At 49.3% G+C, this 115889-nt stretch overlaps 13 protein-coding genes and 3 pseudogenes across 18 annotated transcripts; 9 read left to right on the top strand and 7 right to left on the bottom strand.

Moving 5' to 3' along the window:
• Positions 1-1488: 1488 nt before the first annotated feature.
• On the bottom strand, positions 1489-2418 carry LOC101765693 (annotated as a pseudogene).
• A 3412-nt stretch (positions 2419-5830) lies between these two features.
• On the bottom strand, positions 5831-7555 carry LOC101779733 (putative serine/threonine-protein kinase-like protein CCR3). Its single transcript, XM_004984901.3, has 2 exons — positions 6927-7555; positions 5831-6853 (listed from the first exon to the last, which is right to left on the bottom strand). Exons 1-2 carry the CDS (start codon positions 7362-7364, stop codon positions 5912-5914), a joined length of 1380 nt encoding a protein of 459 aa, XP_004984958.1. The 5' UTR covers positions 7365-7555; the 3' UTR covers positions 5831-5911.
• Positions 7556-8452: 897 nt separating this feature from the next.
• LOC101779343 lies at positions 8453-10134 on the bottom strand. The gene is made up of 4 exons (XM_012843041.2): positions 9493-10134; positions 9296-9399; positions 9042-9207; positions 8453-8946 (listed from the first exon to the last, which is right to left on the bottom strand). The coding sequence occupies exons 1-4, from the start codon at positions 9667-9669 to the stop codon at positions 8839-8841; spliced, it is 555 nt and encodes a 184-aa protein (XP_012698495.1). The 5' UTR covers positions 9670-10134; the 3' UTR covers positions 8453-8838.
• Positions 10135-10860: 726 nt separating this feature from the next.
• On the top strand, positions 10861-14886 carry LOC101778936 (trihelix transcription factor GT-1). Its single transcript, XM_004984900.2, has 5 exons — positions 10861-11617; positions 12245-12283; positions 12405-12536; positions 13742-13969; positions 14469-14886. Exons 1-5 carry the CDS (start codon positions 11062-11064, stop codon positions 14669-14671), a joined length of 1158 nt encoding a protein of 385 aa, XP_004984957.1. The 5' UTR covers positions 10861-11061; the 3' UTR covers positions 14672-14886.
• Positions 14887-16179: 1293 nt separating this feature from the next.
• LOC101778525 lies at positions 16180-18785 on the bottom strand. Its single transcript, XM_004984899.3, has 5 exons — positions 18419-18785; positions 18218-18321; positions 17930-18098; positions 17584-17817; positions 16180-17500 (listed from the first exon to the last, which is right to left on the bottom strand). Exons 1-5 carry the CDS (start codon positions 18593-18595, stop codon positions 16553-16555), a joined length of 1632 nt encoding a protein of 543 aa, XP_004984956.1. The 5' UTR covers positions 18596-18785; the 3' UTR covers positions 16180-16552.
• A 7115-nt stretch (positions 18786-25900) lies between these two features.
• LOC101778127 (uncharacterized protein DDB_G0275933) lies at positions 25901-28463 on the top strand. Its single transcript, XM_004984898.2, has 3 exons — positions 25901-26087; positions 27093-27240; positions 28113-28463. The coding sequence occupies exons 1-3, from the start codon at positions 26033-26035 to the stop codon at positions 28186-28188; spliced, it is 279 nt and encodes a 92-aa protein (XP_004984955.1). The 5' UTR covers positions 25901-26032; the 3' UTR covers positions 28189-28463.
• Positions 28464-28581: 118 nt separating this feature from the next.
• Positions 28582-33343, bottom strand: LOC101777712 (L-type lectin-domain containing receptor kinase IV.2). Its single transcript, XM_022829866.1, has 2 exons — positions 31275-33343; positions 28582-30285 (listed from the first exon to the last, which is right to left on the bottom strand). The coding sequence occupies exons 1-2, from the start codon at positions 33221-33223 to the stop codon at positions 28617-28619; spliced, it is 3618 nt and encodes a 1205-aa protein (XP_022685601.1). The 5' UTR covers positions 33224-33343; the 3' UTR covers positions 28582-28616.
• Positions 33344-40044: 6701 nt separating this feature from the next.
• Positions 40045-41605, top strand: LOC101777294 (probable carboxylesterase 17). Its single transcript, XM_004984897.2, has one exon. It carries the CDS (start codon positions 40157-40159, stop codon positions 41270-41272), a length of 1116 nt encoding a protein of 371 aa, XP_004984954.1. The 5' UTR covers positions 40045-40156; the 3' UTR covers positions 41273-41605.
• Positions 41606-45584: 3979 nt separating this feature from the next.
• On the top strand, positions 45585-47234 carry LOC101765284 (annotated as a pseudogene).
• Positions 47235-53394: 6160 nt separating this feature from the next.
• On the top strand, positions 53395-55463 carry LOC101776889 (aldehyde oxidase GLOX). The gene has a single exon (XM_004984896.2). It carries the CDS (start codon positions 53581-53583, stop codon positions 55306-55308), a length of 1728 nt encoding a protein of 575 aa, XP_004984953.1. The 5' UTR covers positions 53395-53580; the 3' UTR covers positions 55309-55463.
• Positions 55464-58800: 3337 nt separating this feature from the next.
• Positions 58801-59646, top strand: LOC101776481 (basic blue protein). Its single transcript, XM_004984895.4, has 2 exons — positions 58801-59074; positions 59172-59646. The coding sequence occupies exons 1-2, from the start codon at positions 58906-58908 to the stop codon at positions 59363-59365; spliced, it is 363 nt and encodes a 120-aa protein (XP_004984952.1). The 5' UTR covers positions 58801-58905; the 3' UTR covers positions 59366-59646.
• Positions 59647-59974: 328 nt separating this feature from the next.
• LOC101764890 (ERAD-associated E3 ubiquitin-protein ligase component HRD3) lies at positions 59975-68035 on the top strand. The gene is made up of 6 exons (XM_004987016.3): positions 59975-60606; positions 61962-62453; positions 63488-63703; positions 64941-65264; positions 65700-65942; positions 67416-68035. Exons 1-6 carry the CDS (start codon positions 60019-60021, stop codon positions 67608-67610), a joined length of 2058 nt encoding a protein of 685 aa, XP_004987073.2. The 5' UTR covers positions 59975-60018; the 3' UTR covers positions 67611-68035.
• A 1251-nt stretch (positions 68036-69286) lies between these two features.
• On the bottom strand, positions 69287-80032 carry LOC101775537 (uncharacterized WD repeat-containing protein C2A9.03). Of its 4 annotated transcripts, none has more exons than XM_004984894.4 (10): positions 79876-80032; positions 79470-79639; positions 78741-78905; positions 78576-78665; positions 77291-77425; positions 77102-77212; positions 76905-76996; positions 76398-76503; positions 70066-70152; positions 69287-69965 (listed from the first exon to the last, which is right to left on the bottom strand). In XM_004984894.4, exons 2-10 carry the CDS (start codon positions 79635-79637, stop codon positions 69552-69554), a joined length of 1368 nt encoding a protein of 455 aa, XP_004984951.1. In that variant the 5' UTR covers positions 79638-79639; positions 79876-80032; the 3' UTR covers positions 69287-69551. The 4 variants fall into 4 exon arrangements, with proteins under 4 accessions (XP_004984951.1, XP_004984950.1, XP_012698410.1 ...); XM_004984893.4 differs by having other exon boundaries at positions 79843-80024; XM_012842956.3 differs by having other exon boundaries at positions 79470-80025.
• A 5408-nt stretch (positions 80033-85440) lies between these two features.
• LOC101775134 (protein DENND6B) lies at positions 85441-89136 on the bottom strand. The gene is made up of 3 exons (XM_004984891.3): positions 87626-89136; positions 87331-87523; positions 85441-85723 (listed from the first exon to the last, which is right to left on the bottom strand). The coding sequence occupies exons 1-3, from the start codon at positions 89134-89136 to the stop codon at positions 85529-85531; spliced, it is 1899 nt and encodes a 632-aa protein (XP_004984948.1). The 3' UTR covers positions 85441-85528.
• Positions 89137-94374: 5238 nt separating this feature from the next.
• Positions 94375-98190, top strand: LOC101773926 (myosin-binding protein 2). Of its 3 annotated transcripts, none has more exons than XM_012843106.2 (4): positions 94375-95627; positions 95706-95912; positions 96028-97384; positions 97571-98190. In XM_012843106.2, exons 1-3 carry the CDS (start codon positions 94550-94552, stop codon positions 97362-97364), a joined length of 2622 nt encoding a protein of 873 aa, XP_012698560.1. In that variant the 5' UTR covers positions 94375-94549; the 3' UTR covers positions 97365-97384; positions 97571-98190. The 3 variants fall into 3 exon arrangements, with proteins under 3 accessions (XP_012698560.1, XP_012698559.1, XP_004984947.1); XM_012843105.2 differs by having other exon boundaries at positions 96025-97384; XM_004984890.4 differs by having other exon boundaries at positions 94378-95627; positions 96022-97384.
• A 1554-nt stretch (positions 98191-99744) lies between these two features.
• Positions 99745-105147, top strand: LOC101764483 (annotated as a pseudogene).
• The last annotated feature ends 10742 nt before the right edge of the window (positions 105148-115889 follow it).

Below are 115889 nucleotides of genomic sequence, written 5' to 3'. Positions count from 1 at the left end.
ATACACTTAATTTGTTTATGAAGTAGGAGTTTGGTTTGCTATATAGTCTCTAAGCAAAGCAATATTCAATTATCTAATAAAATCTTCTGACGGAAATTGATTATCTTGCTATTGGGTTTACTACTTTTATGATCTCTTCCTGAATCAAATGTGAATCTTTGGATTCATTTGCCTCTAATGGCGGTTAGAGTCACTTGGATTTGAGTTGATAGTGTTGATACATGAGTATTGCACAGTCAGGTCTTGCCCTCCGGGCAATATGCCATTTGATGGTTTTGTCGAATGAGACAGAGGTGTCCCCGATTTTGTCATTCCCTCGTGCGCTAATCCTGTCACTTGATGACTGCTATTTGTAGTCTCATTCCATTGCCTGCATAGCGTATAGCTACGTAGCAGAGAACTATATGTAGCAAGAGCCGCATCACATGCAGAGCTGACCAGTTCGCCTTAAACAGGGTTTGCCATTGCCGCATGGACGGGGATGATGTTGCTGTCATGCTTTGGTGGCCTGCCCTCTGCCGTAACTGGTGGCGGGCTACTGGCCTTTTTTTTAAAAAAAACAGCAGAATCTCTGCCATATCATTTAAGGAGAGGAAGCAGTACAGATATTACATATGTTCTATTACATAAATTAAGCATGGATCTAAAAAACGGAAATGAAATTAAACATTGCAGGCTTGCAAGCGAAGCTCCATCTCTTCTATGATCATCCCTGCCACCCGTCGCGGTTGTTCTATAGCCCCTTCGAAAATGTGCCTGTTACGATCTTTCATATATTCGAAGCCGTGTACATCATCACCGCTGCTTTTACTCGCGTTGTTTTGTCCGGCATCCCCTTCAGTTCCGAATTCCACCACTCCTCAACACTCTTGCTCGTATCCGGTACCCCTACCAGATTCCCAGAACACGGGCTACTGACCTGGCAATAGCATTCACGGCCATAGGCGGTCAAAAACAGTGTGAGCCGTATTTTAACTCTTGAACCCAAAAAAAGAACTTGGGGAGTACTTGATTAATAGGTCAAAACCTCGTGCATTGAAGAAGATTTGAAGGACAAACATACTTGCAACTCAAAACACCTACAACATTCGGCAAAACACCTACAACATTCCTTCCTTTTAACAGAAATCATAACAATGGAATCCCAATGCTACAAACATTCCTCTATAAAAGGATTGACAATCTAGCTATGCCGATCCTCAATCGCTCCGTGCTCGGTCCATCCATTTCTCGCAAAAAAAAATTGCAGCATTTGAAGAGCTGCGTGCACTGAAGTTCATCTTCTTGCATGGCACTGTCACTTTTGTTCGGTTTCTGCTGCCCATCGCTCGGTCCTTCAGAGCTAGAAAATGTCACATGAATTCTCTTGGTGTTCTACAATGGCAAGGCACTCGCCCTGCATGGGGAAAATACTAGCCATAGCTTGACTCTGAATCTTTTCATCCATGCCTTCTAGCGGTCTAGCCACATCGTTTCGTGGTCGAATTCTCAACAGTGTGGTCCATTGCGATTGCCGTCCTATTGCTTCACCGCTTCCTGGAGCTCCGAGAAATCCACCAGGATATTGTTTTCGGTGGCGATCTCTTTGGTCACCTTTTTCTTCAGCTCCATGTTTGTTTTGTCGCCAGCTAACTTCCACACCAACTGCAACAACAATGCAAATCAACCATGCTAATGTCAGCAATCCATCTTTCCAATGCCAAATAATTCAGATGTTCAGGGTATGAATAAGACCGTGTTATCACTTACCATGGGATCAACGATTCCAGTTCCATCCTTCGCGGTCGCAGCGAAGTCGCTACTGAACTTGTCTTCAAGGATGGTGCGTCGAGCAGGAGCTCCGGCAGGTCGCCACACCACCTAGCTGCAAACATGATCCCAGCAGCCGCCTCCATTATCTCCTCACCGGACTCACTACACACCAAAACATAATAGTCATGCAAACGTAAAGGAGATGATAAACAACAAAACCAAGTATGAGTCTATGAGAACTTGATTGACTCAAATTCTGGGTTGTAAAGAAGATACGTACTGTGGCTTATCTAACCGCGCGGCATGATCGATGAGGCGCTTGCAGTAGAGCTCTATGATGTCGAATGCCTGTAGCATGTTGTCCTCCTCTATGACCTGCTCTGCCTGCACAAAGAAAGGCGAATGCAAAAGCGTTAGGTTCCCGCATTTCAAAGAGTATGATGCCACATTTGAGGGTGTTGTATTTAGAGATTATATATAGGATCATACTCTGTGGAGAGCACGGTGGAGATGGCCGAGGATGAGGAGCTGGCCGACATCGCTAAGCGAAATGGACTTGCGCGCAAGGCGAGGACGGCGGGCAACGGCGAGGCGAGATAAGGCAAGCTTGAGAAGCTTCTTAACCCTGGAGGTCTGCTTGGAGGTCTTCCTGTTGAAGAATCCCATGGTTTTATCGATTTCTGTTGCTGCCTTCAGACAGTCTTTTCCTGGTGGGCAGGAAGGGGAACGGAAGAAGGTGTGAGTTGCTTGTGGATAGATCTGAAGTCTGAATCGGCGGGACAAAGGTTTTATAGGGCCGTGCTAGTAAAGCCTAATTTTATTATCTCTATTGTCAGTTAGGTTTAAATGGACTCGTTTTGCATTTGCAAGAACAAGGCCTTCTTGTACCACGTGCTTGAAAGCCAGAAGGGAAATAAGCTAAATCGTGATATACAAGTTGTGCTCCAAAACCATAGCAAATAGGCTACGAGTAATCCTAGATGAAATCATCTCAGATGAACAAAGTGCATTTGTGCTAGGCTGACTCATCACCGACAATGTGCTTATAGCTTACGAGTGCATCCACTACTTGCGCAACAAGAAAGGGAAGGCAGGCGGCTGTGCAATTAAGCTTGACATGGCAAAAGCTTATGATAGGGTCAAGTGGGACTTTCTGAGAGCCATTTTGGAGGCCTTGGGCTTCCCAGAGACATGGTGCACGCTGATCATGAAGTGTGTGTCCTCAGTTTCGTTCTCAGTAAGAGTTAATGGGGTTTTCTTTAATTACTTTAAACCGAGTAGGGGAATTAGACAGGGCGACCCGATCTCACCGTACCTCTTTTTGCTTTGCTCTGAGGGGCTCTCTTGCATGCTGAAGAATATTGGTCCATTATATATATCCATAGGAGTGTGTGTGAGTAGGAATGCTCCTTGGATCTCTCATCTCTTGTTTTGATGATTGCATGATCTTTAGCCAAGCTTCATAGAGGGGTGCTAATCGGGTAGCAAGGATTCTTGAGGATTACAACCGGAGGTCGGGATAGGTGGTGAACTTGCAAAAATCGGCAGTCTTTTTCAGCTCGAATTGTAAACAAGAGACAAAAGAAATAGTTTTTTCCAGCTTGCGGATTGCAAATGAGGTGCTTGGGGAGAGATATTTGGGCCTTCCAACCGCTGCTGGCCGTGGTTTCTCTGACAACTTCAATTATGTGCCGGCGTGTGTAAGGGGTTTTGTGGTGGGATGGGGGAAAATAACCTCAGTTGTGCTGGAAGGGAGGTGCTGGTGAAGGCTAATGCACAATCAGTGCCAACTTATCCTATGAGTTGCTTTAAACTTCCGCCGGAGGTGTGCAAGAAACTCACTTCTTGTGTGTCCAACTTTTGGTGAGGAACTTCACTAGACACGCACAAAATTCATTGGCAACAGTGGGAGAAATTAACACGGTCAAAGAGCCAGGGCAAAATTGGCTTCAGAGGTTTCACTTTGTTCAATAAGGCAATGTTGAGCAAGCAAGTTGGCGTTTGATCTCGATACCGGACTCGCTATGTGCTAGGGTGTTGAAAGGGGAATATTTTCCTACATCTGATTTCCTTTCAGCAACCAGGAAGAGGCAGTGTTCGGAGATGTGACGGTTGATCCTCTATGGGAGGGATGTGTTAAGGAAGGGCATGCTCATGCGAGTTGGGCCTGGTGATTCAATCAACATTTGGATTGACAATTGGATTCCGGGGTCGCGGTCGCTCCGGCCAAATATATCGATTGTCGGGTGTTGTAGCAAAGGTGGCGAGCGATCTGTTTGTGCCAGGAACTCTAGTGTGGGATGAGAAGTTGGTGCATAGATCCTTGATGACACTGGATGCTAGGGAAGTGCTGAAGATTAAACCCGGCGCTAACGTTGGGTCTGATGTACAGGCATGGGCCTTTGAGAAGAATGGGGTGTACTCAGTCAGGTCAGCTTATAGATTGCTAAAGGAGGAGCAGAGGCAAAGGCGATGTCCACTACAGGTGAATAAGAATCGTTGGGGGGTGATCTGTGGTGGAAAACGGTATGGAAATTGCAAGTACCACCTTAGGTTCGCATGTTCTGGTGGCGTGTGATTCATAACTTCCTGCCATTGAAGACCGAGCTAAAGAGGAGGCATGTGATCTTAGAAAGCCACTGTGAATTCTGCGGAGATCCGAAGGAGTCCCTGTATCATGTGGTGTTCTTATGCCCAATGGCTAGGAGGTTCTGGGCGGAGGCGAAGAAATTCACAGGAATCAAAATTTCGGACTTGCACCCGATCACATGGTCGACAAATGTACTGCGCCCTAACATATGCAGCTCCCCAGCCATGGCCTTGGTAGTCCGTGGCACCTGGTCGTTGTGGACAGGGCGGGACGCGAGAAGACATGGCCAGAAGGGAACAAGAAGCTACAGTTAGATACATATCTAAGATGCTAGAGGAGCTAGCAATGCTGATGGTCCTAACTCAGGTGCAGTAACTGAGAATACCGGAAGGGTGGAAGCCGCCGGAGGAGGGTTGGGTTAATTAAGGTGAACACCAATACTGCTTTTGACACCGGGACGTACATGGGGAGCAGTGGTGTGGTAGTAAGAGACCACTCTAGTGGGGTGGTAGCAGTGGCAGCACGCTGGTTTGATCATATACCGGATGCCCTGGCTGCGGAAGCAATGGAAGTGATAGAAGGCTTGGAGCTCGCTGTGGAGTTGGGCCAGGAGAATGTGGTGCTTGAAGTGGACTGCCATAGCTTGAAAATTTCTTTGGAGTCCATAGATGATTCTTGTTCCTCCATAGGCGGCCTTTAGTAGGAGTTTTTCTTCTTTTAAATGTGTATGGGTTCGCGGAGAAGCTAACTCGGTGGCGCACTCCTGCGCGAGTGTGGTATCATCCACCGAACGTTCATGTTTTTGGCTAGACGCTATTCCAGACTGGCTTATAGGTTTAGCGGCTAGTGATTGTACTCCTACTTCAAATTAATGAAAGCTCTATGATGTTAAAAAAAATAGGGCAATAAGCTAAACGTGCTCAAAGTTACTGGTGGTAAAGCAAAGAAAACGTGCACAAGATGTACTGGCGCTAAATGAAATGGGAACATGCAAAAAAAAAATGGAGTGGTTTACCCCTTTTCTTTTAGAACGTGGTAATTTAGCTTCCTGTATGGTGTTCATTGTTTAGTTCAGTGTTTTCTGTCACTTGGATAATTTTTAGATATTTGTGTCTCCAGTTTTAATTTTTCCATCCCTTGGTCACAATGAAATTTAGATAAACTTCAGTAAGATAATGCGAAGCACACGTTTGGATGCTTAAGCTACTTTGTTTGTTTAGACCCACATGCTCCAGATCCTATAAGAACTCAGGAGTTGGAAGTAGAATATAAATGGTATCTCCTTGTTCTGTCTTTTTAACCTTATCTTACTCCGTTTTCTTGCTACCAGAGATATACCCATACCCTCTCATCTGGTCGCTGCTGAGATGAAGCCCTGGAGAAGAATGGGTAGCAACAGATGAGGTGGTGAGCTGCATAACATGCAGAGTGGTCTAATTCTGAGTTTAGCTACTAATCTTCATCAAGCAGCGCTCGAATGTTGCATAGTTTTTGTTGCGAAATAGTGTATAAACACAGGTACTCATATAAAACCACAATCCACGGCTATATGACAATTTTACTGCAGAATTAAAAGTGTACACGTCTGCATATGAGCTCGAGCGCCTGCTCAAGGTTGGCGACGACGTCTGATATGGTTGGGCGGTTATCCCCGTGCAGCCACAGACATCGCGCCGCCGTGTTCGCCACCAGCTGCAGCGGCTCGAGCTGCCACGTGGTCATCGGCTCCGGCGCCGGGCGCCGGTCGAGCACATCCACCAGCCTCCCGGCCTGGATGCTTGGCAGCGCGAACGACACCAAGGTCATGGGCACCATGGTCCTGCTTCCCTCCTCCCAAACGGTGACCACCGGGGGATTCCCCGTCAGCACCTCGAGCATCACCACGGCGAGGCTGTACACGTCGCTCGCCGGCTTTATCCGGCCCGTGCTGCAGAGCTCCGGGTCGCCGTACCCGTACGCGTCGGCGACGACCGCGACGGGTTGCGACTCCACGCCGGCGGCCCGCCACAGCGACGCGCCGAAGCCGGACAGGCGGGGCGACCAGGTGTCGCCTAGGAGGATGTGGGACGAGGTGACGCTGCCGTGGATGACGAGCGGCACGGCGTGGCGGTGCAGGTGCTCGACGGCTCGCGCCGCGCCCAGCAGCACCTGGACGCGCGTCTTCCAGGACGCCGTCACCGGCGACGGCGGCCTGCGCCCGTGCAGATGGTCGTGGAGCGAGCCGTTGCTCATGTACTGGGTGACCACGACGCGCTCCCCGTCCTCGGCGCACCGGCCTAGGAGGCGGACTATGTGGTCGTGGCGGAGCGGCGAGAGGATTGCGAGCTCCGTGCCGAAGGCGTCGTCGGCGCCTCGCCGCCCGGGCCTGAGGCGCTTGACGGCCACGTCACGCCCGTCGTGGAGCTTGCCCTTGTACACCGTTCCGGAGTCGCCGTCGCCGAGCACGACGGCGAAGTTGTTCGTGGCCACCGTGATCTCTGCCATCGTGAACTCCTCGTCAGCTGCCGGCTCCTAGTCGATAGGGATGATCCAAGTCAGAAAGGACAAACTTGTGCCAATCGAGATGGAATGGGACTGGACCTACCGGCATGCGGCTCGTGTTGCTCCCAAGCGGCGGAGCACTGCTACTGATCCCATCGAGGCGGCGGGTTATGCCGATATGGCTGATGACAGGGAAGAGCAGGAGGTAGGAGTCAATCTTCCTCTCGACGTCCCTGAACCTCTCGGCCTTCCGGCTGGCCGTCACGAACTGGTACACCCGGCCCCCCGCCTGGCACGACACGAGGAGGTCGTGCGCCTCCGAGAGCGTGTCGCCCAGCCCGGCCAGCGGCCGCGCGGCCTCCGGGTCCCTCAGGCTCGGGAGCAGCTCGGCGAGCATGTCGACGCGGCGAGCCAGGTGCTCGCAGTCCCTTCTGTTCTGGCGAGCCGTCCGCGCCGCCTGCCGGATCTTGGAGATGAGCCCGAGGGCGTCGACGCCGGTCAGCTGCGCGACGGTCGCCGCGTTCGCCAGCCCGCCCCACATCGCGGCGACAGGCGACTGGTACGTCCAGTCACTCCTGCACTCCACCTGTCCTGTGCGCAAGACAAACTCTGCGTGTCACAAGTCGACTCCACATATATCTCCCAATAAGCATCCGTTTGTACTGATAAGAGAACCGAGTCGTCTGACTCGGTGAAGGTGGGCACGTCGATCACACGGGATGCCATGGTCACTTGTCAGTTCAGTTGTTCGATGCGCCCTTGACCTGAGTTTTAATTTCTTTCTCATCACAAGTTGCTAAGTAAATAACTTTACACTTATTCAGATGGAGTCGAGCGAGATTCCCGCAATTGGGACTTGGCTGTCTTTCTATAGTTAGATAACCCACGGAGAGGGGGTACCAGTTCGTTGACACTGAACGGAATGACCCCGCCAGAGATGTGGACATTGAACCTACTCTTCTTACATCTCAAAAAGATAAAATAAAATGGCAAGTACTCTAGCCCGTGCAGAAAATTATTCAAAAGAAGTGGTACACAGTGCTCTTTAAAAATAAAGAAGTAGCTAATAAACATCAAACTTACCATTGTCCATCTTGTAAAGTCTGAATGGCTCATCTGGCCACGTGGGCTTACTATAACCACTTTTCAGGTTTGTTGAGATATGTGGTGACAATAGTCGTTACATATGTGGTTGGACTCACCTTACCTAGCGCGAAGTGTAAAAGACGTGGGATTGTTGGTGATAACGGGAAGCTCCATGAGGATGAAATCCAGGATTTTGCCGGCTGCTTGAAGGAATTGCTGGCACCGGATTTCCTCAAGTTGCTCATGTGCCCAAGCCCCAAAGATCCCAGAAGGTTTGGTTGCTTCATCCTAGGGCGTAGCTAATGCGCGGGCCGACACATCCATGCACAACCTAGCCGTATGTAGCCTCTTAGATTGAGGGCTACTAGTTTGACTTTGGGTTGGAGGGGATAAGGGGGGTCAGTCCTCTCCAATCAACATGGGTGTATTCAGAAAAAAGCTCTGAAGGGCAAAGCGATTTGGAACTCAAGGACATGCACAAAATTCATCTTACTTGGAACACATAGGTAACTCGTTAATCACAACGCAATTCTACACGCCCGCTTTATGCAAAAAAGGATCAACAACCATGCTATGCGCATCTTCGAACCTCGATCGCTCCTTGCACAATCCATCCGTTGCTATAAAAAATTGTTACATTCCAAGAGCTGCATGAACTCATAGTCTTCATTCTGAAAGTCAGTCTTCCTGTTCACCAGCGTTGGTTTCAGCCGCCCATTGTTTGATCCGGCAGAGTTGGAAATGTCAAATGCATTCTCCTCGCTGCTCTCTGGAGTCCGGACTCCAATGCTAAGAGGCACTCGTCCTTTGTGGGAAAGACGGACGTGTTCGGACTTTCAGCTTCCATTCGTGCCTTCTTGTCACATCGTTTCATGGTCGAATTATCATCAGTGTGGACCATTTCCAGCGCCGTCCTGCTCAAATACCTCCTAGAGCTCGGAGAAGTCCACCAGGATATCGTTTTCGGCGGCAATGTTCTTGGTCACCTTCTTCTTCAGCTCCATGTTTGTCTTGTCGCCTGACAACTTCCATACAAGCTGCAACGGTAACACAAACCAACCCCTGTAAACATCAGGAATAATCCCTTTTTCCAGTTGGATGCGCCATGTATGAATAAGATCATGTTAATTACCATGGGATCGACGATTCCGGCTCCCTCCTTCGCAATCACAGCGAAATCGCTGCCGAACTTTTCTTCGAGGGTGGTGCGCGCGAGCAGCAGCTCCGGCAGGTCGCCGCACCACCTGGCTGCAAACATGATCCCGGCTGCCGCCTCTCTAATGTCCTCGCTGCACTCCCTGCACAAACCAAGCACAACGGTCATGCAACTGAAAACCATGCGCGAGAGCATTCGAAGTTGAGATGTTAAGTACTCCTATTACTTACTGTGGTTTGTCTAATTTCGCGGCATGATCGATGAGGCGCTTGCAGTAGAGCTCGATGATGTCGAACGCCTGCAGCATGCTGTCCTCCTCTATGACCTGCTCTGCCTGCACGGAGAAAGATTCATACAGGCGTTAGTGTTGCCGCATTGGAAGAGCATTGAGCAAAAATCGATGTGTTCAGAGATCACAGGTCTGTACCCGTAGGAGAGCACGGTGGAGGTGGCCGAGCGCGAGGAGTTGGCTGACATCACCGCGAGAGATCGACTTGCGAGCAAGGCGGGGACGCTGGGCGACGCCGAGGCGCGACAAGGCGAGCTTGAGGAGCTTCTTGACCCTCGAGGTCTGCTTTGAGGTCTTCCTGTGGAAGAATCCCATGGTTTCGATCGATGGATTACTGCTGCCCTCGGACAGTGTTTTGCTTGATGAATAGGAATGGGAATAGAAGAAGCTAAGAAGGTGGTGACTTGCTTGTTGGATTGTTCTGAAGTCTGAATTGGCGGGACAAAGATTTTATAGGGCCATGCTACTAGCCTTGAGAAGTCTATTTTTAGTGTCTCTACTGTCAGTTTGGTTTAAACAGACTCACTTTAATTTGCATCTGCAAGAACGTGTCCTTCTCGTACCATGTGCCTGAAGAAGGGCAATAAGCTAAACGTGCTCAAAGTTAATGATGGTAAAGCAAATTAAACGTGCAGGAGATGTGCGAGTGAAAAATGAAATAGAGCATGCAAAAATGGAGCAGTTATTCTATTTTTTTTTTCAAGAACGTGGTTGTTTAGCTGTCTGTATGGTGTTCGGCGCTTAGTTCAATGTCACTATCAGGCCTTGTTTAGTTGGCCAATTTGGGAGATGCAAAATTCCTGTTCCAGCACTGTAGCACACTGTAGCGTTTCGTTTATATTTGTGAATTATTGTCCAAATATTGACTAATTAGGCTCAAAAGATTCGTCTCGCAAAGTACAATAAAACTGTGCAATTAGTTTTTAATTTCACCTACATTTAGTACTCCATGCATGTACCGCAAGTTTGATGTGATGGAGAATCTTCTTTTTGCATAGTGTCAAAGTTGAGAGTTGGGAGGTAACTAAACATGACCTCACTTGGATCATTTTTATAGATATTTTTTTGTCTAGTTTGATTTCTCGGTCCAATTGCCAGTTTGTCACAAGGAATTTTTGACCAAATGATAATCCAAAGCAAACATTTGGTGCTTATTTGGCAGAGCTCTCTCCGATAAATTTTGTAGGTGAGCCACCTTATTTATATTATAAACTGACATATCTGAGCACAAAAATAATGATGATGACTAATAAAATCGACAAATAGCGGCAGGTAAGGGTTGAAAGTTAGAGACGATAGTGGATAAACTTAAATTTTCAGTAGCAAATGAGAAAATGTAGATCGTTTTAGCTTTTTGAGATAAGATTTTGGAACGAAAGGAGGTCTACTAGATCGTGTAAGATTTGATTTTGAATGAGATCTGGTAAGAATTCGAGATGCAAAAGCCAGAATGGGCCAACAGCTCAACACTTACAAGAGCAAGAGGGCCACCCAGGCAACATCCGGGCCGGGTTGCCCTACCCGCCGCGCTGTTGGTCGGGCAGGGCCCGTCCTCCCGAGCCTGCCCGTCTGCCCCTCGTCTCCACCACCGTTCAGGCGTTCACCTCTCCTTCCTTCTCACGGCACACTACCACTCCGGCGAAACCCCAAGCGCCACCCGCTTCCCCCCAGCCCCCTCCTCCTCCTCTTCCCTGCGCCGCCGCGGCTATGCTCCTCTCGGGACCGCCGCCGGCGCCCACCCCGCCGCTGCTCCTCCCGGAGAGCAGCGGCGAGGACGGCGGCCACGACTCCTCCTCCCGTGCGGCGGTGGTAGCGACGGGATCGGCGGGGTCGGCCCCGAAGAGGCGCGCGGAGACGTGGGTCCGGGAGGAGATCCTCTGCCTCATCGCTCTGCGCCGCGAGATGGACTCCCATTTCAACACTTCCAAGTCCAACAAGCACCTCTGGGAGGCCATCTCCGCCCGGATGCGGGAGCAAGGGTTCGATCGCTCCCCTACCATGTGCACCGACAAGTGGCGCAATCTCCTCAAGGAGTACAAGAAGGCGCGCAGCCACGCGAGGAACAACGGCGGCGGCGCCGGAGGGAATGGCAACGCCAAGATGGCGTACTACAAGGAGATCGACGACCTGCTCAAGCGCCGCGGGAAAGCGAGCGGCAGCGGCGGCTGCGTTGGCAGCGGCAGTGTTAGTGTTAATGGCGCCGGGAAGAGCCCCACGTCCAATTCCAAGATCGAGTCCTACCTGCAGTTCACTACAGATAACGGTGCGCCTCTGCGTTATGCTTTGCTCGATGAAACAATGACTAGATTTGTCTTAAACTCCACATCTGAGACTTTGTCAATGCAGAACTTTGGGTCTTGGGATACAAGTCAACGATTTTGGTATATAGCAGTGTGAATTTATGCTGTTGCAACGGGTTGTTAATTGTGTGACGCCAGTCACACTTCAGTCGCTAGAAACTTAAGCTATCCGAAGGGCCTTAGTGTACAATCTCTTGAAATTAAGATTTCTATTGCATAATTCAGTAGCTGATCATGGGTAGTTTGGTACATATGTGAAAATTATAAGGCTACTTAAACCATTCAAGCTTATTGGGATGTTTGAGAAAATATCACGTAGACCTAGTGGTAACACTATACCAGTATGCAGTACGCAGTTGATTTTGTCTCCGAGTTCACTTATGTTTTGTGTGTGGCAGGGTTAGGATGTGCTTAGATGTGTTGGCTTTGGGAATCATATGATGTGTGGTTTATATGTCTGAGCTACCTGTGTCATTAATAGCAGTTTGTTACCATGCTTATTTGCTGAATATTTGGACTCTTCTTTATTTGATTTTTGTCGCAGTATGTTTTGTTAGCTTATGGTCTAATATCCTCTGCATTCAATCTAGGCTTTGAAGATGCCAACATTCCCTTTGGTCCTGTTGAAGGTACTGACAACAATCTCAATCTACACATACAACAATTGCTACCCGTTTCTTTTAATTTATATCATTTAGTGACTATGCGAATTTGTTGTTGACTTTAAATATACCCTTTTATGTTTTCTAGCAAATGGTAGATCGATATTGAGTATCGATGATCGTTTGGAGGATGACAGGCATCCGCTTCCCTTAACAGCTGCTGATGCAGTTGCAACCAACGGTGTGAACCAATGGAATTGGAGAGACACCTCAACTAACGGTACTAATCTGCACATTTGCAAGTTAAATTGAATATCGTTGAATGAGTGGCCTGTAACTTCTCAATGCCGAGAAATTTTGGATAATTTGCAATTGTTGCTATCTCACTTTTGGCGAATCAGATATAATTCCTTATTTTTCTAAGAAACCTCATGGAAATAAAAGGTTTTAAACTCCTGAACGTGATCAATCTTAGTTCTTCAGATCATACTTTTTCCTACAATCTAGAGGGCAGTAACGTGTTAAAAAGGTGACCTTTTGCAATAAATACATGAGCAATAGCCATTGTGGGAGTACACCATAAGAAAAAAGAAACTTTATGGCCGACCACAAGCTTATGGTGTGACCATAAGAAATGAAAAATGATTCTTCTCCCTTGTCTCCTCTCTTCCTTGCTCCTCCACACGCACAACGGTTGGTGCTGACGCCACCACCGCCGCTGGTGCACTTGGTGAAGGCTTGCCACTGCCGGCTGATTTGGCTGTGTGGAGTTCATCACCGGCTATCATCACCAAATTGGGGGCCAGGCTCAGCAAGAAGCAAGCACTTCCTGGAGCTGTGGATGAAGAGGACGATGCCTGATTTTGCAAGATCCGGTCGGCACACTGCCAGATATAGTGACGGTGAGTGTGGATTTCATGGGATTGGGGAGGCGAAGGGCTGCAGCAAAAGGGGGCGAGCGGCATCTGCGCGTGATGTGAGCGAGATGTAGCGCCAGGAAGAGGGAGAGAACTCGGGGAGAGTTTGGGGTGGTTGGGTTGGGTTTTTTTTAATTAGAAAGTCGCGGCCACTTTAATGCTATCTTTTACCATAACCATTGTATACATAGTAACAAAGACCAGCTTTTTATTGGACACCCACCTTATTGCTATTTGAGCTATGAACATTGCCCTTGCCTAGTTCTTGGCAGGTCAAGTGGTGGGGACTTTAAACTTTCTTTGCACTAACTGCTATTCTACAGTTTGTTACATCTGATGAGATAAATCAACCACCTAGAGAGATAAACATCTTTCTAACTCATATGTTAAGATTGTTTAGCCTTCAAGTAGCGTACAATTGGCTAGTCGTTACTTAAATTCTATTAAAACTGAATTCCAGCTACAATTTGCAAATTATTCAATATATAAGTAAAAATGGTTAGTTCAATATGATTATAATAATGGTTAATTTGTTGCTTTCTTTGGAATTCTGCATATACCCATACAGGTGGAGATAATCAGGGCACTTTTGGTGGGAGAGTCATTTTTGTCAAGTGGGGTGATTACACTAAAAGAATAGGAATTGACGGTACTGCTGAAGCAATTAAGGAAGCCATCAAATCAGCATTTGGACTTAGAACAAGACGTGCTTTCTGGCTTGAAGATGAAGATGAGGTTGTTCGTACCTTGGACAGGGATATGCCAATTGGAACATACACACTTCATCTTGATGATGGTAATTGTAAATTCTCTTCTCAGCCGTAGAATGAGATTCATTACTTTCTCAATAATTAGGAATAACATACTAAATCAGTTTATGGGTGTAGTGATGTTCTCATGCCTTGTCAAGGGAAATTGGCAAATCTGAAAACACCATCAGTCAAGGTTCAAATAGTCTCACGACATATAATGATTTCTCTTATTTTATTTTGGAACTCTTCTTCCACATGGATGATACAACATGTAACATAGATCCCTAAAATTTATGTCACTTATGTTGGTTTGCCTTTTATTATATAAAAAAAGGCCATGTTATTCATGATTGAGTTTTGTACATAAGGTTAGAGAAGAAAAAATGTTGTTCACAGTATTTCTGCAACTTGTAGTGTTTGGAACAACATGGGGTAATCTATAGAGCTTTATCACTTGAGGCTTTTCACTTCTCTTAGTGAAGCTGGAGTAGAGAGTACTACGATCCTGATGGCAATCTATTTAATGCTGATCTTTTTTTTCAGGGGTGACAATCAAACTCTGTGATGCAAACCGCATGCAGACCCCAGAAGACAAGACATTCTACACTGAAGATGACTTCCGAGGTTTCCTCGCACGGCGTGGTTGGACACTCCTCAGGGAGTATGGTGGATATAGGAACGTTGAAAGCCTGGACGATCTCCGTTCTGGTGTGATTTACCAGGGGGTGAGGTCACTTGGGGATTGATTTTGCGACATCCTCCTGGGCAAAGGAGGCATTGTACTGTGTATGTCGAAGTGGAAGCGTAGCATGGTACTACCATTCAGTGTAATTCGAGTCAAGCCATCCTTTATTCTCAGATGACGTGTAAATATAGCCGGCGAACACTGTTAACCAGAATGTAAATGCAGAATAGTTGAGTATATGGTATTGGATTGTGCAGTAAGTGATCCTCTAGACAAGTAGACTGTATATTTCCGTACAGGAAACCCGACTTTGGCAAAGATCTCCCAAGTGGGAAACTGTCTGAATTGCTGGATCTCCCAGGGCAGCAGTGAATGTTTCTGGAGGGGTTGTGTTTGCCAGGCAACGGAAGGCCTGGAACATGACGACTGCCGATTGACGAAGTGTCTAACCCGATCGGGGCTAGAGTTTTCCGGGCTGGCGATGGACCATGGACGCATCTTGATTCTGAGTTGATTCCTTGACGGCGCTGCAGCGGTTGGAACTGGGTTGCAGGGTAGTTGCAGCGGGCTGTCCGCTTGATTGGGTGCCTGGCCCCTCCAGGAGGCGAGCTAGGTGGCATAAAAGGACAGGCAGCTGTTCGACAATCAGGCAACGTTGACGGGAGCCAAGTAGAGAGAGCGCCGGTCATACGATACGGTCCATGTGGGGTGGTCCAGTCCAGTTCACCGGAGAGCACATCAGACTCGACGGCAGTTGGCTGCAGAACATGCGGTGGTTTTGTGGCGGCCTGTACGGGCCCGATGGGATCGGGACGCGAAATAATTGCGCGGTGGAGCGCGTGAACCGCTTGGCGTGCGCGCGCGAACAAGGTCTGCAATGCAATGGTGGTGCCGGGCACGCGAGTAACTGCAAGGACCAAAGCACACAGAGGCGCGCGCGTGACCGGGGGTGACGGCGCTCGCCCCGGCGTCCGCCTCGGTGTTGAGCTGGCTGAATGCGCGGCCGGCGGCGCGGCGAGGGGCAACGGGCGTGAACCCTCGGCACCCGTGCTCGGCGCCAAGCCGTAGGCGGGTAGGCCTGCTCCCCTGCAGCGTCATCCCAGGAGGACGGACATAATAGACGCGGGCCGCCGGGACTCCGCGGCGCTCCGACGAGCCGCGGCGAGAGGCGGGGGCAGCGTCCGTCGCGGCCCCAGGGGTATGCCGTCCACCCCCTGGGTGCCTAGCTGCCGTCAGATGGAACGTGTGCGGACGAGATCGGAAGCATCGTTGTAGACTCCCTTCGTCTTCCTCGTCAAACTTGGAGTCCGACGGGTGGGTCCACGTACGCCAATCGATCACGCCGCTCGCTTCGCTCGCCGGAGCTCCGCCACCGTTTTTTTTTAAATAAAGCAGGAGCACTGCTGATGAGATAGAAGTTCATCCTTACAATAATTAGCTCCGCCACCGTCCGCCGGCTCTACTCGGCTCCTTCGCTGCTGCACGGCGCCATGCCTACCGCACGCGCGCGCTGCGCCTACGTCCACACGCCATAGGCGCGCAGCGCAGAGGTGCTCATTCAGCCAGTCATCAGATGCTCAATGCTGGAGCAGAAAATTTTGCAGCTTAGTACCCTACGATACAAAACTAAAAAACAACTCTCAGTTAATCACAGCTCCATACCCAACCCTTCCGCTGTACAAAAAGGCCACCTACCTATGCATAATCCCTATTTAGTTCCATGAACAATGCTGCAGTCCGAGCAAAATCTACGAGTATTTCATTTCCAGAGGTAGGAAATCTCCACGGATCCCGCACCAAACCGCTGAAACCGCCACTCTGCCGGCGAAGCAACGGACCCGATTTCCTGCGCCAGAAATTCCGCTGCCATCCCAACCCTGGACTCTGAACTGACGAATGCCGACTGGCCACGAACTGCAAATGCCGCAACCGCAGAGCGAGCTCATCTCCGCGTGCGCACCGAGTTGGTCCTCCCCTCCGGGTTCAGCGGCCCGTGCCCGTGCCCTGGCGCCGCGGCGCCGTACACCCGCTCCTGGAGCACCCGCGCGTCCGTGCCGATCCGGCGCACCTCCTCGTGCCGCGCGATGTGCTCGTTGCTGCGCTCCAGCGCCGACACGATCCGCGCGTACGGCGGGTGCACGTACGCCGAGCTCTCGTACGCGCCGGCGCCGGCGCCGGCGTCGCTGCTCCTGCCCGTGTTGGCCGCGGGGTTCCTTCTGTACGGCGGGGCCACGTACTGCCCACGCTGGCCGCCGCCCAGGGCGTCGTGGAGGGCAGGCGCGCGCGCGTTGCCACCGGCGAACTCCGTGGCGTGCCTCCTGTGCTGCGGGTGGTTGTTCTCGGGCACGCCGTCCTGGAACGGCCGTGTTCTGGCGTCCCCGTGCCACGGGCTAGCGCCGGCGCCGACGCCCGTTCCCACCGTGGAGGCCGCCCTACTGTAGGATGGCCGGCGCTGCGGCGGCGGCGGCCAGACGACGTCCTCCAATTCCTCGTCGCTCTGGTCGAACAAGACTTCCTTCCCCTTGTACGCCGCGTCCGACCCGACCGAGGTCGCCGTGCTCCTGTCGCTCCAGGAGGGCGACGGCGACGGAGACTTCTGCGGCCTCCATGACGGCGGCGCCGTCCCTTGCTCCGTTGCCGCCGTGGTCCGCACGGGGCGCGCCTTGTCGTAGCCACCGCCCCTCGGCCCTTTCCCCTGTGACTCCGTCCGAGACAGCTCGACGGCAGCACGGGCGGCCATCGCGGCGAACGACGCGGACTTGAAGGCCGCCTCCGCAGCCATCCTGGCGTCGAAGTACTTGTTGGATTCCCTCAACACCTTCTCGTCCACGCTCAGCTGAGCAAGGCTCGGGTTCACCTTGCCATCAACAGGCTTATGCGTCCCCCGCACCTGTTACGAACCGATTCTTAAGATCAAATAACGCAAAAGATACTGAATTTCTGATGATCCTGTAGTGTGATCACGGCACAAACCTCACGACGATCCGTCTTGGCCGCACTCTCCTGGACAAATTCTCTGGCTGGGGCATTCTTCGACTGTTCTTTTTCTCTCTGATTGGTGATCTGTGAGGTTGTGCGACCAACTTGGCGAATCTCTACTGGGTTCTGAGGGAACTCCAGCAAGATGTCGTTCTCGGCGGCGATCTCCTTGGCCAACCTCCTCTTCTGCTCCAAGCTCGCCCTCTCGCCGGACAACTTCCGCACCAACTGCAGCAAACGAACAGGGCAACAACCAGCCTTCAATTCCAGCTCCCGTCACATGCAGTTGGGGAGACAACCCGTAAACTAAGCTAATGTAGTTGGAGGAAGTTAAAGCTACCGTGGGGTCGACGACGCCGGGGGCGCCCTCCTTGGCCGCCGCGGCGAAGTCCCGGCCGAACTTGTCCGCCAGGATGGCGCGCGCGTCCAGCAGCTCCGGCAGCTCGCCGCACCGCGCCGACGCGAACATCAGCCCCGCCGCCGCGTCCTTGATCTCCTCGCCGCATTCCCTGGGTTCCACCGAACGAACCGAATTTGCAATCTTTCCGTGTGAGACAGGGAAGCCGACGAAACGGGGAATCGATCAAAACAACGAAACGAACACGAAAGACTTGACTTGGGCACGTACTTGGGGTTTTCCAGCTGCGCGGCCTGCTCGATGAGGATTTTGCAGTAGAGTTCGATGACGTCAAGGACCTCCAGCATGTTGTCCTCCTCGATCACCTGCTCCGCCTGCGCGACGAGAACGCACGCCACACCGTGTCACTACCGCGAACTGGCGAAAGGAAGGAGAAGGACATACGCGACGCGAACAGAGACAGGCACTCACGCGGAGGAGAGCGCGGTCGAGGTGGCCGATGGAGAGGAGCTGCCCGACGTCGCTGCGGGCGATGGAGCGGCGGCCGAGGCGCGGGCGGCGGACGGCGGCGAGGCGCGTGGCGGTGAGCTTGACCAGGGTCTTGAGCTTGGCGGTCTGCTTGGAGGTGCTCTTGCCGAAGAGGCCCATGGCTGCTGCCTGCCTGCTGGCCCGCTGCGAACGAACAGGTGGGGTGTTCGGTGGGTGCTGTGGCGGCGAACTGGTGATGCCCTGTTTCTTCCCCCACTCTTTATACTGGTCGCAGGATTGGTGGCTTGGTGCCCTGTGGCGAAGAAACCTGACTTGCTTGTGGACTACGGAGTTTGCTCTGGACGGAGAAACATTGTGCTGCGCTGGTGTGCAGCCGATGCTTCTTTGGGGATTGGGTAGGCTCCAAGTTTTGCGCAGGTTGATTCTTGGTCCAGATCACCCTCAGAATTACCATGGAGTACTTTGGAAACATGTACTGCGAATGGAAATCTTCAAAATGAAGACTCGGAATTCATCAAGGGATATGGGACTATCTGCGTTTCATGGAATTTGCCTGGCACGCACCGAATTGTTTTCTAAAGAAAGAGCATCCTTAAGGGCTACAACTCCTACAATGTACCATGCTTTCGAAACATGTACTGCAAATGGGAAACTTCATGATGAAGACTGAAAATTCATCGGGTAAAAGTTTATACAGCATTATCTACATTTCCTGGAAGGAGATATAATTATAAGTTGCATCAAATTGTTTTCTAAAATGAGCATACTTACGGGTTACAACTTCTCGAAAGGTTATTCTAAACAAAGTAAACATCAAACTGGTTCTTTTAGTGACATGTGACGTGGCCATTCACAGCGATATATCTATGATAACTTCATTGATCCTTTTTTATAGTTATTCATAAATGTTCGTGCGTGCTTGTGAACATATATGATGTGTTTCAAAATGAAAAGGCCTGATTTTCTAGGAGAGCAACATCATTTTGTTCAAAACACACCATCTTAAGGCTCAATTCACGCATTGCAGGGCTCAAAATCTTTGAAACCATAAAATGTACTACAATCCATTTAAGAAGATATTGAAATATCAGGCACTAGATCTTCCTTGTGCCGATCGTCCGATCCTCTATCTCTAAGGAGATTCTGTTGATAGACAGGCACTTTCGTGGACAGCCGTTGATGCTTTGCTTACTCCCCTATAATGGCCTAATCTTAGTTTATTGATGCAGCTGTGACGGCCAATCTGACAGTTGTAAAGCGGGATCCCGAGCATGTCGCCGTGGGCAAGACACGCCGCCGAGCGCGGCGGATCTGAGCAAATTCGTGGCTTGCCGGCAAACGCCAGGGACCAAAATCATGCTTGATTGCTGGCTTTCCAAGGACCAAATAGAACTTTTGGTTTGCCCGCGACAGGGGAATTGCAAATTGCCGGAGGCAACCCATTTTGTCGCAAATAAACGCGCTTTCTTGTGAGCTGCGTCGTCTCGTCGTTTGGAATTGGCGCAGTATGATACGCACAGTGGAAGCGCGAAGCGTGTATGGAGGCTGCGTATGCACAGTGAGGTGTGTACGTGCAGACTACGCACAGCAGCTGAATTGTTTAAGCGTTGATTGCTGCGCGACTAAATTCTACTTGCAAAATGTTTAGTTCGCTAGTAGGGAGGTACTAGTAGTAGCACTACTATAAAAACAATATACTCATTGACGAACATCTAGTCGTCGTCGTCGTCTCTTCCTCTTCTTTTCGGAATAGAACATTCGATTTATTCCCTTTCGTACGTACACGGATCGATTCAGTGCTTGCGTTCATCCGACGCAGCTCTCTACGAGCCTATCCAACTATTATACCGCACCTTTAGATTATGCCTCTCGGAAAAGAATTCGGTTGAGCACTCTCTCTTTACAGCCTGAAACCTTGCGTGACCGGTGCAGTATAAAGGGGTCGCAAAGCAAAGGCAGTTGCCTGCATGGTCGGAGTAGTTTATGAATTCCTTGGTGGTTGCCGGAATTTCTCATGGGTGGCGTCGTCGCCCCGCGCCTATCGGCGTGGCACCGCACGGCCACGCAAAAGCATCGGCGGCGCATCATGACCCATGAGCGTTAGCGAGTCATTTAGTAGTAGACCGCTTTGTTTACCAATCGATGCCCTCCACTAGAAAAAAGTGTATCGCAAAAATGTGATATTCATCCCTCATGTTTTATTTGGTGTAAATCAACTCCTTAACTAACTAAACGGGTGCATTTATCATTCCCATCTTAATTTATCAACTCCTTAACTAACTAAACGGGCGCATTTATCATTCCCATCTTAATTTAATAATGGTTTAGTGTCATGCATATAACATCAATTTATGCCATGTAATCCTTTACTAATCTTTGCTTAGCCACGTCTAAGTCAATCACTATAATAGTTCGGTGTGAATCGGTTCCGATAAATTTTTGATACAATTTTTATAGCGTAGCCCAATTTAGAGGATTTATTGAATTAGTTTATGAGTTTTATATTTCAACCTAGCATATTACATCACTCACCTGATTACATGGCATAAAACAGCCATTAGATGATACTAAATCATTGTTAAATTAAGGTGGGATGATAAATATGCCGGTTTAGTTAGTTAAGGGATTGATTTGCACCAAATGAAACATAAGGGATGAATGTCACACTTTTGCAATACTTCAATTAGGAGAAGGGACAGGATCAATTAGGAGAAGTCTTCTTTGTTTACCAATTGATGCAGCTGTCAGGGTGGCTCCGTGGCTGTGATGCGGTCGTGGAGCGCTCGGCAGGACAGCAAGGACGATAGCGTCTTGAGAGGCTTCTCAGCTTGGAACACGTCGCCGGTGAGTTCATCGAGAGGGAAGGCGGCTGTCAGCTAGCTTTCCGGCGAGTCCATCGAAAGGGGAAGGCATACAACGTCGTGAAAGTGACACTGCTTTTATCAGACCGGTATAGAAGCAGTGAGCTCGCTCGGCTCTCGATAGGGCTTCTCGGTCCGGTGACTAGACTAGTTGAGTTCCCATGGTTAATTCGTCTCAGATTGTGGTTTGGAGGCCAGGACATACGAGTCCACGGACCAAGAGGTGTCCTAGAAACCTTGACAAGTCTCTGTCCCCGTCACTGAAAAACGGATTTCCAATCAGGCAGGGAACACATGAACGTCAAACAAACCGGCCGCTAATCAGACCGCTCCTCCATACAAAAGGCGACACAGCATCAAACGAAAAGCTGGGACGTTATCATGCGATGCGATGCGCTTGGCCTTGGCGCACAACAAACAGCTGCAGCGTGATCTTTCAAGTATTAGCAGGTGAAAAAGGCCGGGGGTGGCTGGCTGCGTGCACCGGCGGCGGACCGGAGCAGCACAAAAGACCACGGGGCAAAAGGACTCCATCGTATGGTTTCTTTATTCTGGTGATGGTTCTTGTGTAACAGCGACGCGCCGAGCCTTCCCTTTGCCCGAGCCCGACTGCTGGGTGACGCCGACCCATGTACGTCGTCGTCCCCGAGCTCATCCATATGCTGCCTGCAGCTGAAGGCGATCGGGGCGAGTTTTTATTCTTATCCCAATATCCCCCGACGCAAGAATCTTCCTGAGCTTCGTGTCACCGTTCTGACGGAAGTTGCCGAATTGGCATGCTCTGCTCGAAGCAAACTGGAATCCTTTGCAGAAATTGAAACAGCCAAAACCAAGCAGCGCAGGCAATCTAACGTCACCTACCTTCTGGTAGCACACGAAGGGCTGCGGATCTGCAACACTGTGACGTGCCGCTCCTAATCATCCAATTTGGAAGCACTTGGAAGCACATTAGCTTATTTGTTATGCAAAACAAAACATGTACGTGTTGTCTTCTGAAATTGGGGTTGTTTGCAATATTCTGGAGCTCCGAGAACAATCTAAAAGCTGCCATTATATGACTCTTTCCCAACTCGAAAATAGATAAAGAGTTGAGTTATTGTTATTGGGAGAGATCTAGGGTTAGGGAGAGGAGAGGAGTGGCTTAGATCCACCAAATCCATCCAATAGAAACTGAAATCCGTGAGGGATTTGGAGCCTTTCCATCCTTGTTGGCTCCCACCTCTTATATTGTTTCTTCATATAGTGAATTGCTCACCACCGCCCGTGGTTTTTCCCCGCAAAGGGTTTTCACGTAAATTTTGATGTCTACTCTTGATTTGGTATTTCCCTTACCACATGTGTTGATTAAGTCACCATCTTACTTGCTATTGATCCATATGTGAAGTGGTTGCTCGTATGGATGAGTTGGCATAAGCATAGTTGCTGTTTTTTTTCATGCTCACAAGATATTCGGTGAAATGTTTATGACAAGATAGTTTGCTAATTTGATTATTCCGCTGCTCTATTATCGCAAACACTTTCGCTCTCAGCAAGTGTCAGAATACAATTTCACCGCGATGTCTCTGCCTCTGATGCAGTCCTTGCCCCTTGATCCAACACGGATGGTCTGCACCAAATTCACCTCGATGTCTGCACTCTGCACGCCTTCCGATCCCTTTCCTCCGACGTGTAGCGTCGGGCAATCAACCGATCCACCTGGACAATTTTCGGAAGCAAAATTCGAACGAAGTTGCCGCGCGCGGGAGTCAAATAACCGTGCAGCAAGAAACGCTTTTTCGGTACAAATTCCTGATGTGTGTACCATAGGTGTACGTGCTCGATCTCTTCCAACGATGGCATTGCCGATTTGCTGTCCTGCATCTTTGTCTACCACCGGTGGGTACTAAAAGGTAAAAGCGTCTGAGTAGGGTGCGAATTGTCCTTATCCACGAGGTCGAGCTGCGAGAATCCATCCAACAGCCTCGTGTAAATGTGATTTAATAACAGTGTTTTCCTCTCACAACAAATCAACCATTTCAGCTTTTCAGCCGGCTTATTAGTTAAAGCGAATAGACCCATTGAGCAGCGCACAAGCAATTCGGAAACCTGGGATCACCGTTGGCCCCGTGACAACAATGAATGGCGGAGTTGCAGACCGCCGTCCTCACATCACCACAACTCCAAAAGTACGTGACGATCAACACTTTCTTTTTGGAGAGAGAGGATGCTATGATCGATCATCTGAACTTTTTTAGGAGAACAGAACCCATCCAACGCTTCCCTTTATCTCGCCTCGGCCTTGTCCAGTACTGCACATTTAGGTCTCTATGAAAAGAATCCGGTTGGCCACTTTACAGTCTAAAAACTTGGCGACCGGTGATGACAAGACAAGGCAGTTGTATGCATAATCGGAGTAGTTTATGAATCCCGAAGCGCCTTTCGATGGTTAAGGTGGGATTTCTCATGAGTGGCGCCGCACATCGGCATGGCACGGCCAAGCGCAAAAGCATCAACGACGACGACGACGTCGACCCATCATGGCCCGTGAGCATCTGCAGTCATTCAGTATAGTGGTAGACTGGTAGTCCGCTTTGTTCACCAACTGCTGCCACTCTCAGCGCTGCGTTTCGTGATCGGGTTGATCTTCTGCGACGTGCTTGGTCGGGAGCTGCTGCTGCTGCGCTCTTTTGTTGGTCACGGAGAGTTAGGCAGGGGGCGCGAGGACAGGAGTGCGCGCCTTACTCTTCGAGAATCCAGAGCCCTCCTCGGCCCGGAACACGTCGTCGTCGTTTGGGTTCACTGCGGGAGCCGGCCGTCACCTATCAATAGCTTTTGTCAAACGGAGAAAAAACGAAGATGCTATCAGGGACAGGGAAGGACCAGCAAGTAACAGTGACGTTCTAAGTGACACCGCCTTTCTACCGCAGTTTTGTTAGACTGTTGCGGAAGCATCTGATATTTTGGACGGACGACGGGGAAGTCGTGAACAGTTCCGTGGCACCAATTTGCAGCTTTGGTCGATCGTACGTACGCGGCCGGAGATGGCGCCCGTGGTTGGTTCGTTACAGCGAGGTCAACTCTGACAGTACAATGTGTCCCTCTGAATCTGTCACTGCAAATCTATGAACCGAGCTAGAGCGAGGAAACTAGCGCCAGTGGTTGGTCAATAGAAAAAACATGCTTTGCTAGCTTGCTGCCGGTCTCCATCACCCAGAGAAAGCTCTATGATCAGACACGAAACACACGAACGTCAAACCGGCCGCTAACCACACCGCTCCACGCGGAGGCGACAGACACAGCATGAAACGGAAAGACTAGACGTGATCATGCGTGCGTAGCGCAACAAGACAGCAGCGTGATATTTCAATTATTAGCAGGGTAAAAAGGATTAGAAAAGTGTCATGGGTGGTGAATCCAAGGCAAAGCAGGGATCGATACCTGTCGCTAGACAGACTGCTAGAGGGGTTGGGGTTGGGAGTGGCTGACAGGCTGAGTGCAGGAAAAGGCTAGGCCAAAAGGTTCCATCGCGCTCTTTCTTTACTCCGGTGAAGGTTCTGCTTGTGTAAAGCGACGCGCCGAGCGCATCTGCTCGTCATCTACCGCGCCGGCACGCTTTCCCTGCCTGACTGCTGGCTGACGCGGAGTCCTATCCAGCACAGGCCGGAATCCTTCGCAGGACAGGAAGAGCAATGCAAAACCAAGCAGCGGAAAGGCCAGCAGCTAACACGAACTACCTGCTGCTGGTACGGGCAGTGCTTTCACCTGCCATTCCTGTGAGCGGCTGCGCAAGCGCAATGCAAATTCGCCATGATGTCTGATGCAGGCGTTGATGCGCAATACGCCTGCACGGATCTCCTGCATCAAGTTCACCTCGACGTGTAGCTCGGGCACGCATGCCTCGCGCTCGTGGCATCTTTCCTCCGACGTGTACCGTCGGGCAAGCACCAATCAATCCGTCTCGACCTATTTCAGAATCGAATCCGATAAAGTTTGCCGCACGAGTCAAATACCCGTGCAGCAAGAAACGCTTTTTCGCCTGAATTTCCCGGTGAGAGTACACTGGCGTACGTGTGCTCTTCCGGCGACGCCGTTGCCGATTTTGCCGTCCTGCGTCGCTTTGTTTACGACCGGTTGGTGCCAAAAGCGTCGAGCTCGGCTGCAGCATTCGCCGGTCGGTTTAGCCCTACCTGCCAGGCTGCCACTGCCAGGACTGGTTCGTGACCCGGTCGTTGCTGGTGAGCGGATTGGTGGAATCGTCCTCATCCACGAGGCTACGAGCTGTGAGAATCCATCCAACAATCTCGTGTTATTGAGTGGAGCTACAAGCAAATCCAAAACCTGAGATCACCGTTGGACCCCTGACAACGACGAGTGAGACAGTGAGTACGTTGATGATCAACGCCATTATTTTTGGAGAGAGAGAGAGAGAGAGAGAGAGAGAGAGAGAGAGAGAGAGAGAGAGAGAGAGAGAGGCGATTATCACGTTGGATTTCGGCCCATCCAATGCTTCTTTTTTTTCAGCCCGGGCTTGTTGATTTCGGCCCATCGATTGCCTGGGCCGCCGCAGACCTGTGGCTCAATAGCCCATTAGCCCGTTTCCCAAAAATCCACGTGCGAGCACTTCACCCACCAGTGCAAGGGGAGAGAGAAAATCTTGCCGTCAATGTCCGCGCTCCCTTCCAAGGGCGCTAGGGTTTAACCCCAACTGCTCGATCCATCCCTTCCCAGTCCGATTCGGTACCATCGGGGCGGCGATATGGGGTACCTCCAGGAGGCTAGGGAGAATCACGTCAAGAAGAAGGTCGAGGAAGGTGAGTCCACCACCATCCCATCCGTGCTTCTTAAGCTTTGGATTTGTTGATTTGGGCAATCCTTGAGTAGTTGAGTGCGCGCGGCGCAGAGCTCGTATTAGTTCCGTAACATATGCGGAATTTCCTAGAATATTAAGTTAGCTGGCTCTGCTTGTTCAAGTTCTAACCAAACTCTTGAAATGATGCACGCTTAGCTTGTCCTGACTATGTATCTGTTCGTATTTGTGCGTACATAGGTGGTCTGCAGGGAGTTCGATCCAATTGGTGCTATTACCTTCTGTTGTTAAGCAGTGTAGTACTAATTAGTACAGCAGATTCGAACAATCAAACTGCATTTTGAGTTCCCATATGTGTTGGTGACTGTTAAAACCTTTAGAGCTTGTGATACAGTTTTGATTCACTCTGAGTAAAGACCATAGCTGTGCTATCTACAGAATTGTATAACTATGTTCCACATTCAATGGACCGAATTAACCATTCTTGAAGAAATGGCTTATTGGCTTCAGCAATTTTCCATTAGTGATTTTTTAAGGTGACAAGATGAAGAATAACTGATTGGCATGCTGTTCATAATGGCCAGAATGTGTCACACACAGACATTGTCCAATTAATTATTTTTGTTCAGTGGTAAGACGGTTCCTTAGTATGTGCCACGTCACCTGTAGAGTACCAAATACCCAGTAGTCCTTATTTTCTTTATCCTTCCACCCGCCAGTACCATCTTCTGACTTGGAATTTGCGCTAAAGCCAATATAAGCTAGCTTCTATTTAGTACTTAACCTCCTGTATCTGTCCTCTCTCCACCATGTAGCAAACTAATGACATGGCAAGTCCTGTAGCCTACTAACATGTCCCTGTTGAGGATGCTCTTTAGTTTTAACATGTTTTTTTTCTACTTTTCAAGATTGTGGACTGGAATATTCTATGTTATTTTCTTCGAAATTGTCCTGTAAAGGTCATTATCTTCGTTTCTAACAGTTAAATCTTATCCATTTGGGTTTTCAGCTTTGCGCAGCAAAATGAAACAAAAGGCCCTTAAGGAATGTGATTTTTATTGTTCAAAGTATGCTGAGTGTGCTAGAGGAAGAACATTTTCTGTGGTATGGCAATGCCGTAAACAAGCAAAAGAGTTGAATGAATGCCTTCATCAGTTGTAAGTACTCATTCCATATGTATTTGGAATAATCATCAAAGTGGCTTCTCTGTTCTTGTTTGATTCTGTTGTGTAGGGTAAAATTGCATTCACATTTAATGTTTACAAGTTCAAAAGTTGCTCCTGTTTTTCATTCTGGACATTGTTACTATCTGCAAGATATTCTGTTTAGTTGTTCATAGGATGCAATTGTGGAGGTTGATTTGACTTCTAAAGCTGGTACCGTGCTAGGTGGTTAGTATTTGTTACTAAAATGTTAGCTTAACAGTAGGCACAAGGTGCAACTGGATTTTGATACGGTTATTTCTTTTCTAGCATTTACAAGTTAGAAATTTGTTAGAACCAAGTTCAGTGTAGGTTCCTGTTGAGAATTCTGGCACTTGCCGGATATTGTTACTGGTGGCATCATGGTCTCATGCTGACTGGTCTTAAATATCTTTTAATCTAACATCACCAGGCAATATCAATGGTAGGTGGTAGGTGATTTCCCTGTCTATATAAATAGTGTATTTGCATTTTGAGGATCCTAGTAATATTTTCTGATTAATTCAAATGGGAAGAATCTAAAATGAGTTGTGCTGCTAATCATTGTGAGCTTCTGACCCGAATTTGAGTGCCTTTTTGCAACAATCATGTGACCATAACTAGTTACAGACAGCACTAAAGATTTTGATTAAATGATTTCGTGGGTTGATTGTGCTTTGCTTTCGTCAAATTGGGGACATATCACTATATTCTGGAAGATGTTTCACCTTTTCAACTTTTTTCCTTTCTAGAAGCTTCATATTCCATATCTTAACCAAACTACCATTGGCATGACAAACACGCCACATTCATGTGAATATTCACTATGTGCTTTGTATGACTGGCAGCACAAATGATTCAGTCCTGGAAGAAATGAAGAAAGCATACATGGTTGAGCAAGAGAGCAAGGAGATGAAACAATAAGCATCACACAATGGACAATGGGCATCACGTTGTTCTTGTTTGTACGTATACTGTTGCTTTTGGTGCATGCTAAATTCATGCATAACCTGAAATTAGCATAAGGCATCATTGTCTAAGTTTCTGTCAAGTACACAATCAGATGTTACCATCTGTTTCAATTTTCATCTCAAATAGATTTCTTATTTGATGAAGATAATTTGGTTGCTTTTTGTTTCCCTATTACTGGTAGCTCTGATTTTGCCATTAGTGTGGAAGATATTGGATTCAGAATCAAATCATGTTTGCATATATTTGACTTTACAAGATAGTACAAAGTTAAGCAGCGGATGTGATTACATTTAGCCCAAATTAACCTACTGACACAGAAAGCATTAGAAATGGAGACACCACTGACCAGAACTGATAACCAATAGGAAATCAAGTTCACATCATCGTCCTCCTGAGAGGTCAGATCCTGGACCAATGCTCGTTGCAAATGATGATGCATCCAACATGACATATGAGTCGAACCCCTCGTTCTGCACAAACATCAGACTGCTGTAGTCCAGATTTGTCACTGTCATCTCCGGGACTGCCACAGTACCATCAAGGTACTGTAGGACTTGCCGCATGTTTGGCCGTGCATTAGGCATTGGCTGTGAGCATAGGAGCCCCAGCTTCAGAACCAAGCGCGCCTCCTCTGCGATATACTCACCACAGAGCCGTGGATCCACTGTCTCAAGAACTGCTCCTCTGTTCCAGTGCTCGAGTACCCAATCCAGCAGCACAACCTGGTCAAGCTCCAGGGGTCTCCTTCCACATGTCACCTCCAGCAGAAAGATCCCAAATGCAAAAACGTCTGTTCCTGGCGATGCTTTTCCTATGCGGAGCAGCTCAGGGGAGAGATAGCCCATGGTGCCAACAACACGTGTGGTCCTTGGATTGGTGCCATGGTCGTATAACTTTGCAAGGCCAAAGTCACCCAAACATCCATTCATCTCACTGTCGAGAAGAACATTGCTTGCCTTGATGTCTCGGTGCACAACGACCTGTTCCCAATCCTCGTGGAGGTACAACAAACCAGATGCAATGCCTTTGATGATATGGAACCTTATGTTCCAACGTAGAACAGGTCTGTTCCGATCATACAAGTGCTTGTCGAGGCTACCATTTGACATGTAGTCATAGACCAAGAGAAGTTCACCTTTGCGACGGCAATAGCCAAGTAGCTGCACTAGATTCTTGTGTCGAAGCCGACCCATGCTAACAATTTCTGCTATGAACTCTTTCATCCCTTGCTTAGAATCATGTGACACCCTCTTTACTGCAATCTCTAAGTTAGATCTTGGAAGAATTCCTTTGTACACTCTACCAAATCCCCCTATCCCAAGCAATTGTTTGCTCACAAACCCTTCAGTAGCATGGAAGAGGTCCTTGTAAGAGTACCGGTGCGGCCCAAACTCCACCTCCCAATCTTCATGAAGCTCAGCATGCCTCAACCATCTCCGTACAAACATGAAGACAACAGTGAGCAATGCGACAATGAAACCAGCCGTGGCTAACGGCAGCACTATCACCAAAATTTCAGTTAGGGAGCGCTTCTGGTGAGGTAATCTTGGCAGTGCAGGTAGGTTAGATGAGTTGAGGACAGGTGCTGCTCCATTCAAGCTGAAGCTCCATCCAAGTATGTAATGGTAAGCAATGGAGAGACCTGTGGCAGATGAGAACCCAACATATGATGTACCAGTTACTATCTTTGAAAGGTTGAGGGCGGTTGACAGCAAAGGTTCCGTTGGCTTCTCAACTCCCAGGGGAGCTAAGGTTACATTAAGCTCCATGGCCTGGCCGTTGTAGTCCACCCACACCTGCATCGCCTTGCGACTCATTAGTGTCAGGTTCAGAAACTTGCCGGTGCCCTCTTCGTAGTATCCAGCTGTGTGGGACTTCACCGACTGGAGATTGTTCACATCAATGCCGATGTGGTTGCTGTCGATGTCATGGAACTCAGGGCTGAGTACTGTATCAAGCTCGATGGCGAGGATGTGATTACTGGCCTTGCCATTGTCGCTGATGTTGAGGAGCCCCATGTACTGTGCTCCAGTGTCTGCCGAGAGGTTACTGCTGGGTGCGACCACGAAGGCAAGGCCATGGTCGCTCAGCTGGGTGTGCTCGGAGATGATGGCGAACGCGAAAGTGGTTGAGAAGGAAGCAACAGTCATGCCGTTTGCAGGCACGTGGAAGAGGAGAGGAGCTCGGAAGAACGCGTGACCTTTGGTGTGCTTGTCGTTGGTTAGAGCAAGCAGGCCAGTCGGTGTGACCATGGCGGCACCATCAAGTTTAAGGTTTGCACTGGTGAAACCTTCAAAGGCGAACCGCCCATCACTGGCAGGTGAAACCAGCTTGATTTTGTGGAGGGCAACGAGTAGAAGGAAGGGGATGAACCTGACGTTAACCATGCCTGCCGTGACGCACGAGCAGTGTAAACTTCTCAAACCTTGTTACTGGAGGGGCCGTATAGTTTCAGGCGTGGCCTATTATATGTGGAGTACGTGTTGTTGAATTGGAATGTCAAAGTCACTGGTGGTCTTATTCCAAGTCAATTCAACAAAGCAATATGCCATCACTAATAGATGTCCATCTCATGTACCTTCCTGGAAAGGATGTTCGTTGAATTTTCAATACATTATTACTAGCTGTTCTTGTCTCGTTACTTTGCCGGCCGGAATTTTTTTACCATGACTCGTCCTCAGATGTGCACACAGCGACAGCAAAATCTTTGTCAGCTAGTCACTCTAAGTCCACAGGGATTTCGACGTAAAACATGTTATATACTATGCTTATTTTATCATTCAGACTAGACAACAAATTCATATTTGTCGGGCACATTTTTTTTGTTCACCAGATTTGTTATGGGAAGTTATCAGAGTAAAACAATCTGCATCCTCTCTGCTTCATATGCTTACTCCTACACAGGACATGCGCATGTATCATGAATGCAGTCTGGGGCAACGAAACAGGTTACGGAAGCTACGTACGCCATCTTTCATCTTCCTCCCGACAGAGTGCTAGACATGGTCCCAACGCTTGACGCCAAAGACGACTCACACTCCACGGCATCCGGGTCAAGTCCTTGGTCCTCCATCAGAGTCGTCATACTGAAGTTCGTGCGCATCGACTGATGGTCCTCGGGGAAGGCCATGTCGCCGTCAAGGCACTGCACAACTCGCCGCATGCTAGGCCTCGCGCTGGCCAGCGGATGCGAGCAGAGCAGGCCAAACTTGAGCACCAGTTCGACCTCCTCCAAGGCGTAATCATTTCCGAGCCTCGGATCAGCTGCTTCCATGATTGATCCGTTGCGCCAATGGTCGAGCACCCAGTTGACGAGCACGACCGGGGTCCCTTGAGCATCCTCCTCCACGGGCGGCCGCCCACATGCGACCTCGAGAAGGAACACGCCGAACGCAAAGACATCGGTGGACGGTGTTGCCTTGGCTCTGTGGCCGAGCTCGGGGGCTAGGTACCCCATGGTGCCAACCACATGTGTGGTGTTCGGGTCCGTGCCGTGGTCGTACAACCTTGCAAGCCCGAAGTCGCCCAACCGGCCGTTCATCTCCGCGTCGAGTAGCACATTGCTGGCTTTGATGTCTCGGTGGATGACAACCTTCTCCCAATCTTCGTGGAGATACAGCAGGCCTGACGCTACACCTTTGATTATCTTGAACCTTTGGCCCCAATCCAAAGTAGGTTTATCTCGGTCGTGCAAATACTTGTCGAGGCTGCCGTTTGGCATGTGGTCATAAACCAAGAGGAGCTCACCTTTCCGCCGGCAATAGCCGAGCAATTGCACGACGTTCCGGTGCCGGAGGCGTCCAAGGCTCACAACCTCGGCGATGAACTCCTTCATCCCTTGCCTCGACTCATGCGAGACCCGCTTGACGGCAACCTTCGTCTTGGATTTGGGGAGAACGCCCATGTACACACTCCCGAATCCTCCTCTCCCAAGCAAGTTCCTGTCTTTGAAACCATCCGTCGCGTAGAAGAGATCCTTGTACGCGAAGCGATGCGGCCCGAAGCCAGCCTCCCAATCCTCGCGCAGCTCGGCGAACTTTGCTCGGCGTTTGGCGATGACGACGGCCGCCGCGGCCAATGCGAGAACGAACACCGAAGATGCGATTGGCAGGACGACCACGAGGACCTTTGGCCGGGTCTTGCTTGTCGTGCGTGGCAGAGCCGGCAGCAACGAGATGTTGAGAGCCGGGGCCACCGTGCCGTTCATCTTGAAGCTCCAGCCCAGCACGTAGTGGTGCGAGAAGATTATCCCCGTCGACGAGGAGAAGCCGACGTACGCGAGATCCGTGATCACCGCCGAGAGGTTGACGACGGTAGACAGGAGGGGTTTCTTTGGCTTGGGCATCTCGACAGGGGCCATGGTCACGTTGAGCTCCATGGCCCAGCCATCGTACTCCACCCACACCTGCATGGCCTTGCGGCTGATCAGGCTCAGGTTTCGGAACGAGCCGGTTTCGTCGTCGTAGTAGCCGGCGGAGGCCGCTCGCACGGAGGTGAGGCTGTTGACGTCGATCCCGACGTGGTTGTCGTCGATGTCGCGGAACTCCGCGTTGAGCACGGTGTCGAGCTCGACGGCGAAGAGGTGGTCGCTCGCGTCGCCGTTGTCGGAGGCGTTGACGAGGCCCAGGAAGTGGCCCGGCAGCGCCGTGGAGAAGTCCCTGGTCGCGGAGACGACGAAGGCCATGCCTTGGCTGCTCACGTCGGTGTACTGGCCGATGATGCCGAACACGAAGGCCGTGGAGAAGGACGCCACGGCGTGGTTGCTGGCGCCGTGGAAGCGCAGCGGGGTGGGGTAGAACGCGTGCCCCTTCAACGCCGTGGTGCCGTTGGTCAGCATGAGCAGGCCGTCCGGCGTGACCCTGGCCATGCCGTCGAGGGAGAGGTTCGCGCCGGAGAAGCCGTTGAAGGTGAACACCGTCTCGTTCATGGCGGCCACGAGGTGGTTAATTGTGACGAGGAGGAGGAAGAATGCTGGGAGCACAGTCATGGCTTTGATCGGCTGCACCGTGACTTCAAGAAACTAGGACTGAAATAGCTGATTCAGAGTTCAGAAGGCCTCGCTCGTGAGACTAGCAGGACCGGTTCTATGCTGGCCTGAAAGACAGATGAAAGCTCAGTGGTTACTCTCTAGTAGTGTGTCTGTACAGTTTGCTGCGTTCCACCGAACAAGACGGACACGATGGCAGGATCCGTCATTTGGCTATCGATTTCTTCTGTGAAAGAAGACGCAGAGTCCCAGCTCTGCCACTAGCGGTCGCCAATCTCGTCAATGGTTTCTTTCTCCTGGTTGGTGGCGGTTTGAATAATGGTCGGGTTAGTGACGTTCCTTGGCAAGAGTATGTTCTCTGATGCTGTTCAGTGTTTACTGCAAGCGTTGCTGACTGACTGACTGATCCATAGAAATGACTGCACGTGTGAAGTGTCCTTGAAAAGAGGAAAAGAAAAGGAATATGTTGATTTCCCTGGCACATGAGTATTTTCTTCATCCATAATACATTACCATATATTCAGAAGCAGTTTGTACTTGGTAGGCTGACAAGTATAGTCGCTGGTACTAGTGCTCTTCGCGATCTTCTTTGGGCCTACATTAGCCTACCCAGTAAGGGGGATCGCAGAAGAAGTTTCTTGTGAAGCCCGAGAACAAAATGGCCAGCCCAAGTCCCACGTTATTATACTAGTAACAGCTTTAGCGTGAATTTGTTTAGACTTTCCTCCCTTGCCAACTTTCTTTTCTTTTTTGTCGCCTTCTACAAGATTCACTGCAATACCGGATAGTGTCCTTTAAGTCCTGGTCGATTTTTTTTTCCGAGCTGAGCTGAGTGGAGATATAGCTGGTCGCCTGGTCTCTCCTTAGGTTAGGACGTTAGGTCCATCCTACTAAACGGGCTAATGCTCCTACCACTGAGCTCACTGACTTGCGGAAGCGGCAAGCAGCCCTCGTGGGCCTTTTTGACCTGCCTGTGCCTGTCATGGGATGGATGATGCACCAAGCTTAACACTGCCGTGCCAATCTGCCATTTACCACGGACATATAAGCCGGCTGGTCTCGCTGGAGTGAGAACACGAACGCGATCCCCTTCGACGGCTCGACCCCCTCCTTGATCCTTCGGTCCCAAGCGAAAAGGGGGGAGCTGTATCGAGACGTCAGGCTGTGTCCTGCCTGTCCAGTGTCCACTACTCCACTGGGCTGCCAGCCGAAGCCGGCCCACCGCCTTTTGGACCGAGCAACCAGAAACGCCAAGGTGCAGAGCCACCACCACCCGACCCCGCGCCGCTCAGATCACTAGCTGCATCCCGCGATGGCCGGCAAAGGAATTCAATGCCTCGGTGGGAAGCACCGGAGTGTCGCTGACTTGCCGCTGGAGAAACGCTTGGCTCCGTGGCCTTCGGAGATCACCGGATTGAGGGAGGCGGAGTGATTCGGTAGGGAGGGGTCGCGTCGGGCGACAGCTCCGGCAAGAAGGGTGCCTCCCCACGTACGCACAGGCAACCCGTACGTGGACAGCATCAATGCCGCCAATGATTTCTGCCATTGCCAATCTGCAAGTGGATGGCCTTTGGCGTAGCTAGCTAGCCAAGGTAGAGCCGATCGCGGTGGGTGTGGCCGTGCCCTAGCTAGCTTAACAATCTACTAGTTGTGTTTGTATGCGCGTCTCGCGGATGGAGTGTGTAGGCTCTAGGGCTTACTTTGCTAGCGCCTTCTTTTGGCTTTACTTTGTTGACTTGCTAGAAAGCACACTGCACACTATGTTTGCACCTTGTTCATTTGCAACGCCGCAATTTTACACAGATTCAGTAGTGGGAGTCTCGTGGTTTCTTTCTTCGAATTCAGAAGGTCCTATGTTGCGGACAGTTAGACGAATGGTAATATGTGGGGAGCAAGGCATTTTACTAGCTCTGATTTTTGTCGAGGACGAACTGAGCAAGCCAACAACCCGGTCGGTTCGACGCTTACTGCTTCACAGCGTATAGTGCTACTCACTTCTTGGAGAGAAACTTTGCTGGTCCCCTAGACCCCTACAAATTATCGGAAAGTTGTGACGTACCCACAGAAAGCAGATAACCTGCACGCCGGTGGCGGTGGGGACCTGGCCACGGCTTGCACTACCGGCTTGGGCCACCGCGAAAAGTCGGCGCCCAAAGCGTGCCGTGCCACGCACCCGATCGATCTGGGGTTTGGTTGGTGAAACCCGGGCGGTCGATCGGTCTGCGGGTCAGCAGCTGCAACCGGCCTTTTGGTGCGCCGTGTGTGCCGCTCGCCTTTCTGATGCGACGCGAACTAAAAGAAGGCCGGAGCTGAGTCGTCTGAACTCGATCGATCCCACGGGGAAGGGGGGCGAAAAGAGACGGAGCTCGTGGATGGCGTGGCGCGCGTGTCCGCGTGAACGACCGTGTTTTTTTTGTGGTGATGATGTGGTGACATGGCCCATGGGAGCCGGAGGAGGAGGAAGCTTCATTTGGACTCCGGAGGGACGTCAACTCCAAGTTAGGTCGGTTCCTACTCCTCGAGCTTAAGAGTGGTGGTTAGCTAGGAAGTAGTAGGATATAAGGACGGACTGGCTGAGTGAGATGGCTATCTTAACTTAGTTTATGACAGGGTAGGAGGACCGCCATTAAGCTCAAAGTGATATGACAGGTAGGTGTTATATGTTTGGAATGTAGCAATATGCAGGAAAGCTTATATAGGGTGCTCTGCGGCTACGCAATCCTCTTCTCTCTAGAAAAAAATAAATAACAACCAAGCACATTAATTCAGCCGGTCCGAGTTTAACCAATCACCACTTGCCCCACACTTTGTTCTACTTTAGACACGCTATTTCCAGCGGCGGAGCCGGGATTTGAGACATGGGTATTCCTAGCTAAAAGAAATTATACCATCCAAGCTACAGAGGCAAATATATTCGTCTGAAATAGGTTACTTTTGCCCAACTTCATCCCTAACACATGTCTTTCACAACCTAATTATCATGTGTGTTGTTGTCGTCGGAACATGACTCAAATTAGTAATCGAGGAACATCCATCTTACACTGCATGGATTGATATGCTAGGCCGAGGGCTAAGCATGGAACGCGAAAGCTTGGAAACCTTGGTTTCACTCCTCATTAACGCGCTTCTACAACTTGCCGGAGGTGCACCCTTATTCGATCCATCGTCATGATGTTGCCTGAGAACGCCAGTGCACTACAACTCCATCTAAAGATGCGTGAAGTTGGAAAGTAACAACAAGGGTTAGGGATTTGAGAAAGGAGAATGTATTTTGGGAGAAATCAAAGAGGGAGAGGTGAGAGCAAGTCTAGCGAAATCCCTCGAACCAAAGCCCCTAAAGATCAAATGGGGTTCTCTCTATTTTGTAAGGGTCACAAAAATATCTCTAACTCTAGCAATAGACCCCATGGATAGAGGGCTCTTTGAAGACCCCAAGGAATGGAGGGTGGAGGGGGATTTTGGAGGCCTCCCCAAAATGGGGAGCCAAGTAGAAGGTCTGCTAGAGTGCTTTTTTTTTTACTTGACCCTCTAAACTTGAAGTAGGGATTGTTTAGAGGGTCTGCTGGAGTTGTTCTGAGGGCCCGAACTTGGATAATGCTGAAATCCGTTGTGTCTATGACAGTCGGTACTTTTGAGGGGAACATATTAGGCCTTAGCATGGATGACACTAGTTGGTCCAAGCTGCACAGAGAAACAAGAATTGCTGAGTATCTTCCACTTAATAAATATACACATGTATATAGCATGTACATATTTGATTTTTACTGAAAAATCTTGGTATTCCCGGGAATACGTAGACATCAATGTGCCTCCACCCCTGGCTATTTCTAAATTCAAAATTGTAGATATTTTTATTGGCAACTTGTCCAAATGACAATACAAGTATCCAGTGATACGATGGGCTTTGCTACGGTACTCCAAAATAGCTGTGAGCCATCGATCTGGATAACTTTTATCACATATTACCTCCTAGGAGGTAATAGTAATATTTGTTTATTTATTTTAGGAAATTAGAAAAATCGGGAAGATATTTTTTCAGTTTGATATATTAGGTGGTGTTTGGGAGCACTCCACTCCTTGCTCCACTCCATCGATTCCGAAAATTTCGCAGCCAAACGCGTCTAGCTCCAGCAACTCCGGCTCCAGGAAAAAGGTGGAGCGGGAGGGTAGATCCACGTTTTTTGTGGAGTACCTCGAGAGGTGCTCCAAAAACCCCCTTTACAGACCTCCTCGTGGAGTTGGTAAGTATTTACCCACCATTGCCACTCGTTACACAGGTTACCGGTTCGCGAAGAAAAAAAGCCTCCCGTCGCGCCGTGCCGTCCTTGCCTTCCACCGCGCCGCTGCCGCGCCGCCCGCCCTGCCGCACCGCCCCTCGCACCGCCCCGGCCGCTCGCCGCGCGCCCACCCCTGCCGCGCGGCCCTGCTCGTGGCCTTCCATTCCCTACCAGCAAAGGAGAAGAAAGGGAGAACTAAAGGAGACTGACAAGTGGGACCCATTCACATGGGTATAATGGACTTTACACAGCAAGACCTTCTGTTTCCGGAGCTGGATATGTGTATTTTGCCAAACATGTGGACAGCTCTGGTATTTTTTTTGAGTTGGTGGAGTGGAGCTGCAATGTGGTGGAGTTGGTGGAGTGGAGCTAAAAAATTTGGAGTGGAGTGCTCCCAAACACCCCCTTAGTTGTAATAACGTGAACACGTGATGGATGACATGCAGAATTAGATCTAATGCGTTTGGCATGTGTTTGCATACGTGAGTGTAACATTTTTTTTTCTTTTTTGGAATGACACGTGATTGGTGCTTTTTTTTTTTGAATCACGTGATTGGTGCCTTTGCATACTTGAGTTTATATCTGTTTTTTTGGCACGTGTTGGAACCAACGTGAGTTTGTAAAGTTCTTTTTCCCAACATTATGTTGCACACAGGAACCCCAGAATTTATTTGTTGTAATTTTTTTAAATAGCACATGATGGATCCCATTGATATTGAATTCCCAGCTATAACGTGCACTCATATGTAACAGGCGTGCACTCATGTGTAACATTTTGTTTCAACGTGATGGATCCCTACGACTTTACGTGATGCACACCTGACATTTCCCAAACAGGATCTAACTTGAGACGTGGGTGACGGACTTGAAAAAAAGAAACCTTCCCCAACAAGAGTGATCTACGTGTAACAAACGTGTCTAGCTACCAGCATGCAACAAACGTGCACACTTGAATCCTACAAAGTAGGGGAGATCGAGATTATCATGCATGTATACATGCAAACATGCGAGTTCCTCCGGGATCCACGGAAGCAGTGTGCGGTAATTAGGATATTTAGCCGGCTGTTTTTTTTTCTTTTAATTAATTATTTTGTTTGTCATAATATTCAAGGGCTCAGATTTTTTTTTTGAGACCGGGCTCAGATTTATTTAAACTCTTACCTTCTAAGAGGTAATCGGGGTACCGTAGCAAAGCCCGTGATATGATAGTTAGTATAATGTTGTACTACTATTGCACATGTTTAATTCAAAAAAGTGCATTATTATCAGCTTGCCACCATGTTTATTGTTGGTTTATCAGAAACCATATGTCATTAGGGGAAAAAGTCTTTTGTCAATGTTTAGCTGTAGTGACTATCAAGCAAGGCTTATGTTCCGAGCGAGGAGATGACACGGTGTGCTAAACAAAAAGCATGGTATAGTAATCCATTCATCCATTATTGTAGAGTATATTTTGTTCTGAAAAAAAACTGGTAAAGGATCAACGTCATATCAAAATCACCTTAGAATACGTACGAATCTATTGATATGGATCAAAAATATGTCATATAAAAGTGGACGGAGCGTACTATACTACAGTCTACAGTACTATTTCGAACAAAAGTCGCACGTGTAGAAGAAGACACGCCCGCACGTCATATTCGAACAACCACTGCATTGTTGACCAGCCACGCTCTAGGCACGGACTTTCTCCCCTGTGTCTGCTCGGTGTTTCACGCCGCGCGAGGGAAAAGTTGATGAACATATTCCACTCGGTGTGCGAGTGCAACGGAGGCAGCGGATTGGAAGCAAGCGCAGCGTGCATCCACGAGGCCACAAGCCCACAACCCCACCCGCCTCCACTTGCTCCCATCGGGCATATGACCGAGAGCTGGATTCTGGATTCTCTGCAGCCACATCCCATAGGTCAATCAGATATGAGAGTCAACGGGGATGTCAAGACCCCCATTTATATATGTTCCGTATCATCTAAAATGATCTGAGATATTCTTTCATTCATGCGTGTGTGGCTGCGTGCCCAGCTTAATTACCATGAAAGGCTCATCATGAGGTTCGACGTCGAGCACAGGAAGATCGACGGTGCCAAGCCAGACAATGATGCTGATGTGTATCATCAAAAAATCTCCACTAAACTCCAAGACGCTGCATTAAACTGGCTTTTCGCTTTCAGAAACAGCCACAATGAGCAGAGACCGGATCGTGTCCGTCAGGGCTAGGAGCAACAAACGCCGACCCACGGTGCCGAAGCTCTCTCATCAACAGCAGGAGCGGATAGACCTAGAGAGGAGCACAGGGTTCCAAGTGTCCACCGGATCCGACCCCGTGGACTTTCCCGTGCGTCGCGCGTGAACGAATGGGGTTTGGTTTTCGCTTCACGCCCTTCCCCGGCCTCCCCGCCCCCCCCCCACCCGCACGACGTCGCGAATGGCCCGTCTCCACTTGTCGGCCGAGCCCACTTGGCCCCGCGCCCAACGCCTCGCCAACACCTGTCCCACCGCCCCGCTATAAAACCCGCGGCGCCGGCCCGAGTCCGGTCACACGGCTGCATAATTGTGCTCGATAGCCGGCGGCCCCCGGGGACGTGACACATCGCACGCACGAAGCCTGCCGCTTTTGGCTCCGCCCGCCGTGCCGCCCGTGAGGCCGGCAGCTTTGCATGAGGAGGCGGAGGATGGGGGCACTGCACATCGTCGGCGAGCCCAGGGTCACCTTCCAGCAGCAGCCCACCGCCGCCGCCGGCGGCGGCGGCAAGAACGGCCACGGCGCCGTCGTCGAGGAGATCCACGGCCTCATACGCGTCTACAAGGACGGCCACGTCGAGCGCCTCCCGGCGATCCCCGACGTGCCCTGCACGTGGGGAGCCACGGCGCCCGGCGCACCGGGCGGCGTCGTGGCGAGGGACGCGGTGGTCGACCGCGCCACGGGCGTGTGGGCGCGGCTGTACGCGCCGATGGCGGCGGCGACGACTGGGGCCAGGCTCCCCGTCGTGGTGTACTTCCACGGCGGCGGGTTCTGCGTCGGCTCCGCGGCCTGGAGCTGCTACCACGAGTTCCTCGCGCAGCTCGCCGCGCGGGCGGGCTGCGCCGTCATGTCCGTGGACTACCGCCTCGCGCCCGAGCACCGCCTGCCCGCCGCGTTCGACGACGGGCTCGCGGCGGTGCGCTGGCTGCGGCACCAGGCGGCCGTGGCCGCCACCCGCGCCGCGGCACCTGACGAGCTCTCCTGGTGGCGGGCCCGCTGCGGCTTCGACCGCGTGTTCCTCATGGGGGACAGCGCGGGCGCCAACGTCGCCTTCCACGTCGCCGCGCGGCTGGGCCAGGGCCACCTCGGCGCGCTGCACCCCGTCACCGTCAGGGGCGCCGTCATCGTCCAGCCCTTCTTCGGCGGTGAGGCCCGCACCGCGTCGGAGAAGACCATGGCCCAGCCGCCGGGTTCCGCCCTGACGCTCCCCACCTCCGACTGCTACTGGCGGCTGGCGCTGCCGGCCGGCGCCGGCCGCGACCACCCCTGGTGCAACCCGCTGTCCCGGGCGGCGCCGCGCCTGGAGACGCTCCCGCTGCCGCCCGTCCTCGTCTGCGTCTCGGAGCAGGACATCCTGCGCGACCGCAACCTGGAGCTGTGCCGGGCGATGCGCAAGGCCGGCAAGAGCGTGGAGCAGGCCACGTACGGCGGCGTTGGGCACGCGTTCCAGGTGCTCCACAACTGCCACCTGTCCCAGCCGCGGACGCAGGAGATGCTCGCGCACATCAAGGCCTTCGTCTGCGCCAGGTAGCAGCAGCAGCAGCAGCCAACCGTCGCCCCCGTTCGCCCGTCGCTAACACTCGCCGTGTTAATCCACCCGCCTCCTAATCCAATCGAAGAGTAGATGCCGTGTAAGCAACCTTGTGAAGTAGTAGTAGTAGTAATACTCCAGTGTATGTGACTTTGAACTACGTGTACTCCAGTTCAGCTGAAAAGCGTCCAATGCCCAACTCCGATTGTTGTAGCGGTGTCGGAAAGCAAAAGGCTTGGCAGAAACCAAACAAACAGAAAAACAGTGTACGACGTGGTCGCTCCATGGATATATGAATATGATTGCTGTGCATTTCTTATTGACACAAGCAAAGCCAAGCTCCCTGATACTGTTTTTAACTCGCCTGCCGCCGTAGTCATCGATCCGTGGTGTCGCGGCAAGGAAACCCACGGAATGTCCAGGGCCAAATCATTGCATCTCCCTTGCCCCCTCCGGTGCTTTCTGCTTTTCCGCGGGCATCATGAAGCGAACAAAACAAGTGTTTCTTTCCCTGTCTCCGTGTTCGGAAAGGCGATCAGGGTAGCTAAATGGAGGCCGGCTCTGTTAGATTATACTGAAATTCTCCAAGCACGATCGATTACTACTGAGCACTGACTACTCCATTTGGCGACAGCATAGAATCTCTCCGGCCGCTTCCCAACGCGGCCGTGCCATGATGGGCAGGTGCCTTGCGCCCTCAGGCCATCACAAGATGCCCGACGAAGCCGCGACCTGCAGGCCCTGCTGCGGAGAGCACGAACAACCAGGGGTAGACCGCTAGTGCCATCAGGGACCAGGCACACCGGGTCGATTGCATGCGCTGCGAGCCTGCGACCGCGGGAGGCCGGGAGCGCGTCGTCCCCCGCTTGCTGCGGATAGCCTATCATTGGCTTGGCCGGGCTCGCCACCAACCGCATCATGCCCGCGGCTGATTTTGCGTGCAGGCAGGCCAAACATCATGTATGATCATGTCCGGGCAAAGGTTCAGGGACGCGTATCTGCAACAGGTAGCGAGAGTGTTGCTTCGTCAGATGCTGCTTGTAAGCGATCGATGGTCATAATTCTTGTCTGTTGACATGTTGTTGTATCAGGTCAAAACGCTTTATCAAAGGATAGCACTTAGTACGAGCATGGGCCCGTGGATGCCAATGAGTCTGTTGTTATCCGTTTCCAAGTGGACTAGACAGGCTGCTGAAAGTTCAGACATGGTTATCTGAAAACTGACACAAGACCACTACTCCTCACCAAACCTAAAAACTCTGAAGTTTTTTTTTCCTCTCCCATTTTCTCATTTCCCGACGAGAAACGGATCAATCAGCTGGCCGGAGCACGTCTCTGTTCAACCTTTTTGTCCTTTCGAAGTGGCCGCTAAAGCTCTCTCGGAATTCCGTTAGGAATCCGCCGCGAGACGCCTTTACGGTCAGCGCGGCGGTGAGCGCATGACACTTGACACCACTGAAATTTTTCTCCCAGCAGATGCAGATCAATATCGGCATGGCACCGGAGCGATCACGATCCGATATGCCGACGGATATTAGAGATCGGCTTGTATCCCCGCCCGAGAATCTCAATCTGCCCGGCAGATCTCCCGAGAATCCTGACCTCACCCCCCCGCCTACTCTCTGGCCACCTTCAACACATTCAGAGTACTGCCCTTCCCTGGTCAGAGAGGCGTTGCGTCGATCGCCCTCTTGTTTCTCGCCAAGACATCGCCGTCGGACGAGGCGGAAAAGGCGTTGTTCCTGAACAACAATATTCCCATATCTCTCGCTGATGGAACTGCACACCCGTGCAGTCTCCTGGACGTATTGACCGGCGTGCCCGCACGCGTGCGGTTCGGTGCGGGCATTTTGTTTGCTTTCTCCCAATCTGTCAAACCGACATGGCGGCGATGTCAAACCGAGATGCTGCAATGCAGCGTGATGGTCGTGGTTACTGATAGGTCGGCTGATCTTATCCCATTTGCTACCACGCTTTGGAACTTCGTCAAGTTGCGCACATGTGTTTGAAGATACATGCATCGAGATCAACGGTACAATATCTTTGAGCAGATCATGTGAAAGAATCAGAATAGCGCAAGAAAGGGGATGGGAAGCAAACGAAGTATTCAGGCACATGTAATGTAACCGAGTTGAGACATATCCTTCTATCTTTCGTTCAAAAGAGAGCTGATCTTGGCTGAGAATGATCACGCTGTGGGCACATTAATTCTTGGGTATCACGCGGCATCAGCAGCAATACTTCAGTACTGTCTCAGGAACTCGAATATATCTGGAAATCTAAGCAAGAACGTCGCCATGCAGGATGGAATCCTTCATGGGAAAACAAAACGGATAGCACCTATTAAAGACAGGATCAGGTGTGAACTGAAGATCATTGGATCAAGAAGAACAAGGGTGTTGGCGCGGACCAAAGGCGCGCTCTAAAAGCCTGATGACGAAAAGACGGGGGCGCATCAGGAATTCGTCCCCCAATGGCACAGATGCGCCCATGATTATGAGTACTAAAGCGAGGGCACGCACGGGCAAAAGCGGCCGATCTAGATGGCATTCAGCCCCGGCTAAGAATCTCGCGCTTGCCGGATGCCAACTTGACAGGGAATTGGAGCAGCATCGGCCACTACTCCTTTTGGCTCGGAAGGCCTTTGGGGCTTTGACCGCGGCATCTAAGAATGCCATGTCCTCTTCTTCGTCTACGGGATGGATGCATCGATTGGCTCCAATGCTCCATTATGGACACAAGTAGGAGCTTCGCTTTTGGAATTTCTGAGTCCCACTGAACACTGATTGACGGAAGAATCCTTATTCCAAAGAATTTTGCTCGCATTGGGCAGTTGGATATTCGCGTTGCATCGTCCTGATGCGCGGAGTCTTCTTCTTCCAAGGCTGTAGTTTATGCAAGGAGCCATCAAGTGTTTGCACTAGCTAGGTGGTGAATGGAAACAAGTATTTGCCTCTCGATTTTCACCGTCCTATCACAGCACGGAGCTGTTCTAAGTGGACTCGCAAGTTTCTAGTCCCTTCATGAGGAACCTGTTTTAGGTGAATGGAAGTAACCCGCTTTTAGGTGAAGAATATGTGGACACTCTGACCACACTTCAAAAGCAAAACCAGGCCTCAAAGTCCAAGTTTGCTTCAGTATGCTGCTATGCCAAACTTGAACATGAGTAACGTGTTTTAAAGTAGCTGCAGCTGTGGTCAGCCCTTCGCTTTGCTGCAGCTGTGGCTGCACAAGCCGCTCGGCTGCTGTTGGCCGGCTGGCTGCAATTTCTGTAGCTGCTGCTACAGCAGCAGCTCTTTCTTGTGACAGCTTAGCATTTCTAGAACAGAAATAATTTGCCTGCTTTATTGGAAAGCATAAGACCGGTGATATCATCAGATTTACATGACTAACTGTACAAGTCTTCAACAAAACGCAATGTCTAAACATAGCTTATTCTAGTGATTAAGACAAACAAACTGCAATGCCAAACTAATAATCTGCAATCTGGACAACTGTGCTTCAATCCAAAGAATCATTATGGATTTGAGCATTGCAAAACACTCAGATGGAGACCTGAGCCATGATGAACTAGATCACTTGCAGATGAAGCTGTACTGACCGTGCAGCGGTCCGAAGACTGCACCTGTAATTTTGTCTGTTCTCCTTGACCCTGGACAATAATTCTGATCCTCCGCTCCTTCAGCGAATACAATCGTACGTACTGTATATTTGGATAAACGAAACATAGTTTTTCATGAGTCTTCGGGCCGGGGAATCTGCAAAAAGAAGTGTCCATTTCAACCAGAGCACGGAAGATCCGTCCAAGTAGTAAAAGGAGCTTTGCCTGGTCAGAATGAGAAAAGGCTACTGCTTTTCGACAGAAAGATGAGTTGAAGTAACAACTGAGGAAATCCTCAAAATAATTTTCGGCCCTGAACAAAAAACTGAGAAAAAAAATTTTATTTTTATTTTTTGAATAGGTGAAAAAGCTTTTATTCGTTGTACAACATCTTGACTATTCGTTGAGGTTGATGCTGAGGTCGTCCTCGTCCTACACGAAACAGAAACTATTAGCTATGGTGAAAAATACTACAGCTACATTTGTTACTAGCATATACTCCCTCCGTCCGCAAAAGATTGCAATTCTAGCACAGTATCATAGTTTTGTATCTTAAATTTGATCAATTATAGATAAAAAAGTATCAATACTTATGATATCAAATAAATAGCATTAGGTTAATTATGAAATGTATTTTTATAATAAATTAATTTGGAGTCATAAATATGAATAGTATTCACTAGAAATGTGGTCAAACGTGAGCTACTTTTGATGGCACGCAACCCATAGTTGCATTCTTTCCCGGACGGAGGGAGTACCATATAGGCCAAATAAAAAAGATAATAATAAAGAAGGTATTCGTTTTGCCAAGGCGAGCGGCGCCGGCGGGAGGTGGGACCTCCTGCAGTGCAGCATCGGCGTGTCGGCGATGCACATGCAGCTCCTGCACAACGACCGCGTCATCATCTTCGACCGCACCAACTTCGGCCGCTCCAACCTCTCCCTCCCCGCCGGCCACTGCCGCGTCAACCCGCGGGACAAGGTGCTCCCCAAGGGGGACTGCACCGCGCACTCCGTCGAGTACCACGTCGCCTCCAACTCCTTCCGCCCGCTCTTCATCTTCACCGACACCTGGTGCTCCTCGGGCACCGTCGCGCCCGACGGCACGCTCGTCGAGACCGGCGGCTGGCTGGACGGGTACGGCAACACGCGCACGATGCCCGCGTGCGCCGGCGGCGGCGTGAGCTGCGACTGGTTCGAGAAGCAGGACGCGCTCGCCGCCGGCCGCTGGTACGCTACCAACCAGATCCTCCCCGACGGCCGCGCGTTCATCCTCGGTGGCCTGAACCAGTTCAGCAACGAGTTCTACCCGAAGGCTGACCCTTCTGACAAGTCTGTCATCCACATGCCATTTTTGGAACAGACGAGGGATCCCGAGCTGAACAATCTCTATCCCTTCGTGCTTCTCAACATAGATGGCAACCTTTTCATCTTCGCCAACAACCGCGCCGTTCTCTTGGACTACAAGAGTAACAAGGTCGTGCGGACGTACCCCGTGCTGACCGGCGGCGACCCCAGGAACTACCCCAGCTCGGGCTCGTCGGTTCTGCTCCCGCTGAAACCCAACCCCACCGAGGCCGAGGTGCTGGTCTGCGGCAGCGCGCCAAAGGGCTCCTACCACTCCAGCCGGCGCCGTCCCGTCACCCCAACCTTCGTCCCGGCGCTGGCGACGTGCGGGCGGATCAAGATCACCGACGCCGCGCCGGCGTGGGTCGTCGAGACAATGCCGTCGCCGCGGGTGTGGGCGACATGATCCTGCTGCCGAACGGCGCGGAGGTGGCGATCATCAACGGCGCGACGGACGGCACCGCCGGGTGGGACGCCGCCAAGACCCCGGCGTACGCGCCCGTCATCTACCGGCCCGACCACCCGACGGGGGACCGGTTCGAGCAGCACGCCGCGCCGACGGGCATCGCGCGGATGTATCACTCCTCGGTGGTGCTCCTCCGCGACGGGCGGCTGCTGGTGGGCAGCAGCAACCTGCACATGTACTACAACTTCAGCTAAGTGCGGTTCCCCACCGAGCTCAGCCTGGAGGCCTTCTCGCCGGAGTACCTCGACACGGCCAACGACGTGCTCCGCCCGAGGATCCTGCACCCGTCCCCCACCGGCGCGGCGGCGAGCGTGAGCTACGGGGCGAAGATGAAGCTCAAGTTCTCGGTCCCGGCGGCCTCGGGAACAAGAAGGCGCGGCGGCCTCGGCGAGGCGTCGGTGACGATGGTGGCGCCGTCGTTCACGACGCACTCGTTCGCGATGAACCAGCGGCTGTTGTTCCTAGAGGCGACTAACCGTGTGTTTGTTTACTGGGTCGGAGGGGGTCGGAACGGGTCGGACCCCCTTCGTCCCACGTTTGGTTGAAAAGAGGATTGGGTTGGGTCCAACCCATATGTGAATATTCCTACAAGATTCGGATCGAGGTGATTCCTCCAAAATCAAGGGATCACGCCGACCCACATGCACGCCGTGTGTCTCCGTTTCCTCGCTCGCCCATCTGCCGACGCGCTCGCCGCCTCCCTGCCGGTTCTCCTGCCTCGCTCACTGCTGGAGTCCCTGCCTCCCCGCCGATTTGCCCTCCCTCGGTCGCCGCCGGAGCGTGGGGAGGAGCGAGCGGCTGGGGAGGAGAGAGCGGCCGGGGAGGGGAGCTCCGCCCGCCGGCGGAGGCGGTGGCCGGCGCAAAGGGAGGAGTGGGGGGCGGAGGCGACCGGCGGTGCGGGAGAAGCTGGGGTGCTGGTGAGGTGCGGCGCGAGGAAGGAGATAAGGAGCGGCGCAGGAAGAAGAAAAAAAGGAACGGCGGAAGGAAAAAATGAGGAGAATAACAGGTGGGGCTCGCGGCTGACAAGTGGGGTCACTACTAACGGTGTTAAAAGGACATCCATCCCAACCCTCTCGATCTCTTCAACCAAACAAAAGACGGGTCAGCTCCAACCCACTCATCCAAACATGGGATGGGTCGGCTCCAACCCACAAAAATGGGTCGTTCCAACTCAACCCACATCGTCCCAAAACCAAACGCATACTAAGATGGTGGCGGTGCGCGGACCGGTCAGCACGTACCATGCGTCCGTGACGATGCCGGCGACGGCGGTCATGGCACCGCCGGGGTACTACATGGTGTTCGTGGTGAACGGGCTCGTCCCCAGCGAGGGGATCTGGGTCCACATACAGTGAGCTAGAGCGGCTAGAAAGATTAATCATAGAACAATTTGTTGAATTTACAGTGATATTAAATTCCAATTTATTGTCCAGCTCCAGCCCCGCGTTGCCGTTGTTAAGACAGAGAACCTGGTAGCGGTAATGTTAGCGTTGACAGTCATTGACTCGCTGCGTTCATATCGGGCCCTAGGTGTTGATACATCATGTAGCGTATGCTGTGATTGTCCTATGATCAGTACGCTAGTACGCACAACACAACAGCCTACATATCATTTGCTAGCTCCAAACTTGAGCAAGAGAAGCCTACAAACCCGAACTCTCATGTTGCTCTGTAAAAACCGGATGACCTATATAGTCTGCTGAACTGCATGATTTGTTTAAATAAACAGGAAGAACTACGGGGAAAGGTGATGTGGTTGTTTCTAGTCTAACAGTTACTGCTATCGGCACTTGCCAGTGATGAGCCCTGCCCTAGGATCATCACAAGGTTAATTACGTGCAGCTTGACCATCAAGCCAAATGCCAGGCTAGAATTTGACTTTTTTGCTATTGACGATAACTTGCGAAAAGTCCGGTTTACACCTTCAAACTATCACAAAAGTCCGATTTTTCAAACCTCAACTACAGAGCTGGACACCAAGGGCTATTCAACTATTTAAATCTTGCAAATTTGGTCTTTGGATGGTTTCAAAGACGGTTTCCAACATATAAAAATTAAAAGGATTACAATTTAATCTATAAAAAATCATAAATAATTCATTGTAAATCAGAAAAAGATGAAACACGTACCATTTTTTTTTCTAAAAATGTAACGTATACGTTGGCACTCTATTTGAAATTATTTGGACTCATGTTCTTCGTTTTACTTGCTCTATTCAGAATGGGAACAAATAAGATCAAAATGACTCCAAATGGAGCATCAACAGGTAGGTTGCATTTTTAGAAAAAAAAATTGGTAACATTTTTATATTTTTATAATTTAGAATAAATTTGTTATAAATATTTTAGATTCCAACAATTTGAAAGGATTTTGATGTCGCCTAGAGGGGGTGAATAGGCGAATTGACAAACTTTAAACCAAATTCAAACACCTTGGGCCTTGTTGCCTGGACAAACCGGTCAGACCGGTTTCCTAGACCGGTCAGACCGGTCTGAGGCAGTGAGGCACACCAAATTGATGCTTGATCCCCTCTTCGACTTTTAGCACCAACAATCTTAAAGAGTGTCACTTGTAGATGATATTTGGCAGAATAAACTTGTCCCTGCACACAGGAATGACACACCCAAGTAGATCGCAGCGGAAGCACAAGTCAATGCTAGAAAATAATAAGTAATGCAAACCGTAAAGAGGACACAAGGATTTGTTTATTCGAAGTTCAAATTCAACCAATGAATCCTACGTCTCCGTTGAGGAGCCTATTGAGATATGAGTCTTTTTCAACTCCCTCCCAACAAGCCGGGTCTCTTTCAACCACTTTCCTCGTCTCCACTAGTTGATCTTTTTCCTTGCGGAGGCAAGATCGTAGCCTTCACAAACTTGCCGCTGCTCACCACACGTTGGGAGCTAGCCAGCGACACCTAGCCGTCTAGGAGGCAAACCTCCAAGAGTAACAAATGCTTCAAGGCTTTCTCAACACAAACCACAAGTGCTCAATCTATGGATGGCTCTTCTTAGCTCACAATTGCTCTTAACTCATTCTCTCTTCCACCCAACTCACAAGATTTCACTTAATTCACACAACCTCACAAAGAGGGGTTGGGGAGAGCTTTTGTTGGCTTTGGCCTGGATTAGAATGGTCTAGGATCACTGTTTTTGCCTCAGGAGCAGCAACCTCCAAGAGTGGAGGTCGTGGGGGTATAAATACCCCAAAGAGCAAAAATTAACCGTTGGAACATTAGGCAGACCGGTCAGACCAGTCTACTAGACCGATAAGACCGGTCTAACTCGAAAACTAGCTGTTGGTACTTAGACCGATCAGACCAGTCTGGCTGAGCTAGCCACAATGCTCCTAACACTCACTCTTGTTGACCTAGAGGTTAAACCAACCCTTGTTATGTGTTTTGTAATCTTTTAACTCACTCAAGGGTATCTCTCAGGGTGAAACTCACATGGGTCAACTAAGAGTATTTTTGGTGTTGTCAATAAGCTAATGTTGCATCCCTCTTGATAGTACGGCATACCTATACTCAAGATGAAATATAAAAATCATATCATCCTCTTGAGTTTGTAAGTCTTCATTCTTGCCATACTTTGATCTTTGGATACTTGAGGGCTTCCAACATAATCTTCAACTTGAGCACATCCAACTTGAGCTAGTGACTTAAGGCTTCCTTTTGTCCATAATAAAGTATACTTGAAGTCTTTTTAGTCACTCCATTTTACCAACCATGATAGACTAGATGCATTGCATTGCTTCCCTCGGTAAGGCCTAGAAATGATATCTCGAAACCCCCCGATACTAGCTATTTCACCCTAGCAATATGCCCATGGCACAAGCCGTCGCTTATCCAAAGCTTGATTAGTCCCTCGTCTCTAGTACCTCATTTGATTTCTTCACCCATTCTTGCCACATTGAGTTTAGATTTGCTTTGACACCAATAGTTAAATCCCATTTGAAGTCTTCTTCAAATGCTTGATTTAGGTTGATAAAGAAACTTCCATGAATTGCAATCTTCCACTTAATAAGACCAATATGTAGATCATAAGCTCGTGTCTTTTAGCATATCCTTATGAAGTCTTGAAATTTTTCTTCTATGAATATTTCGAACTTTTCTTGATGACCCCTTTTCTTTTGGTAACACAAGCTAACAATTTGCTTGGTAAGTTATAGATCAAACTATAAAAACTCATCTCCAAGCATCATTCAACTCTTGCTTGCTGTTGTTCTTTAATTTATCTTTAAGGGATCACATACTTGCTTGCTACCTTCATTATGTGCCATATGATACTCATTCACTTGATAAGTCAATATTGCAATATGAGTATAAGAATAAACTCCTGCTCACAAACTTAGATAAACAAGTTAGTCCTTTAATTGTTTTGTCATCCAATTCACCAAAACCCACTTAGGGGCTTAGATGCACTTTCACAATTTTAATTTTTTTGGAAAATATAAAAAGAATCTAGAAACCACCCAAAGGATGAAATTTGTCTGTTTTTTTTTATGATTGGATGGCCTTCCGTATTCGATTTCATTCGCAGTTTAAGTTGAAAATCATACTATCATATTGGTGGGTGGAAACTGAACTTTTTCCTAGTAACTTCTATGGAGGTGGTGAAGAAAAAAAAAAGATCAATGGCATCACACAGGACATTAGTGACTTCATACCCATGGGTTTTTCCCACTCACCCATTCATGCCATAATAGACAGTGACCAAACTTTGTTGAGGTCTGCAGCGTTGTGGCAGACTAAGGATTTGGGACTAATTACTCATATCACAACAAAAAAAATTGTGCATATTGATCCTGATATTCTTTTGCCTCACCATAAGGGCACAACTTGCTCCTATGTAAGTTGTTCCTAGTCATGAAAGCTGCTTAAAAGCACAATATACATGAGCTTCACATTCTTGCTTGCTCCATAAAAAGGGAAATTTAGATCCTGTTTGGATCCGTCCTTGATTGTGGAAGATGGCTTGTAGCTTTTGAGACCGTAAGATGAACTAGCTTTAGTTATGCTAAGAGCTCATCCAGACGTTAAACTTCTCTTAGATAATTGGCTGGGTAGTCTCTGAGTTATTGCGTCCCCTCCTTTTCTTTTGGGCTTATAGCTATGTAAAAACTACTTGTAAATAGTCCGCCATTCTTTTTACTAAAAAATAGGTAAGGGCTCCCTGTCTTTCTGTAAATTAGCTAGAGCTTTTAAGCCTCAATGCATAAGTTAGCAAAAGTTAAGGTGTGATAGCATGTAGTATCACAAAAGTTGGCTTATATATTTGGATCAGGTAGAGCTTTTACTTCACAATAATCTGAGTGGATCTAAACGTGCTCTTCCATAATATCTTATGTATTCCATTAAAAAAATCTTATGTAAATACAGAGAGTACAATCTTTTTATAATACATGCAGCCGGTTTTGCTTGTCATCTAAATATTCCGGTTACTCTTTTGATTTTTTTACTTTGTTTTTTAAGCTCAAAATGTTTCATTTCGCAACGTGGAAATCGAGCTCTACTTCTTCCTGTCGTGTAGGTCTGGTCGTCTGGAAATAATCGAGACCACATAGCACTCCTGCCATAGCAATCACGGTGGGTGGTGGCACCCGTTCCCGCCTTTAAAACCAACAGGAGGTGTGATCCGAATTTCCAGCTCGGCGGGCATGGCTAGCCCGCACGGTTTGGTGAGCGCCATAAAACGCCAAGGGCCGGCACGGCGCTCGATCGCCCGTGCTCCACGGCCATCCAATCCGCCCGAGCACATCCACTGTTGGTTTTCGTCACGTTCCGCCGTTTGTTTGTTGCTAGTCCCTGCTTTTTTTTCCCAGCCACGCCGAGAACCCCACGGACGAAGCCCACCATGGCATCATTGCATGCATGTACCCTGAGCACGCTCCGGCCCGAGACCCGGCAGCAGGCCGAGTACTCGACTCGATCTCCCTCTCCGCCGCATGTTGCCACATGCCAACATGCGCCGTCGTCGGGACGCGCCCCCCGGCAGCAAGGCAAGCGATGCAAGCGACGACGTGATCTGAGCCGCCGCGCGCTTCGCCCAACCCGCGTGGCGCCTAGCTAGCTACTCAGTATATGCATGGCCTAGTGTGATGGTGGTATAGGACAGTCGCCATGGGAGTCTCCGTTTGTCTCGTCCCGTTCCTGTCACGTTGCGGAGCTTGGGGCTAGCACGACCTTTTTCTGCGAGCCTGGCTTCTCCACGGCGTTTTCGCTCGTCCCGCGACGCAAAGAAGTCGGTTTTGTTGTTATTGTTCAGGGGTGCACGGTTGCTTCACGCATATCTAGATGGCTATAGGAGTACTTGGCTAGATCGACGAAATCCGACGTCGCGGTCTCCGAACAGTCACGCTGCGCCCGGGGGCCACCATGGATAAGGCACCACCACGTCATGCCGTGCTCTTGGATGGTTCAGCCGCGGCAGGGAAGTACGGGTACTTCCATCCGCCCTACCGACCGTCAAGAACAGGGGCGAACGGAACAGCAAAATTACCGGGCCGGCTGTTGGTCAACTCATGAAAAGATGCTGGGAAAACCAAACATCGATCATTCAACTATTCAAGAACCAATGCGCAACTTAATGCTGGGCCATCTTCACCAAATCGAAAACCGTATCAAAGAACCCAATCTGGCCAAAGCTAATCACTGGGTCGTCTGAACGAAATTCCATCCCGAAGACCTGAGCGTGCAGTAGCTGGAAGGTTTATTGTTTAACGTGTGATAATCAGGGGGCGGAAATGGCCATCAAGCCCTGTGCGCGGCTGCGTATATATACACGCTTGCTGCTCACGGCCTAGCTAAACACCAGTGCTTAGCCAAGAAACAGAATCAGAAAAGCCTGTCCCTGATTCGACGCCGCAGCATCGTGGCCATCGTTACATCCACCATGGAGCTTAGATTGGTTGGGGAGACCCGTGCTAGCCGTCGCCACCTCGTTCTCCTCCTGCTCCTAGCCTGCGCCTACGCCAGCGGCATTGCACCGGCGAGCGGCAGCGGCGGGAGGTGGGACCTCCTGCAGCGCAGCATCGGGGTGTCGGCGATGCACATGCAGCTGCTGCACAACGACCGCGTCATCATCTTCGACCGCACCGACTTCGGCCGCTCCAACCTCTCCCTCCCCGGCGGCCGCTGCCGCGTCAACCCGCGGGAGCGCGCGCTCCCCGGCGGGGACTGCACAGCGCACTCCGCCGAGTACGACGTCGCGGCCAACGCGGCGCGACCGCTCTTCGTCTTCACCGACACCTGGTGCTCCTCGGGCACCGTCGCGCCCGACGGCACGCTCGTCCAGACCGGCGGCTGGAACGACGGCTACCGCAACGCGCGCACCATGCCCGTGTGCGGCGGCAGCGACGGCAAGAGCTGCGACTGGTCCGAGAAGCAGGACGCGCTCGCCGCCAACCGGTGGTACGCCACCAACCAGATCCTCCCCGACGGCCGCGCGTTCATCATCGGTGGCCGGAGGCAGTTCAGCTACGAGTTCTACCCCAAGGCTGACCCTTCCGATACGTCTGTCATCCAGATGCCATTTTTGGTACAGACGAGGGATCCCGAGGAGAACAATCTTTATCCGTTCGTACACCTCAACATAGATGGCAACCTTTTCATCTTCGCCAAGAACCGCGCCATCCTCCTGGACTACAAGCGGAACAAGGTCGCGCGGACGTACCCCGTGCTTGCCGACGGCGACCCCAGGAACTACCCCAGCTCGGGCTCGTCGGTGCTTCTCCCGCTGAAACCCAACCCCACCGAGGCAGAGGTCCTGGTCTGCGGCGGCGCGCCATCGGGCTCCTACAACTCCACGAAGGGCAGCGCCCGCACCTTCGTTCCGGCGCTGGCGACGTGCGGTCGGATCAAGATCACCGACCCCTCGCCGGCGTGGGTCATCGAAACAATGCCGTCGCCGCGGGTGATGGGCGACATGATCCTGCTGCCGAACGGCGCGGAGGTGGCGATCATCAACGGCGCCGCGGACGGCACCGCCGGGTGGGAGGCCGCCGGCACCCCGAACTACGCGCCCGTCATCTACCGGCCCGACCGCTCGCCGGGGGACCGGTTCGAGGAGCAGGCCGCGACGGGCGTCGCCCGGCTGTACCACTCCTCGGTGGTGCTCCTCCGCGACGGCCGGCTGCTGGTGGGCGGCAGCAACCCGCACACCTACTACAACTTCAGCGGCGTGGAGTTCCCTACCGAACTCAGCCTGGAGGCCTTCTCGCCGGAGTACCTCGACCAGTCCAACGACATGCTCCGCCCCAGGATCCTTGATCCGTCCCCGATCGGCGCGGCGTCGAGCGTGTCCTACGGCACGACGCTGAAGCTGCAGTTCTCGGTCCCGGCGTCCGCGAGGAGAAGGCGCGGCGGCGCCGGTGGATTTGGCCTCGGGGAGGTGTCGGTGACGATGGTGGCGCCGTCGTTCACGACGCACTCGTTCGCCATGAACCAGCGGCTGCTGTTCCTGGAGGTTGGCAAGACGGCGGCGGTGCGTGGGCGGGCCGGCACGTACAACGTGTCCGCTACGATGCCGGCGACGGCAGTCCTGGCGCCGCCGGGGTACTACATGGTGTTCGTGGTGAACGGGCACGTCCCCAGCGAGGGGATCTGGGTCCACATACAGTGAGAGCGATGGAGTGAAGGGGGAAAGGGGGTTATAGAGAAACTCTATAGAAATTGATTGCTGAATTTCATTTGTTTCGTTCTGCCATTTCGCAGTACAGGTGTAAGACACAAAAAGTCCCTGGTAAAAAAAGGTGCTAATGGTAGCGTTGACAGTCACTGACTCACTGTGTGTTCCGGTCCTTCAGTCCTTATTGACATGAGATGAGATTGGAAAGAAAGGGAGGAGAATGTCTGTAAAACTGGGCATCAGAGAGAGCTTCACGTGAACACTTGCACACGTGACGCGCCTCGACCGCATCTGCTCTTGGCTCTTCCGGCGTACGCGCCATGCTCCATAGTCCATGGACCGTGCAAGCGTTGGTCTGCCTGCCATGCATTCGTGCGTTCCATACGGATCGATGACCCGCTGGTACAGTAGTAGTAGACAGAGAAGAAGATGGCAGCTACGCGAGCAAGCGATGCGTTCGGTTACAAGCACTCATTCCTACTACTCCTACTGAGCTGGGAGTACGTGCGCCGTTTGCGTGAGCTCGGGCGCCGGCCGGCCGGCGGCCGGTGGGCTCGGGTGCGCGCGGAACGCGTGTGCTGACGGGACGTTGGCGCGACTGTGCGAGGACGGCGGTCGTCACGGAGGCCCCCCCGCGGTGGGCGGATCTGGCACAACACGAGTGCTAGGCAGCGACGCCGACAGAAGCAACGGAGTATCGCCGGCGTGCCGAGCGAGACTGGACCGCAGCCACCAGCACAAGAAGATACGCGCGGCCCGCGCCTGCCCAGTTGCATCACGAGCTTGCTGGTCATTTTCGCACGCTGTTCCATTCCAAACACGAATCATGAATCAAGCCTTCACTGACCAGGCTGTCGTTTTTTCCGCCTGTCGGACCTATTGGATGAGCATTTCCATTTGGAATCAGAGAACCGCCATAATAACTGCAGAGAATTAATTTGCGTCTCTGGCTGGCTGTTTGGAGGAGATGCTGCGTGGTCCTGCTACCGGTCCAACTGGCCCAGGCCCAGATATTGCAAATTTGCAAAGCCACATTTAAAACGGTCATCGGGATCGTTGGCACTTGGCAGAAAACACTGCCCGTGTATGATTATTCTGTTGCTAATTGCGTGCGGTTCCTTGCTTACACACATGGACCGGAGCTCAGAGTGTGCATTGATGCTTTTGTGTGGTTGTTAGATTTGTTCGCAGTGCAGAAGCGATCGAGCGAGCTACCGTTCTACGCTTTCTTTGCAACTAACTGGATGCGCCGGTGTTCTTTCTGTGTGTTGAGCAGAATTGCAGTACTAGCAGCGGCACCGCACCGCACCAGCACCACCATGCCACCAACCGATGAATGGCCCGGTAAGGATGATTAGGCCCACGCCACACGCCTCTCGCCACGACCCAATCCTGGGCCTCCTCTAGGATTGGGTATTTGGGCCTTGCACGACCGCTTCGTTCGTAGTCTCTCTATCTCGTAGGACTGAGGCAACCGAAGCAAACCAAGGAATCTGTAGCCAGGAGTCGCGCCAAACACATCCTGCGAATGTTGCGCGGGAGAACAAACAAGATTGAGCACCAAAGGTGCCTTAGGGAGCCTACCAGAGCAAGGCACATGTACACCCCGAAATGGCACGGACACGAACAGCCTAAAAGCTCATGAGGCGGCCGTCAGGGCGGCGCACCAGATAACCACCGTGTTCCAGTCCCGTCGCCAAATTCTCTGAACTGAGCCGCGACCACCTAGTTCCCTGAAACTTCACTGTACTGCGACACAGTCTTAACTTTTTAAAAAAAACTGCGACACTGCCGTGCTGAGTGCTGACATCGGCATGACGAACGAAGAAAGCTTGATTGGTTTCGAAGAATCTTCAGCTCTTGGGGTTCCCTTCGTGCAGGACAAGAGAACAGCAATGTCGTCAGAGGCGGCTAAAGCAGCCGCAAGGGCAGAAAATGGCAGCGATGAAGCTACGGGGCTCACGTTCACCGAGCCAAAGGTGCCCTGTGGCGTCGAGGCGGATCACGGGCTCCTCGTCCTGTTCCGACGCAATTATGGGGGCGCTCTTGTCGTGCTTCTCGCCCTTAACACTGGCCCAAATCCTGATGAGTACGCCGCGTACAACATTGTTTAGGAAGGGAGGAGAGTCTGGTCTCTGGTGTGTGCTTGAGATCCCGTCCCGTGGCCGTTGAAACGACAATCTTGGTTACATCACATGCTAGTCCAACCTTAGAACATGTCAACTTGGGACCTGAACACTCGTTCACTCAGTGTGTTTTTATCGTCTCAACACTCAATCACGCAGTCCAACCTAAAGTGACTCAAGCCTGAGAAATGAACCATTCGCTTTAGCGCCTAACTTTTTATTTCTTCTTTGGAAGGGCAAGTGGCCAAGTGGGCAACAGCTTGACAAAGTTCAGATACTACCTGAAAGTTAGCCAATGAGTGAAGTTGCCCGTGAAGAATGTTTCAGACATAACACATTACTATATTCTAAATTTCGCATTACGCTAACTAATTAGGGAAGTTGGCCATTTTTCTTCAGAGGAAACAAGTGCAGATTGCCGAGGAACCACGTGCATTTTCACAGTGAATTTGCGCAACTTGCACTGTGCTTGCATTCTCGGGCATTTCACAGTGAATTTTCGGGTATTTCAAGAGATTTTGCCGAATTGCGCTTGCGTGCTTTGACAAAAGCAGCTGGATCAAAAGTAAAAGCAACTGATGGAACTCACAGGCTGACATGTAGGCAGCCGCTGTTTATTCGTCCTCTGCATGCCTGCATGGCTGCATTGGTCTCTTGAGTTTGTGTCTGAACACAGGCACATCAATGTTCATGACATACTACGGTGACAACTGAACTGAGCAGCTCGAAAACGATGGCACCTTCCTTGCGAAATGAAAGTATGACAATTTCACAGGCAGTGATTTTTGACGCGGCCAAGTCTGACAAAGACCTGAGTTTGGCCCTTGCCTTTCAGTCCCTACCCGATGAACAAAACAACCTGGCAACACTCGTCAATCCAGTGCACATGTTCGCCGTTTCCCGGTACAGTTTTTTTTTTGGGCGCCTGTGATGACTCCCTATATTTCACCAGTCTAGCTAAAATTGCATGGTCCAGTACAATGGCAGTACTAGTGTCACAAAGATTGCCGGGCATGGGCGTGCTCATGTATGGATGCCGAAAGCCCGTTAAACGATAAGAACAGCGAGTGAGTTATGAATTTTCATGGCTGCATATAGAAGTGGCAGGAACATGAACTGAAAGAAATATTCCTTGCAGGACCATGAACTGAAAGAAGTATTCCTTGAAAGGCTCAGCTCGGTCCCCAGCTTTTGTGAAAGCGCATTCCATGCGCGCCGTGGGGCATTCGGTACAACCACCATCGCATTTTGGGTGTAACCGGAGTAATTTTATCGGACTCTTGATTGGATCCAGGTTGCTGGCTGGCCCTTTCCTCGCTCCTATAAAGAGCAGACGGACTTCTCGCTGGCCTCCACAGCAGCTCAAACTCAAAGCAGCGGCGCAGCTCTCTGCTCCACGTCCTCTTCACCTTCTACTACACAGGCCGCAGGCGCAGATAAACCAACAACGAAGAAGCGAAGCGCCATGGCTCAGGGAAGGTGCAGTGCGGCGTCGAGGTGCCTCGCCCTCGGCGGCCTGCTCGCCGCGTGCCTCCTCCTCGGCGCCGCCGACGCGGCCACGCACAGGGTCGACTGGTCCTTCAACGCGGACAGCTGGTCCAGGGGCAAGAGCTTCCGCGCTGGGGACGTCCTCGGTGAGTGGCCAAGCTAGCCAGACTGCTATCTCATCGTCCGCGGCGAGGTTTGGTGAGATCTCCAAACTCTCATGGCTTTCTTTTTTCCTGCGTGCAGAGTTCAACTACGACCCCTCCCTGCACAACGTGGTGGCCGTGGACGCCGGCGGCTACTACGGCTGCAGCTCCTCCGGCAGGGCCTACGGCTCGGGGAGCGACCGCATCACGCTCGGCCCCGGGACCAACTACTTCATCTGCAGCCTCAACGGGCACTGCGGGATGGGGATGAAGATGGCCGTGAACGCCAGCTGAGGTCCTCACGCTGGTTGCAGCAGGGGGACACTGAGTGCTGTGGCATGCTGGCATCCGTGGTCCGATCGTGAAGGAACTCAATCGTGTGGCAGCGCACGCCCTGCATCACTGTCTGGATACGTGCCGATACAAGTTTTCATGCGTTATCTATGTGTGGAGTGGTAGGTGAGGCATGATGTGTGTATGGTTACTGGCCGATACTCAGCTTTATTGTTTGTTCGAAGCAGTAGCCTCTTTTGTTTGTTCATTCATCGTGACTTTGCATGCAAACCCCATTGAAACGGTGGCGCGTGATAAAATGCTGGATTGTGCAGAAATTTTAAACTCAAAGCAAATTGTGCACAGTTCAGAAAGGAAAAAAAAATACCCAAATTGTGAATACACAACACGCATCGGTGTCAATTGTCAAACGAGCCAGCCCAAACCACAGTCGGTAGAACTCCATCGGGATTGGGCCCACTTAAGGCCCAAAACGCCCCAGCCAATCACATAGCAGAGACACGTCCCATCTCCACGTCACCGCCAAAAATGTGAATCCAGAAGCCGTCCGCTCGGCTGGCCCACCTGTCAGCCACGCGGCTCCCCGCTCCTAATTCCCAACCCAACTCCACTGGACAACGGGGGTGGGATCTCGTCGACTCGTGCCTTCCCCGATGGCTCGCTTCCTCCTCCACCGCCCTCTCCTCCTCCTCGCCGCCATCTCCGTCGCCATCGTCGCATCTCTCGCCCGCCCAGCCGCCGCTGTGCGCCCCTTCGTGCTGGTCCTCTCCGTCGACGACTTCCTCAAGGACTCCTCGGCGCACCCCTCCCTGCCCTCCGCCGACTCCGCCGGCGCCGACGCCGACGCCGACGAGTGGGACGACTTCGCCGACGACTCGCCCGGCGCGGACCCGCTCCTCTCCCCTTCATCCTGGGTTCCCCTCCTCGACCCCGCCAGCTCTCCCCCCTCGGGCGATGAGCCGGACTCGCCGGCCGACTCGCTCTTCGTCGCGGGCGCCCGCGCCATGCTCTCCGCGGCGTCCGAGGGGGATGACGCGGCTTTCATCACGGCCGCCGCGCAGATCGAGGCCGCGGCCACGGCGGGGCACCCGGGCGCCCAGTCCGCGCTCGCGTTCCTCTCTGGCGCCGGGATGACGCGCCCGGCGTCCCGATCGCGCGCGTTCCTGCTGCACAAGTTCGCTGCTGACGCGGGAGATCTTCAGTCTAAGATGGCCATCGCGTACTCCTACTTCCGCCAGGAGGTGAGGCGGTCAGACCCGTTTGCTTCTACTCATTCGTACACACTGCGTATTCTCATGGGGGTGGGGTGTCCGAGTGATCTCAGTTAGGTTAGTTAGCGCACTTGGAGAATTGAGAACGAATTCTCGTCAGATGTTAGCTTTCGTTCGTTGGGGTAGATTAAACTCGCGAAGGTTTAGTTCCTTGGGGTAATTAGGCCCTACTCCCTCCGTTTCAAATCACAAGTCATTCCAACTTGGAGAGTCAAACCATTTTATGTTTGACCAAAATTATAGAGAGGATCATAAAGGTTTATGGCACCGAATAGATATACTATGAAAATATATTTAATAAATTATTTAATGGTACTTATTTGGTATCATGAATAAACAACAACAACAACATAGCCTTTCAGTCCTAAGCAAGTTGGGGTAGGCAATTTGGTATCATGAATGTTAGTACTTTATTATATAAACTTTGTCAAACTTGAGATGCTTTGAATCTCTAAGAAAGTTGGAATGGCTGATAATTTGGAACGGAGGGAGTACTATAGTTGCAAATTGTTTTATTTTCTACACATAGTCATACCTACTGTAATTTGGTGTAGGCTTTACTATTGTTTGGTGGTAGATATTGCAAGTCCACTTCTTCCCCAATGTGTAGTGTGATTTTCATTTTTACTGCAACATATTTTTGCAATTTTGGCACGAAAACACTTGATCATACATAATCAAATTCCCCTCTTTATCCTCCCACTGTTCCAGAGTTTATGCAATGGTAGGGCTACCAACTTTTGTCTGAAAGTAATGCATTCCATGAAACCAAGCCATCTTAGAAGGTGGAGGTTATTTAAGCAGCAATAATCAAGTTTATGATATTATCATTTTTTTTTGTGTTGATACTGTGAGTAGTTTGCTTTTATTTCATGCCTGTAAGGCATGCTGTAATTGCTTATACCTTTCTATCCTGTATCCTGACAGTGGATCTTAATTGTTGTGTTCTCTTTTCATTAAATAGAATCCAAGTAGTCTTCTTTTTTTGCTCTTTTTTAGCAAGTATGGAATTATCCTCTAGAGAATTAGTTATGCTCCCTGACCAAACTTCTAATTCTTTTTGGTTGCTTGCATGTATCGCGCAATCTGCGATAAGCTTAAGTTCATTTACAAAAAGTAGGATTTGCTCAAATTTGATTCAGCTATAATTTGTCAGCAATCCACAAGGCTTACCATTTTCTGATTGTTTCTGCCCTTGTATTGATTGCGTATGGTACACTAGTTATTCTAACCTAATTATCACCATGGAGCTTGTTCTTTTCAGATCATATTCGTGGTGTTTGTTAAACTAGATTCCTGCCAAATCCTAACATTGTTTTTTTCAGATGTATGAAGAAGCTGTTACACTATATGCTGAACTTGCAGAAGCTGCCCTAACAAGCTCCTTGATATCAAAAGAGCCACCAGTGATTGAACCAATCCGCCTCCACAGTGGGACTGAAGAAAACAAAGAGGCCTTGAGGAAGTCCCGGGGTGAGGATGATGAGGATTTTCAAATCACAGAGTACCAGGCACAGCGAGGCAATGCTGGTGCCATGTACAAATTAGGGCTTTTGTATTACTATGGACTCCGAGGGCTCCGACGTGATTATAGAAAAGCATTTCATTGGTTTTCAAAGGCTGTTGAGAAAGGCGACACACGAGCAATGGAGGTTCTGGGTGAGATCTATGCTAGAGGTGCTGGAGTGGAAAGGAACTATACTGAAGCTTACAAGTGGTTGGCACTTGCTGCAAAGCAGCCGCATTACTCAGCCTACAATGGATTGGGTTATCTATATGTCAAAGGATACGGGGTGGAGAAAAAAAACTTGACAAAGGTAATTATGTGGTAGACTTTGGATATAATTGCATATCTGTAGCATAATGTAATTACTGACATTAGAAAGCTTAAAAATGCTGCGGAACTAAATGTTTTACATAATTAAAATTCACTCTAGCTTCTGTCATTTTGTAATGGTTATGGTATTTTCTAGACGGCTAGCTTTATCTATAGCTTATTTTGATAGATAGTGCTGTTGTTCATGGAGGAACTTAAATGAGTGGCTTGGTAATAATAGCAATCTTGATCCCTTGTTCCACAAGTTGGCATGGAGCTGCAAAGATGAAACATGTTAACATCACAATAAATAATTGTTACGAAGTAATTTGAGTAACATTGTATTTTTTTCTTGTTTAATCTACGTGTTATATCCAGCTTCCATAGTTTTCAACCAATCCTAGTGAGGAAGCATGTATTCTTAAGAGAAATGTCATGGTCCACATTTTTGAGCTTGGCAAACAGATTGTCGAGCATCTTCTTCACGTCCACGGCGGAAATTGACTCACCCATGGATCGAGAGCATCTCTGACACCAAAGATGATAGGGTTAGTTGATGGGAACAGGATAGCAAAAGATGGAGCTAGTTTGCCCTTGCTAGAGGCTCTGAACAGCTATTTAGATGGATTGGTGTATTGTTTGAAATTAAATATATTTACGAGATAACTTTTATTGGTTAGTCCTGCCACCACTAATTGTGTACCATTTTTATCATGAGATTTGCCAAATTTGATGGTAATTCGACAAGCAAACACCAATTGCATGGGACATGGTCCACTGCATATTGAATTTTATGGTGTGCAATCTGAAAACAAGATTTGAAGGGAAAGTAGAGAAGTGGGTGGCATCTCTTGTGGATTTTTTCCAAGACAGACATATAACCACTTTTTTTCAAACAAAAGAAAGAACTGCATCATATACTACTATACTATGTCTGACAACGGAGGCGCAGATATAAAAAGTAAAAAAGATATTCTCCAATAATCTAAATACTCATAAACTTTAAGGAACTTACCATTCTTTTTGTTGTTGCAGGCAAGGGAATATTTTAAACTTGCAGCTGACAATAAGGAAGCTGGGGGACATTATAACCTTGGTGTGTTGTATCTTAAAGGTATTGGTGTAAAGAGGGATATTATAGAAGCATGCAATCATTTGCTTCAAGCAGTTAATGCTGGGCAACCAAAAGCTATTTATCAGGTGGCGAAATTGTTCCAGAAAGGCATTGGTCTTAAGAGGAATCTCCATATGGTAAATGACTTAGCTCCTGTGATGTTTTAGTTGGTTAAATGAAGTAGGATGCTCCATGAGCATTATGGGGTCAGATCATCATGATCTCTGTTAAAAGGGCTTTAGGTAGAAATTTGGTTCCTGAGTTTTATGAAACTTAAAATGTGAATGTTGTGAGCTGACTTCTTCACATTATCTTCTTGGTCTTCTTGATTGATCCTTTTATTCTGACTCAGCGTAGGAACCATTTACTTGCATTTATCTATGTGCAGTGTTATAAGCATGCAGACATGGTTTTCCATAAAACATAGCATCAAGTGACAATTCAGTGGGAACAACATACTGTCTCTAGAGAAAATGTTGAAGTGAATGAATAAAGTAAAACAAAAACAAAATCGGTGTCTAACCATAGGTATAAAACATAAATATAATGTACAAAATTACATGTGTAGCGATGTTATCCATAAAAGCATGGAAAGTTAAAGCCAAACAATAATTGTGTATGTTCGTCCTTTCTCATCCATGAGGAGAATCCAGGTTTGCAGCTCTTTACTTTTTCTTCTTAATAACACAACTCGCCTTGTCTGAACTGTTTGTGTAGATGTCTCAGTCCGGTATAAATAATTCAAAACCTAGACATATTTGCAAGCATCGTTATTTGCTTCCTGCCAAGACTGCAGCAGCCCAGTGACTTCTTGGTGATGCTATAGCTGACGGTCTGACAGATGCAACCTATCTGCTCTATTAACACTAAATGACACTAATCGTTAAAATACCATGGTAGATGTGCAGAATTTTTGTCTCATGCATGCCCATTGGCCATATAGGCACACCCACCCACTTCTGCTGACATGTGCCTTTTTTCCCTAACTATTTCTCTTGAATGAATGTTGATTCTTTCACCAGGCTGCACTAAAACCCTTGCCTGTATTTTCTGTTTTTGTTTTTTATCTTGCTAAATTGAATGTGTCTTTGCATTCATATCGCTATATCGTTATACTATCTCTGTTCCAACATGTAAGGTGTTTTAGTTTTGTCCTAAGTCAAAACATCTCTACCTTTGCCAAAGTTTTTATAAAAGTATATTAATGCCTATAACATTTAGGAAGCATGCAATTATTTAAGAATGGATGGAGTATGCAATGTTTGATTCTTTTGGTACTAATCTTATCAGTGTTTCAAATAGGGGAAATAAAAATTTATTAAATAATAACTCCAGTTGTCTCAGCTACTCATTGTAGGGTCTTTCCTGTTTCAGGCAACGATGCTGTACAAGTCTGTTGCTGAGAGAGGACCCTGGAGTTCACTATCTAGATGGGCTCTGGAATCTTATTTGAAAGGCGATTTGGGGAAAGCGTTGCTCCTATATTCCAGAATGGCAGATCTTGGATACGAGGTTGCACAGAGTAATGCTGCCTGGATTCTGGATAGGTATGGTGATCAAAGTATTTGCATGGGAGAATCTGGTTTCTGCACAGACATGGAAAGACATCTTCGTTCACATGCTTTGTGGTGGCAAGCATCTGAGCAGGGTAATGAGCATGCTGCTTTATTGATTGGTGATGCCTACTACTATGGTCGGGTATGCATTACAGTCCCCTGACTTGCTAAAATACATAAAGTTGGTTCTGGCTTGTGATACAATTTTGAGTCCATATGTTGTCCTATTGGGTTTTTCAGATGATCACAGTTTTCCACCTGGTATCTTAAACAGGTTCACATATTTTTTTAAAATATATATTTCCATAGACACTACTTTTTGTTGAAGGGGTGGTTCTCACTATTGGTTTACCTGTTAACATGACCCTTGTGTATTAATATCACAAACATTATTTGAAATGTGATTAATAATATATCATTTTGACATTACGAATTTTAGAAATAATTTGGAACAATATAAAATACCTTGTTCCTTTGCCAAATTATGCATTTCAACATACATGTTTTGTTAGGACGATTTCAAAAAGAAACTAAACATCAATGCGACATCACGTGTACCTGTATTTCTCTGTTACAGGGCGTAGCAAGGGATTATGAACGTGCAGCAGAAGCATATATGCATGCTCAGTCACAGTCTAATGCTCAGGCCATGTTTAACCTTGGGTACATGCATGAGCATGGTCACGGACTTCCCCTTGATTTGCACTTGGCAAAAAGATATTATGATCAAGCTGTTGCGGTGGATTCAGCTGCTAAGCTCCCTGTCATGCTTGCTCTTACAAGTTTATGGCTAAGGAAGAACTATGCTGACAGTTTTTTGGTAAGACTTTGTCCTCTATAGTATGTGTCATGGAGTTCCTGGTTTCATATACGATATATATATGCCTTTCACTCTTAAGTCTTACTTATATTAAGTTCCATTCTAATTTGAATTTGACTTGGGATACCTTATATTGTGCTTTATGATTGTCCTCGAAGCCTATGAAATCAATGTTTGTGCATAGATTCAGCTCTTTCCTGGATACCTTGATGGTTGTTGACCAGTTCCCAGTGATAATTTGTTTAAATTGTATTAAATGAACTCTGGCCTGAGTCCCTTAAAAAGGTTGGTTGGTAAAGCTGTCTGGGTTCATTTGGAGTTGTCAAATGTCATTATTACAAAAAAAAAAGGTCGCTTCAAGTTGGACCATCTTTCTGAACATACTGATGTTAAACACACCGATGATAGATATAGTCTTGCCTGGCCTGGATTTGCACAATTACAAGAAGCTGGTTAACACCAGTTTCACATACATACCTGGATATTGTGAATGTGTTTCCCCCCTGTTTGACAGTTTCTTCTGATTTTATTTCGTTTAGCATCTTTGCCTTTGTGCTCCAGTTTCCAGTACTCAAAATGATTCAAGACAGTAACCCTTGAGGCCTGGATTGGGTAGTTAGGACTTTTAGCATAGTCCAAGGGGATTGAGCCTTCTATCCAAACAAACAATAGTGTTGATGCCTTGCAGAGGTGCCTTTTACGGAGTCTTTAGTTGATGAACTATGACGATTTTGTGAACAAATAGCTCGTTTGTGTATTGGAGTTGGTGAAAACATATGGATAAGAAAGATGGCTTGTAAGCTAATATGGCAGACCAGAAAAACTTTGATCCCTGTATTTGGAAGGGTCAAAATGCTAGTCTTTGCTAATTCCAAGTACACTATATGTAGCACACCTTATTACTACCTCCGTTGACGTTCGTTAGTTCATTTTTGAGCTAACCATCCTCATATATTAGAGGATGGAGGGAGTAGCAATTTAGATTGTCTGGGAATTTTTTTACACTAGGGTTGGAAGTTATTTCTAAAGCAACCAAGTAAATTTTGGAGAACATTGTGTGTGAACCAGTTGGGCTAGTTGTTCAGGTTTTTTTGCTAGTTTCCCTATTAACCGTGAAGCTGTAAGGTTTTTAGGCCTGGTTTCCCTTGTAAACTTGGTCAACTCTATTTTTCAGTAGTGCAATGCAGGAACTCCCTGCCCTTTGAAAGTTTTTTTAAAGAAAAAACCCAAGAAGCACGAACTCATGAATTTAGTTTTTCTTTTTCAAGTATGGCATATGACATGTTGGATATGTTTAAGCCCAATACACTGCATGGAAAAGGATGCTGGGTGCCTAGTTTCTGATGTGCGTTTGATGTGTTTTGTAGTCTTTTAGTGATGGCATGTGATTGGTTGTAGTATTTGTGCTTGTTAGCATATTGGCAATTGTTTTTTATTCTTGCAGTACTCAGCAAAGAATTTCCAAAATTTCAGGTTCGTTTTATTGATTCACTGCCGGAGATATATCCCGTCGTTGAGGAATGGGTGGAGGATGTTCTCATGGATGAAGGGAATGCAACAATATTGACTCTCTTCGCTTGCCTTGTAACTGTCCTGTACTTGCGAGAGCGTCAACGGCGTCAGGTGGCTGCGGCCAACCCCCAACAACCTGATGGTGCACCTATGTAATGCCGGTTTACATCATGATGCGAGGTTCCTGTTGACGTGATTGCCTGAGGTACATACAACGGTTTCTTCTCATTCAGAGATCTGAAGTTTTGATGAATATCTTAAAGGATTGCGAAACAACAGTGCACATAATGGAGTTGTGGATCACCTCCAACATCTAGTGGCATTTTCCCAGGGATTTCGGGTTGTAAAATGTTAGCTTCTTGACATCACTTTGTGTACACTAGAATTGATTAGGGTAAAGACTGAATCAGACATGAAAGCTGCTGGAAACTACGATGATGATGTGCTTCCAGGCTTCACCTCACAAGACTGACAAAGCTATGCTTGTAAAGGGCGACAATTCCTGAAAACTGTCTTCTTAGAAATATTGCCTTTTGTATATCACAATTGTTCAAAAGTAGGATTAGTTTTTCTCTTGTGCATGGACATCGAATTTCGACATACGCGAGAAAGGTGTGCATATCTGGAACAGGCAACTGTGCCATGATCGGCTAACTTTGGTAGGTCTCAACCGGCTTCATCACCAGCTTCCAGTGAAGCCCTACCAGAAAACGGCTTCATCGGAGAAGCCCCGGATTTTACGGCTTCATCAGAGAAGCCCCGGATTTTGCGGTCACTGGAGCTGATCGATGGAGCAGGAGCCAAAAATATTGGCTTCCCGCGGCTCCGCCCCTTTCGCTGGGCCACTATTCCAAATTTGCCCAGGGAGACGGGCGAGGTGGCCGGCGGGTGAGGCGGGGCTCGAGGTGGATGACGGCGGGGGCGAAGCGGGTGCGGTGGTCGACGGCGGCAGATGCGAGGCGGGGGCGGAGGTCGACGGCGGCGCGGATGAGGAGGGGATGGAGGTCGACGGCGGCGGGGCGACGGCGTGGGCCCCGGGGAGAGGCGGCCAGCAGCAAGCGCGGAGGGCGCGGTGGCGAGGCGCGGCCCGCGGGGGAGAGGCCGGCCGGCGGCAAGCGCAGGGGCGCGGCGTGGAGGCCGCCGCCGGCCGGCGCCAGGGGAGCGGCCTCGTCGGGCAGGAGCCTGCGATGGTAGGAAAGAAAGAAAAAGATAGGAAGGAGACCGGATAAGGTGGAGGAGATAAGGTTGAAAAGGGATGAAAAATTCTGTTAAAAAAGAAAAAAAAGAAAAATAATTGGTTAATCTACCTATCAAGCCACTAATTATTTTTATTAATCCTTTTTCCTTTCAGAATATGAAATCATAGTATAAAATAAAAGGAAGACAAGGAGAAAGAAGAAGGAAGAGGAAAGGAGAGTTGTATAGATATTTCGTCTTTTTATCCATGTTACATAGTTAAAGAAGTCGTTTGGTATCTAACTAGACCAGTTGAAGCTAAAAAGCTGCTCCATTAAAAAGTTACAGTCGCACCTATTTTAACTACAGCTACAACCTCGTTAAACAAGCTCTTAGGACGTAATTGGTTGCAAAGGAGGGAGCCATCCATGATGGATGGGCTGTACCGGATGGTGGGAGGCGGGATAGAGCGATGCAAGGAGGTTTATTTGGTTGCACTTTACTGCCGTCCTGAATCACGCGAGCTATTGTTTGGTTGCACTGGATGGATCGTTATCGTGTATGACAAGAAACATTCGAGTTTGGTAGGTTGAATGGGAGGAGATCGGAGCACCCTAGTGCTATTTTGGTGAGGTTACCACCAATGTTCATGAACATGAGCTGAAGTTCTAACTTTTATGGATTCATCTACCACTAGACCGAATTGAAATATAAGTTTATGGTTTGAGTCTTGACACCTGATTCCTATCTCAATGAAGACTATAGGTGTCTATAGAATACAGTTCTTTATATACACATACAACAGGGTACATGATTATTGATGAAAACCAAGCTAAATTAAATCTGATCGGGATACTTAATCTGGGCTGACTATCAGCGCAGCTGAAACGTACCACGTCCAAGACTCGTTTGCCTTGATCTTCATAGTAGTGAATCGAGGTATGAGTAGTTATAGCGGCGGCCAAACTGAAGTAAGCTGCCGTATATCCTATCTGAGACTCCGACATAAAGTGTGTCCGTGTCGGGGCTGAAAGACATACCAGATACATCACCAAAGAAATCCAGCTCCTGTCTCTTGTTGTAGTCACTTTTGATATCAAAGATGTGGACGAAGTCTGCTGCCTCTGCCATCGACAAGAACTGCCCGTCTGATGTGAAGCGAATAGATCTTATTGCTCCAACGTTGCCTCTCAAGACATGGACAGACTGGGAGAGATTTCTAGCATCCCAAATCCGGCAAGTTTTGTCCTGGTTACCAGTGGCGAATGTCCGGCCATCTGGGTTCCAAGCCGATGCAAAAGAGTAATCCAAGTGACCTTTCATGGAATGAATAGTCTGCTTCCAGATGCAAGACATGTTAACTTATAATCAATGAAATGGCAGATATTCTGAATATGTTCTAAACTTTAAACCTACTTTGCAACAGAACACTTACCTTTCCTGAATTAGCATCAATAAGCAAAGCATCTGTGTCATCACCAACAATAATAACAAGCTTTCCATCAGGGCTCAATGAAGTATGCTGTATCAACAAAAGAAACAAAGGTACTGAATCAAATAGGCAAAAATGCAAAAAATCTCACAAGCACCACATGATCGTTTTTAAGTCACATTTGCACTGAACTCGGAGACAGATGAAATATGTTCTTGTACTATCAGAAACACAAATACAACAAAGAAGTGTTTATAGCTGGCATTGCAAAAACAGAGAGTGCATATCTGAGTTCTAGGTGAATCACCTCTGATTTTATTCCTTGCACACTGGTAAAGAAAAGAAAAGGGACCAAAATGCAACAGAAATTTCATTCAACAAGATAGAATTGCAATACTAAGAATTCTCTAAATGTAGAGAGAGAGAGTTTGGGAAAACACCACACACCCTAATGAGGTGGGGGGGGGGGGGTGTTGACCTCTATTATACCAATATGGCTTGGTATACAAGGAATACAATCAGGGATACATGGTAAGCTATAAATCAGCTATATACGGGTATACATTGCCTAATACCCGCCCACAGTCCCAATGGGAGGTTCCCGGATGCAAAGACTGGACCTAAAGTCAGTGAACAGCTGAACTGGAAGGCCTTTCGTCATGATGTCCGCGAACTGATGGGACAAAGGCACGTGAAGCACTCGGACCTATCCCAAAGCGACCTTCTCCTGGACGAAGTGGATGTCAATCTCAATATGCTTCGTGCATCGATGATGAACCGGATTGGCTATCATATAGACAACACTCACATTGTCACAGTAGACAACAGTGGCCGAAGCGAGGGGGCATGGAGCTCCTGAAGAAGCTGTCAAAGCCAGCAGCACTCTGCAACAGCATGAGCCACAGCCCGGTATTCGGCCTCAGCACTGGACCGAGACATTGTGCTCTGGCGCTTGGAGGACCAAGACACCAAGTTATCCCCAAGATATACGCAGAAGCCGAAGGTGGAGCGTTGAGAGTCCGAGCAACCAGCCCAGTCTGCATCTGAGTAGGCTGTCAGGGACTGGACAAGGCCGGTGCCGATGTGAAGCCTGGAGGACAGGGTGCCCTTCACGTAGCGCAGGATACGCTTGATCAGCGCGAGATGAGGCTCGCGGGGATCGTGCATGAAGAGGCACACCTGCTGAACCGCATATGCCAGGTCAGGTCGAGTCAAGGTGAGGTACTGGAGAGCCCCTGCAGGACTACAGCCGTCCTTGAGCTTGTCGCCGTCGGTCGTCTAGAGCTTGGCATGAGTGTCAACAGGAGTCGCCGTAGAGTGACACTCAGCCATGCCGGCATGCTGGAGGAGGTCCAGGGCATACTGTCGCTGGGACAAGAACAAGCCATCGGGGGAGCGCGTGACGGAGATGCCAAGGAAGTGGTGAAGATCACCAAGATCCAACATGGCGAACTTGGAGTGAAGACGAGCCATAATGTGCTGGAGTAGTGTCGAGGACTAGGCGGTGAGGACGATGTTGTCGACGTAGAGCAGCAAGTAGGCGAGGCCCGTACCCTCCTTATAAACAAAGAGGGAGGTGTCCGAGGTCGAGGCGACAAAACCAAGCTATCTGAGGAAGGAGGCGAACCGCTGGTACCAAGCCCGAGGCGCCTGCTTAGGCCATACAATGATTTCTGCAACAGACAGACATGGTCAGGGGCGGCGGGTTCGACGAAGCCAGGAGGCTGCTGGCAGTAGATTGTCTCCTCGAGATGGCCGCGAAGGAAGGTGTTCTTCACGTCCAACTGGTGAATCGGCCAGGCACAGGAAGTGGCGATGCTAAGGACGGTTCGGATCGTTACCGGTTTGACAACCGGGCTGAACGTCTCGTCATAGTCGATGCCGTGTCGCTGGGAGAAGCCGCAGACCACCCAACGCGCCTTATGACGAGCAAGAGACCCATCGAAGTTGAACTTATGTTTGAAGATCCAATTGCCCGTCACAATATTGGCGCTAGGGGGGCTGCGGAATGAGACCCCAGGTGTTGTTGTCGAGGAGCGCCTGGAACTCGTCAGCCATGGCCGCACGCCAGTTTGGATCAGCCAAACCGTTGCGGTAGTTCGCCGGAATGGGCGAGGGCGAAGTCGAGGAAGCTGTAGCCGTGAGGTTCCTTAACTGCACTCGCTGGATGGTCACTGTAGCCGAGCGAGTGACCGGGCGGTGCAGCACAGGAGGTGGCGACGGTGCTGGCGCAGGAGCTGGTGATGCAGGAGCCGGTGGTGCAGGAGGCGCCGGTGGCACAGGAACCAGCAGCGCAGGAGGCGCCGGTGGCGCAGGGTCCTGCGCAGGGGTAGGAGCCGTGGGAGGTTGACGACTGTAGACGAGGTGGAAGTCGCGCCGTAGAGGAGGAAGAATCCGCTGGTGCGCCCCAGCGGATGGAGGTGGCCCGCCGGCTAAGGAGCGGCGCGGCTCGGCCACAGACCCACCCGGTCTGGGCTGAGGCAAAGCGGCCTGGGGCGGCAGATGCACAACAGGGCCGCGAAATAGGATGGCGGGGTCGTCGTTAGGAAGCTCCTGCAAAACAACGGGTGAGGGCCGCGACTGCTCAACGTCCAAGGACGGAGCGACCGAGGTAGCAGCAGGAGGACCAGAGGGTCTCGACAGGAGAAAGTTGAGCTGAGACCAGGAGAGGGATGGGAGGAGAAGGGAAAGAACAACTCATTGAAGACAACGTGTCTAGAGATGATGCGGCAAGTGGTCAGCTCAAGGCAGCGGTACCCCTTGTGTGAGGAAGGGTAGCCTAGAAAGACACAGGCGGTGGAGTGAGGAGCTAGCTTGTGGTGTGCCGTGGCAGCCAGGTTGGGATAGCATAGACACCTGAAGACGCGCAGGTGGGAGTAATCAAGGGGCTGTGCATAGAGTAGGCGAAAAGGAATGTCATTCTGAATGGCAGAGCAAGGACGCCTATTTAGCAAATATGTGGCGCAGGCAAGGGCTTCGGCCCAGTATGTGGCGGCCATGTAGGATTGAATCAGCAAGGTGCAAGTCACATTATTGAGGGTGCGGAGGACACGCTCAGCTTTCCCATTCTGTGGAGACGTGTATGGACATGAAAGGCGCAGTTGAATACCCCGAGAAGTCAAAAAAGATGTGAGGGTCTTATTGACAAACTCGGTCCCGTTGTTAGCTTGGATGCTTCGAACAGGAAGACTGAACTGCGTGTGAGCATAGGCGCAAAAAGTAGTGATATGCGAAGCGACTTCGGACTTGTGAACTAGGGGAAAAGTCCAGCAAAAATGTGAATAATCGTCCAAAACGACTAGGTAGTAGCGATAACCAAAAACGCTAGCTACAAGAGAAGTCCAAACATCACAACGAACTAGCTCAAAAGGTGCAGAACTACGAGAACTAGAATGGGAAAAAGGTAACCGCACACGTTTGCCTAACTGACACGAATGACACAAAGTATGAGTCTCTTTAATACGAGGAATTTTGTCTAAGTGTGTCGATAGCGGCAGGACCAGGATGACCAAGACGAAGATGTCACAAACTGGAGGAGATGGCGAGGCTGGCATGGGGTGCTGCAATGCTAGCGGCTGAAGGTATGGTGTAAAGGTCGCCAGCACTATTACAGCGAAGAATCATGTCTGGTCAGAAAATCCTTGATAGAAAAACCAAAAGCGTCAAACTCTAGTGCAGTTATTATCCCTAGAAAACTGACGAACAGAAATCAGATTACGAATTAGGGAGGGAACGACAAGAACATTGTTAAGGCGAAAGTAGGAGTTGGGAGTGGTAAGGGTGGAGTTGCCACGGCACGTGATAGGTAGGGTTTGACCATTGCCGACTGGAATGAAGGAGTGAGAGGGAGGGAGGCGGGAAAGAAGAATACCATCCGAAGATGCCATGTGGCTGGAGGCACCAGAGTCGACCACCCAGCCACCGTTCTGCAGCACCATCTGGTTGAGGGCAGCAACCAGCCCAGCCTGGTCCCAAGTTGGTGTCGGGGGGGGGGGGGGAGAGGGGGCGCCTGGACGGGGGCGTAGGCCGTGTGGGCCTGTGGAGGAGGGCTAAGGAAGCCCGGGGCAGAGGCGCGCCAACCCCACCGCCCGTTGGGTATTGGCCGCCGGCCTGCTGGCCGCCTGGAGCGTCGTAAGAGGCGGCCCCAGGGCCGCCGTCGGGGGAGACGCCTGGAAGCCGCCGCCACCCTTCTTCTGCCACCGTTTCTTGCCGCCGCTGCCAGTCTGGACAGGGCTAAAAGGCGAGCAACACCCACCCGTACAGCCGGAGGACAAAGATGATGAGGAGGTCCCGGCGAGGAGGGCGGTGGAGTTGGAGATCTTCTCTCGTTGGCGAGGCGGAGCTTCTTCAAGGCGAGCATGTCACGAGCCTGGGCGAAGGACGGGAAGCTAACGATAGAGTTGGCGATGTCGTCGGCGGTGTTGGAGTAGCGCGGGTTGAGGCCGCGGAAGAGATTCAGGACCAGCTGGGAGTCCTGAACGGGGTGACCAATGTCACGGAGAGCGTTGGCGAGGTTCTTCAAGCGCTGGCAGTACTCCGAGATGGAGGAGTCCTCTTGGGTCATGGAGTGGAAGTCGTGGCTGAGGAAGATCGTCCAGGATTGCTTGTTGGCGTGGAAGATGCCTTCAATGGCGAGCCAGGGGGCCCGGGCGGTCTGCTCGTCGTCCTCCATGGCGAGGTCTGGGACGAAGTCGTCGACAGAGCCGAAGATCCAGGAGCGGACGCAGCAGTCCGCTTGATCCCAATCGGGGTCGTCAGGACGGGGCGCCACGGTGCCGTCGATGTGCGACTTGAGGCTGAACTTACCGCACATGGACATGAAGAAGAAAGCTCACTTGGAGTAGCTAGAGGACTTCATCGTCAATGTCATGGGAACGTGAGACTTGAAGGAGATCGTGGCGTAGGGGTGGCTGACAACCGGCGGCGCTTGGTGGAGGAGGAGGACGCCACCAGGGGGCAGCGCTGGGCCATCGTCGGCAGCAGGGAGGGAGCTAGAGCCGCCCGCAGGCTCAGGCCCAGTGGGAGGCGTGGTGGCGTCGCCGGAGGCCGGCAGAGTGTTGTCGCCAGGTGCCGACCTGGAGGCGCCGATGGGCAGGAGGCCGCCGCCGGACAAGGAGGACTCAACAAAGTAGTCGTTAGCCATGGGAGGGAAGGAGGGGGGAGGAGCGCCGGCGCAGGGGAGGTACGCCTAGGGTTAGGCGCGCCGGGGAGTGGTGGAGCGGAAGGAAAGTCCCGGGACAGATTGATCCCGGTCTCGAGATACCATGTAGAGAGATAGAGAGATAGAGTTCGGGAAAACACCACACACCCTAATGAGGGGGGGTGACCTCTATTATATAGCCAATATGGCTTGGTATACAAGGAATACAATCAGGTATAGATGGTAAGCTATAAATCAGCTATATACGGCTATACATTGCCTAATACTAACCTTGTTCATTTTACTACACCATCATCAATTCAGTCTGCATGTTTTCATAGGGATGTCAACAAGACAGTAGCAAGACCTAAAGCAATAAGTATGTTCAACCAAGTTTACCCTATCATGTTATAAGTTGGTCCTAGGAACAATCTCAGCTAAAAACAAAAATACTGGAATGCTATTAGAAATGATGGTGTCGAAAGAATGCTGGAACATGTATCTTTGGCAAAGTCCACTGTAACATGCACCGCTGCAAGAGACTTCTGCTGGCAGATATGTAATAGCTGAAGGAGAGAGCTCTCAGGGGTTCCTGCCACATACTTGGGTGCTGAATGTCTAGATATGCTTTTATTCAATTGTAAGCCAAGTAATGATTCGGCTATTGATTGATATCATTTGTCCTTTTAGCCTCTTGATAGGTTGGTTTCCTGGGTTCTTTGCATCCTTGTATTTTTCACCTTATATACCTTTCGTATATTTGCCATTTTTATTAATCTAAATATTCTGGAAAGGCAGACTGGCCACAGTGGTAGAGTATATCCACTTGTGTCCCGGAGGCCCTGGATTTGAATCGAGCCTCCTTGCAAAATAAGAGACAGTAAAGCTGCTGTGGGAGCTTTCAGTTGACAGGCCATTACACGGGCCCGAATATAGGTACTCTATTAATTCTGAATAGTCTCAGAAGGATCCCTTGTGGAATCATGGTTGGTAGAGACTCCAGTTGACAGGCCACTACCCGGGCACGAATCTAGGTGCTCACAGGTCGTGTGGTATCGGTACTCCCCACTCTTGAGACAAAGCCTAAGGAACTTGTTCTGCCAATGCTTGAGGTTTATTTTTAGGACCCTTCTCTAATGTAAATAAACAAAATTAAAGAAGTCAAAAATTGGGAAAAGTAAACAACTGTACTTACATTCACTGGCCAATCAAATCGGAAATGCTTATACTGCTGGTATCTTTCCATATCATACTCCCTTACACCACAATCATTGTTGGATGCAATGAAGTGAAGAGCTCCACTGAAAAGAAAAGTAAGATTATTATTATTATTATTATTATTATTATTATTATTATTATTATTATTATTATTATTATTATTATTTGTTTGTGTGTGTGTGTGGGGGGGGGGGGGGGGGGGAGGGCGGGGGGCTAAGGGAAGGGAGATCAGAGATAAATTCGAATTATCAGTTAAAAAATGTAAGCAGAAGTATTGATAGAAGGAGTAGGATTGAGGAAGCAGTAGTTGAAACTAGGATTTGGATCAAATGCTCTAATTTTAGGCTCTAACTTCTACTTTGGAGTAGCTCAAAACAGAGAGTACAAGCCAAAAACCGGAGCCCAAACAGGGGTCAAATGGGCCTTTATTCCTGATGTGTGTTTCACAAGGCTAAATGTCTAACCACACAGGATGATCATCTACCTAGATGTGTTGAATATCTCCAATGCGTTGGTAATTGCATTATCATCAAATGTTGTCCTGCAGCAAAAGCTTATTCCTTCTCGATCTAGGTGCTGCATCATAATTACAAATGATACTATCAATAAATTATCAGTATTACAAGTTCACCAATATTTCATCATTACCTAACTTAAATGTAAGTAACATGGAAAATTTACTTTGCATATTAGCTCTCCTTGGAGACCGCCAGCTACTAGCAAATTATCCTTCACTGCCATGGTACTGATTTGAGTATGAAAAAAACCTTCTAATAAGCTTCCTGGGTGCTTCTGCAATAAGATAGTGCAATAGGATGAACATATGTGCTAATGATTCAAAGGGAGAATAAGTAAAAAATTGTTTCTCACCTCACTTGGCGCAATATGTCCATGTACATCCATAATTTCTGTGTCCAAACCACTTAAGGCTGACCAATGAAGTACAGAGTAATGCAATAATAGGTAGACATCATGCTTCGATGTGGCCCATACTAAATTTCTCAGCTGTAGGTATAAAAAATAGTTAATTTTCCCCTTATTGAACAAATAATATTTATGCACCGGAAGCAGACTAAAATAGTTAGACTTGCCACAATTAGTCTGTCCCCCTTTGGCCCTGCTTTATATTGAAAGCAAAAGAGAATGCTGGGTTTACCAGCTTTCCAAACGAGTTCAAAGTAGCGACATTCCTTCACCACACCATTACCGCTGATGATTATGGGATACAAAGGAGCTGACATCTCTACCGCTAGTCTTCATAGTTTATTTACCCAAAATGAAAAAATAAAGCTGAATATTGAAACAGACAGATCTTTAAACAGGCTAAGCCTTCAATTCAACTCGCTGTCATGTGGGAACTAATCAGGGTTATGGAGAGTATTTGTGATACAGGCTAGCCCTCAGTAGAGGCTCTGAATAGCCCTTAGACGGATTTATGGTTCAACTTCTGCTTGGATTAAACTCAATTGCTGAAGCCATTGATATAAAGTGAGTGCCTAACAAACTGACTAGCAAATCAACTACTTATCCTCCTAACTAGATATCTTAACTAAGTGAAGACAGCGTAATCTCTAGTCAGCTGTCGATGTTGTGGGTGTTCACCAGCCACTTCACTTTGCATGTTGGGAAGGGGACATGAATCATGGTCAATGTAACCCAGCTGGATCCAGGCTGGGATAGTGGCGCCCCATTCCTAACCAGTTCAGACAAGGTTTGCTCACCGCATACGGTGCTAATAAGTGCAGCCGATTAATGCATACACAACAACTTGACAGTGTTTTTGTATGATACAGAAAAATGAAGATAAAATCCAAGGGCTACGATTTTCTTGATGATGTGTCTTAAGCAGAAGACATTTTCTTATTCAATAATATAGGAGAGAGGGATTCACTAATTGAATTACAATATGCTGGTTATGCTTTTAAAAATAAGTACTGTACTGCAGCATTTGCAGATAAGTGAACTACAGTAGCATTTCAATTAGATTAATGCAATGTTTTAATTGATCCTGCATGTACCCAATACCCTAGGGAAAAAATTTCAGGCATCTGATGTGAAGTATCTCAAACTAATGATGACTCTGGTAATTATTTTGCAGAAATTTCCTTTAACAAACAAAGGCAGGATGCAAATATGCTAGTGTCAATGCACTCACCTGAAAGTGTGAGATAGTAGATTTCACTGATCTAGTATTTTGTCTGAATTCATAATATGTTCCGCCCTTCTCGGTAGATTTGCATGCCTGCTTTAACACCAGAATAACACCCAATGTGATGGGTATTTTTTTCCTATGGAAAGTAAGTTGATTTATAGGGTGTACCTTCATTGCTGCTTCTCCAGAATTAGGTATATTCTCATAGTTTTTGTACTGCTCTACCCGAGCCTGCCTATATGTTTCTCTTGTGATTCCCATCCTTTCCCAGGGTATTCCTTGAATATCTTTGCCATTTCTTGCATCTACTGCTGATATGTCGGGGACCTTATGCTAAATAAAATAAAAATTTCAGAGAATTCTATAGACTGTACAAGTAACTAATGCAAAACTTCAACCAGATACAAGTTTTGGCTCCAGTTAAACTTAATAACACTGTGAATAATAAATTAATAACTCAGTAACCTTTTCTTATGGTCCGACATTGGAATGGACTTCAACATTATGTAAAATTGTAAATATAACAAATTTCCTGAAGATTGAGAAGTAAATACCAGATACACAGAAAACAGTTATAATAAAGAAATTTGGAAAGGGCACAGATGTTGTAGAGGAAATCAGACAACAACACCAATATCCTTTGAAAGATAGTGACACTACTAATCATAGCAGTAGTTCATCATTGCCTGATGTCTATGCATTCTTTCATTGCTTACATTCATTCACAACTCACAGGTTTAAAAGTTAAGTAAAATAGCTCAATCAATTTCCATAGCCTTCAAAAGTTATGTTTGCCAGCAGAACCCACCACAGGAAAACTAAGCATGCACAAAGTACTGCTACTAGACATATCTCCAAAGATATAACAAATACACGATGAAATTAATAGGTACACACCGATTGGTCCTCGTCCTCTTCTTCCTCGGCATCAGAGTCCCTAGCCACGGGCTCTTGGTACTCATCCTCCTCCTCCTCCTCCTCCTCCTCCTCCATGTCATCGACTGGCTCGTTCATGTCGTACTCATCCTCCATCTCCTCAACATCGCCGTAATGGTAATCGGACATGCCTATATCACAGCCAGGGGCGAACCCAGTATAGGACATGGGTGTACACCCGATAATTTTTGCAAAAGAAAAGAATCGAAATGAATAGGCATAATAATTGTATACGCTTGTACTTGGATCAGATCCGAATACAAATAGCTTATATGTTATAATTTGGGTGCTCGGTTCCGCACAGAAGGCAAGGGAAGGGAAGGGGTGGGCGTACCTGCCCGCCACCAGAGAACAGCCCAACGAATACCTGGCGAAGGGCCCGACGAAGACCAGGGCACCTGGCGTAAGGGGGCGGCGGCGCTCGCCCCAGTCGTCGCCGCTAGAAAGAAAGGGCAAGACAGATACAGCGGGGTGAACGGGAGAAGGAAAAGGCAGCGGGGAAGGGGGGAACGGCTGGACGCAGCAGATGGCAAGAATATTGCAGATTCTTTTAATGATTTAATTTCGTAAAACTATGTTTATTTGCAACACTTGTTAGCTAGAACCTGTGACGACCATTTCACAAAACTTCAGTTTCCTGATCCCTATATAGAGAAAAAAATTAGACAACCGGAAATATAAAGCGTTTTTTGTTTCGATGGGACCAAGTTTGACTAACAATTACTCAATTATTAGTAAGTAGTTTTTATGCAAAATTGATGTTATCAAATTCATTATTCATAATTAAAAGTACTTATAGATATAGTTTTGTACTTGTGAAATGAGCGTAGCTCCGTTAGTTAGATTCATGTCCACTCATATTCATGTCTGGCTTCTCTACCAGTTTTCTCTATTAGTTTTTGTTGAATCCTATTTATTTTTCTTTTTAATAATGAACTTTACATAAAAAGCTAAAGCTCCTTCGGAAGTTCGAAAACAGCTAAGAGCCCCTCCAAAAGCATTAAAGAAACAGTTTGTTAGAGTTTCATCTGAATCTGATTCTTTGAGATTTTTTGAGAAAAGTGATTCTGCAGCTGAAAGTGATTCTCTCTGATTCTCTAGTATAAACTCTTAAAATTAGGATGGAAAATCACTTCACAGAATCAGAAGAAACTACTTTTTTCAGCTCGCAGCCTCTTAGTTCATTTCAGAGAATCACTTCACAGAATCAGCAGAGAATTACTTATCTCTAAAAAAATTGTTTGGCAAGATTCCTGCTAAATTCAACGGAAATTCAGCTCTGTCAGCTCCGCCAAACAGGGCTAGGGCCCTCCTATATAACTTTCGGAAGTCAGTTAAGCATTCTAACTTTAAAAGCCCGTTGAAGCCCAATTAACCTTTTATATGTATTCAACATTTTCAAACACACAATTCAAACATTTTAGAAAAACTTTCAATATTTTTATATAAAATGTTGAAATAGTGCAATTAAAATGTTTAGATATTGAATTCAAAATGTTGAAACTATGTGTTCGAAATGTTGAATTTTACACAATCTAGAAATTTGATACGCACATTTTGTGATGGTGGCGGGGAACCAGCAGCCCGCACGAGAGGGAGGCGGCGGCCGGCAAGGATGGTTACCACACGGACGGCGGCTCGCACGCGAGCGAGGCACCAAGCTGCCGGCTATGGACGCCCGCGCACGGACGGCAGCGCCATGAGGAGCAGGGTTGGCGAAGGGAGGCAGCAGAGCCGCCAACTCATAGGAGAGGACGAGATGATCGAAGAAGACGAGTGGGAAAGAAAGGGACGAGGCAGCTGAACCGCGGCGAGAGGAGTGATGATGACACTACGTGTCAACCTCGTCGGAGTACATTGCCAAAGGAGGGGGAGATGGTACCTGATCGGAGTACGGCGCCGTTGCCGCCTGGGAGTGAGGGGGAGGCCGGGGACTCATTCACAGTTTTTCCGGCTGCCGGCGAGTAGAGATCGTACTGGTAGTCGAATGAAGAGTACTTCCGGTTAGGGGTGGATCCAGCATGGGGGCTAGAGCCCCCTACCCCGCGTAGCCCATGGAGCCCCTGCTCCCCCCTAAAAATTTCAGCCATGGATGAAAAGGAGGAAGAAGAAGATGAGGAGGAGGAAGAGAAAGAGAGGAGGAAGGAGGAAAAGGGAAAAATAAGCCCCCCTCCTTTCGAATCCTAGATCCGCCAATGCTTCCGGTTCCGGCATCTCAAAAGTTTTGCCTACTAGCAGTAGACAAAATTTGATTCAGTTTGACGGTAGGCTTTGTGCATTGATTCCAAATACGGTGCAAATCAACAGCAACAGATTGCTATCAGCTTTGCATTGGAAGAGAGATGGGAGTCCGTTGATTGGAAGGGAAGAGCGCCATGGGCATCGGTGCCACCATGCTGGAGTGATTTTTGCCTCAGGAGAAGAAGAAGCTCTTTCTCTACCGGGTGGCCAAGATAATCTTCAAATCTTGATCCTCGTGTCGATAGTTAGTGGTGTTTGCTTATTCGCCAGTTAAAAATACAGGCACAATTTGGCACAATCTTGATCGATGGTTCGTTTGCTATGAACAATATCTCAGATATCTCAGTCCTTTACTTGTCCTGAAACTATTCAGCTTGGCAGCCACTTGCTAACAACCCCTCCAAACAAAACCGCGTTACATAGATGATAGTAGCAGGTAATATATGACAGTGGAGAGTGTGCCGAGCATCAGACACCAAATGCATACGAACAGTTACACTGATGGAGTGGTTGAGACGGGCTGGTCTCAGTCTCACCTTCAACTTGAGTACTACACGACACCGGCAGAGTTTTGACGTTTTGCTTAAGAGCGGAATTACGGAAGGCCATGTCAACCCGACTGAAGTCATCGAGCAATATACAGTCTCATCCAAAGCAACCGTATGCAGGAAAGGGTGTGCACGAGGATCAGAGTTTATGTTATTCTCATGGATTAGCATGCTCTCATCCAAATCAAAATTTTATGTATGCGTCTACATCAAGGAGTGCAACGAGACAATCATGGCACAACAGAGCTGAATGCAAGTAGAATCGCAGTTGGTAAGCAGACTGAATCGCAAGTTGTGCGGGTGAATTTATAATGCCTGAATCATGCATTTGCTGTCCGATGGGTCCAGAAACGGCGCTGCTGGTTGGTGGTAGTGCAAATGACCCACTGCTTCTATGGTCATGCGTACATGCCACTGCAGTGTGCATTAGTGCTGTGGTATGTACGCTAGTTTAAACAGTAAAACCGAACCGATTTTGTTCAGAAGAAGATTTTAAACGTATGACACCATACCCAACTATTTGACGTGCATCTCATTTCTGTTTCTACGTCTCTATTTTGTAAGCAGCTAGTAGTACTAGTATCACTGTCAAGAAGCATAGGACGACGCTCGCCGCCGCCGATCGTCCTGCGAACCTGAGCCGGCATTGACGCAGCGGGGTCGGCCGGGCATGTCCGCCCGCGCCTTTGAACGTCCCCATCATCTCCTGAGTCCTCGGAACCCACCCCCGCGCGCACCCACTCCGGCGGCCTCGTGGAAGAGCACCGCCGCCCACCCTGACATCCAAGCTCTGATGCCGTCGTCGCGGATCTCGAGCGTCCCGCGCCACGCGCAACACGGCACGATCGTGCGCCACCGGCGCGCCACATACTCGTCGCATCAGTGTCTGGCGGCCAAGATCGACCTGAATAGTGGCAGGCACCGAGAAGTCTCCCCGGTCCTCGCGCGTTGGGCCGCCGTTCGCCTCGACGGCACCGGAACTTCATCCAGTGAGCCATGGCGCCGCCGGCTCCCGGGCTTCGTTGGCAATGCCGGCTCCAGCGCGGTTCGTCGCCACAATATAATGCCCGCGCGCGTGGCAGGCGAACCCGTCTATATGAGAGAGCAGCGCCACAGAGGACAGAGCATGATCTGCCGAACGAACCGCGTGGTCGCCATGGGCGACAGCGCGAGCGCACTCGTCCGTTTGTCCGGTCGCCGAGCACGCAGAACGGGAACTCATTAACTTGCGAGCGCACTCGTCCGTTTGTCCGGGCGGAGACGGCCGCCTCCCTGAGCTGCGCGCGAAAGGCGACCTCGAAGTTGAGCTCGTATGGGTAACCCGCGCGCGGCGGGGAGGTGCGGGAGCACGAAGAGCAGGGAGAGCGCGACGTGGGACGACGGACATAGCGGGAACTCCGAGAGAGCCGGCGTCCGTGGATAGCACGCCGCCGAGCAGGTGTTGGGCAAGGGCTCTAGGAATTCGCGGCGGTCGGAGATGCCGTGAAAGCGCGGAGCGGCGGAGGTCAGCGTGGGCGGGGTTCTCTTCGACGATCCCGCCGGCGACTTCCGAGGTCCGACTCTTGGGGTGGACGGTAAATGAAATACCGTCCACCCCTTAGCCTCTCCGGCCTCCGGGTCGTTGGATCAGCCCCGTGCGGCCATGATCGACGATGCGCTGCGCGGATTGGAACTTGGAAGGCAGGCTGCCGACGCGCGCATGCAGACGGGTTGGACGTACGGCCGCGCACGCGAGCAGCGCCACGGAGCACGCCGCGGGCATGGCCGGGAGGATGCGTTAATAATAATAGCTGCCCACGGGGAGAATGGACGGCACCGTGTCCAGCTCGGGCGACGTGAACCTGCCGAGCCCCTCCGCCGAGGCCTTGTCCACCTTTCGCTCCATAGGCCTCGGCATCGTTGATCTCACCACCTTGCTAGGTCGTAATACATCCGAAATTTCGAATCAAATTGTGACATATATTGCTCATCTAATTTTGGACCGAACATTCAAATTAAAGTGGTAGCATTTCGTATGTATGCTCTTTTCTTAAAAATAAACCTGGCAGGTGCATACCATGGGGTTTTGCCACTGCGGGCTCATCATGAACAGGCTCTACAACTGCATCAGTACCAGCCCGTTCGACGCGGCCGCCATGGACGCCGGCCTGTTCGCCGTGCTCCGGCACCGTTACCCGCCGCACGTGGTGACGCCACAGAACGAGTCGCACGACGCGATCGTGCCCGCGAACTTCGTCGCGCCGCTCGGCACCTTCGGCCTCGACAACTCCTCCTGCCCGAGCGTGCCCGCCGGGAGGGCCGTCCTGCAGACCGACAAGGAGCTCACGTCCTCCGGTGTGCCAGCCGGATCGCGGCCATGTTCGCGTCGGGGCCGGGAAATTTCCGGAGGCAGTTCGCCAAGTCCATGGTGAAGCCGGGAAGCGTGGACGTCCGGTTGGGCTGCATGGCCAGTTGGCCACTGATAAAAAGACTCCTTCTATAAGGAAACAGAGTCCTGGGTCTTCAGGTACGTTTGGTTCCTGTTGCTTATTTTTAACACATGTCACATCGAACACATGTCATATCGAATGTTTAGATACTAATTAGGAGTATTAAACATAGACTATTTATAAAACTCATTACATAGATGGAGCTAAACGGCAAGACGAATCTATTAAGACTAATTAGTCCATGATTTGACAATGTGCTGCTACAGTAAACATTTGCTAATGATGGATTAATTAGGCTTAATAGATTCGTCTCGTCGTTTAACCTCCATCTGTGCAATTAGTTTTATAATTAACTCATATTTAGTGCTTCTAATTAGTCTTCGAATATTCGATGTGACACGCACCCTGAGTAACCAAACGCGGCAAAAAAAAAAAACAGCTTTTAGGCAAAATGCAAACAGATAGTTCCGTTTGGGCTGACCCATGTCAGGAACCAGTCACGAATTAGGCCCTGTTTGGGCTGGCCATTGTCCATCACGAAATCAGGACCATTACACGAGAAGCTTGCGTTGTTCCCAGGCCGACAGAAAGGAGGGGACGTGCCGCACTGCCGCCTGCCGGTCTTGGAAAACTAAAAATTTGGACGACGGAAATATTGCTGAGAGAACGAGGGAAAGAAAGAGATATATCAGGCGAACGTGGGTCAATCCAGCAGACAAGTATAAAGTGTGTAACTTTGTATTATGTGTGTGGGAAAAATAGTCAACAGTGGTAATGTTACAGAGGTGGGGAAAAAGAACTGCTATAAACTCGTCTGGGTGACAATGCCGTTGGGCCCCGGGGCCTTTTCTTGGCTACCTTGAAGAAGAACAGCTCTTTTAGGGTTGGAGAGCAGAAGCTGTTGCATGTCCTTCGGCAGGACGCTAAAAGCTGCTTGGAGGTCTCCCTTCAATTTCTGGCACGCTGCTGCTGAATCAGCACTTCCTCTTCCGGAGTTCTGTAGGATGGAGAATAACAAATAACATTAGGACCTCCACTAAGTAATGTCTATAGAACAGATGACGGAATGGTAGAATAGGGATTTTGAGCAATTAACTGCCCAAGATATTCCTTTGACCTCTAATTCCCTATATGCTAAACTATTAAGAAATCCGATGCCCATATCTGGTGCAATGAACTCTGGTTGCTGGTGTAGTGTAACCAATGACAGCTAAACAGTAAACACAAAATCTCAGATGGTGAAAGCTGTAAACCATCAATGTGAGGTCAGAAATTAACAAAACTAACTTTTCTTCGGAGAAGAAATATTGGGAATGGATTATTCCAAAAAATAAAGTATCTGGGTACAGAATATAGAATTTAATCTATCAACCATAATCCACAAGGAATCTTCATCCTGTTGGTTAGTTCACTAGTTACACCAATGCAGGCAGTTACAAGATTTTTGAAATTAGAGTATTCCATCTAATGGCATTCAATATAGAAAACAGAACTGAAGATTAATATAGTCGCCGTACAGTAGAATAGGCATTGAGACATTAGGCCAACATGTTTGTCGTTCTTCGAATTAGGAGACAGTTAACATTGCACTTATTAGCTCTCAACTGGTAATTCTGTTGAAATATAATAAAATAATCAAGCTATATCAATTATTGTGGAGAGCCAGATTTCTAGAAGGCAGGGCAGTCCGAAAACAATGAATTGCTTAAATATTGTGTCACTATCCAATATTTAAAGTAAAGATGCCCTGCCAATCTTTAAGTATGGGGGAAGGGCTATTCATGGTCAAACTAATAGAAAGATGGCAGACTAGCACCAAATATGTTTATTCTGTTGATGCTGAAAGATGGTAACTTGAAGTTTCCATTTGATCAGAATTGAGCAAACAAGGTATTCTTATGGCAGCTAGCAAAAAAAATTCTAGTACTTATTTTTCTTCCTAGGAAGCTAATCAAACACTGCTAATGATGCCTGACGGTGATCTGCTCATTCTAAATTTCTAATAACTTCAATCATGCTCATTCTGATATTCTGAGGCAACTCACATGGATAAATGATGCTGAATCTTTTCCTAAAGGGGTTCTGACTTTCTGAGTATTAGGACATTTGAGCCCTATGGTGCTGGTAAGTAAACAGCAAGGTTATTCTCAGTTAATTATCGCAAATTATTATTTCAATAATTTTAATTCCTAGAGTTCACCCGATCATGCCATCAGATATTTGTTAGGAACTAACAGTGCACCTTATCTAGTCAATTAGAGTTTGAATCTAAGTCCAACTTAAGCAGCCCCCAGAAAAGAAAGTCTTGAGATAGACATACGAGTCTTATGTTTTGTGTTAGGATAAGTTTGCAGTCTTAGGTGACAAAATAATAGATACAAACCTATGCGATTTTTTCTTTGTTACTTGTACGTTGGATTATCAGCTGTTCTTGGCTCATGTGTCAGAATACAGAACTTGTACCAATGATCGGATTTAAAGTTCCACACCTAATTGCTGAATAAATGCCTAAATAATGTTATGCTATCATATGTTAAGAAATGGCAAAACTCAGTAGATCATAATTTCTTAAAGAAAAAAAAGAGAAAATGTGTGATTAAATACCTCCATCTCTCTAAGAAGATACCGCTCAACAGCATTAAAAGAATCAATCCTCTCCAATTCGGACATCTTTGACATTAGCTTTTCAGTGTCAACATTCATGCGAGCCTGCCTCCAGAGCCTCTGTTGTTCTTGCTCTGCAGCAGCACGTCTTTGTCGGAACCAAGGCATGAAATTGGGGCCTTCCAGGAATCTCCTGATAAAGATGCGAAATATAAGTCATGCTTTTTTATTATGCCAGTACCTCAAGTTAGAAACCTAGTAAATTTCTTCACAAACAAAAAAAAATCCAGCGTACCTATATAGATCCAACCAATTGGATCTCATCCTTTTGGACAAAAATTTCCCTGGACCTCTAGCTGCCAAACCATTGACAAACTCATCCGCGTGAAATGGTGGTAGCAATGGTGGGTCAACAAAAGGTGAACTCCCTTCTGATGGTGTTGTAGTTCTCAGATACGGCCCAAAAGGTGCAAGGAAGTTTGTTGTCAGCTCCAAGAAATGTCGTCGCAATATCTCATTGTTGACTACTGACATGGACTCTTCAATCCTCGGTGACACCCCAGCGTCAATGAGCCTATTTAGAACAGAAGTATCAGGCTTTGTGGTTGGCCCATACGTGCTCCATAACGCTTCCTTGTGCTCTGTCATGAGAGAAAGAGGACCTTCTCTTCTCAATTTGATGGAATTCAATAGGCTAGTGGGAGAGAACTTATTGATCGAAAGTTTGTCAAGCTTGAGCTTCCCGGGTGTCCCATTAGTTCCATTCCCTGGCAATTGGCCACCCACTGGGAGCACCCTCGTTGAATTCGGATTGGGGCTTCCCACAGCCACAACATTGGGAATGCTCTTAAGACTCTTCAAGAAAAACAGGTTGGTCACTCCAAGCACCATTGGCGGGAAGACCTCACCTTCTGCAAGCGCATTCAGGCGAGCAAAATCCGGATCATGGATAGTGAAATAGGGCCTGAAGTCCACACTATACAAAAGCGGAGCAACAAGGCTAACAAGCCCAGCCACAGCCTCTGAGCACTGAGCTGGAGACGGCGCGACAACCAGGACGGGCTCGCCGACCACCATGAGCTCCCAGAGCGTCCATAAGTGGAGGAGTAGGCCACGGAACGCGGCAAACAGGTCTGCATCATGAAAGAGCCCGTATGGCACCGAGGGGTTGGCGGGCAGCAGCGCGGGCGGCGGACCAGGGTCGTCAGCCGCAGGCGGTAGGTGCACGCGCAGCGCGGCACTGCCGATCGGGAGCTCCATGGGCCTCCCCGGCGCCGGCGCGGGCCACGCGGCGACGTACGACGCCACCATGGCCAGCGCGCTGGGGCCGACGTCGAAGCAGAGCGGGCCGAGGATCTGCAGCAGCAGGCGGAAGAGCGACGAGTAGGGGGCGTGGGAGAGGATGACGACGGACTTCTGCTCGCCGCCGCGGGGGAGGCGCTCGTCCTGGCGCTGGCGGTTGAAGACGAAGCCGTAGAGGAAGGCGCGGCGCGGGGAGGACGGGTCCGGGATGCGGAAGGAGAAGAGCGAGTCGTGGACGGAGGAGCGGTGGCGCGGGAGGTGGTGGGACATGGAGTCCGGGAAGGAAGAGAAGGCGACGAGGCGGTCGAGGCCGCCGCCGGCCGCCGCCAGCGCGTCGGGCGGGAAGCACGCCTCCACCAGCTGCCCGCGCTCCAGGTCGAACCGGATGACGCAGAAGGCCCGCGCCCACCGCGCCAGCGCCGCGGGGTCGGGGGGCGGCGCCGCCGCCGCCGCGGCGTCCGCGTCCGCCCCGCCCCGCAGTGAGACGGACGGGATCCGGTTCATCCCAGCTGCCTCCGGGGAAAAAAGGATTGGGGATTCGGGGAGCGGCTGCTCCGGCCGAATTGGGATTGGACTCGGGGGGGCGGACGCCGCGGCGGGCGTCACCGCGGAGCCGCGGGCGGAGGCGTGGAACGGGTAAAAGGGAGCGGCCGCGGCCGGATCGGGCGGGCGGGCGATGTCGGCCGGGCGGGCGGGTGGTGCGGTGTTTTCTCGGTGGGGTGGAGTGGGGCGGCTGGCTGGCTGGTGCGTGCCTGATGGTGGGTGTGGGCGTTACAGCCGCGCGGGGCTGGATCGGCGTGTGCGCCAGGCCGCCAGCCAGATGGGATCAGCCTGATGGTGATGGATTGATGTCGCTCTGAAAGCAGATCGCTTTTCGTGTTTTGTTGCTTTGTTATTTCGGTTATTATTTCGTGTTTTGAGTGAGCGCCTGTTTTTGTTGGGAAATTGTCCGAGTATGATTCCGATTCGTTAATGTAAACAAGCAACCATGTCGAAGACGGGTGTATGCAATAAGTTGGCATCGTTTCGGTGCAGAGTGTAACCCGGCAAAGAAACACTCCGTAGCCTGGATGTGAATGTTTATCTCCTTTTTGCTTAGGTCATTTTCCTTTATGCATGTCCTAAAGGCTTTCTTTTGTTCGGGCAATTTTACATTCTGCCATCGAATAGCTATAATTCTTATGATATATCATTGATGCGAGGCTGGTCGTATGGTAGCCTCATAGTGATATATTTGATTTCAATAGTTCTTTTTGGGTAGATAAGAGATGTATCATTCTTTTCCACGAATGTATTACGAATTGGTTGACTTCTTAACAATACTTAGCTGCGATTAGTTGAGTTAGAACAGTTTGTCTCGTTTAGACATTTTGTTTTATTGTAGTGGTTATAACGAGATTTTACTCTAGTCAACTAAAAACATGCACCAATGAATGATGAAAGAAGGGATCCTAGTCAACTAAAAAATGTGCATAAGTGGATAAAAAGGGTGACAAAATAGGTATTCTTGTAGCACAAGTTTTAATATATCTTAAAAACTAATATTCATATGTTTACAGTGCTACCCATGCATGGCGCCTCCACTCTGCAACTGCAATCGCGAGAGAGGGTTGCACAAGAATGACATATCCATCGTTGGTCCATCCTCGGCTTCCAGTCAGCTAGAGGTCTAGATTCTATTCTACAGAGCTAACCCCTCAACGACTTCAAATGTATACTGCCATCCAAAAAAAAGATTACTATAATGATAAATAAAACGGCTTGCCCGTAGTATTGCAAGAATAAGTAGCATTACAACTTCCCTGAACTTATGGTGACAGCACAAAATGAAGTAAACACACGCTTTTCATAAAAAGGGTGACTTCCGGAGCTTTCTTGTTTGGAGGCTCGCTGTCCATAAATATCGTGTCAATTCAACTCTTGGACTGACCGAACTCATGTTTGTTTCCAACAACACGAGAAATAAGAAAAAAACATACTCCTACACCAGACTCGATCCTTTTGCTGTTCAAGTGCTTCGCTGGACCTAATAATCCCCAGCGCTCCCAGCTGGGATGTTGTCTGGTCCCTAACAAACCCCACGGACATATAAACACACGTTTCTTGACCTCTCTCAGCATTCTGGTCGCGTCCTTTACGCCCCCTACTTTCCCGTGTCTGCTTCAAGCAAATCCTTTGATCTCACCCCTGCAATGCATCTCCTTGAACTGCCGCTTTCGGAGATGAGCCGATGTGACGGCCTCCATCAGCCGCCTGGCTCATAGTCCACACAGCTCTCGATCGAAGCTGGCAAAAGAAGCCCGGAAAAAACGATGTCCGGTGGGGGCGGCCCGGGCGGCGCGCGGCGCGGGCGGCCAAGTGGGAGATGCGGCCGTTAGCCAACGGAAGGACAAGGAGACCCACGCGCTGGCAGCGGCAGGGGATCGGATCGTCAAGCTCATCAAAGGCAGAGGGGCGCTGCCGAAAGCGGGGTCGGGTCGGTGGCGGGCCACGCCGCGGCCGGCCGCGCCATCAGCTGACCAACTCCTCCCCACCTTCCAGCCGCCGGGCCCCGGCCTCCCTCCGTCCTGGCTGGTCCATCCACTCGCCCCCGCCGCCCCGCGCACGGACGCTCCCGCCGCCCGTTTCGCCACCAACGAACGGCACCGCCGTACTACCGCAACGGATCGGAATCGTTCGTTCGCTCGTTCCCACTCTTGGTGCGTCCTCCAGTTCGCCCACCCAACAACATCTCCGTGCTCCGTGGCCTTTACCTCTTGGAATGTCCCAGCACCCGTCCGAGCCACGCAGTTAAGACCTGGAACAGACTGGCGCTCGTGCGTGGATGTGTTCCCGGCTGATCAGAGTCCTAACGTTAGCATGCTCTTTGCAGGGAGGGTAACTGTTACTCCCACTACTGGAAACGCATGTTCCTACCAAATTCCGCGCGACGTGGTACTGGTTCTGGACTTCTGGTGCTCGTAGTGCGGCACGTGCGAGCTATTGAATGTCTGAAGCTGTATGGCAAAGGATGTGGAATTTGTGGATCCCGTCCCAATCCCATGTGGGTGTTTACGGGCTCCATCCAACTTTGCAACCGCATTCATGCAGCCTAGCTGGTGCCTGAAACGGCCGGCCTCCGTCCTCTGCCATAATGTTTCTTCAGTTTTTTTTTCTGTTCAGGGGATGTTTTGGTGAGTTTCCCCTTTATGATCAGACACGGTAACCTAAATAAGCCACGGAATTATAACGTCGATCTCCAGCTGCTTGTGTAGTCTTCTTTGTTTAATTGTACTACAAATCAAGAAACAGCATGCAGGACTGCCTGCCTACAAGTGTACCATTATGACTAACGGGTACCGGATTTTACTACCGCTCCGCTGATGCTGAAATGTATAAGCCATAGCTCTTCCATGATTCCGAACACCTTTTTTTTCCCTGTCGACGATTGTTACCTCCTGGGCAAATCGGATATGCGTTTTTAGAGCAACTCCAAGCTCAAAACATTCTTCCCAAAACTATATATTGGGGGCTCTACTAAATATTTCTTTCCCCAAAATCATATCATCCCACAGCAGATCCCTAATAATAAACTCCCCAATACGTTAAAACTTGCCACGTCAGCATGTGTAGCCCCTCCTCCCCTCTCCAACCACCACCATTTGGACCTTGTTTAGTTCACCACCAAATCCCAACTTTGGCACTATGCAAAAAGAAGATTCCCCATCACATTAAACTTGCGGTACATGCATAAAGTACTAAATAGACGAAATTAAAAACTAATTACACAGTTTTGTTGTACTTTGCGAGACGAATCTTTTGAGCCTAATTAGTCAATGTTTGGACAATAATTCACAAATACAAACGAAACGCTACAGTGTGCTACAGTGCTAGCATAATGATTTTGGCACTCCAAAATTGGGCAACTAAACATAGCCTTGATTCCTCGGCATCGTGATGGCGGCATTCTGCCGTCGCTGTCACACGCCGCCGCAGAGCTAGCCATCGAGGAAGACGAGGCGCGCCCTATTGGCGAGCCAATGGCCAGGGCGACCTTGTCCGTCACTGGTCGCGCCCGTCGTCGTCGTCCTCGCCACACTTTTCTAGTGCCTCCGCGTGGCGGCTGAGCCGCGCCGCGAACATCTTGGCCGTTGAGGCCACCGTCCAGGACCGCGCGCTCGAACTGCTCCGCGGTGGCGGCGTGAGCCGGCTCGTGGACGTCCCCCTCCCGACGAGCCTCTCCGGCGCGGGCGTCGAGGCCTCGGCACTATGCGTGCACAACAACGCGCTCTGGGCCGATGGCGTCCACGCCACCGCCCGCGCTGGCACGTCCGGGGTCGCGTTCTCCATCCCTCTGCGCGTCCTCCCGGCCCCGTTCGTGCGCCACGTCGCCGTCGTCTTCGTGCGTCGGCGCGGCGGCGGCCGCGTTCGCCGCGCCGCTCGGGTACGTGCTAGCGGCGCCCGTGGCCGGCTTACTCGGGCTTGGCGGCGCCGAGTCTCACTCCGGACGCTCGGCGCGCATGTGCATATCAACCATGCAACCACAGTGCTTTGCTCGAGCCCTGCACAATGCCAAATTCAACCTCATTTTTGCCTTCACCGACCAATCCAGCATGTGTGCCTTCTTGATGCACATCCTGCCAAACTGGGCAAACGCAGCACGATAGCATGATCATGTCCGTGGATGGCCAAGCCATTGAGCATCACGTTGTAGCAGCGCGTATCCCTATCTCTGTCCCGACACTGGTGCGCGGACGAACTGGGCCCGCGGGCAAATGGATACGCGCGACGCGCGGCAAAGGAAGCCGGAAGCGCGGGGCGACTTGGGGGAGAAAGGATCTCGCGCAAATATGCGGCGCGCGGGAGTCGCGATTCGCGTCTCCGAAAATATACGGCAGTTTGGAGAGCTGTTGGAGAGCGCTTTTTTTTTCTGTATTCTTCTTAATTAACAGGGTGTTTGGATCTTTAATCCCGACTAAAATTTATATCACATCGAATATTTGAAGGCTAATTAGGAGGACTAAACATGAGCTAATTATAAAACTATTTACACAAATGGAGGCTAATTCACGAGACAAATCTATTAAGCCTAATTAATCCATCATTAGCATATGTTTATTGTAGCACCAGATTGTCAAATCATGAACTAATTAGACTTAATTCGTCTCGCAAATTAGTCTCCATCTGTGCAATTAGTTTTGTAATTAGTCTATATTTAATGCTCCTAATTAGTATCTAAACATTGGATGTGACAAGAACCTAAAGGGATGATTTAAAGTTTCCTCTGAAGTTGCTCTTATTACCTGCAGACAGGGCATCTCATTCATCGCCACGGAAGCCCTGCATGTCAAAAAGAAAAAAAAAAGGAATCAGAGCCTCTTCATGCCTGTTGATTTTTGGAGTCGTGAGCACCAGCCTTTACCTCGAGACCAATCCGCCGGACTGCACGGTCGTGCTCACCACTCGCGTGCGGCATACCCAGGACTTGCCAGTTGCCCGTCTCGGCGTCTCGTCACCCTGGGCGACGGCCGGTGCAGCGGTTCCAAATTCCAATTACCCGCCGCCCACAGGCCGCATCAACAGGAAAAATCGTAAGCTAGCCGGCTAGCCCCCGTCCTTCCCCCTGCATTCCGACGTGAAAAAATCAAAGCTTTTTCTTTCGTCCATGGGGTCCAATGGCCCGCCTTTCTCCCTCGAAAGGTGAAGGCCAGAGAAGCTTCAAAACAACTCATCCATCATCCTGCCAACCCGGCAACCCCTCTCCCCTGCCATCTCATCCCCCACACTGCCTTTGCAGGTCGCCGCTCGCGGCGAGCGTTCCACACAATTTCCATTTCCTCCGGTCTCGATCGGCAGCGAGGTTCTTCCAAGCAAGATCGCGACTGTCCATGCTGCGGCCCTAGGGGTGGTGGTGATCGAGGAGGACATCGCGGCAGCCATGGCGGCGTCGGCGTCGGCAGCGGCGGGCAAGCTGGCGGCCGCGCTCCACCGGAGGACGCACCGGGTCACGTCCGCGCTGGCGCACGCGGCCCTGGAGTGGGTCCTCATCGCGCTGCTCCTGATCAACGGGCTGCTCGCCTACGCCATCGACAGGTTCGCGGACTACTTCGGGCTCGCGCCGCCGTGCCTCCTCTGCTCCCGCGTCGACCGCCTCTTCCAGGCGGACGGCGGCGAGGCCGGCGGCGCGCGGTGGCTGCGGGACGCCCTCTGCGGCGACCACGCCGCGGAGATCTCCGCGCTCGGGTACTGCCTCCGCCACCGCCGGCTCGCCGAGGGCAGGGAGATGTGCGAGGACTGCCTGTCCTCGACGAAGGAGAAGACAAGAGATGCAGCGGAGAAAAGCGCCAGGGCGTGTGCTTGCTGCAAAGCCGTTGTACGGACTTCTTCGCGCGAGCTGGAGGGTACAAGGGAAGAACACGTCGAGGAGAAGATAACTGAGGAAGTGACAGACGACGACCAAGGCTATGTTCTGCTGGCTCAAGAAGATCATGAAGAGGAAGAGGAGGAGCAGGACGAGGTCGAGAAGCAAGAGCGGCAGAGCGAGGTGGAAGGACAACATCAACAAGAAAAAGACGAGGCGATGGCTGCTGTTCAGGATGAATCCTTGGAAGTCATGGCTCAGGGTCAGGGCGAAGAGATCGCGCTGGAGGACGACCGATTGGTACCCGTTGTGGCGCTTGATGAGATGACGATCGCCGATGATTCGGGTCTGCATCGCGATGTTGAAGAGGCGGATGGAATGAATCAGGTAGCAGAAGATGAGCAGGATTCGAGGGATGTGGATATCGGAGTGGTTCTGGAGGAGAAGAGGATGTTGGATTCCTCGGTTGCAACGCCGGCCGATGTGATCGAGGACTCTGTCGTGCCCATCAGCCCCATCCCTTGTCCAGAGACCGTAGCAAGCCCATCTCATCCTGATCATAACTCCAACTCCCAAGATGATGAAGATGTTCCTGAAGATGCTGTTGAAGTTGGAGATTCCACAGCTGAAGAAGATCACATCTTTGTGCCTCACGGTACTTTCTTCATACTGTTTCTCAACATCGTGCTCCATAGCTTGTCAATCGGTAACCATGACACTTTTTCGGGTTCAGTCTCAGAGACCGTTTCTGAAGATGACAGAACGGCAGAGGTGGACACGAACTGCGAAGTATCAATCGGAAGCGATATATGCGAACGGGAACAAGATGACCATGTCGTTCCATTCCAAGACTTGGCAACGCATGAGGAGCAGGTTGCTCCACTGGCTGGTGCAGATGATCAGCCATCGCCATTGGAGATCCTAGCCTCAACTGAGCAAGGTACTAATAAATGACTGAACACTACTTCACCTACAGTTTCCCCACAGAAATAATGTTGATACTTGATGCCTTTGTGTACTAAATTCTGCTTTAACTTTTGTTGTTTTAGAAGCAGGTGAAGCCGAACAGGAGGAGATGACAACGAACACGGGATCAGATTACCAACCAAACGAACAGAACGAGGTGGAAGAAGACAAAGCACCTGAGACACCGACGAATGGCGTCGCCGCACAGCTCTCGGACAGGATGTTTCTGCTCGAGAGGAAACGGTCACTGTCGCTCTCCCTGGACGGGAGCGTCGCAAGCGAGATGGAAGGCGGCGAGCCCTCCACCGTGGACCAGCTGAAGTCGGCGCTGCAGGCGGAGCGGAAGGCGCTGGGCGCGCTGTACGCGGAGCTGGAGGAAGAGCGGAGCGCCGCGGCGATCGCGGCGAGCCAGACGATGGCGATGATCAACAGGCTGCAGGAGGAGAAGGCGGCGATGCAGATGGAGGCGCTGCAGTACCAGCGGATGATGGAGGAGCAGTCGGAGTACGATCAGGAGGCGCTGCAGCTTCTGAACGAGCTGGTCACCAAGCGGGAGCGGGAGAAGCAGGAGCTGGAGAGGGAGCTCGAGCTGTTCAGGCAGAAGGTGCAGCGCTACGAGGACAAGGAGAGGCGGAGGATGGCGAGCTTCAAGGCCAATGGCGGCAGCCCCAGTGGCAGTGGCAGTGGCACCTCCGTGTCGTCCAGCGGCGAGGACAGCGACGGGCACTCCGACGACTACTGCGAGCTAGGCGAGTCTCCGGACGGCGGCAACATTCAGATGAGCTCGTCAGATGCTGCTCTTAGCTCCATGAGGGATCCGGACAGCACGAAGCACCTAGTGGCTCTGGATGATTCCTTGACGTACTTCGAGATGGAGAGGCTCTCCATCTTGGAGGAGCTCAAGACACTGGAGGAGAGGCTCTTCACATTGGAAGACGACGATGTCACCGCCAATGCCGCTGCTGGCCATTCCTCCGGTGATATGGACTTGTCGGCCGATGTGCTTCATTCACCTGAGGACATCCTCACCGGTGACAAGGCAAGATGCAGAGGCAGGACTTCTATCAGTAGAGGGAAGAGTCTTCTGCCTCTATTCGATGCAGTCGGCAATGAGACTTGTGATCAAATGCCATCTGCAAGAGTAGGAGAGGCAGATCAAGCTGATGATTCGGCGACAAAGCCGGCATCCGTGCTTGCCAAGGAGCAGGAGAGGCTGGCAATCATAGAGGAGGTTGATCATGTGTATGAGCGATTGCAAGCGCTGGAGGCGGACAAGGAATTCCTGAGGCACTGCATCAAATCCCTCAAGAAAGGAGACAAGGGCATGGACCTACTTCAGGAGATCTTGCAGCATCTTCGGGATCTCCGTAATGTGGAACTTCATGTTAAGAATGCTGGTGATGCCATAGCTGCAAATTCAGTGTAGCAAGTTCATCTATACGTGTGGTAAGTTTTGTTAATAAATGTTAAATGAACCCTGGTTACTGAAACAAATCTTATGCTATCTTCCTTAAATGATCAGATAATTGCATTACTTCGGCTGTTACCTGATCTTTCTTTCTTTCTTTTTTTTGAAAAAAAGGACTTTGACTGTTGCCAGCAATAACTTCTTGATACAATTATCCTTTGCAGATTAGACTAGATTAGTATGTATTCAGTTGATTGGATCGGAAGGATCCAAAGCACTGCATTGGTGATGGTCCCTCTGCAAGGTGATGGCTGATTTTAAGGGAGGCTCTGCTCATTTTGCCTGTGGGCTGGAAGCAAGCCGACCCTTTTTGTGCTGGTCCAGCACTACCAACTTTTTCTGTTGTGGTGGTCGGTGGTAGGAATCATTAGGCCTTCCAAAGCTGCACAAAGCTGAATCATGGTGCCAGCTTCTGGACATGTTGAAAACAAAAGAAAAATGTTATCTAGAGTGAGTGGAGACGTGGAGATTTTTTTTTGGGTTATTGTTGCTTTTTCAGATGTAATCTTTTGTTTAACTTTCAGATTTGTTTTTGTGGTGAGGTAGGCAGTGTTCATGTATTTGCTGTATCCTTTTTTTTGGTGAGGTTGTAGCTTGTATGGTTGGTACGTGCAGCTTGTTCTTTTGTTTATAGCCAGTAGAAAAGAAAGCTTGTTTATGACGAAATCTTATTGTAGCATGATTGTCTAGTTCTTGGTGTTTCTGCTTCAAAATTTGTTAAATCATAAGCTCCCATCCTTGTAAGGAAGCTGTTGATATATTAATATTATATGTCTTATGATAACCACGGCAGACTGAACCTTCTCATTCTCAATTATGCTGGTTTGGATGGGTGGCCCTGAACTGTCCTGACTCCTGCCTGATGCCAGCTCGTTGAAAACCAGGCACTAGTTATGAAACGATTGACGCAATAATTTGACATCTGGCATCTGGGCTCTGGAGGGCCTACATAGTCTAATCTTGCTGAACTTTGCCCACCGAACTTTTTACCTGGGCTAAAATCAATTCGAGAGCTACACGGTCCATCCCATGAGCCCAGTAGCTACGGGCCTTTTTGGATGGGCCGTCCATCCAAAAGCATTACCTGTCCGAAATAATAAGGCTCCCTTTGGCAGGACTCCCTTGGAAAGGAGCTTCACTGCTGAAGCCGGAGAAGAAGCCCAAAACGGCTTCCACTGTGAGAACGAAGTGGCTTCTTCGGCTCCTCCTGACGTCACACCCGTTAAATGTCGATGGTGTGTCCTCAGCATCTCGTGGAGCGGCGAGGGCGCGCTCGCCAGCGGCTGCGGATGGTGGCGCGCTGACCAGCAGCGTCGTGGAACCGAGGGGACGTGGGCGGCGCTGAGGTCCAGGGGCAGCACCGCCGAGGCGTGGAGGCGGGGTCGGGGCTGCCGCCGCCGCCAACTCGGTGAAGCAGCAGCGCCGTTGACGGAGCACGTGGGCGTAGGGCGTCGGTGAGCAGCCTGGCGGAGCGGAGATGCGGCGTGGTAGTGGCCCGGCGCGGGGCGGGGCTCAGTGAAGCAGCGGGGTCGGAGCAAAGCGCGCGGGGGAGGAAAGAGACGGAGGAACAAGCTGTGCGGCGGAGGAAACAGATGGGATCGGATAAGGTAAAACAGAGAACGATCATAAATAAAAAGATAGGAAAAAGAGAAAAAATAAAAAGAGAGAAAGAAAAAAAAGAGAAAACAGAAAAGGGAATTAAATAGAAAAAGGAAAATTGTTAGTAACTATATAATTATTTTTTCGGGTATGTTAATATATAGTTGTATTAATTAATCATTTTGGTTTCACCACAAATCACACTATAAATTGATGAAAATCACAATAAGATGGTGAGGGGGTACGATGAACATTTGACCTCTTCATCTAATCATGTAAAAATAGGAGAAGTCATTTTGCCAAATATTTTTTAAACCGATTCCAGTTCCATCCCAGAAACTACTTCACTGGAGGAAGTGGAGGAGCCGTAAACGGAGCTATTTTTTTAGGAGCGGAGTCTGCTCTAAATCGCAACAGTACCACCAGCAGCTCAAGGATCGATTGCAACGGCTACCGATCATAAATGCTGCATTGGAAAATGCGCTGCACGGGCGCACGGCTGTCCTGCTCCTGCGTCGGAAGCCGGAACGACGGCCTCCTGGCCTACTACTCCCGCAGGCAGCGCTGCTACGATTTCCCATGCGCACTCGCCTCCTGAGCTGGGGAGCGCGCCCCTTCGCCTTCCGGTGGAAACACTCCCTAGCCTCGCTGCTCATATAAGAAGCCGGCCAAAGCCTCTCACACTCGCGCCACGAACTTGTAGTAGTAGCCACACTCCACCGCCACCTCTCCTTCCAACATGTCCAAGAAGCTTCAGATGGGTGCCAAGCAGGCGAACGCTGCCGCCGACACCAAGAGCGCCACGGTGGACAGCGCCGTGACGGCGAGCGCCATCGCGGCCTCGTATGACGACCAGATCCGCCCGCTCCTCGACGCGGTGGACCGGCTGCGCCACCTCAAGGTGACGCAGGAAGGCATCCAGCTGCCCACCATCGTCGTCGTCGGCGACCAGTCCAGCGGCAAGTCCAGCGTGCTCGAGTCCCTGGCCGGCATCAGCCTCCCCCGCGGCTAGGGCATCTGCACCCGTGTCCCGCTCGTCATGCGGCTCCAGGACGACCCCTTCGCGGACTCCCCCAAGCTCCAGCTCGAGTACGGCAGCGGCCGCGTGGTGGCCACCATTGAGGCCAAGGTCGCGGACGCCATCAACGCCGCCACAGTGGAGATCGTCGGGAGCGGTAAGGGCATCTCTGACGCGCCCATCACCCTCGTCGTGCGGAAGCGGGGCGTCCCGGACCTCACACTCTTCGACCTTCCCGGCATCACGCGCGTCTCCGTGTAGGGCCAACCGGAGGACATCTACAACCTTGTCGCCAAGATCATTATGGAGTACATAGCCCCCAAGGAGAGCATCATCCTGAACGTACTGTCGGCCACGGTGGATTTCCCAACGTGCGAGTCCATCCGCATGTCGCAGCAGGTGGACCGCACCGGGGAGCGCACGCTCGCCGTCGTCACCAAGGTCGACAAGGCCCCCGAGGGCCTGCTCGAGAAGGTCACCATGGACGACGTGAACATCGGCCTCGGCTACGTCTGCGTCTGCAACCGCATCGGCGATGAGACGTACGACCAGGCCCGTGTCAAGGAGGAGCGGCTCTTCAAGTACCACCCCTTGCTCTCCAAGATCGACAAGTCCATGGTCGGCATCCCAGTCCTTGCGCAGAGGCTTATGCAGACACAAGCCAGCATCATCGCCAAGTGCCTCCCCGACATCGTCAAGCAGATCAACGACTGCCTCAGCCGCAGCATCGCCGAGCTGAACCAGATGCCGCAGGATCAGAACAACATCGCTGATGCCGTCAGGGTGTTCTTCCACAACGTGAAGCAGGTCTGCAATTTACTAGAGAAGGTGCTGGTGAGAGGCAAGTTCGACGAGTATCTTTATGAACGGGAGTTCCATGGCACGACGCGCATCGCCGAGATGCTGAGCGGATGCGAAGGGCATCAACCTCCCCAACTTCCTACCCCGATCAGCGTTCCTGGTCCTGCTCAAGAAGAAGGTCGAGACGATCGATCAGGTTCCTCAAGACCTTGTCAACGGCGTCTGGGAGTACGTCAAGGACCTTGTGATGAACTGCTCAAGCGCTCCGACAACTTCCCGCAGATGCAGTCATCGTGCCGCCGCGCCGTGCAGAGCCTGATGGACAAGGTGCGGGTGCGCTCGGCGCAGCACGTCAAGGAGCTCATAGCGATGGAGCTGGTGGGGGACTACACCGCCAACCCCAACTACATGAAAGCATGGTAAGAGATAATGGAAGATGAAAGCATGGTAAGAGATAATGGAAGGGTTTGAGAAGTTCATGGAGGCTGTGGAGGACAGGTCAACAGGGCCGGCCTGGGGGGGGGTTGCGGCTGTCCCAGGCCCTAAATCCCAGGGGCTCCACCCTAGGTGTGCTTATTGTCTTGCTACGCAGGTCGCATGCAGCATAGCCCAAGGCTGGTGAGCCGTAATTATTGCCCTACTGCGCAAGTCGCATGCAGCATGGCCCAAGGCTGGTGAGCCGTAATTATTGCCCTGCTGCGCAAGTCGCATGCAGCATGGCAACATGGCTCAAGGTCGGTGACTCGGTGAGCCGTAATTATTTACGCATGCGGCAGCTCGACAGACGAGTAGACGACGCGATTGAGGTGATCAATAGACTCGATCATCTAATCACGATTAGATCCAATTTCTGATCCTTTCCTTCGCTCGAGCCTGGTACTTTGTACTCAACCGCCGCTCAGGGGCTAGGGCTGCTGCCGCCCACTGGTTCTCAGCTTGTTGCTTGCGGTTGGCGCTTGCGTAGGTAGTACTCACTACTCAGCAAGGATTCTGGACTCTCCTCATATGGCGAATAACCTCTGGGTATGAACGACAGGTCACGCGGAACGACGGATGGGTGGAGATCAGATAGGAGATCGTCAATTCGCTTATGTGATCAGTTGATTCGATTGCTAATTCTCCAGTTCTCCATACCATTAATTATTAATTCACTATCACAAGTTATTTAATCTTAACTGATTTATAACTATTGTATATTTATAATAATTTTAGTATTGTGGGATATCATGTTATCTAGAAAATATGAATCAGGTAACGAGAAAAGGAAAAGAAAAAACGTGTGGATGAGTTGATAGAATCACAGAGCGGAGCTATGGATAAATTTTGCAAGAGTAATCAGGGCTCTGATAGTAATACGGGTGCTTTGATGAACCCAGATGGGTTGGCAATAGTTGTTGTGGATGAACCAATTAATGGGAATCAGGAAAAAAATGTTAACATCAACGTCGATGATAACAATGTAAGTGACTCTAAGAATACAGTAAATGCATCAGGTGCACATGCACAATTTGCTAGTGTTGATGAGCAACCAGTTTACACTTTAGATATTTATAATCCAAGAAATTAGGATAATGTTGATAATAAAGGAAGAGACATATTAGTCGAGAAAGGGCCTACAAGAGAAGAAAATATCAAATTTCCTCTAGATGCTGCTTCAAGATATTTTTCATATGCTCATTATTGTAGAAAATTAAGCAATGGAGAGGTACATGATAGAAAATGGTTAGTTTATTCGAAGCATGTTGACAAAGTTTTTTATTTCTGATGTAAGATCTTCAAGTCTAGCATTAGCAAGAGTCCTAGTTCCTTAGCAGGTGATGGGTTTAAAAATTGGAGGCATATCAATGAGAATCTTAGAGAACATGAAAATAGTGTCGAGCATATTAGTAACACGAATAGTTGGAATGAATTGAGAGCTAGACTGTGGAAAAAGCAGTTGGAATGAATTGAGAGCTAGACTGTGGAAAAAGGAAATAATTGACAAAAAATTGCAGTAGCAAATTACAAAGGAGAAAGAACGGTTGAGGCATATTTTGTTAAGAATAATAGCCATTATGAAATTTTATTAAACGCAATTTGGCTTTTAGAGGAAGCAGTGATCAACTTTATAATGATAATAATAATAGTAATTTCTTAGCTTGTGCTGAGAGGATTGCAGAATTTGACTTGGTAATGTAAGACCACCTTAGATGTATTTAGAACAAAGGACGTATTCAGAACAAAGAAATTCATTATCATTATCTCAGTTATAAAATTTAGAATAAGTTGATATCTCTTTTGGCTTCTGATATTACAAGTTCTATCATAAAGGTTGTTAAAAGAGCTAAGTATTTCTCCATTATCCTAGATTGTACCCTGATGTCAGTCATCAAGAATAAATGACTTTATTAGTTCGATGTGTTAATTTGTCTGATAGTAAGATAAAAATTGAGAAGTACTTTTTGGGGTTCTTGAAGGTGGATGATACATCTGGTTTGGAGCTTTTTAATGTATTGCTTGAATCTATGGAGTCCTTTGACCTAAATATTAGTGACATAAGGGCTCAAGGCTATGACAATGGTTCTAATATGAAAGGAAAACACCAAGGGGTACAAAAACGGTTAATTGATATCAATCAAAGAGCATTGTATATGCCATGTGCGTGCTATAGTCTAAATCTTACTCTTTGTGATATGGCAAAATATAGTGGGAAAACTGTTTCATTTTTTAGAATTGTTCAACGTATATATGTATTATTTGCTAGTTCTACGAAAAGGTGGAATGTTTTGTTTAAACATGTTCCTAGTTTAACTGTGAAACCATTATCCAATACTTATTGGGAGAGTCGAATCAAAATTATTACAGTAATAAGATATCAAGCTACTGAATTAAGATTTGCTTTGTTTGAGTTACATCATGCTTATGACATTGAACCTAAGGATAAAAGTTATGCAAAAAATTTATTTGATGCACTTGACAGCTTTGAGTTTCTACTTGGTACGGTTATCTGGCATACTATTTTATTTGCTATAAATAAAGTGAGCAAAAAGTTGCAATCGTCAGCCATGTGCATTGACTCTAGTTTGAAGCAAATACAAGGTGTAACGCAATACTTTGAGAATTACAGAAATAAGGGGTTTTCTTCTAGTTTGATCATCGCCAAAGGTATTGCCACAGAAATGGGTGTAGAGGCATCATTTTCAGAAAAACGTCATGCTACGAGGAAGAAATAGTTTGATGAAAGTAATTGCCAAGAAGAAATTCTTGAAGCTGAGAAGCCTTTTGAAGTTAATTTTTATTTTGATTGATATGGCGATCACTTCTGTGAAGAACAGATTTGAAGAAGTCATGGTGTTTAAAGATATCTTCATACTTTTATTGAGCTCAAGCACTTTGAAGTCATTAAATGATAATGAACTTGAAGAATGTTGCACTAAATTTATAAATTTTTTTTTCTTTTGATGGTTCATCTTATGTTGAGGTATATGATCTTATTTTTAAATTAAAGATTATGAAATTTACTTTGCCAGATGGCGTAATGTCTGCTATGGAGATTTTTGAGCATGTCAGAAATATGAATTATTATTCTAATGTCTCCATTGCTTACCGACTCTTATTTACTTTGCCTGTGACTGTCGCATCGGCTGAAAGAAACTTTTCAAAGCTAAAGTTATTGAAGAACTATTTGAGATCAATAATGACTCAAAAGAGGTTAAATGGTTTGGCAACGTTATGCATCGAGAAGAAATTGTTGGATGAGATTGGCATCAACTCTATCATAAGTGATTTTGCATCGAGGAATGTTAGAAAAAACTTTTAGATAGCATGTATAAATAATTTGATACGAGTATTACTTTCAGATACATTTCATATACATTTCATATATATTTGTTATAATATTTATATTAAAGGGCCCCGAGTTTTACTTTCGTCACGGACCTTCAGGACCGGCCCTGCAGGTCGAAGCCCACCAAGATCATCCTGGAAGGCTTTGGCGAGGTGGACGTGTCCCATCTGAGGGTGCATGCTGACTTGGCAGGGAAGGCGTTCGACCTGAGGGCGCGGCTCACCGCGTACTGGAAGAGCATCGTGCTGAGGCTCGTTGATGGCCTGGCGCTGCACGTATTGCTCAGCGTCAAGCTGCTGGTGGAGAAAGACCTGGAGGAGGAGCTCGGCAACGAGCTCCTGGCTAACAAGCTCGCCGTGGTGGAGAAGATGCTCGCGCCGTCGCCGAGCACTGGGACGAAGAGGGAGCGCCTCAAGAAGAGCATCGTCCTGCTTCGCCAATCCAAGGAAGTGGTGGCGAACAATATGGACAGGATCAGCGCGGCTGGCGAAGTGTAGGCAGGCCGCCGTGGTGTGCTTTTGTGTGGGCTTGCTGTCTTTTGGGTCGTGAGTTTCGTGTGGGCTTTGTTGAGGTGCTTGTTGGAGACCTGGCTATATGCTATCTGCTTTTGTTATGCATTTCCTATCGCTTGTTAAGTAAACTTCATCAGTGTCCATGGCTAGCTTCAGTTTGTAGTAATCTTTGTCATGATGCTTGCTGACAGCCTGCAATTTGTTGATAGAGTTATGCATTTGCTATCAGTAGTTTTTGTTTCGTCAGTTCCAAGACTAGATTAGGACATTTAGTTCCGTATGAACGATATTCTGGTTTGGCTGCCTCTGCCTGCTATTTGCTGTTTAATGTGTGCGCTTGCTGCCTTTGTGGTGGTTCGTTTCGGTGTGAACTTTATTAAGGTGCTTGCTGGATACCTGCTATGTGCCATCTGCTTTCCTTATGCATTTCCTAGCGCTTGTTAATCTCTCCTGCTTGCTTAAGGGCATGTTTGGTAGAGCTCCAACTCTGAAAAAACAGCTCCAGATCCATAGATCCACCTAGCTCCACCATAGAGCTGCTCCACCGTGGATCTGAAATCTCAAAAAGCGTTTGGTACAGCTCCACTCTTATCTTTGTCTCACTGGCAATTTGGACCCATGCATCAGAATTAAAAAAAGAAAAAAAAAACGTCTTCTTCACGGCGAGTGTGGCCTCTCCACGCCTCCGCTGCCTTCCCTGCCGAGCGTTGCCGCGCCTGCGGACCCGCTGCTCTCCTGCGCTCCATCGGCAAGGGCGAGCAGGGGCGGGCGGGGCTCTGGCGGCAGAGACGGGCATGGCTCGGGCGGTAGGGGCGCGTGGGGCTCCGGCAGTAGGGGCGCGCGGGGCTCCGGTAGGGCGGCCTCCAATGGTAGGGGCGGGCGGGGCTCCGGCGGCAGAGGCGGGCTCCGGTGGCAGAGGCGGGCGGGGCTCCGACAGTAGGGGCGCGCGGGGCTCCGGCGGGGTGGCCTCCAATGGCAGGGGCGGGCGGGGCTCCAGTGGCAGGGGCGGGCAGGCGCGAACAGGGGCGGGCGGGGCTTTGGCGGGCGGAGCGAGCGTGGCGAGCGGGGCGAGCAGAGGCGAGTGGGGCTCCGGCAGGTAGGGGCGGGCGGCGCTCCAGCGGGCAGGGGTGGACAACGACGGAAGAGGAAGGACTCCAGTGTGTCGCACGGAGAAGAAGAAAAAGAAATAGAACGAACCGGTCATTTTCCACTAATGAGTGGCAGTGGTGGGTAATTCTCTCCAACTCCACCAAATTTGATTTCGTGGAGCACCCCCTGAGGTGCTCCACCAAATCCATGGATCTGGGGGTAGATCCACCGTTTTCGTGGAGCAGCTCTGCGGTGGAGTTGCTGGAGCTAAAACCGTTTGGCTGGAAAAATCGGGAGCGGAGCTATTTTTCAGGATCTGGAGCTACATGGAGCTCTGCCAAACAGGCCCTAAGTTTGTAGTGATATTTGTCATGGACTCATAGTGCTTGTTGACAGTCTGCAATTTGCTGATGAGTTATGCATCTGCTATTACTAGTTTTTATTCCGTCAGTGCGAAAGACTGGATTCAGGCATTCGGTGTATGAACAATATTCTGGTGTTTGGCTGCCTCTACCTGCTGTTTGCTGTTTTATGTGTCATTTGCTTTTGTACACTGGTATATGCTTACTATGCAGTTTATGTAATCAATGTTTATGGCTTCTTAGAAAATGAGTGACGTTTTGCCATGGGCCGTGCCGGGCGTTTGACTGGCTGGGCTGTGGACCCAGCATACGAACATAGTACGTCCATTACAAAATCCTAGCAGCAATACATAACCTTGCACCTCCCTACTAGAAATTCTTTTGCCTGCTTCTCCTGCAACCTCTCAGTACCTCTCCTGAATCTGACTCCCTGCATGCATGATCTCCACCAAAATTCTCTCGGTTCGACTGCTCTACTTGTTCCCAAACCCTAGTACCATACCACCTAGATCTCCCTTGGAAGGAACCTTAAGCTACTCGCGATCGTGTACTCGGTGAAGGGTTTTAAGTGCTTTCTGTGATGGCAGATGTGAGTTAACCTAAGTTCATCTTAGTCAACCCTGTTTTACCTTTGAATTTAAAATTTTATATAAATTGAGAATATAAGATTCATATGACTAGATTTCTTATGAAATATAGTTTTCATAATATATACCACCTTCATTTATCAATGTAACCCATATTTCAAACTTTGTAAATTTTGACAAAGAATTAGTTAAAATATATGATGTTTAGTGTACAAAATTACATTAACAGATTCATATTCGAATTAATTATGGAATAATGTTAATTTTGTAGCAACTGACAATATACTGTAAGAGAAATTTGTGTCCAAATCTAATCTAACTTCATTGTTTTAGCATACCCCTTACAATAGAGGGAGTAATTATTTTCATCTAAGATAATATGTTTATATATATATATATATATATATTGCTTGTTAAATGTTATGTTGGAGATCGTGTTGATGTCCAAATAGATTTTATATTTTTTATCAAAGGAATTAGGCCGATCTCAAAAGGAAAGTTTTATCATGTTGTTTCTAGAAACCCCAAATCATCTAGAGTGCTTTGAGCATATGAATGAAACAACCGCCTCCAATGCATAGTGTCATTTTATTGTTTCATATGCTGGCCATATAATTTAATGCATGACTTTTGGGATTGGGGATTGCTGGATGAACTAAAATTTTTACCCACAATGCCAACGCGGAATACTTTTCATTTTTTGGAAGCAATGTACACACAATTTCAGTATTTCACCTAGATGAAACACCTCTCTCCTCTCTTTATAACTATTGTGACATATCAATATATCATCAATATTAACAATGGGCAATCATTAGCACATTATTTTTTTAATCGTCTTGGATTCAAGGTGGGTGTTATGTGCACTCTTAAAACGACATGCTGTACCCTTGGGCCGGCCAGCTGGACCTATCTCCTTGCCTAAATAATTTTGAAAGGCCTTTTACAATTCAACATGCTTTATGCTTGTAACATGCAACTTCATTGCAAACATAGCATGCACATCTAGAAATGAGAATACATTATACATTTAGAGTTACCAATCGTCTCTTCTGCCTAGCTATATATATGCTCCCCTTAAATGCTGAACAGATCGCATGTGCAAGCCTGACATAAAAGGATATCATGCCAACTGGTATTACATGCTCAACTTCTTTTTGAATAAGGAATAGGAATAGTCTTTATTTCGGTCTCTGCATGAGTAGTGCACTCAACTATTCATCATTACAAGTTGCAGCCTTCCTGATAAACCATTGCTACCAAATAGCAAATCAAAAGGTAAATACAGCAAACCCAAGCGGCACCAATTAAGCACTCATAAGACATCCACCCATGCTTCTGGGTAAGCTTGACACAAGCCTTATCTGTACTCCCTCTTCTTCTAGTTAGACACGGCATTAAGGAGCATACAGAAGCAAGACGAGTTGGAATGACCAAGGTGACTATGATAGGAATGAAGGAGAGAATGGCTATTAATGTTTTCAAGAGAGTAAACACGGAGCACAAACTTGCATGATGACCTGGCAACAGGGATTGAAATGCTGAACATGGTTGCAAAATCCAAATTGAACCTTTGAATTCCCTGATAGGACTCCAGTACAGAACACGTAAATGCAAAGTGATTAATTCAGAATTGATTCAACAAATTTACGTTCATAAAGGGTCCTTCCCTGCTGGGCGTTGCCGTGCTGGTAATTCTACTCGCAGCATATATACTCGATCTCCTCTCCGGCCGCCCGTCTACACAGAACACATATACCGTCTCCACAGAACACAGGCACACAGCATTGTCCTCTCCTCGTTCTGTCCAACAAGCGCGAACTCGCCGACGACGGGCGATTGCATGTCGGATCCCGACGACAAGGAGCTCGCGGCTCAGGCGACCCAGCCGCCGCCGGTCTCTGCCAACTCCGGTACGTGCTGTGCAATGCAACTAGTAGGCAAGCCGCCGTCCCGTCTCTTTCGCCGTGCTTATACAAACCCAAATAGATACAAAACGATATGTCGATATGCATGTAGAACAAGAGGAGAAACCTAGAAGGTTCTAGAGTGTTCTAGACAGAGAAGGGTGCCAAGGAAGAAGATGAAATCAGTTCTGAGAGATAGGATCTAGCAAGACTGACCTTCGGTCGCTCCAACTCTTTGATCGATGTTCTTTGTTGGGAGTTCTTCATCTATGTTTGTCTTAGGGAATTCTTCGAAGTTTTGATCCCCTGATGTTACTGATTTTTATGAGAGATCATGCGACATTCGAAGTACGCCATCTCTGATACTGTGCTTGAAATGGTGGATGGAGCAGGAGGATGGAAGCCAGCTCTGTGCGTGGTCCTTTCTGAGGTCTTCAACACGGGGACTATACTGCTAAGCAAGGTTGCAATCGACTGGGGCACGTTCGTCTTCTCTTTGCTCTTCTACCGCAGCATTTTGGGCGCCATCTTCACCCTGCCTTTTGCCCTGTTCTTCGAGAGGTCAGGATGTTTCTCCTTCATTTGTACCCGCCTACTATTATTTTTCTTTTATGGAAGCAAACTACCCTTCCATTGACTCAGATAAATGCCAATTCCGCAGTGGGAAGTGGAAGGACCTGGACAAGAGGGCTCTTGCATGGCTCTTCCTGAATGCACTTGCCGGGTATCTGATGAACTATCCTTTGGACCTTTGCACTAGCAATGTGAAATCGATTTTTCCGAGTCCCTTCGCGATTACTCCCATCGTATACGTACACGATTCTCCTTCCCATCAAAATCGCCACTCGTTTTGAATTTGTTACGCCTTTTTTGGACCGACTAGATCGGGAGAGCGCCGGAGCCAGTTCACGTTCCAAAGATGCGGCAACCGCATGCAGCTGGTTCCGTGTTCTTGAGGATCCCCATGGCTTCCATCCTCTCTGAATTTCTGATGTCTTGTCCCTTCTTCCCTGTTGGCCGTCGTCTCCTTCAGAGTGATTTTCATCTGCTGCTTAGCGGAACCCCGAGCTAGCTACCCTTGCTACGCAGGACGACCGAGCTAGAGGTGCCAATGCCTCGATCCGAAGAACTAGATAGAGTACCAAAAGAATGCGACCTTTTTGGCATGAGCCACAAGTGAAATAGACACAATAGCATGATGCAACTTACAACGTTGTTGCTGTGTTTCTGGATCAGATTTTCCCTGAATTCAGTCTTGATCGTTCACCAGAGTTTTTTTTTTTGAGGGCATCGTTCACCAGAGGTTGCACCTAAACATTCACGTGAGAAAAATTTATGTCAAGTCTACCATGCATAGCCCCTTAAAAATCAGTGCCCGGACTTGTACTTGGGTGGCATCTTGGGAACAGGAAGCACTTACTGCAAAATTTCTTTACAAACCGAACACTCAAATATGGACTTTATTTGCTCTCACGTGCGCAGAAAACGGCACGAGACAGCCTTAACTGAATAAACCACACATTGTCTACTATAGTCTGGTGGTTTTTATTTGTTGACAGCCTTAACTGAATTAGGATGCTGAGTACCTTTTTTGTGTGTTTGATTCAGAAGAAATGATGGTTATCGTGTATTGACAGTGATTAAGAAGAAATGATGGTTATTGTGTATTTTTTCGAAAGGAGAGAGCTTTATTGATTAAGTGGCATCAGTACAAATAAGAGACTCAATATAATTCGGAGTATCCGAGAAGGACACCCTGCACTCTTTTTTACAGATGGCTAAGTGAGCTAGCTCATGCGCAACTTTATTCTGCTCTTTCCTAATCTTGACGAAGCACACACTTGATAAGAGCTTCACATCCTAAGGGCATCACGAACTATGGGCGCCACCAGCGATCTCTCAGTAATCCCCGTTCTAACATCTCTGTATTAGCATGAGAAAATTTGAACTAGATTCAGCATCATACCTGTCCAAGGTTGCAAGGAGCCAATCTGGTCCTGTATTACACAAATCCGGTTCTGCTGGTGAGCCACCTTCTTTCTTAGTTCACCCCTAAGAGCTCGGGCATGTGGGCAGGAGATGACAGCACGAAAAACATCCTCTACCGAATGACCACACAGCTCACAGCTATATTCCTGTTTGAGATGTCTGTATTGCTTATTCCTTCTGGTTGGTAGACCATTGTTTACAACCTTCCAGGCAAAAACTCCGACCTTTGATGGTACTTCTGCGCCCCACACCTTTTTCCACGGAGCCCGTTCTCCTTCTGCACTAGAATGACGCCCATCTCATACTTTTCCCGCATAGCCAGCTTGTATGCACTTCTAACCGAGAACATGCCTGTCCTCTCAAAACTCCACGCAATCCAGTCTATGCACGGAGTGGACGGTAGCTTGATCTTCAAAATTTCATCAACATCATAGGGATAGAAAAATCTTCTGACAACAGCTTCATTCGAACTATTGGACGTCTGGTCGATGAGGTGAGAAACACATCGTAACCTACACATTCTCACACTTTCGATTGGCTTCATACCATACGGCCGGGGAATCCAGTTGTCTCGCCATATACGTATGCAATTGTCATTCCCAACCCGCCAGGTTACACCCTTTTTGAGCAGTTCTAGACCGTACTCGATAGCTCTCCATATCTGCAAGGCCTCCCCAGCCACCACCGTGTCCAAGAGGTTTCCTGTAGGGAAATATTTTGCTCTTAGGATATGGGCACACAGACTTTCTGGGAAGATAAGTAAATGCCAAGCATGTTTAGCAAGAAGAGCCTGATTGAACAACATCCAATCTTTAAAGCCCATCCCACCAAAACCTTTAGGCAGAAGCATGGTCGTCCATGGAACCCACTGCACTTTCCTTCTGCCCTTCTCTGATCCCCACCAGTAAGCACGGATAGCTTTCATGAGGTCCTCACACAGGCCACCACTGAGCTTGAACACGCTCATTATATAGTTCGGTAGCGCTTGTGCTATGGATTTGATAAGGATTTCTTTCCCAGCTGCCAACAACTCCTTTTCCTTCCAAGCAGTCATGCGCTTCACAAACCTCACCACTAGGGTTGAAAAATTCCTCTCTTTATGCGTCCCTGGGGTGTAGGCAAGCCCACGTACTTTTCTTCAAAATCCAACCTCTCCATTCCCAGGATGCTACGAACCTGTTGGGCACCATTCCCTTCTCTTCCTTCCCGCACCAGCATGGAGCATTTGCTGGGGCTTAACAGCTGTCCCGTGTTCCTCTCGAAAATAGCTAAAGCAGCCTTGACCTGGTGCGCTTGCTCGGCAGTAGCACGGAAGAAGAGCAGGCTGGCGTCAGCGAACAGTAAGTGGGAGATGCTCGGAGCTCTCCTACATACTTTGATTCCCTCCAAGCGTCCCATACGCTCATAATGCTTCGGTAAGACAGAGAGGCCATCAGCGACTAAAAGAAAGAGATAGGGTGAAAGCAGATCACCTTGCCGTAGACCATGAGACGGGGCAAAGGGCACCAACAAAGCCCCATTGAAACGGACTGTGTAGCGAATAGTGGACACACAGGTCATGATCCAGTGTACCCACTGACTTTGAAAACCTAGCTTCTCCAACAATTGCTTTAAGTAGCCCCAGTCAACTCGGTCATACGCCTTCGATAAGTCCAGCTTATATGCACAAAATTCTTCCCTATCACCGGAACCCTTCTGGATTGCATGTATGCATTCGAACACAATGATGGCGTTGTCTGTAATCATGTGGCCAGGAACAAAGGCACTTTGCTCCAGCGAGATAATTTCTCCTAAAATTGGCCTCAACCTGTTCACCAAGCACTTTGAGATAACTTTGTAGATAACATTACATAAGCTAATAGGCTGGAAATCCTTTAGTTCCTGTGGGTTATTTCCTTTGGAAATAAGCACAATGGCTGTATTTTCTTGACAGCCCTAGTCACGTCTTCCCGCAATGTGTCCCAATGCCTCTGGAAGAAACACGCTGGGAAGCTGTCGGGCCCTAGGGCCTTGAAGGGACCCATCTGGAATAGAGCGTCCAAAATTTCTTGATCTGTGAACTTGCACAGCTGCTGGTTATTGCTTCTGTAACCTTGGCCTCCGTTAAATCCAAAAGCTCTCCCAGAATAACACCCGGGTCTGCTTCATATGACCTCATAAAGAAATCAGTAGTCATCTGCTTAAGCCCGTGCGCCTTATCACACCAGTTGCCCTCATCATCTTTCAGCTTCTTAATGTGATTCTTACGTGCGCGCCAAACAGCTTGCCTATGGAAATAACCCATGTTACTATCTCCTTCCTTTAACCATGCAATGCGCGAGCACTGCAACCACATCATTTCCTCCCGGTACAGTAACTCATCCATGCGATTAGTGACTTTACGGGTCATTCCTCCCAGATGATGGACTGCCCTTCAATTCCTCAAGCTTTGCACGCAGGGACTCCAATTCCACTGTCACTGACCCAAAAGTTTAGCTTACTCCAGGAGCGTAGAGCACCTTGCACACGGCGTAATGCCGCAGCAACACCCCCCAAGCCCTCTCTGCACGGCGCTGTGCACCAAGCCTCTTTGATTTCGTGTGCTAAAGACTCCAACCATTCCCACATAATCTCATAGCAAAAGATCCGGGGCTTGTGCCGTTCCCAGCTCTCCTTTTTGATCTCCAACAGTAAAGGGCAATGGTCGGAGCGAGACGACACTAGATGGTGCAGGGTAGCATTTGCAAACAAATTGCGCTAGTTAGTATCCGCAACAGCTCTGTCTAAACGCACCTTCACATTAGCCATCCCCTCCTTCCCATTATCATACGTGAAAGGTAAACCCACAAAACCCAAATCCACTAGATCACAGTCATTCAAGGCATCCCTTAACTGGGCCTTCTTGTCTCTCCGGCCTCTCACAGGCAGAGAAGTATTCAAAGCCCCGCATCGCCTCATTAAAATCACCCAAAACTAGCCAAGGCAACTCCAAAACCGAGTGCAAGCATCTAAGACTTTCCCACATGCGATGGCGGTTCTCTGTTATAGGTTCCCCGTGCACAAAGTTACCCTGAACCTAGGGCTCATTAGCACTAGCCCGAACAGATACATCAATATAACAAAAGTTCTTCTAAATTAATTTAACTTCAATTGACTCATGCCAAAACAGGGCTAATCCCCCACTTCTACCATCACTATCAACTGCGATACAGTTCTTAACACCTAACCTCCATCTCAAATTTGCTACCCTATTTTCTGAATTACGGGTTTCACAAAGAAAACTAAACTTGGGCTTTTAGCTCTCACAAGAGCCACTAATTCTTGAACTGTCCGAGAGAGCCCGGTCCCTTGGCAGTTCCAACACAAGGCATTCATTACGCCTGGTGGGGCTCATCCTGAGCACCCACTCGGTTGTCCGTAGTCGACGGCGACGATCTCTTCAACGAGCCTTGCACCTTCCTTGTTTCCACATCTTATTTGCGCCCACTACTTCCAGATACAGCATTCATGTCCACTTCACCCGGTGGCACATGGAGACCATCCGAGCGCACTCCACCCTGCTGCATCTCTTTCAAGGACTTAGCGATCACCTCCAGCTTCAGAGCGCTCCTATGCTTCTTTGGCTTGTTGATGTCTTTAGATGCACCCGGGCTCTTGACAGGCGACCTGCGTTAGCGCGCACCGCTGGCCTTAGCCTTAGCCGTAGCAGCTGTTCATGAAGGCTTAGTGGCGCACCAGCCGTCTTGCTCATCATTAACTCCTCCTGAATAGATAGGGAACCATCACTCGAGCCGTCGTAGGAGTCAATGCCAGAGACCATTTCTGGAAAGCCCATCATAGCATCCTGGCTGCACCCTGCCACCACTGATGGATCAATGTTTCCGTTGGGAACAGCCATATCCACTACCATCTTCTGCACGCCATTTGCTAAGCCATCCGCAACCTCCGGGGTAACAACAAACTTAGAATTAGAGCTCTCCTCCACCCGCCCTTCTGTCGCCAAACCGTCTGCTTCTTTGTCCTCCTTCTCCTGCTGCCTTTTTGGGTGCTGTTGCATCCTTCCATGACGTCCACCATTCAGCGACGAGGAGCCAGAGAAGGATATAACCTTATCTTTCTGCGTACCACTGAAGTTGAGATCCCTCTTTGCTGGAGGGACCGTTGCCTGGAAAGAGAGCATCCTAGCTACCTCCCTCTTGAACGGCAAAGCACGCAGTTTTGTACCAAACCTCGCCTTGCCCTCATACAGCTCCTCATCCAGGCACTCCCTCTCAGCATGGCCAATGCGGCCGCAGCAAAAGCAGAAATGGGGAACATTCTCATACTTACCATAAACTCCATTAGGCCTCTCCCCCTGACTCTGATCTGCACACTATTCTTCGGAGCATCAGCCAGGGCAAAATCAACTCACTCTTTTGAAACCCTTTACTGCTTCTCCCACCTCTAGAACTCTTCCAACTTTTGCACCGAGGGCACTGACAAAGCCTATGGACATCACGCCCACAGGTATATCATACATATGAATCCACAACGGAATAGATTCAATGATCACCTCAGACAATCTGGCCAGACCGTCATAGCGAACCACGATCAGAGCATCCCCCTTGAAGCTCCACAAACCTCCCCTCAGAACGAAGTTGAGCGAGCTCTCTGGTAGGACCTCCAGCAGCTACCTGTTGTCACCCAGGACTCTAGAAGTCACATCGCCCCACACATTGCTTAGCTCCGAGAACAAGATCTTTGATTTGGCAATGCGGCTGGAGTAGTATCTCGCCACCGCAAACCACCTCTTTTTCGCACCACCCACAGGTTCC

This window comes from Setaria italica, chromosome IX, assembly GCF_000263155.2.
Source record: "Setaria italica strain Yugu1 chromosome IX, Setaria_italica_v2.0, whole genome shotgun sequence".
Taxonomy (NCBI): Eukaryota; Viridiplantae; Streptophyta; class Magnoliopsida; order Poales; family Poaceae; genus Setaria; species Setaria italica.
Note: the sequence above shows the minus strand (reverse complement) of the source record. Positions and strands in the feature narration are given on the sequence as shown.

What these genes read in the sequence shown, in the direction of transcription:
- LOC101775537 (XM_012842956.3), bottom strand. Translation starts at nt 79,676, where the DNA reads ATGTCCTATACTGGGTTCGCCCCTGGCTGTGATATAGGCATGTCCGAT. An exon ending in AAGGAGAGCTAATATGCAAA is followed by an intron (nt 76,997 to 77,101) that starts GTAAATTTTCCA and finishes ATTATGATGCAG; the next exon opens with CACCTAGATCGAGAAGGAAT. An exon ending in GATTTGATTGGCCAGTGAAT is followed by an intron (nt 70,153 to 76,397) that starts GTAAGTACAGTT and finishes TTGTTGATACAG; the next exon opens with CATACTTCATTGAGCCCTGA.
- LOC101777294 (XM_004984897.2), top strand. Translation starts at nt 40,157, where the DNA reads ATGAGGAGGCGGAGGATGGGGGCACTGCACATCGTCGGCGAGCCCAGG.
- LOC101778936 (XM_004984900.2), top strand. Translation starts at nt 11,062, where the DNA reads ATGCTCCTCTCGGGACCGCCGCCGGCGCCCACCCCGCCGCTGCTCCTC. An exon ending in GCAGTTCACTACAGATAACG is followed by an intron (nt 11,618 to 12,244) that starts GTGCGCCTCTGC and finishes CATTCAATCTAG; the next exon opens with GCTTTGAAGATGCCAACATT. An exon ending in GAGAGACACCTCAACTAACG is followed by an intron (nt 12,537 to 13,741) that starts GTACTAATCTGC and finishes ATACCCATACAG; the next exon opens with GTGGAGATAATCAGGGCACT.
- LOC101764890 (XM_004987016.3), top strand. Translation starts at nt 60,019, where the DNA reads ATGGCTCGCTTCCTCCTCCACCGCCCTCTCCTCCTCCTCGCCGCCATC. An exon ending in AGAAAAAAAACTTGACAAAG is followed by an intron (nt 62,454 to 63,487) that starts GTAATTATGTGG and finishes TTGTTGTTGCAG; the next exon opens with GCAAGGGAATATTTTAAACT. An exon ending in ACTATGCTGACAGTTTTTTG is followed by an intron (nt 65,943 to 67,415) that starts GTAAGACTTTGT and finishes CCAAAATTTCAG; the next exon opens with GTTCGTTTTATTGATTCACT.
- LOC101777712 (XM_022829866.1), bottom strand. Translation starts at nt 33,223, where the DNA reads ATGACTGTGCTCCCAGCATTCTTCCTCCTCCTCGTCACAATTAACCAC. An exon ending in CTTGACCCGGATGCCGTGGA is followed by an intron (nt 30,286 to 31,274) that starts GTGTGAGTCGTC and finishes CGCACCCAGCAG; the next exon opens with TAACCTCTCGGCAGACACTG.
- LOC101776481 (XM_004984895.4), top strand. Translation starts at nt 58,906, where the DNA reads ATGGCTCAGGGAAGGTGCAGTGCGGCGTCGAGGTGCCTCGCCCTCGGC. An exon ending in CCGCGCTGGGGACGTCCTCG is followed by an intron (nt 59,075 to 59,171) that starts GTGAGTGGCCAA and finishes TCCTGCGTGCAG; the next exon opens with AGTTCAACTACGACCCCTCC.
- LOC101778525 (XM_004984899.3), bottom strand. Translation starts at nt 18,595, where the DNA reads ATGGGCCTCTTCGGCAAGAGCACCTCCAAGCAGACCGCCAAGCTCAAG. An exon ending in GCGCAGCTGGAAAACCCCAA is followed by an intron (nt 18,099 to 18,217) that starts GTACGTGCCCAA and finishes GGTGGAACCCAG; the next exon opens with GGAATGCGGCGAGGAGATCA. An exon ending in CCGGCGTCGTCGACCCCACG is followed by an intron (nt 17,818 to 17,929) that starts GTAGCTTTAACT and finishes CGTTTGCTGCAG; the next exon opens with TTGGTGCGGAAGTTGTCCGG.
- LOC101776889 (XM_004984896.2), top strand. Translation starts at nt 53,581, where the DNA reads ATGGAGCTTAGATTGGTTGGGGAGACCCGTGCTAGCCGTCGCCACCTC.
- LOC101778127 (XM_004984898.2), top strand. Translation starts at nt 26,033, where the DNA reads ATGGGGTACCTCCAGGAGGCTAGGGAGAATCACGTCAAGAAGAAGGTC. An exon ending in CAAGAAGAAGGTCGAGGAAG is followed by an intron (nt 26,088 to 27,092) that starts GTGAGTCCACCA and finishes TTGGGTTTTCAG; the next exon opens with CTTTGCGCAGCAAAATGAAA. An exon ending in AATGAATGCCTTCATCAGTT is followed by an intron (nt 27,241 to 28,112) that starts GTAAGTACTCAT and finishes TATGACTGGCAG; the next exon opens with CACAAATGATTCAGTCCTGG.
- LOC101779733 (XM_004984901.3), bottom strand. Translation starts at nt 7,364, where the DNA reads ATGTGGGGCGGGCTGGCGAACGCGGCGACCGTCGCGCAGCTGACCGGC. An exon ending in GCAACACGAGCCGCATGCCG is followed by an intron (nt 6,854 to 6,926) that starts GTAGGTCCAGTC and finishes CCTATCGACTAG; the next exon opens with GAGCCGGCAGCTGACGAGGA.
- LOC101773926 (XM_004984890.4), top strand. Translation starts at nt 94,550, where the DNA reads ATGGCGGCGTCGGCGTCGGCAGCGGCGGGCAAGCTGGCGGCCGCGCTC. An exon ending in TCACATCTTTGTGCCTCACG is followed by an intron (nt 95,628 to 95,705) that starts GTACTTTCTTCA and finishes TTTCGGGTTCAG; the next exon opens with TCTCAGAGACCGTTTCTGAA. An exon ending in CCTAGCCTCAACTGAGCAAG is followed by an intron (nt 95,913 to 96,021) that starts GTACTAATAAAT and finishes TTGTTGTTTTAG; the next exon opens with AAGCAGGTGAAGCCGAACAG.
- LOC101779343 (XM_012843041.2), bottom strand. Translation starts at nt 9,669, where the DNA reads ATGGGATTCTTCCACAGGAAGACCTCAAAGCAGACCTCGAGGGTCAAG. An exon ending in GCGAAATTAGACAAACCACA is followed by an intron (nt 9,208 to 9,295) that starts GTAAGTAATAGG and finishes TGGTTTGTGCAG; the next exon opens with GGAGTGCAGCGAGGACATTA. An exon ending in CCGGAATCGTCGATCCCATG is followed by an intron (nt 8,947 to 9,041) that starts GTAATTAACATG and finishes TTACCGTTGCAG; the next exon opens with CTTGTATGGAAGTTGTCAGG.
- LOC101775134 (XM_004984891.3), bottom strand. Translation starts at nt 89,136, where the DNA reads ATGAACCGGATCCCGTCCGTCTCACTGCGGGGCGGGGCGGACGCGGAC. An exon ending in AATTGGTTGGATCTATATAG is followed by an intron (nt 87,524 to 87,625) that starts GTACGCTGGATT and finishes CATCTTTATCAG; the next exon opens with GAGATTCCTGGAAGGCCCCA. An exon ending in ATCTTCTTAGAGAGATGGAG is followed by an intron (nt 85,724 to 87,330) that starts GTATTTAATCAC and finishes TCCATCCTACAG; the next exon opens with AACTCCGGAAGAGGAAGTGC.